This window comes from Myripristis murdjan, chromosome 7 (genome assembly GCF_902150065.1).
Source record: "Myripristis murdjan chromosome 7, fMyrMur1.1, whole genome shotgun sequence".
NCBI classification, from domain to species: Eukaryota; Metazoa; Chordata; class Actinopteri; order Holocentriformes; family Holocentridae; genus Myripristis; species Myripristis murdjan.
In genome coordinates, this window is record NC_043986.1 from 32,047,311 (window position 1) to 32,188,303 (window position 140,993).

General features: G+C 40.8%; 7 protein-coding genes across 9 annotated transcripts; 6 read left to right on the top strand and 1 right to left on the bottom strand.

Moving 5' to 3' along the window:
• Positions 1–6,519: 6,519 nt before the first annotated feature.
• fam131c (family with sequence similarity 131 member C) lies at positions 6,520–21,255 on the top strand. Its single transcript, XM_030056320.1, has 6 exons — positions 6,520–6,584; positions 10,104–10,168; positions 14,025–14,109; positions 17,278–17,523; positions 17,798–17,887; positions 20,984–21,255. Exons 1-6 carry the CDS (start codon positions 6,554–6,556, stop codon positions 21,253–21,255), a joined length of 789 nt encoding a protein of 262 aa, XP_029912180.1. The 5' UTR covers positions 6,520–6,553.
• Positions 21,256–23,663: 2,408 nt separating this feature from the next.
• Positions 23,664–41,122, bottom strand: clcnk (chloride channel K). The gene is made up of 19 exons (XM_030054838.1): positions 40,975–41,122; positions 40,205–40,336; positions 39,987–40,115; positions 37,263–37,402; positions 36,627–36,704; positions 36,153–36,228; positions 34,959–35,084; positions 33,962–34,046; positions 33,523–33,624; positions 32,684–32,768; positions 32,422–32,580; positions 31,259–31,328; positions 30,914–31,024; positions 30,001–30,217; positions 26,294–26,427; positions 25,345–25,415; positions 24,116–24,196; positions 23,940–24,026; positions 23,664–23,730 (listed from the first exon to the last, which is right to left on the bottom strand). The coding sequence occupies exons 1-19, from the start codon at positions 41,120–41,122 to the stop codon at positions 23,692–23,694; spliced, it is 2,070 nt and encodes a 689-aa protein (XP_029910698.1). The 3' UTR covers positions 23,664–23,691.
• An 8,807-nt stretch (positions 41,123–49,929) lies between these two features.
• hspb7 (heat shock protein family, member 7 (cardiovascular)) lies at positions 49,930–55,033 on the top strand. Its single transcript, XM_030056014.1, has 3 exons — positions 49,930–50,353; positions 52,762–52,886; positions 54,525–55,033. Exons 1-3 carry the CDS (start codon positions 50,185–50,187, stop codon positions 54,702–54,704), a joined length of 474 nt encoding a protein of 157 aa, XP_029911874.1. The 5' UTR covers positions 49,930–50,184; the 3' UTR covers positions 54,705–55,033.
• Positions 55,034–57,424: 2,391 nt separating this feature from the next.
• zbtb17 (zinc finger and BTB domain containing 17) lies at positions 57,425–76,530 on the top strand. 2 transcript variants are annotated; one of them, XM_030056141.1, is made up of 15 exons: positions 57,425–57,588; positions 59,356–59,598; positions 60,530–60,709; positions 64,972–65,298; positions 66,088–66,177; positions 67,410–67,723; positions 67,832–67,974; positions 68,264–68,564; positions 68,749–68,836; positions 69,348–69,464; positions 69,710–69,830; positions 70,557–70,687; positions 71,717–71,980; positions 74,099–74,188; positions 75,140–76,530. In XM_030056141.1, exons 2-15 carry the CDS (start codon positions 59,391–59,393, stop codon positions 75,592–75,594), a joined length of 2,829 nt encoding a protein of 942 aa, XP_029912001.1. In that variant the 5' UTR covers positions 57,425–57,588; positions 59,356–59,390; the 3' UTR covers positions 75,595–76,530. The 2 variants fall into 2 exon arrangements, with proteins under 2 accessions (XP_029912001.1, XP_029912000.1); XM_030056140.1 differs by having other exon boundaries at positions 59,363–59,598.
• A 388-nt stretch (positions 76,531–76,918) lies between these two features.
• Positions 76,919–86,265, top strand: ddost (dolichyl-diphosphooligosaccharide--protein glycosyltransferase subunit (non-catalytic)). The gene is made up of 11 exons (XM_030055194.1): positions 76,919–77,206; positions 78,105–78,215; positions 78,635–78,721; positions 78,919–79,022; positions 79,151–79,245; positions 79,998–80,091; positions 80,490–80,638; positions 83,068–83,215; positions 83,338–83,458; positions 83,582–83,688; positions 85,589–86,265. Exons 1-11 carry the CDS (start codon positions 76,972–76,974, stop codon positions 85,736–85,738), a joined length of 1,401 nt encoding a protein of 466 aa, XP_029911054.1. The 5' UTR covers positions 76,919–76,971; the 3' UTR covers positions 85,739–86,265.
• Positions 86,266–86,428: 163 nt separating this feature from the next.
• Positions 86,429–110,555, top strand: plekhm2 (pleckstrin homology domain containing, family M (with RUN domain) member 2). Of its 2 annotated transcripts, XM_030055192.1 has the most exons (21): positions 86,429–86,965; positions 87,095–87,305; positions 88,493–88,599; positions 90,105–90,214; positions 90,331–90,430; positions 90,962–91,049; positions 91,137–91,311; positions 93,067–93,126; positions 95,771–96,074; positions 96,618–97,466; positions 98,165–98,234; positions 98,534–98,624; positions 99,571–99,635; positions 100,705–100,793; positions 101,341–101,473; positions 102,722–102,912; positions 103,504–103,569; positions 103,721–103,880; positions 105,011–105,190; positions 105,811–105,927; positions 106,365–110,555. In XM_030055192.1, the coding sequence occupies exons 2-21, from the start codon at positions 87,246–87,248 to the stop codon at positions 106,500–106,502; spliced, it is 3,153 nt and encodes a 1,050-aa protein (XP_029911052.1). In that variant the 5' UTR covers positions 86,429–86,965; positions 87,095–87,245; the 3' UTR covers positions 106,503–110,555. The 2 variants fall into 2 exon arrangements, with proteins under 2 accessions (XP_029911052.1, XP_029911053.1); XM_030055193.1 differs by lacking the exon at positions 93,067–93,126.
• Positions 110,556–114,571: 4,016 nt separating this feature from the next.
• Positions 114,572–137,882, top strand: ano11 (anoctamin 11). The gene is made up of 25 exons (XM_030055898.1): positions 114,572–114,647; positions 114,805–114,984; positions 116,458–116,575; positions 116,673–116,764; positions 116,804–116,872; positions 118,026–118,133; positions 118,249–118,385; positions 118,515–118,572; positions 118,676–118,786; positions 118,872–119,037; positions 119,863–119,953; positions 122,026–122,122; positions 122,636–122,779; positions 122,941–123,078; positions 125,744–125,842; positions 126,667–126,769; positions 127,617–127,728; positions 127,827–127,881; positions 128,250–128,347; positions 130,868–131,004; positions 131,358–131,563; positions 133,357–133,493; positions 134,010–134,100; positions 134,599–134,730; positions 137,455–137,882. Exons 2-25 carry the CDS (start codon positions 114,856–114,858, stop codon positions 137,470–137,472), a joined length of 2,646 nt encoding a protein of 881 aa, XP_029911758.1. The 5' UTR covers positions 114,572–114,647; positions 114,805–114,855; the 3' UTR covers positions 137,473–137,882.
• Positions 137,883–140,993: the final 3,111 nt, after the last annotated feature.

The window sequence follows — 140,993 nt, forward strand, 5'->3', positions numbered from 1 at the left end:
GAAAACACTAGAGCACTAGTTTCTTGGTGTCCTTGCTGACAGTAAGGTCAGTTATGAACATATGAACGTAACACATTTGGTGGCCATGGCCACCACTGGCCGTGGCCCCATGCCCACCAGGGGCATGGGGGCATAGGGGAGGGTTAATATTTATTTAATATTTTAGACATATAGGCTACAGCCAAAATACACTTACCCCATACACTTAATAAGTAATTAATATTTATTATTTTATTTATTATTTAATGTTTAAGACATAGGCTACAGCCAAAATACACTTATTAAGTGTATGGGCCTCCGGCTCAACTTACCCCTGGCCAAATGGCTCAACTTACCCCAGAGTTACCATTTTGACTTTTTTAGTCCCCACAGCTAAAATGGTGCACTTTTATGCTAGGTTTATGACCTCATGTTGTAGCTCATAGATACCACAACTGATGTATAAAACAAATTTAAAATGATCTGTTTTGGTCTTAACACAATTCTCAGGAAACTGATGATAGACTAAATTCACTTTTAAGAGTAAAAAATGTTTTTTTGGAAATAAATGTCTAACCACTTTACCCATGTGGTTCTTACCTTCACAGACTTCATGAAATGATGCCTTCCTCCTAAATATTTGGTCACATGATCAATATTTTTTATCGTTTCCTAGCAACAGGGGGTGGCTCAACTTACCCTTTGGCTCAATTTACCCCAGTCTCCCCTACTGTCAATCTTTATTCTTTTCTTTACCCTATTTTCTTCTATTAGCTTCTGCTAACCATTCTCTAGCCTGGGGCAGGCCATATTTGTCATTTAGCTTTCTTTTTCCCTATCCAACCTTTTCTATGTCTTTCACAAGTTTTGAACATGTTTCTGGTACTGGTTTGCCGTTAAACTTTTTCCACAATATTTTTTTTTTAATGTTTTATGTTCTTTGGATCTTTTTGTTACATATATTTTGCATCCCCACTGATTTCAGGTTCGGGTTTACAACAGTTACTTCACATTTTCTATTCCCCTTCAGCGGCCAACCACTTTGTATGACACATATGTTCCAAGCAACTTGTCCAGTCAGCAAGAATACTGTTTCAGTTATCACCATTAGGTTTCCACAGCCAGAAAATTTTGTTAGTTAGTCATTCATTCTCATGACTTCCCAGAACTCTTAGATCTTACCTTGAGTCTGATGAGTCCATGTTCTCTCTTTTTTTAAAAGATCCCGTCACCTTTTCCTCTTTCCAGTGGTGACTGGCCTCTAGTGACAGCAATTCAGCTGGAGGTCTTTTTCTAGGAGTCCCGGACTCCCCCGTGCACGGTTTCAGTCCTGACCCTGGATGGAGGAAAGGTTATTGGGATCTGGCTCGAAGGACCAAGTTGTTGGGAAAGTTCTAATATGAACATGGAGTCACCGAAGTCAAAGCAGTTGGGTTTATTTTTCTTGCAGCAAGGAGACAAGTCAGTACAATAGTACAGAGTTATCTGAAGAAAAAGTTGAGCATATGAGTCTTTATGTACATGATTGTTGTCCAGTCATACATTGTTGCCCAGTCATAGACGTCATTGTTGCTATGGAGACTCACCTAGGAGGGAAATAAGATAAGTGGGATGCAGTGCAAGATGCTACAGTTGCGTTCTCTGGTGAGAGCGAACATGAACAACAAGAATAGATACATGAGAACGCTGCGTTCCAACATTGTGCACTGACACTGTTCTTTCTTACTTAGTATAAGATAAGCAGCACATTTTTCTAACACTGGTCAATGATGAAAATTTTCATGCTTTTTCCACATTTGCTGATGCTAACTGTTAGCCTCCTGCCATTGAGGAGGGCTTCCCCCCAGCTAACAGTCTTAAAATAACTGCCTTATCCAGTATCCAGCACTCAGTAACAATGAGAGGAAGACAGCACCAATGCTGCCCAACATCACAGCTAGAGGAGAAGTGAAAAAAATCTCAGATATATCAAATTTTCCAAAATGGTCCAACCATCCCTTTAACATCAAGTGTGCAGAAGCTGTTTTTCATAACAAATGAAAGTGAATGGCAGCTTCTAGAGAAGAAGGAAGTCAGATAGGCTTCCAGAGAAGGGGGTCTGACACGTCGCAAAATGGAAAACAGTTTTGCTGACACCATCAAGAATGATATGAACTGTTAAAGCAAATGTAAAAGAAAAAAAAAGTGTGGCGTTGCCCACCCCCACCCCACCAGCAGAAGCTATTTTTCATACCATATGAAAGTGGATGGCAGCTTCTATAGAAGGAGGAAGTCAGATGGGCTTCTGGAGAAGGAGGTCTGACATGTCGCAAAATGGGAAACAGTTTGCTGACACCATCAAGAATGATATAAATGACACATAACCTAAACAAAAAAAGTGTGGCATTGCCCCCCTCTCCTCCTGCGAACCCAACTCCGCCTCCAAACCAAGCGAAAGTGCCCCCAGGAGCCGATCTGTTTCTTGTAGTCTTGTCTCCTCCTTGAATTGCAATTACAGCATCAAAGTGCTCCCAGCTGTATTCTCTCATGACTTGTCATCTGAAAATAACATGAAATAAAATGAAAAAAAAAAAAAAACTGTGCCCTGTGAGCCTGCAGAAGAAAAAAAAATGACAATATTTGACAAGACTCCAGTACTTGAAAAGCATCCAGCTCCCAATCTATATCCAGGGACCGCAGAAATAATTTTGCTGAATGTCTGTGGCCTCACAATCAGGAGCATCAGCATGTGTGTATATGTGAACTTTAAAATTTTCCTCTTGATCCCTGAGCTTTTTTCAAGTACTGGGGGGAAAAAAACAGGCCACACTTGCATCTAATCAAACATCAGATTCATATTGGGTCAAATGTGGAGTTGTTTGTGTCTTTCTTGGTGATGAATAGTCTAAACAGACAGAGGGAGAGGCAGGACAGGGGGATCAGCGGCAGACTCCAGTGTAACGTACTGTCATTTATACAGGCACTGCAGCTTTCACTCTGTTCACTCTGTATATTAAAGAATTAAAACATCACAAGGTTTCACTTTTAATACATAAAAAAACAGGTTGTAACAAGTAAATTAGATGATATTCCTCCGACCATGCTTTAATTCAGTGTGCATGATTCATAGCTTTAATCTTTGTGGCCTCGGAGAAAATTTTCACAAAGGCATGATGATTTTTTTAATTTTTAAATTTTTACCACAGGAGACCCATTCATTAAAATAATCGCACAGGCTTCAAAGTGGCCCTGTGCTCCTGAGCTTTCAGAGCTCAGGGAGTTAAAATATGGCTTTATTATTATTATTTTAATTAATTTATCAATTCTTAAATTAGTCTAAAGAGGAGATTTCTTTTGCTGTCAAAAGTAATCATTCATTATGTGCAGCCGGCAATTCATGCTGGAGAAATTGCAAATGAGTGGTGTGGAAATGAATGGGCTTTTGACATGGAAGCTCTGGATGACACGGTTCATTTTGGTAGCAGTCAGTGGTATTTTTGTCATGAGAGAAACAATGAAAGAAGTTGTTGTGTTTTTTTGTCCTCGGCCTGGTGGGGGAGCTCATTACAGAACTGTAAAGGAAACACTGTGGTGGAGATGAGACATGTTGTACTGTGGAAACTGATCCCTGCTCTCTCTGCAGTGACCCTGTGGTGTCGCGAGCCTCATGTGGACTTTTCACATTGTGGATTCGTTTTGACAGTAATCCCACTGCTTTCAGTAAAACAGCAGGGATACATGTGCACCTCTCTCTTAGTACCACAAGAGGGCAGACTGCTCCTATCCTCTCAGTCCTCTCCTCTGTCATCTAAAGCTGTGGATCTGATGCCAGGGCTCAGGGGCGGCCAGGGGTCCTCGAGGGGCCTCCTGGGGCTTGGAAGCAAAATGAAGAACGGTTTAATTTCAGTCCTTGCAAATTAGCCCAATCAGAGAATTTTGGTTTCTTTGAGGTTCCACTTTTTCCAGAGATTGTTCCCCTCGTTCCTCGAGTGTATAAAATCCTATCAGCTGGAGGTCTGAGACCCAGTGCCAGTCTGCTCTGAGGCCAGAAACGTTCGGAAATCCATAACATCAGATGCCCTTGTGATCAACCACAGTTTTTTAGTGTCATTTCCACCCCTTTCTTCCCTGACTCCACCACATTCACAGGACATTACTGGGGAAGCAGTGGAGGACATGAACTAGGGCTGAACAATTCATTGCAATATATTTGTAATCACAATATCCAAATTGCAGGAGCTGCAGTTTTTGATAAAAGTAAAATGTGTGACAAAATGGCTTTAAAAGTGTTTTGGTGCTACAGATGGTAGTTCTATTCTCAGAGCATCAGAAAACATGTTTGTTTGGTGCTGACCCCAGAAAAAGTAACGCCTTCACCACCTCTGACACCGCAGAAAAGTCACTTGATTTCTCTCAGAAATGGGAAAAAATGCAATGAGCAAATTAACGAGAAATGATAGGAAAATTAGTAAGAGTCTAGTAAAAAAAAAATTACAAGAAAATGTTCAGAAAATAAAAAAAAGATTTAAAAAATTACAAGACATTTTTCAAAAAAAAAAAGAAAAAGAAAGTTTTAAAAAAAATATTAGATTAAATATGAATAATTAAAAAAAAGAAAGAAAATGACATACCAGAAAATAGCAAAACATATGTTAAGAATTACCAGAAAACAATATTTATTATTTATTATATTATTATTATATATTTATTATATAATGTATTTGAAATGAATTATTATTATTATCTATTTAAAATTTAATTACAAGAAAATTACTATAAAATTACCCTCAAAATAATTTGCAATACAATACAATAACATATCCACAACATTACAAGAAATAAGAAAAGAAAAGAAAAGAAGAGAAATGAAAAAAGAAGAGGAAAGGAAAGAAAAAGAAAGAAAATGCATTTTTCATCAGAGGGTGAATGGTTTTTTTCCCAGTGAAAATGAAAATTATGATGTAAAAATGGTCATTCCCTGAAAATTGTGACTCATATCTCAATCGCAATATCCGTCAAATTGATATCAATATGTTTTTTTTTGTTTTTTTTTTACCATATTGTTTAGTCCTGACCCCAGTTCAGTTCAGCTGGCTGTCCCTTGTGTCGGCTCAGAGCACACTTTACAGGAAGCAGTGTCAAGCCAGTGGAGCTTATGTAAGGATAGGGTCTTTATTCAATGGGGGGAAATGCAAACAGCAGATTTGTATCTCTTGGTGCTTTCTGATGATCACCACCTGGAGGTCAAAGGTCACCTCCTCTCTGTTTTTCTCCACATCACATCACCATCGCAGCCTTCCCAGCAGCGCCGGGGAAAAGCTCTCTGTGAATGAGCTGGTGCTCCCCTGCCCGTTCTTGGGCTGGTTAGCACAGGGGGGAGCAAAACAAACAAAACCAAAACAAAAAAAAACTTCAAAAGTGTGGAGTGGCGTGGTTGCCGTGGCAACAGGATTTTCCCGGCAATTGGGGCGAGGGCTCCGGTGCGGGGGGGTGGGTGATGTCAGCGGAGCCCCAGACGCATTATCACAAAACGCTGGGGAGGACAGCGAGACAAACTGAGCCAGCAGGAGAGCAATATAAGTGTGTGATTGTAAATGTAATCACAGGTGTGTGCGACTGTGTGTGTGTGTGTGTGTGTGTGTGTGTGTGTGTGTGTGTGTGTGTGTGTGTGTGTGTGTGTGTGTGAGAGACAGAGAGCCTGTGAAAAAGCAGGAGAGAGAGGTGAAGGTGTGAAGGACTGTGCCACCACTTCTAAACACCTGCGTCTGACTGACTCTGAATCAAGGCAGACCTCAAATTCAGCTGCAAATGTGACAAAAGCAGGAACTAAATACTTGGAAGTAAGATCGCAGCAAATCAGAGCATGCAGCCCATAATCATATTTCTCCATATTCATCTCATCCGTGCAGCAAAGCACATTCTTAACCTGCGATCATTTCTTGAGAAAAACCTCATAACAGAGGAAACAGACCAGCAGGACATTTGTACAATCGTCCTGTGACCTTTTCATGGTGAAAGGTGAACGGGTGTCCATCAAACCCTGTGCTGATAATAAGAGTCTGCTATAGGTAAGACGGAGAGAGAGAGGGAGAGAGAGAGAGAGAGAGAGAGAGAGAGAGAGTAGGGGGAGGAGAATCTAAGAAGTGGAGGGGAGGGGAATATGAAATCGTCAGCAAACAGGCATTCATGCTTTCTCCCCTCTCTCCCTCTCTCTCTCTCTCTCTCTCTCTCTCTCTCTCTCTCTCTCTCTCTCTCTCTCTCTCTCTCTCTCTCTCCTCCCCACTCTCTCTCTGTGGCTCTCTCACCTCTCTCCTCCTATACAGTCAGTCAGGCAAAGCATCAGCGTGCAGCGTCCTCTCCTCCTCCCCCGCCTCCATCTCCACCCTGCACTTCTCCTCTGCTGACTTCTTCTTCTTCTTCTTCTACTACAACTGCTGCTCTCTCTCTCTCTCTCTCTCTCTCTCTCTCACTTCCAATCCCCTTTTCCCTTTTTTTTCTCTTCTGTTTTCTCTTTTTCCTCCTCTTCCTCCTTCGCCTCCTCCTCTTCTTCCATGCCACCATGGTGAACAGATAACCGCCCGGCCGTCCCGACACCATGGGTGCCTGCCTCTGCAAAGGTCACAAAGGTCAGTGCCTGGGGTGCATCCGTCCGTCCTGCCTCCCCGTCCGTCCTGCTGTCCTGTCTGTCTGTCCATCTGTCCGTCCATCTGTCCGTCTGTGTGTCTGAGGCTCACCTGCAGGAGCCGACAGAGGGGAGATGGTTGCGTTGCAAGAGGTAAAGAACCTGTAGGAGCGCTTTTGAGGGCTTAATGTGTGTGAGAACGGCCAAACTGAAGCAGTGACTGGTATCAAACTCGCGCAAGTTTCATGATCATAGAATCCTTTAACCGTGTGAATCCCAGAAGCCAGTGGACTCTGAAATTAGAGATGAGCCAGTGGGCTTTCATTCTGAACGTTTTTTTTTTTTTTTTTTTTTTTTTTTAACCCCAACAAAATTCACTTTCTTATTTTTAATTTTTCTTTTTAATTCCTTTTTGAGGGGAGCGTAATTTCCAGCAAATTTCTTGTAATTCTCCTGTAATTTAATTTCAAAAATAGAAGCATAACAATTTTCCCTTTTTGCTTACAATTTGTGTTAATTTTCCAAAAATATTATTGGTAATTTTCTAATATTTTCCTAATTTTTTTGTACAGATTTTACAGATTTTTTTGTTATTATTTTCTGGTCATCTTCTGTTTTTTTTTTTTTTTTTTACTATTTTCTTGCTAATTTTCAGCTAATGTCTCATAATTTCTTTACTCATAGATTTTCTTTGAATGTTGGTCATCATGTATTTATTTGTTGCTTACTTGGGGTTATTTTTTCATACCTTTTTTCTTTTTTCTTTCTTTTTTTTTTTTTTTTTTTTTTTACATTTCTTTTCCCATGTTTTTGAAAGAAAAAAAAGCAAAAGATGGAGATTTCCTTGAACTGTAGCAACCTTTTCTTTATTTTTCTGTATTTCTTCTCACAATTATCTTTTCTCACACTCGCATTTGGTTACATTTGAACCATCTTTGCTTTATATTCCCCACTACACCTCTGGTCCATCTATTGAAAGTTCATTTCAGTTTCCTCCCTCGTTCCCAGTCCAGTGGCATAAACTGTGTAATGAACATCGTCATCCATCTCCAAAACAGACTCTCCCCTCCCCTCCGAGCTATTCCTGATCCTGGTGAATCAATGTGGAGATTGGTTGGGGTAACAAGACGGTGTGTGTGTGTGTGTGTGTGTGTGTGTGTGTGTGTGTCAGGATCAGCGGAGGACAGCCGTGGCTTTAGGATATCGCAGCTCCGTTGCTCCCCTGTCGTCTCTCTCTCTCTCTCTCTCTCTCTCTCTCTCTCTCTCTCTCTCTGCTCTCCATCAGGTCTCGTGCTCGGGGATTTGACAGCAGCATTATTTTAGAGACGTGACTGAGGTTGCTCTGTGTTATTGCTCTGATGAGGTTCTCTAGGAGGCGAGGTTCGTTTTTGTGCTGCCAAACAATCAGAACCGCTCTCCGGACGAAGGCGTGACGCCTCGAGTGCTGCTAGTTAATAACTCCTGTCCAGGCCAGAGCTCCTTTTTATTAAAAAGTGATCTTGATGCTGGACTGAGCGGTTTGACTTTGGTCTTCTGATGCACCAACACACTTCCACATCATCGTCAGGAGATATCTGGCATCATATTGTGTGAATAACTCTTTGAGGCCAGAATCAGATAATATAGAGAATATTTTCCAAAGCACTTTGTCTGGAAAGGTCTTTTTTTTTTTAACATGGTAGAGGATTTACAGCCCAGCATTTATAAGGAGAAAGAGGGAAGGCAGCTGAAGCTCCAAACAGGAAGATAAGGGAACAGCAAGTGTGTGTGTGTGTGTGTGTGTGGAGAAAGGTGAGGACATACAGTTAGAGGGAGAAGCAGGGGGTTGGAGACATCAATAAGTGTTTACATTTGCCCACAGGGGCTCTCCACCACAAGAGGTGGAGGTGTGTGTGTGTGTGTGTGTGTGTGTGTGTCTGACCCTACAAGGACAGAGGATTAGCTCAGGAAACAAAATCTAGCTCCTTGACCTGCTAGTAGAATCTGATGAGGCCAGAGACCAGTTACAGTGTGTGTGTGTGTGTGTGTGTGTGTGTGCACATGTGCAAGCGTGACTAAAGTTAATGGAAGGGGATCTCTTTCCTTCTGTTGTTCTGACGTTTCCATAGCAACAGCTGATTGTCTTGACAACACGTCCCAAGGGGAACCCCAGCATGTGCTTGTGTTGCTGTTTGTGCATCTGTGTGTGTGTGCGGGTGTGCATCTGTGTGTGTGTGTGTGTGTGTGTGTGTGTGTGTGTGTGTGTGGTGACTGACCTTTCTGATGATGCTAATTCTCCATTGTAATGACCTGGCCTTCATTTCCTCTTGCCAATCATATGAGCCTCATCAGCATCAATTAAGAAGCTAACAGGGAGTGTGTGGCCGAGAGGCTCCAGTCAAATGACCGCATGAGGATTCAGCACACACTCTCTCTCTCTCTCGCTCTCTTATCCATTATATGTGAACCTCGCTTGAGCGTGGCCTTCACAGACAGCTATGCAGTGGAGGTCAGCAGAGCCCCTGACCTCCACCTGTACCCAGAAGAAGAACGGCTCTGAAATGGTTCTGTCCATGAATGACCATCAGCTGTATAAACCGTTTATTTAATGGTTGGTCCTTCATTTGTGGGGGAAAAAAACATTTGAAAAGGGTTCTTCACTGAACCAGTTGCCTCCACTAAGAACCATCTTTAAGAAGGTTCTTTAGAGAGCTTTTATTCAAAGTTAAAGAACCATTGAAGAACCATTCCCCCACCCACCTACTTGACGGGGATTCTGTCAGGATGCTTTAAAGAATCATCTCAAAGGTTCTTTGTGGAACCAGAGAAGGCTCTCCTGTGGCATCACGTTGAAGAACCATTTCAGGTTCTTCAGGTTGGCACCTTTAGTTTCCTTTAGGAAATGAGATGTTCCTGCTGTTTCCATGGACCCTTTCTCTTCTCTCCTCTTTGAGGAACCACTGCTGGTTCCTCAAAGAACTGTTTTTCCTGGCGCTGTGAGGAACCTTTGAACCATTTAGGAAAATGGTTCCTTAAAGAATTGTGATCCTGGTCCAGCCTGATGTTTAAAAATATTGTTTAAATCACTCTAGATACAGTTTTCTTGTCATTTTAAAATATTTATGCTAATTTTCTTTTTTTCTCTCAATTTTCTTGCTTTTTTTGGATAATTTGTGTTTTTTTTGAGCTATTATTATTATTATTATTATTATTATTATTATTATTATTTACTAATGTTCCATTGTTACTTTGTTAACATTATTTTCCACAATTTTTTGAGAGAAATTAAATGAATTTCTCTCATTGAGGTTTCAAAGGATTAAAGAACCCTGGTCTGGAAGGTTCTTTGTGGAACCAGAAAAGGTTCTCCTATGGCATCAAATTGAAGAACACACACACACACACACACACACACACACACACACACACACACACACACACACACACAACCTCATTCTCACACACACAAAGAAACACAGATACAGTAGGAATCTAACACCAGTGTGTGTGTGTGTGTGTGTGTGTGTGTGTGTGGGCCCCGCAGAGCTCCACCACCCCATGGCAGTCCTGCAGGACCAGGCCGAGGAGGGTCAGCCGTCCACTGCCAAGGTCAGTAACGGTCCTCACCTTCCTCCTCCTCCTCCTCTTCCTCTCTGTCCATGTCAGCAGCTCAGTTTGCTGCAGCCGGCCGCTCACCGGCTGCATGTGTGTGTGTGAGCAGAGCCGTGCTGGCACTGTGGCGTGGGACGCTTTTATTCACCAAGCTGCCTCGAGGGCCACAAAGCCACCTGAGAGACTTTTCTCAGTGCAGGAGCCTGACAGATCAGAGCTGCTTCAGACGCCCCTCAGCTTCAGCCCTTTGAGTCCCACTGCTTATACTGAAGTTTCTTCTCTTCATTTGTGGTCATTTCCTTTGAATTTTCTTGTCATTTAATTTTAAGTATGTAATTATGACAGCACTTGTTCATTTTTGGTTCATTTTCTGTTAATGTTAATGTCAAATATCTGTTGTTTGTTTTCTGATAAATGTCATGTAATTAAGAGAAAAACAACGGCTGCTCATTTTCTGGTCTTTGTCATTTATTTTAACCAATTTCTTGCTTGCTTGCCAATTTTCTACTACCTTTTTTATCTTTGTAAGTATGTATGTATGTATGTGTCTTTGTTTTCTATTTTTTTTTTTTGTAGTTCTTGTTCTCGTTAATTTCCAGGACATGTCTTTCTAATTTGCTCATCACCTTTGTCCCTGTGTTTTTGAAAGAAGTCGAGTGATTTTGCTCAGGTCTCAGTCAGAAATATCAGAGCCGGCTGCAGAAACCGACCCTGACCCGTCCTTCAGCAGCGCTCGTGCCTTTCTGTCTGCGCTCACGTCACTAAATTCTCACTAAAGTGAAGTTGCAGGACAGCGTCACGTCCACGCTGCGTCTCTGCTGGCTGCAGCTTCACTGAAGCTCCACACACGGATACTGAGTGAAATGTTCAAAGCCAACACACTGTTGTTTTATGGCTGCAGCATCACATCAAACAGAAGAGATCTAAATTAAATTTTGCTGGAACTCGCCAGGACATATTTGATATCTTTGGAAACTTCAGGATTTCTGCTAAATTTGATATGAATAAAATTCGGTGGATTTGAACAAAGCTGAGGCACGCAGCGAGGACAAACCCGCTGATGAGACTGACAGAACTGAGGATGTTGAAGCTATTTTGTAGACTGTTGATAAAATCTGTTACACGCAGACTCGATGCCTGTGTCTGTGCTTTATTAAATATCTTGCTGGCCCAGTTCTGCAGATTGAATAACTGGGAAATAAGCATAACAGTTTATGCTGTGAGCCACTACCTCACATTACATGCCTCTTTAAACACAGATAACATGGCGTAGAGTTAATCTAATTATCTGGCAGTGATTTGTTCACGGCACAGTCTCAGCAGGAGCTGCAGACAGGAGGAGAGATGAGTCCGTGTCCCTCCCAGCTTTCTGCATGAACACATGACCCGCGCTCAGCCTGGGCTCCAGCCAGGCGCCATCACACTCACTCACACAGCTCCTGCTTGTGCTGAGCAGGAAAATGAGCCAGGGATGCAGTCTATAGTTGTTTTACATATTTCACCATCTGTTGTTACAGTTAATGCCAGCCGTTGCAAATGATGAACACAAATGTGGAAATCATGAAATAGTTTTACTCTTGTTGCTCTGACAAGAAGTTTCTCTGGGCGTTTGTTCTGTTTTTGCTTTTATTCGGCTTTGCTGCATTGTAAATAATGCAAATGTTCTAGTCCAGGGGTTTTCAAACTTTATCATGTTCTGGACCCTCAAATTCGCCCTTGGGACTCTGCATGAAACAGTATTGATTTGTCTTCAGAATTAAATTGTTCTGATGCTGAACACCGACAAATCAAAGTGGTGAGAAAAAAAGCGCAATGTTAAAAGAAACACTTGTATATTTTCTTCAGATTCAGATTCAGATTCAGATGACTTTATTTGTCCTAAAAAAAGGCAATTCAGTTTCTCCAGTCTACCGGGGCACAAACACAAACACCAACTTACAACAGCAGCAAACAACAGTGTGTCAGAGATAATGAGCCAGCATATGGGCATGAGGTGCACACACAAGGGCTAAGTGCAATTCAAGGTCAGTACAGGTTCATGAATTAGTACAATGCATGAAAAAAAAAAATTAAAAATAATTAAGAGTCAGACAGCAGCTCTCACAGAAGCTTTGTCACAAGAAAAAGAAACATGAACAAGTCAGGTTATCGTAAACCACACACACATATTCATTTAAAACAAACTCCTGTCGGCATTCAGCAGCCTGATAGCAGAAGGCATGAAGGACTTTGAGTATCTGTTGGTTTTCCTGGGGGGCGCTTTAAAGCGTCGACCTGAGCTCATTCTTGTATTGTAACAAATTACGGTGGAAATAACTCCTCGAAACCTGAGGAAATTCACTTGATTTTGTTAAATAAAAAATGTGAAAAAAGTGATTCGTAAATGAACAAAAACTTACCAGTACATTCGTAAAATATTTGCAAAAAATCTGTTTAATTATTTTTAAAAAATTTCTGAAAATTACTGGAACATTAGACAATTTAAAAAAAAAGCAAATATAGCAAAAATTGCCTGAAAATTAGCCAAGATTGTTATAATTTTTTTTAAATGACAAGAAAACAATGGTGATCAAAACTGATATGTCTGCAGGTCAGATAAGTGATGCTGGGTGTGATTTCTCGGGCGAGGCTGTGCAGACGCCTTTCACCAGCGTTTACACTGTTCCTCATTTGGTCCAGGACCCCCGGGGAGACCCTCAAGGACCCCTCGGGGTGTCCAGAACCACTATTTTAATCTGTTCATAAGCATTCACAGTTTACAATAATTCTATCATCCATCACTGGCAATTAAGCGCGGGCGTGTTGATGTGAAAATCACAGGCTTAACAGCATTAATCTGGCCAGAGGACATTACATTTTCACACGTTACTGACTTAACGCTCAAAGCACATTTATGTTTAATTTTATGGAAACTCAACTGGGACTGGATTATTACTTCAAATATGAAACCATGCGCTGGTTGGTAAAACCATTTTGCCGACACTAAGTCTTCAAAGTTAATTCTCAGACGAAGAACGCCGAGCTGCTAAAGAAATGCGATTAATGTTCCAGCTTCCTGCCTGGTCGACTGAGGCCGTCTGCGTTTAAACACTAGAAGGTTTAAGTTTAATATTAATAGCCTCTTTTTCCTTTCCTGTGGATTTCATGTTAAAAGCTTCCTAAATTCATCAAATCCTTCCTCTTTGCCGTAATTAACTGCCTTTTTCCTTGGAAGGAGAAAGTGGAAAATGTGATTGCACAAATGATAGAGGTGCTGAAGGATGTATGCAAATGTGTCAAAAACCTCATAACTCCAAATTCTGGTGATTTTTATGTTTTAACCCTTTATAGGGCACTCATTGAAATTCAAAAATTCAAAAAAACAACCCTAGACTGTTATTAGAGAACATGACAGGACTTTATTACTTCTATAAAATTTTTCTAAAATTTTCGTTTTGTAATAGAAAATCAAAGTCAATGAGATTGGTCAAATGCCACAATCATGTGACCTGGGATGTAGAGCGATCTTTGCTGATTGGCTGGGTGAAGACCAAATGATTATTGAACTAACTGAGACAGGGGATGGGCGTGATATGTACAATTTTTGAAATGACCAAAAATAGTCACTTGCCCTATAAAGGGTTTTAACTGCAGCTGAAGGATGAAACGGCTCTCTTTGCATCAGGAAAATTCTCTGATACCCTGTGAAAAAATCATTTGATAAACAAAGAAATTCTTTGTGGTCAAGCTAAAAACAGTGCAATTTGTCTTAGCTTCCTGAAAAGGTGATGTTTATGTTTTTTTGGAGATGTGAGGTTTTCATTGTGTGATGATGAAATGTGTTCATTTAATGTTTATGCATTTTATATTGTAGGACGGCCAGAATCCCTCCAACGGCAACGTAGCAGACAAAACTAGCGGCTATGACATTGGGGAGCTGGCCACCTCCTCTCTGCTGGGTGAGAGTGGACACACACACACACACACACACACACACACACACACACGCATGCATGCACACAAAAGTTCATATTGGGTTGCACAATGAATCATGCACATGAAACAAGGAAAAAGCCACGCTGGGAAATTGCATTACTGACCATGGGAGGTTGGTAATGTGATTTCCCTCCACCTTTTGCTTTCTCTCAAACACACACACACACACACACACAGACACACACACACACACACATTCAATACAACACAATAGCTGGACGTGCATAAAGAAACAGCTACATATATGGAAGGCCAAACAGGTGTAAAACACATGAAAGTGATGTGGTGTTTGCACATTAAAACCATGTTGTTTTGCACATTGTTATGGAGTTACAGTTTTTCCAGCTTTGCATGTTTTTGACTTGCTTGGCTTTGCATACACACACACACACACACACACACACACACACAGGTGTCCCACATTTCATTATCTTCTCCACCTTTGACTCTGGCTCCCTCTCGCCTCGCTCTCCATCCTGCATCTGCTTCATCTCCACATCATCCGTGTCTCGGTGGTTGGCTAATTACCTGGCTTCATGTGCTATGCCTTGCTGATTTTTTCCCGCTGAAAGCTTCTTTATTATCCTGACAGTCGCATTATGGAGGCCATGAAAAACCCATGAATATGTTAGACAAACACACGGCGCTGAGAGGCTCGCAGATTCGGCCCACAGAAAAAGCCTTTCAACATTTACTCTGAATCACTTGTTGATCATCGGCTTTGGCGGGGCTTGTTGCAGCGGGGCGGACACGCGGACCAGCTGACGGCCCACCTGCTCAGATTGGATCAATCTCAGCTGCCGGGGTACAAATGTTATTAGCAGATTTTGGGGAATATATTTAAATGAACGCTGGAATCACATCATTCAGATAAATTAGCCAAAACATATTCACATAGCTTGTTATACCATAGAGGGAGGGCAGTGTCTGAGTCGCTCCATTCAACAACTTAAAGGGATAGTTCATCCATTTTGAAAGTCTTTATATTATTTCACCTTCCCCCCTAGCTGTTATGTAGGACGTGTCATGGTTAAGGTTAGGAAAGGCAAAATGGATGGGTCAGTGACACAAACGTCACTCCAGAGCCCCGGGATCGAGTCCCGACTCAAACAGGAATGGTGTTTTTTTTTTTTTTTTAGTGAGCTAGTGATGTTAGCAAACATTATCCTAACCTTAACCAAAACCTTCCCCAATTTTAACTAAGTAGCAAATGCAAGCTAAGCTAATGAAAGCGAAGAAAACAGTTGAATGAAGAGGCTAAAACAGAGCGACACACCAACCAGGTTGCAGGTCCCAAATTCTGTAGGCAAAAATATAATGAAATAAATAATTTTGGGAAAACACCCCCCCAGAAAAATACAGATCAGCAAAGGGAAAAATATACCGTGTTTTCTAAACCTGACTAAAGATATAAACTATAAACTTAAGTCGGGAGCTTATTTTTGTCTTGGTGGCACCGGGGCTGCTGGAATGTTCTGCTTAAAGTCATCCGAAAGGAAACTCATCAACAATGCTGTTTATATGTTTTTTTTCTTTTCTTTTTTTTTTTTTTTTTAATGTATATTTTGCAATATAGGCAGTCAGGAAACATTGTTGTGCACATTTTATTCTCAAAATGTAGTGGTAACACTTTACAATAAGAGCAATAAGAGTACAACAATTAACGTTAGTTAATGCCGTAATGGTTAATTAACTGTTAGTTAATGATTATTATGGCATTTACTAATGTTAGAAATATCTACAATAACCCTTAAATAACATATAAATTAATACCTTAGCATGAACAGCATGAGTACATGATTCTTAGACACATTAGTTAACGGTTAGTTAACTGTTACTTAATGTTTATTACCTGTTACTTAATGTTTATTGTGGCATTAACTAACGTTAATTGTTGTACTCTTATTGTACAGTGTTACCAATATAGAGAAGTAAAAGTGAAAGTGAACAGAGAGATAAATACTCAAATAAAGCCCAAATGACAGACTACAGTACAGTAATATTTCTACGTTGTGACTTCATGCCTGTGACAGTTTGCACAGAGCTGAGCGTCTTGGTGAGCAGAAATGAGGATAACAAGGTGTGATCGTTTTTTCTTCATTTCAATTAGCTGAGGCTGCCAGCACCCCTGGCTTCCTTCCTTGTTTAATCATATCTGTTTCTCACCCTGAAATCTGCTCTCCCTCCCCCCTCGCTCTTTTTTTTTTTCTTATCTCTTCACTTTCCACCCTCTCCTCTTCTCTCCTTCCTGGCTCTGACGTCTTCATGCCTTATTTACATAATTTCCTTCCCTAACCTTTCCTCCCCAAATGTTCTTTTTTTTGGTACATTGGCACATTTCTATTCTTGCCTTTCATTCTTGCCCCTCATAAACCTTTGCCTTTTCCGCCTCTCCTTTTTGCATTTTCATATTCTACCTTTGCAATATGGCACAGGCCTGCTTGCCTCCTTCACCTCAACTCTTCATTTCCTGTGACTGTTATGCCCTTTTCTCCTGCGGTAAAATGAAATAGTGACAGTTACAGATTTCTATTTTGTGGCCAAGGTTTAGAATCTGATCATCATCTGTGAATATTAAAATCTGTTTCCCCAATCTAGACTTGATTATAAATAGAAAATTGAATTTGTCAACCCGTGCAACTTTCTCTCAATTTCTCCCTCCGAGAGAGCTTCATATTACTGAGGTGCTATCAGTGCTGAACAGGGATGTGCACGATTCTCTCCAAATTCACCTTAGGTGCTGTTACACTCTTATTTTCAATCTTCTGCAATTTGTTGTTGGTGGAGCTGCACAGCAGAGGGAGAGAGAGCACAAATGCCTCATTCTTGGTTCATTCTTTGCTGTTTTTCTAAACCCCTCATTCAGCGCTCTACATTTTCTCGTCTTTTCTACACAAGTAGCGATATCACGAGACTTATCTCTCCATCCTTGTGACTGGGTGACATTTATATGCCCGTTCCTCCCTTCATTTCCCTACTCTATACCCTGTCATCTATCCTGTCTCTTGACCTTCTCATCGAATCATTTCCCTCTTTCCTTCCATCCATCCTGTGTATTCATCTTGTTTTCAGCCTTCATGCCCTTTATCTAATCTACTTTCTCTGTATCTCTGCCTCATCCTCTTCTTTAGGTCTGGTGGCCACAATAAAGGAGCATATCACCAAGCCCACAGCGATGGCCCAGGGGCGAGTTGCTCACCTGATTGAGTGGAAGGGATGGGGAGCAGGCGGCGAGGCCGGGGCAGCTGGGGGGGGTTGGACCGGGGCGTGGGGCAAAGGAGGAGGAGGCTGGGGAGGGATGGGGGCAGATCTTCAGGAGGACGAGCAGTTCTACTCTCAAATGACTGATGAGATCAAGGAGGCGCGCTTCGCTGCAGGTGAGCCAGATGGATGACCTTAATTCAGGAAAAACAACAGGCGGTCATCAGAGCCGAAGTGATGTTCAGCCCCCTCTGGGCATTGTTTTTGTTCGACTGCTTCACACAGGGGCGAAGTCGAAGAAAATCAATATGTCCTAAGACAGTATGACTCAATGAAGTGCACTTATTTGATTTCCCTTTGTCCCTCAAGGTGGTGGACTTGAGAGAGCAACAGGGTTTTGACTTCTGAGGAAAGCAAAAACATCAAAAGTGTGTGTTTTGTGTTCCTCAGGGGTGGCGGAGCAGTTTGCCCTGGCCGAGGCAGCCATGAATGTGTGGTCCATGAACGACGGCCTGGAGCAGCCCTCCACCAGCCTGCAAGGTCGGTCACGTGTCAGAGGCTCTTGGTATGAGCTCTCTCACTGTTGTAGACTTCTTTAGAGGTTTTGGCCAAAGCAAAAAAAAAAAAAAAAAAAAAAAATCAACCTTGCAGATCCTCCAAGGTGCAGGACTCAAACTGAAAAGATTGCACAATTTAGCCTTTCTAAAATAACAGACAAAAAATCTATCATGCTGCTTTCTGTAAAAGCCTCTGCCAGGTTTCACGTCTTGCTTACTTCACGTAAAAAACCCTTTCCCGAGTGTTTCGGTTTTTGAGACACTGGAGGATGATGTTGATAATGCAATCTGAGCCTCTGGAAAATCATAAAAAGGATACTGCAGTCCAGTCTTTTGTACAATAGTCATGGAATATAATGTATAAATGCAAGTACCTGGACAAGAATTGTCCATGTTTTTCATGACAGACAGCACGACTTTCAAAGTATTTCAGTTGGAAGTATGTTTTGTGCCTGTACCATGTACCATGAGGTACAGAGAGTGAGAAAGTCTGGTTCGTTTCCCGTTATTTTAGGTCGGTTTAATGTTTCGCAACATTAACCATGACCTTTTCCTAACTTTACCCATTACCTTTGTCTAACCTTAATTAAGTTGTTTCGTTTGCGAAAGCTAACTGAGATTAGTCACTTCTGGAAGTGGTAAAGGAAAAATCATTCTCATGACACAACTTAAATTCATGTGCATATGCATCAAAAGGAAAATTAGTGTTCAAGCACACCAATTAAATTAATACCCGTGTTCACAAAAACAAGTGACGATTCATGTCTGTTCATGTCCGACTTTTGCACGAACTGCTGTGAGCTGATATTAAAATCTGTCTTCTGTTTCACATCTTAGAAGATAACATTCATTCTAAAAGTCCATTGAGTCCCCTGTACTCTGGCATCATAAAGTGAGACTGCAACAAAAAAAAGAGCCTCATCTTTCTACAATGATTGACTGTAGATTCATGTTTTTTGCCCGAATGAAGTCCTGGTGTTGGGTCTAGGATTATGGGTATGGAGACTGTCTACCAATAGAAAGTGACAAATTGAAACTTATGAGTGAAGTACAAATAAGTGTGACGACAAAAGTCCTCCAGTCTTGTGTCCCCCAGTGAGTGAACAATCCATGCAAAACAAAGCTGGACACACCCAGCTGTTAAACCCGTCACTTCACAGTGTTTCTGGTCGGTATTTTCAAACCTCTCTATACTTGTCATGAAAACAAGATAATTGAGTCATTACGGCAAGAGAATCATTTTTGCTTTGTCATGCTAATAAGGTAATTCATTCAGGTAATTACTCGTGGTAATCTTATTTTGACACAACAAACCTCCTGTCCTCTCTGGAATGCCATAAGACCACCACCTCTTTTATCTTGTCAGCACTGATACCTCAGTGAGAATAACAGGTGTTGGAATAAACTAAAATGTTCTGCTTTGGTGTCTTACAGTGCTTTTATGTTCAGCAATTGTTGGATGGATACTTTTCCAGTGCAAGATTTTTACATTTCAGTGTTAAATAACAAACTAGATGAAATTGTAAATTTAAATTTGATGTATTTTTCCTGTTTATGGGTGACTGAACCACTGGCATTTGGAGGTATTGTTAGAAAGCAGTGAGTGAAAGGGCGAGCAGTGAGCCCACTCATCACGGCTCGGCAGAAGTTTGACTTTCTCTTTGTCTTTAGAAAAATCGGTTTGGCTCGATCGATGGAACAGTATGGCCAAGTTATAGAAGATAACCGATGACTCTACCAAAGGAGCCCCGGTGGCTCACTTGGTGGTGTGTGTGCCACTTATCAGTCCTTACCACAGTGTCCTGGGTTTGAGTCTGAGCACAGGCCCCTAGCTGCATGTCATCCCCTCTCTCTCCCCTGCCTGTTCTGTCTCTCTCTGCTGTGACTGTCAAATAAAGCAGAAAGGCTAAAAAAAAAATTAGCACAAAAAAAGAAAGGTTTGAATTCAATCCATCTTCGTTTAAAGCAGTTTTAACCCTATAAAGCCATTTGTATCATATATGATACACATTTTCAATTCCGTTTTTCATTTTCAGTTTAATCAATACTTGACCAAAATACTGTTGTATACCTTTGAACACTTCCCCTGTTCACCCTGGACCATACCATTGGCACTTCAAGTACATATCATATATCATACACCAGAAACGTCATGTAATAACATATTTTTTGAATTTTTTTTTATATACACTACTCACAAAAAGTTAGGGATATTTGGCTTTTGGGTGAAATTTATGGAAAATGTAAAAAGTTCACGCTACAGTGATATTATATCATGAAAGTAGGGCATTTAAGTAGAAGCATGCACTGGTGATTTCCTCATCTCAAACAATTTCTTGAAACAAAAGCCAACAACAGTGGTGGATATACCACAACAAAAAATGTCAGTGTCAATAACTTGTCATGTGCCCTTGAGCATCAATTACAGCTTGACAACGACGTCTCATGCTGTTCACAAGTCGACTTATTGTCTGCTGAGGCATGGCATCCCACTCTTCTTGAAGGGCGGCCCTCAGGACATTGAGGTTCTGGGGTACAGAGCTCCGAGCCTCTACACGGCGACTCAGCTGATCCCATAGGTTTTCTATGGGATTCAGGTCTGAGAAAGTGCAGGCCACTCCATCTGAGGTACCCCAGTCTCCAGCAGCGGTTCCCTAATGATACGACCTCGATGAGCTGGAGCATCAAACACCTGATGTGAATTTTGCCGTTAAACTCCTTGTTAGAGAACAGCAACTTGTGCAAAAAGTACTGAAACACTGAACAGTTGGACATGTGCATTCAAAAGTTTACAGAAGGTCACATTAAGTTCACCTGTAAAGGTTATAATGCATTTTAGGTTCATCCTGAAATTTCACCCGAAAGCTGAATATCCCTAACTTTTTGTGAGTAGTGTATATATTTTGTTAAAGGACTAAATAAAGGGTTCAATTTCAGAAAATTGGAATTTTCTGCCAATTCTTTCATAGTTTAGGCTTTATAGGGTTAAATATTAGTGCAACCGAATGTAATGGTGAACCATGATTTAACCTGATTTTAGAGAAATTCTTTTGACTGACACTCACTTATCCCTCCTCAGCAGCACAAAGCAACTTCCTGTCTCACTTCCTGCTGGACGGTGGAAGCGTTGGCGTTCCGCAGCATCTGTACAGCATCCACGCCCAGACGCACGCCGGTGATGGGGTGGCCGGCCTGGTTCCCCCGCCGCCGGCCTCGTCCATCCCCCCGACGTCCACCGCGCAGCAGGACGGAGGACGCCCCTTAGCGGATGGAGGCACTGTGACTGCAGAGGCTGCCGTCCGCCATGTAGACAGCAGCTCGCTATCTGAGGACGACGTTTTTTATAACTAGGGTTTTCAAAAAAAAAAAAAAAAAAAATCTCTGAAAGGAAACTCAACAAGTGGACTTGAGTCTCATCCACCAGCAGCAACTGCTATAAAATCCCGGACAATCTTGGCGCCATCTCGAGGGGCAATTCTCCAAATGGCCCCTCTGGAATGTCCTCAGACACAAAGACTGATTGGCTCCAGATTGTCTTTTCTTCCTGGATGAGGCGTACGATTTTGTCAGAGAATGTACACAGTTCTGCTGTCAAGTTCCAATTTTTTATTCCATTGTAAAAATTTCAAATCATGTACAATTCCACTGTGAAGGGTCAAAAAGAGAACTGCCTAAATATGTTCGCATAAAAGCATCAATTTTGTTATATGTGCTCTAGGTGGTCTCACTCTTGTTTTTGATGTCACCTTGATTTAGAATGGATTGAGAGAGATGGGACAATAAATGAAAATCCGACTAAAGTCAAATGGCACACCGAGAGGAAATATTATGTAGGAAACTGAAAATGTGTCTGCTTTGAGAGTTCTTGTCTGCAGCTGGAGTGAGAGAGAAGAAGAAGTGTGGTGGAAAGAAAGCGCTCACCCAATTATCTGTCTGACTCCCAACTATGATTAGCCATTATTCACACTTCTCCGTCTGAAAGCGCCGGGTGGAGGAGAGCGCTGCGGAGAAGAGACGAGGTTAGGAAGAGCAGAAAGAGAGAGAGAGAGAGAGCGTGTCTGCTGGTACAGTGGGGCATATGTGTGTGCATGCATGTAAGTGTGCCTGTGTGCATATTCCATCGTGCGTGTGAGTCTGGGGGTGAGAGGAAGTGAAGAATCGGGGGGTGTTGAGTGTCATTGTGTTCTTTTAATAGAAATTTACACAGAGCGAAGCCTTGCTGCGCGATGCATTGTGTCTCTTCTCATTGTTATCTCAGTGCAGCTCTGCGTAGTCTTCAGACCAAGCGGATAAGACAGACAGGCAACAAAAGGCGACGCAAGGCTAATATGATCATATTCATCAAGTAGACAAAACCCTTCAGCCGAGCAACCTGCTGATTGGAGTTTTAATTAGTCCTTTGCTGCAACCACAATGGCTGCTGTTGTTCTGCTCTCAGAGGAAAGCCTGAGACAACAAACAGGGGGAGTTGGTGGTGAAACAGAGCAGCGTCAAACGAGAGGCAGACTTTGATGCTGCCGAGGAGGAAGGTGCTGTGGCGTTGCATCAACTTGGTGTTAAGGAGTGACGTGCTTTAAAGAGCTGCGGAGCTTAAAAGATTTCCATCAGTCTGCTTCTCCGTGGAGAGCTTCACTGTCCCATGATGCTCTTGTCACGGTGACATGGACGCAATCCATGGGGGAAGCTTTGAAGCTTCAGTCTTAAAATACTGATATCAGTAATGGCAGAAATGGTGTATATCGGGTGATGTTCCACCTACAAGAATATGTGCTTCCACCTCCAGGGGGCGACGTGGAGCACTATAACTGGGCTAGGCAGAGTCAAATGAACAGCGACCAATGGGACTTTTACAGGAAATCCACTCAAATAATTTTGGCAATTTTGGTAACCCCATGACCTTTCCTCTAGCGCCACCAGCAGGCCCAACAGGGCATCTGCATTAGAAATAATGCACTTGTTTTACTGTGCACTGGTGAACATGAGCAGATGCTGCTTAAAAAGATACATAGTTTGTGTTTAGATTAATAAAATCTGGAACCATTTTGAGGATGTTCTCCCGCTCTAACTATGTCACCAGTCAACAGCACATAGCCCCCATGCTGGTGGAAATCTTCTGAAATTGCCATCATTTTATAAACTTGGATTTGTTTATAATTCTGCCCTCATTATAAATATTGACCTGTAACAATGACATTAATAGTCCAGCTACTGGTCAATATTTGAAATCAAATGCACTGATCATTTTATAGCATTTAGCCCCACTCACTGCTATATGTTCTACTGTTTATGCTGCTCATCACTGCCCCCAGTGGACAAAAGGCTGTACTGCACTCTTTTTTTCTGTCCCAGCAGTCAGTGGCTGTGGCTCAGCTCTCCCGTGACAGGCTTTGTTATTGACCTTCAGAAATGTCTACGGGCTGAAAACTAGTATAGCTACACATGGTGAAGTGGGGTTCAATTGAGTCATCTGGTCCTAATGCTGCGTCAGATGCTTTCCTTTTAATCCTTCCTAGATATTCTGGGGAAAACAGCGACAAACAGTAATGGCTTGAGATAATGTTGTGCCTCCTCAGAGGATGAGATCCAGCTAATTACAATAAGACCCGAGCCAATAATCTCTAGAAGATTTTTATCAAGGAGCCTCTAGCTAATGTTGTGTGCAAACACGCTTATGCTTAGGGAATGAAGAGGTGCCAATATTACTAGAGTACACTGTGTATAACACACTTATCAGCCAGACTCCCATATATATATATATATGGGAGTGTTTCTCCTCTGCATTGCAGCTTAGATTTCCTTGGCCAGTTCTTCTAAGATTCTCTTCATCTGAAGGAGAAAAAGAGACACAGAGGGGAAGCGAATGAGGGAAAGATTGCTTTGAATATATAAGTAGTGATTTTGCCAACTAATCCCTAAAGTCTGCAGACTGCCCAGACAAACATGCCCATGGATGAATACAACAGGACTCCACAGTATGTCTCATGGGCTGATAGCAGAATCCCATAGGGAGCATGTGTGGTGTTTGTTTGTGTTACCTCTGACCATGTGACGAGCCCGGCCAGCCTCCCTCTGTCTGCCACAAACACAGTCTGAGCTCCCAGCAGGCTGAGGACGCCATGAGCCTGACAGCACACAGACCCACAGTCAGAGGCAGCCCATGTGAAACAGACTTGTACGTCCATACTAATGAGATTCAGCCGAGTCTCTGTACCTCCTGAACGGTGCTGTGAGGTGATAACAAAACAGAGGTCGCATGAAGGCAACAGGCCTCGTCCAAATGTTTCGCCGGAGCCTGGAGGAGCACAGAAATATATTTAGACCAGGATGCATTTTCTGAGACACATGCTTGTCATGATCTGGTGTGACGAATACACAGTGTTTGAAAGCCAGGTTTTATTTAAAGTTCATTTCATTTATTGTTATTTTTAATTGTTGTGGAGGGTTTGGGGGTAATTTCTTTTCTTTCTTTTGTTTCACTATTTTTGTGGTCATTCTCTCTCTCCCTTTGTGTCATCATTTTGATTATTTTGTCATTTTTTAAATAATAATTTTAAGTAAGAATTAATTTGTGGTAATTTTATGGTAATTCTATAATTCCATTTGAAATTATAATTGTAATAGTTATAAATATAACTAACTAACCCTAACCCTTTTGTAATTTCTTAACTTTTTTTTATTACTTGTTTTGCTAATTTATGCTCATTTTCTTGGATTCTTTTTTACTATTTTTTCCATTATTTTTCAGTAATTCAGTAATTATAATAATTAGAATTACAGATTTCTTGTAAATACTACTGGTTTTATATTTTTTATATTTATTTTTCTAATTTTCTGCTAATTTTCTTGAATTTATAATTACCTTTTTTTTTTTTTTTTTTTTTTTTTGCTAATTTCTGATAATCTCCTCTGATTTTTTTTCATTTTTTGTACAATGTTTAGTTTTTTCTGATTTCCATTTCTCTCTCTCTCTCTCTCTCTCTCTCTCTCTCTCTCACACTCGCTCGCTCTCGTAAAAAACATATATATCTTGTAATTTAATGTTACATATATATAAAATTAAATTACAAGATATATATGTATTTTTCTTTGCTCAGGTTTCAAAGATGAACAATCAAACAAATGATCAAATTCCCCCCCAAATCAGACTTCATCCATCATATAATCATGAAATATCTCTGGGAACTGCTCCTCAGCTATAAATGTAATTTTCTATCAGGAGGATTTTCTCTGTTTTGATAATCGCCCCTTCAAGCCATTTTTAGACAGACAAACAAAACTGTAATCAAGTGGGCTTTTGCATAAGCCGGGGATCCTGTGTTATGTTCATATCAATATCAGTCCCAGTCAAACAGCGTGGCAGCACACGATCTGCCTTGCAAACAGCAGCACGCTCCTCCTTGTGATTCAGCTCCTCTATCTGTGTGAAATCAAACCTGTTACCTGGTCTCCATTGTGATGCAGAAACGTTAGCAGGTCTGCCCGGCGCACGAACCCCAGCAAGGTCTGTGACTCTGAGAGGAGAGAGGGGAGAGCAGCTGATGGAGATAGAGGGAGTCAATTTTCTCTGCCACAGTCGGCGCTACAGTTTAGAGTGTGTGCAGCTCTCCAGTGGACGGTCACGCCTCTCTGCTGCAAACATACAAATTCATCCATGTGATTGAGCAGCTGCTGAAAGCCTCAGCTGGCTCGTCGACTATTTCTCTCACATTTCTCAGCTGCCCTGCAGCTCCTTTTCAGTTTCCAGCCACGACGCTGACGCACTTTTGAATGGAGTCAAAGTTTAAGCAGTCAACACACACACATTAGTAATTTTCTACTCCACTTTCCTCTCCAAGGGACTGTGTACGGCGTAGCAAGGCTTTACTGATACTGATGTATTGAGTAAAAGCTGCTGGGAGATGATATTTTCTGCCTGTATGTAATATCTCTAAATTTGGTCGTTTTCATACCCAATAGCAGCTGCCAGAATTTTGTACGTGTCAGGTTGGAAAAGCCTCTGAAACAGCATTTAGACCTTGAATTCATCAACAGCCAGACTGTAATGAAATTCTTTTAGCAGCTCCTTAAGGAGCTGTGAGGCTGGTGTCATTGCAGGTTTCCCAGACTGATGAGCAAACATCCTCCCACACCACACAGGAATCATTTCTCAAACATCTGAGACAAAAATAATAGCAGTAAATACATATTGACAAGCTGTGGCCAATATCGGGCCAGTGTCAGGTCAAGCCCTGTCATAAAAGACAGAATAGTTATCAGGCTGTGGAAAGAGCTCAGGGTTTGTTATAAGCCTTATGAATAAATCCTATCTTTACTGCTATTGACAATGAAGGAGTGAAATGTGACTGTGTCATCATTTGAGGGATAAAAAATATCACATGTCTGTACACACCAAGTGAGTCCACCACAGGGATTTCTGGGTCAGTGCTGGCGTTGGCAACATGCAGGAGCTCGGCCGGCCCGGCTGCTTTGTGAAGCAGCGCTGCTTTAGGATTGAGGAGCGGCCCGATTGGTGCAGAGGAAAGCCTGGAGGAAAAACAGAGTGCCTGTGACTCCTGGAGCAAAAGGAGCTGGGCGATTCAGTTCAGTTTGAATATCCAGTCAATTCTTGATTATTGTCAGATACTATATTGTAGTGAAATGAGCTGAGATCATGTATTTTATTCGATATTGATTCCATATTCAAATACCACTCTGTTGGTGCATCAAGGCATATTCAGAATAATCAGAAAAAATCTGGTATTTCACAAACGTATTACATGTTTCCAGGCAAATACAGTTAGGTCCAGAAGTATTTGGACAGCGACACAATAGCCCTAATTCTGCCCTTGTACACCACCATGGTGGATTAAAATGTAGTACTCAAGATGTGATTCAAGTGCAGGCTTTAATTTAAGGGGTTGAACAAAAATATGGCATTAACCTTTTAGGAATTACAGCCAGTTTTCTACATTGTCACTCCATTTTCAGAGGCTGAGGAGTAACTGGACAAACTATACATAACATACATACTTACAATTTTAAGGATAATATACAATATTTGAAGCCATGGACAACATCACCAAAACTTCACCTCGTGAAATACAATTGCTACAGAAGAAAGAATAGTTTCTTTACACTCTGACAATGACTTGTGAAACATGCATATGAATACGGTTTAAATGTTTAAATGACTTGTTTAGACTGAGTGTTGCAGAAATATTAACTATCAGCTCTCTGAGGTAAAAGCAAAAGCAAATGAGGGGTGGAAGAGATGAGGGGAAGTTTTATGAACATGAACAATAAAAAGGGGCACACACATTCACTCTACAGCTTGTCCTTAGTTCAAGAAGTAAGGAAGAAGAAGAAGAAGAAGAAGAAGAAGAAGAAGAAGAAGAAGAAGGAAGAGGAGGAGGAGAAAGACAAGAAGGAAAAGAAGAAGGAGGAGAAGAAGAGGGAAAAGGAGAAGGAGGAGGAGGAGAAGAAGAAGAATAGTGGTCGCAACAGTAGCAATGAGTTCTGCCATTTTAAACCTACCAGCTGTCACATGATGCATCATATGTATCCAGTCACTATTAAAACTCCAAGTTACATCACATAGATGATTCTTTTTTCCTTTTTTTTTATTTTTAATGTATCTCTAAAATTAGTGCTGAGCACTCAGTGCTCTGGTGTTTTTGGTGTTTTTGATCTTGCACAGATCACCTGTCAATCAAGCCGTGTGGGTGGTGCTGTGCTATCTTTTTCTTGGATTTACCCTCGTGTTAACCACCTAGATCTCCTTGTTTTTATTCCCAACAAACCAGAAACTTATGATGCATCAGCTCCTCTGCAGCACAGCATTTTCTGTATCTTTTCAAGCAAATATATCTTATCTTTCAGTATTCCAGCTGTTTCAGCTGAATATCTTTTTATTGGTATAAATTATTAATTTCATTTTTTTCCCTTCTTACTTCACAAAGAAAAACAGTTTTTGAAGTTTGCAGACATGGATCAGAGTTTGATAGTACCCTTTTGATTTTAATACATATCAGCGGTTAGGAAAATAATATACTGTTGACAAGTGTTCACCTGGTCAAATTTCAGTTTAAATTTTTGATTACTTAAAATGCTACTATCACTATTGATATGAGTATTTCTAATATTAGTCCAACAACCATACGTTGTACTATTAATACTGCAGCTACTAGTTTAACCTATTATCAGGACCTGTTACACACTAGTAAATACCTAGAGTCATGTAAACCAACAAAAAGCATATGAGGACAGTATATTAAAAAAAAAGCAAAAACAGGTTGGCTTGTTAGAGGACAGTACAGAGACTGCTATATGTCCATATTCTGCATCACCACACTGTGTTCCTGTGCATTGACAACTACAAAATGACTTAAAAGACTGTGTGTCGGTGTTGATGCACAGCTCCAAACAGGAACAAATAAGAGCACCAAGGCGGTCCTCAGGTGGCTGCTGCATCCTCTTTTGTAAAGGAAGCTCGGGGTTCAGACAGTTCTGTTCGTGCTGTGCATCATCAATACTGCCTTTTCAGGACAGGGCCCTGCTTGTTGTTCCTGCCTCAGCAGCGAAACACCCCCCCCCCCCCGCCCTCGGAGACACGGGGAAAACATTTTAAAGTAGTTTTCAGGGCGTCTGTGACTGACAATCAGTTTGCGACTGTGGAGCTGGAGCTTGCCGGAGGAATATCTGAGGCCATTTCAGCGTGGAAGCTGCTGCCAGTTTGGGTTCTATCTCACGCTTTCTTGTGCATTGAAAAATAATGTGTTGTGCTTTGAAATAGAGAAAGAGGTGAAGAAAAGGCCTCAAATAGTACTGATTGGGTGTGCTAATAACTGCTCTCACCAAGGGAGTTAATGCTGGACAGACGTGTGTTTCTGTTCAAATAATCAGTTCATTTCATTTCTTTACCTCTTCATCACTAGTTTCATGTGCTCATAATAACATGGAGCTACTCATAATCTGCCTGGTGAAGAAGAATCAATATCATTTTGACACCTTCAAGTTTTCGACAACTGAAAGGAATACACATTTCTAGAGAGACGTTCTTGTTGGTCAATATAACTGCTCAGTGTTGGGAACACAGACACCAAAATAATCCATATGCCCCCTGTAGATCATTGACTCCAGTGCTCCATGGTAACACTTAAGTATAAACTCTGCTGAGTGGGATGGATCTTTCCATTGACTGCAAGATGCTCCAACTTCCGAGCTGAATCCGATGAATCTTTATCATCATAAAATAGCAACTACAGATACTGTTAGAATGAAGATGTCAAGTCCAAGTCCAGTCAGAGACACAGTTTGTTTGACTACGTTGTCCGCCATCTTATTTTGATGTCACATATTAATATATATGTCCCAACTCGAGTTTTCAGATCTTCTCTGTAATCTCAACTTGGAGTTCCAAACCACCTGGTGATCCACTGCGGTTTCTGCAAATAGGCCTTTTTGGCATTTCTGCTTTATTGGATAGTGACACTAGAGAGAGGATGACACATACTCTGGGGCGCCGGGTAAATAGGACTTAATCTAGTTTCAAGTTCAGTGGAAAGCTCCAATAGAAGGGTCCATGGTAACACTTCAACATATTCTAAAATAAAAGATCTCTGGTTCAATATTGCTGATATAGCTACTGTTATTTTTGGAACTATTTCAGATGAGAGCGTTTTTTTTATCTGTACGCAATCTACCATTGGCCATCCGTTTGCATATGTCCATCCCTTCATTCTCTTTGGAAGCACGAAATGTTGTCCCTCCCAGTTCAATTTTTTTTTTTCACCAGTCTCCTACACAAAACTGCCAGGCATAACTGCATATAATTTAAGATTTCATACTGTTATTCATTTATAGTTTTTTTTCTGCATTTCTGTAGAGACAAGAGACAGAAAAGACACGGCAGAGAGGGTGGATGACTTGTAGCAAAGGGCCAGGTGACCCACCAGGGTGCCCTAAGATTAGTTTACACTTGAATGAATGGCTAGAATGAAGAACTCGAGCCATCAATCTACCAGGGATTATTCTGGCATCTCTGCGGTCGTCATTTGGCGGCCAAGCCGGCCAAAAGGAAAAAGGGCCAGCTTGATCCTGTGGCTGGTGTTTGCTTACCGAGGACAGGCCTTCAGTAGCGAGGGCAGGTGCGGGAGCCTCTTGCTGACGGACAGGGCGTCATAAAAGGAAGGGCGACTCCCCGAGCGAGCCAGGGCGTTGGCCAGCAGGGTGGCCAGGAGGATGGGTGCTGCGTAGCTGAACTGGCCGGTTAACTCTAGAGCCAGGAGTGCTGGGGACAAAGTGTGTGTTACTGCGCCAGAGAACGCTGCTGCACCTACAGGACAGAATGGAAGGTTTATTAAAGCACTGCACTGCAATCAGCACTACACTACTATATGGGAAGCTGTTATGCTGAACTTTAATCAGTCTAATTATACATGATTACAGCTGTTACAATATTCTGTACAAGTATGCATAATTATAGTTGCATGTTTGGGTACATGTAGCATATTGACATTGGTCAGCACTACACTGCAAAAACGCAAAATCTTACCAAGATTAATTGTCTTATTTCAAGTCAAAAATGTCTCATTACTAGTCAAAATATCTCATCACACTTAAAATAAGACATGATCACCTCAGAAATAACTTGTTTTTAGACAGTTGTCTCTTGTTTCAAGTGCAAATTTGCTTGAAACAAGTGAAAATTTGCTTGTTTCATTGGCAAAATTTGCCAGTTGAAAAAGTGAAAATTCACTTGAAATAAGTGAAAATTAGCTAGAAACAAGAAACAAATTTTGCCAATGAAACAAGCAAATTTTCACTTGTTTCAAGCAAATTTTCACTTGAAACAAGAGACATTTGTCTAAAAACAATTCACTTCTGAGGTGATCATGTCTTATTTTAAGTGTAATGAGATATTTTGACTAGAAATAAGACATTTTTGACTTGAAATAAAACAAATAATCTTGGTAAGATTTTGAGTTTTTGCAGTGTATCTAAACAACAGAAAGATGGCTGGTTTATCTACCAGCCAGTGCGTAGCCCCCAGGATTTACAGAAGCCCACTGCTGGCCTGGATTCCCTCCGGTGGAGGACACATAGGCCAGTCCTTCCCCCACCAAACGGCCCACAGCTGCCCCTGGAAAACAGAAAGTAACAGAAAACCAGCGGAAGTCATGAGTTTCTCCAGCTTCACTGTTTACCCTGCCAGAAGAAACCTCACAGAAACATGTCCTCTTGCTTCGCACAGACAGGGCAGAGGATGATGCAAGACAAAAATTGCAATTTCAGAAATGACGTTCTTAAGACGATGGAAAAATGAACTGAATGTCTAACCAAATTCTGTGGCACTGTCCCCTCTGCTGTCACTCACCATAGATAAAGACTGGCATGACGTAGCCGGCTGGCAGAGGCAGAGTGCAGGCCGCGACCGTCATCCACAGCTCAGGATGAAGAACAGGAGACACAGACAGTCAAATGTTTATCTCCCCCCCCCCAGCAAATGAACACCCACAACAACACTACTCGCACATCTAGCACAGCAGTTTGTGATAGCCCATGAGTCACTGTCAATCTGACTGCAAGGAAGTGTTTGCAGTGCTCTCAAATCAATTTTGATTAAATGAATACTGAAAGATGTCCACTTCCATTTTCACATTTGCATGTATTTATGTGACAAAACTAAGTGATTACTATGGAGCAGGCACTGGGTGCTGAAATAGTCAATTTGTCACACAGCTAATGCATTAGAAATGCTTTTCGTGACAGGTGTCACAAACTACTCCTCACGCACAAATATCTTCATCATCAAAAACTATCTTCATCTCCTTGTTATTTCTGTCTGCTAAACAGTAAGTACGTCAGTCCATATTCAGATTTTTTTTGTTTTTGAGAGAAATTTATACTTTTATTAACCAAGATAGCATTAAATTGATTTTTCAAAAAATACAGGCAAGGCACTGACTGATGTTACTGATTGAAATCATTTTTAATTTAGTCTTTTCATGTGTGTTCATGCAAATGTGCTAATCTGTTACTAGAGAAACCACATAAGCGTTATGTGCCACTGAAAACAATTATCCTCTGTGCCATTTTTTAAACCAGATTGGATCTTTACAGATGCCAGTCTACCACTCTGAAGCAACTGAAACAAACTGGATTTTTTTTTTTTTTTTTACTCCACTGACCTTTGCCAGTTGCGCTGGTTTGGGGTTGGCCAGTGATTATTAGGAGTGAAAGTGTGTTTAGCCAGGTGCTGAGAAGTCTGGCTTTCAAAAATTCCTTGGTACTGTGATGAGAAAGTGACCGAATTTCAAGACATAACAGCTTTTTCTCAAAGCCAAAATTGCATTTCACCCAATAAGCTAGCTTACTTCTCATTGGGAAACTATGACTTATGTGTCAATTACAGGCCACCCTCGCTCCAGGGAGCCTGGGGGGTGACAGAGCCAGAGAGGACACTGTAATACCTACAGGTCACCGACGGAGGTCAACGGAGGTCAAAGACATTTTAATGCCCCTGTAACTTGTCTGTACCTTCATGAGGAGAAAGACGGTCAAAGAGACGAAGACAGGACTCCCTGATGCACCCCACTCCGACCAGGGCTCTGGCTCCTGTCCCACAGAGGCATTGTGGGCCGGAGAGCCCCACTGCCTGCTGTCCAATAAGGAAGTGAGGAGCTGCTTCATAGTGTACTGTGGAATATTAACATAAGATTACTGTCTGAATGCAAAAGAAACTAGTATGTTGGACAAGTATACAACCAAGTAATGGACATTATGCACTGCTTGTTCCCACCTCAGAAGCCATGTATCGACCAGCAGAGTGTGGAAATGTCAGAGACGCAAGGAGGAAGACCACCACGCCCGAGTACAGACCCTTCCTAGTGAGAGGTATTCACATATTCATAAACACAAGGAATATTGTTGAATATCTCTCAGATTCAGTTCAGTTCAACTGAGACCTAAAATGCTCTGGTCAGTTTTAAATCCGCATTCTGTGACCTCATCAGAAATCTTACATTGTCAGAGGTTTATTATGTTGGTCAAATGAAACCACAGTGTGCCTTTTATCTATATCTTTCCTAACACTGTTATAATTTAGCATTTTACATGCTGGATAAATGTTCCACAAGAACTACATCTATTTTAGCCAAGATGTCTTACACCCCTCCATAATGGTCCTTCTTTAATTATATCTCACACTGATCAATAGAATAAATGTTTTTTTTTTTTTTTTTTCTGAAATTCAGCTTTTTATATGACAAGATGCCAATGATAAACCAGCTCTCCACTTTCTAATGTTTTTGGAAACAGATAGAATGACTGACTAGAGAGAATTTTGGATCACTAAAATATGCCTTCTCTTGTCCCGGCACAATAATTGATCAAGTTTGCAAATAGATATGGTGCTAATTCAAGACGTCTTAGACAAACATCGCTAAAACAAACACATCACCACTGCATTACTCAGACTTTGGTGTAAACTCAGGTGATCTGCTGGGGACACTAGACTGTTTCTGGGGGCAAATTTCCCATAAACTTGATGTTTTAATTTTAAAGAATCACTTTTGCAATGCAGGTGACTCATCAGTGCATCCGGAATTGTTTTTCAGAGAGTGAAGATGGAGCTCTCACTCTGTTGTCAGCATCTTGGTGAGGAATGGGTTTGTTTTGGTGAAGTTCAGGATCCACCGATGGCAGAAGAGGTAGCAACAGCTGACGGCTCCACACAGCAGTCTGTTTTCAGAGAGAGAGCCAACTGGATCCACAGCACAGTCACACACTACAGGCTTATTTATAACCCAGGCAGCAATAGGCCATCGGAAGTCTTTAGATTAGGAGAGTGATGAGGAGGAGGAGGCCAGGAAATGACTGTTATGAAAAAACCCCATCTGAATGGTAATTATCACAGTAACACAGAAGGAAAACAGAATTGGCCAAAGACTCTCTCCTGCCACTGATATGAATATGAATATTTTCACAAACGTCAGTGTGAATACATGCTTGCAGTTGCAAAACACAGCCAAATAGAGAACTTCTTCAGCTGCAGAGGTGCTGTCAAAAACAAACTTACCCCAGCAAAGCAAACACCAGGATCTCCAGTGGGTAGAAGGGCAAGGCTTCAGAGAATTTAGTCTTGAACAGCGCCTGAAGAGTCTCTGCGGGCCCGAAACAAATTGGAATCATCATTCCAATTTCACCGACGGCCTTTTGAAATCAAATCATCCTTCACTTTGCTGCGCTGAGATGTTATTACACTTTGTCAGCTTCGATGTCTCTGCTGATTTGATGTCTCAAGTCACTGTCATGACAGATAATTAGATAGCTGTCAACATCACTCTGAGGCCTCACAATGACCAAGGTATTGGATTTACAGAGTTAGGAGAAAAATAGCAATCAAAGTTAGGCAGCCACAGTCAGTCAGGGGCGCCGCCAGGAATTTTGGGCCCCATGAAAAAAAAAAAAAAAAAAAAAAAAAAAAAAATATATATATATATATATATATATATATATATATATATATACGATGATGGTTTTATAATTTTGTATTAGTTTTTACCTGTTTTTTGGGGCCCCTGTCAGGCAAGGGCCCTTGGAATTGTCCTAACTTTTCCTCCATATACGGCGCCCCTGGCCACAGTATGTCATATCCTCTTTATGGAGAGGACATTCCACCAAACTCCATTTAAAAATCTGGCAGTTTAATGTAAGCTTGCTTACTGGCAAACATGCGTGACTGAGGACCTTTTACATATGTTGTCTGGCAAATTCAGCATACACACAGCACTTTATTTCAATAAAATCTCAGTTATGGGAATAATTTCACAATTTCAACAAACAACTCCACAATTTCCACAGAAGACATTGTAGAAATAAGTGGGCAATTAATTCTGACTGAAATAAGTGCTGCTTAATAAGCCAGGTTCCAACAGTTGTGTAGCTTGTGAATACGCAAAGTATCACAAAACCAACATGAAACTGTTTGGAACGGTTTCTTGGGTCTAGAGGTCAGTGGGTCGGAGTTGGCACGTCTGAACCCTCCCCTTGTCGGCCATGAGGCCCTCGCTTACCTCCGTCTCCACTCCACACTGAGAACAGGCGGAAGGTCAGTGCCCCACAGGCCGCCGAGAAGAAACACGGGCAATAATCCCTCAAGGCAAAGTGAGAACACATCACCTCCACACTGAACAACACACCTATAAGAGCAGAGGAGGAGGGGGTGAGCAGCTGGAGGAATAAACACAGGGGTGGAAAAGTCGGCGCTCTCAACTAGGGGGTGGAACTATTGAACAAAAATGTGCTGAAATATTATTTCTGTTGCCTGCACATGCGGCCAAACAGTGAGTCCTGAAAACTGAGAAAAAGACACGAGTAGATGTATTCACAGGAAAAATATGGAAAAAGTCCTTCTTTTGTAGTGTTGTATTTTGATTTTACCTTTTGTCTTGGCCCTTCTATTGTAGGGTGGATTAGAGGTTCCCATATTTGTGTGTTGGCATTGTGCTTGTTATGATGGTGTATTAGGCAATTGTGGGAGGAAAAAATATGGAACTGGAGAAGGAGGGGCAATATTAGGCCCAAATCACAACAGTGTCTCTTCAGTGTCTGGATGCTGATGATAATACTTCCTTTTTTTTTTGCATAAATTTATGACTTTAATCTCAGAATTTCAGAGTTTTTCTCACAAATTTATGACTTGAATCTCAGAGAATATCCACTTCTTTCATAAATTTTTGACTTTAGTCTTTAAAAGTTTTTTCTATGGAAAAAATGTAATTTTCCCCCTACAATGTCCTTATATACATCATTGTAGATGTGTGTACTTAACTCAATAGTCACATCCTAGTATTATAAAATGTTATTGGTTTTTATTAGTCACTGTGAATCTAAAATGATGATATTCTTAACATACCTTGCAGCAACTTCAGCTACTAAACCACCTGACAAAAATGTTTAAAAAAAAAAAAAAAGAAAGAAAGAAAGAGAGGAGGTGATCAAAGGAGGAGGTGATAGGAAAGGATAAACGGGATGGGGGGTGAGAGTCATTTCAGAGGTGCAAGGCAAGATAAAAGGCATGAGTGAAGATGTGAAGCTTGGTGGAAGGAAACTGAAGATGAAGAGGCAGCTACCGGACCAGGCCCGGTGCAGGGTCGATTTTACGAGTGTTGGAGAGGCCGATGGAGCCAGCAGATACATATGAAATCAAAGATATTTGTACGCAGAGGCGCTGGGTGTCATGTTAGTGTGCTGCTGGCCTCTCTCACCACTGATAGGGGCTCCGAAGCAGCTGGCTACCCCCACCGCAGCTGCTGTAACCAGCATTTTCCCAGAAGCCTTGTCCTGAAACAGAGAGAGAGGCACCTCCACACATTCATACTAGAGTTTAATCACTGAGGTATTTCAATAACATGCACAAATTTCCAAATGTGCCTCTTTAGTGATGGAGTAGAAAACAGGCATGTCATCTATGAGGAAACCATCATATGCATGTAATCACCAATATGTGAAAACTGTTATTTTTTTATTAGTCTTTTTTTTTCTCCTTAAAAGAACCCACATTCATATATAATTTCCACCAGTTTCACACTACCTAGAACAATGTATGCTATGAATTTACCTCTGTAAGCTTCATGCCAGACAAAAAGCTGATGAGCTCTGCTCTGCTAATATGAAGGTGAGTATCCTGGGGTTATGTCGGTTTACATGCTAGATTATCATTACATTGTCACATCTTTTACCTCCTTATTGCCTTGTATGAGAGTGCAGAGATGGCTCAGGTAGGCTCCCACCATAGTGGAGAGATGCACAAACGGACCCTGGAATTAAAACCCAGTGAGTGTGAACTGTTGATAGCACAGAAAGAAGCAGACAACAACCCTGCATATGCAAAACCTGACTTTGCATAATGTGTATGATAGGGAGGTATGCCATAGGGATACATGATAATATTGGCACGCCAGTGGTATCAGCCATCAGAGGCTTTAAAATGAATATTGGCATGCCGGCATATCAGAAAAAATCCAATATTGTGCATTTGTAATATAAATAAATACAGCATGTTTTACATAACCTAAGTTGAAATAGTTTTCTTATTTTGCCCAGTGAACATGCACATCTTGAAAAACATTGTATTTTTGTCTGTATCTGCCAGTGGGCCTTCACAATAAGAGCAGGCATAATAAAATGTTAATTCCACTACAGGAGAGACTTGATGTTCTCTGTAATTATGTGCAAAAATACTGCATGTATCAGAACTGGAATTAGCAATTGGCTTAAAAAGTTGGGAAATATCAGCATATTGGATGCTGGCAAAAAAAAAAAATCCAGTATAGTCTCTAGTATGCAGAGATGTTTTGATTGATGAAGTCTGGTACCACTTTGCCCAGGAAAACAGTGCTGCCAGCTGCCAAAGTACAGATGAGGCCCAGGAACTTGGCAAACATGTTGGTAAGGGACAGGTAGTGAGGCATTTCAACACCAGCCAGCATGGCCCTCACCTCTGGTACCCCAGAGCCTGAGGGAAAATGAAACGAGATGAGAAAATGTTGAAAAAACAAAGATACAGGGAGAAAGAATCAGAGGAATTGGAACAACTGCTGTATTCCTTGTTATTTCGAGATATTTTGCTCAGAAGCGAGGGGCCAGGCAGAAACTTTGTGAGGGGGTCCAAATGCCATCAGCGCAAAACAGAGACTGAATATTAATGAATCAACGAATCAAAGCCATAACTGAAAAATAACACAGATGATACAACAAGAGAACCTCAGTCAGATATCCAAGGCTGGTGATGTTTCATTTTTTTCCCCAAATTTCTTTGTTCTTGTAAAGAATTTAAACAAAACATAAAAAATAATAGAGTTTTCATTTGAAAAGCATAAGAATTCCTTTGTCTCATGTCATCATAAATACAAAGAAATCTACTGTTGTTTTGTTTTACGTATGCATGCATGTATGTATGTACATCCACTTTTTGTTTTAGTATTTCTTTCTTTCTTTCTTTCTTTTTCTTTTAGACATGTTCGAAATAAAATTCATTCATTCATTCATTCATTCATTCATTCATACTTGAGGCAATATGCACCAACATTCAGTTTGTGAAGCTGCTGCTTTGTGTAATCTGGTAACATCAAGCAAACGTCAATGGACAAAGGAAAGCAGAAAAATAGATTATCATTGAAGAGTGATGATGGAAAAGTATAAGTCTATCATAAATGGAGATCATTTTTCCCGTGGTGTATATTTTTCTAACACAGAATAAACTTATAAAACCACATTTCACTGTGCAATTATGTTATGCGGTCTAGTTTCTGAGTTACGTAAACTACCCATGATTTTTGATGTTTGACATTTTCCACACTAACTGTAAGGTCTTTTTTTTTTTTTTTTTTTTTTTTTTTGAGTGTGATAAGATCATGTTTGACTTTTTCACACCAGCTACCTCTAACTTTAAATGCCAGTCTCTTTGAAAGATAAAATCACCCTTGAAATGTTCTATATGCCATGTACTTTGGACAGGAAAGCTGGATGGTTTGAAAAAGATATCCCTCTCTGTGTTTCATCCTCTGTGAATGTGGGACAGAAGATGAAAACCTCGCTGTGTTTGCAGACGGGAGTTTTAGCTCTGTAATCAGCTCTTGCAGGGTGACCTGCTCTGATGCACACATAATTAGACCACAGTGGACAGAACCAATGTACCGCAATATTTTCTAATAGGTAACATCAGACATCAAAAGATGCACAATGACTCTGTTGTGAGGAAATAGTCTAAAGGTTACAACCAACTGTAAGCTCTGCCAGCTTTGATAGAGTGGATACAATATAGGCAAGTCACTTAAAGGTATAGTTCAGCCATTTTGAAAAATGATATTATTTCTCTTCTAGCTGTTCTGTAGGACAGTAGTGGTGCTATCTTCCCTCTCATTGAGAATGTTTACATGCACACCATATTCCAATTCGGGTCAATATTCCGGTTAAGGTAATTTTCCGAATAAGGTGTTTATATGCGCTGCATTAACTGGAATATTCCATTTACATGTTACTTGGCATATTCCTGTTTCGGCGTATTCCACGCTCTTATTTAATGCGACACTCAGCCGCGGGGGGCAGCAGTACGCGTATAGGTGTCTGGTCTGCCAGAAATACAGAAGAAGAAGAAGAAGCTGTAGCTATTTCTGTGTTTTCTCCCATCGATGTCCTCCATGATATTTAAGTCTTTGATCAGCTGAAGGCAGACTGCAGTCTCCTGGCTCTTGCTGCTTTTCGCCATGTCGTTCTCCCCGCTTCCAGTAACCATAGCAACAAAGACGCCCCAGGATTCCTTGTGAATCGAGCATGCGCAGACATAACTGAATATTCCGGTACGGGGCATTTTCCGACTAAGGTGTTTACATGACACAATATTCCGGTTGGAACAGGCACATGCCAGGGGTCTTATTCGGAATTTTCTCCAACCGGAATATGACCTTAATTGGGTTCGGTACGTGTTTACATGACTCGTGCGCAACCGGAATATTGCGGATATTCCAAATTATACAGGAATATGGTGTGCATGTAAACATGCTCATTGTAACTGAGTGCTGGATGCTGGCTGGATGCTCCAAATGCTAACTGTTAGCCTCCTGCCATTGAGGTGGACTTCCCCCCAGCTGACAATCTGAAAAATAACTGCCTTAATCCATTCATTCATCCATGCATGACCATGGGATGTCTGTGAATTTTTTTTTCAATGGGTCAAGTATCTCTACATTCAAATTCATCATGCTAGCCTACATTATCCAGGTAAGAAAGTCAGCACGCCTGCTGACTCTAACAATCATAATATCTTGGCCATGTGTAAATGAAAAAGCTCAGTGGTGTTGACATTTTTCATTTATATTCGGACCAGAGTTCCTCCGTTTCCATTTCTCTCTCAGGTTTAACTCGGTCGATAAGATTATTTCTGCGGAAAGATCAGCTCTGCCTCGGAGAAGTGTTTATACAGCTTAAAGTCCCATCTGCGACCTGTTTGGCATGCTGTATATCACTGTTGCCGGGCAGACTGGGGATGCTCTCTGGCTGTGCTCTGACAGGCTATAGTTTGGCGACAGCTCTGCACAGACCTGTGGAGAAGGGACACACGCTGTGGGAGAAGGAGGATGCGAGGGCACAAAGGGAGGCCGGGTACAGAGTCCAGCAGAGGAACTGCAGCAGGCCGTGGCCCTCCAGCCTAACGTAGAGCCACTGCTGAGCTGCAAGAAGAGCCAGATCGAGACAATCATTAATCGCCCCTGCCCCTTCGCTCGCTCATTTTGCACTGTGGCTGAGTGTGTGTGTGTACCTCGCAGCAGCTTCGCCACACTCAGGTCCATGAGGAAACTGAGGAAGGCGGTCACAACGCCTAGGGCGGCGTAGCCGTACCACTCCATCCCACACACCGACACCAAGACACACCTCAGCTTCAGCAGACATACTGCAGACACACACACAGCACCAAATATACACTTTAGACAATGATTGGGAAAGACGGTAAGAGTGGCTGTAAGAGCACTGAGGGAGATTCTCTGATAATATAGAAAATGAGACTTAAATGATCACCATATTGAGCATGAGTGATGGCAGAAGCAAATATCAAACTGCTACAACACAAGAAAATTGAATATAGACAAGTATAGATCCAATGGGAGGTGTTTTAAAATACCACAATCAGTTATTACAACACAAAAATGGACTATTAAGTAGAAAAACAGCAATGAAAATGAAAAACCACACATGGGCAGGGTGTGCAAAATAACAGATCATACTGATGTGAATGAACTGAACTAATATGTTTTTGAATCAAATATAGAAAACTCAACTTAGGGTTCAGCATTGAGTGACTGATTCAGAAGCTGCCTTCAGTAGAAAGTACAGATTTTGATGGTGTCTGAGTTGGTGTGTTGGTGTGTTACATACATCAGAATAATCTGTGGTTTCTCACACTGACTGGCCGTCCCGGTTTCTGTAGAATAAAACTCAGACACTGAGGTACACAAACGCAGATTGCCTACAAAATAGCTCCTCCGTCTTGTGCATCGATCCGATTCTAATGATTTTTAGCTTAACTCTGACCTTTGACAAAAGCGCGGGACCGCTGGCATGGTTTCCATTGCTGATCAAGAAGAGGGCCGTCATTACGGGACGTCTCCCATTGATTTTCCCGCTCGCAGCTCATCGCACCTCGGCTTTCATTCTCCGGAGCCTCGTCCAGCCTTTTCATTTTGCCTTGACGTAGTTGTGTTATTATCTGAAACTTTGGATGTGATGATAATAGCCAAAAAAAAAAAAAAAAAAAAATTATCAAAGATCACCATGCATGACTAACTTGTAGTGCTTTAATTCAGAATAACAATATAAGTGTTATACAAGCCCTTATTGTTATAAATGCTGTAACATGCAAACAGAAGACAGCTAGACTTACCTGCTTTGGGGTGTGTGATAGCTGTCTGTGTGGTTAAATGTGTGTGTATGTGTCTGTGCAGGCGGCTTGGTAGAAAAAGTGACCTCTAAAAATCATTAGCATAGAGTTTATGGACCAGTCATGGTTGGGAGGGGAGGTGGTGTTCCCTCTTGTAAATGCCCTTCATCAGATATGGCTCCATGTGAGAGAGCAGCTCTGCTACTCCGCTTCCAAAGAAATCATTGATCACATTCTCCACCTAATGATCCATCCAAACTGCACAAGAATACAGGCGACCGCTCAATCCACGCTCCTGTGCTGTGAGTGTCTCTGTGTGTGGTTTTTTAAAAAACACAGGTTTGAGTTTTGTTATTTTTGCAATTTTCTTGTTTGTTTGGTTACTTTTTGTAATATTCTTGTAAATCTATCTATCTATCTATCTATCTATCTATCTATCTATCTATCTATCTATCTATCTGCAGTCTTGGCGTTATCCCTGTACATCAAACTTGAAAAATGTGCATTCCGACTTACTGATTTTTCGCAGTTCCAGTTAAAAAGCAATTTTTGGCCCATTACAAATGAATTGGAGAATTCATCATCACTGCAACTGCCTAGCAACGCGCTGCCAATTACCCAGAACACTGCTGCAACTGCTTGACAATGCCTTAGCAACCACCTAGCAACCACCTTGCACCTCCCTAGCAATCATCAGGAAAACCATAGCAACCACCCAGAACAACATAGCAACAATTTTGCAAAATATTACATAAAAAATAGATCACCGTGTACGATCGGCACAGGAAAAGAGAGGTGGTTTGGCACACAGATGCACTTTGGGCACAACAGGCAAGCACATGTCAAGTTTCTTCAGAAACTTTAGCCAATTCTAGCTAGCTTATGTAATTCTAATTTATAATCATAATAATTACAAATGGTTTTAATATTTTTTGCTAATTTTCAGGTAATTTCTTTTTTCCTTCACTTAATGCCAATCCTTTTTTTTTTTTTTTTTTTTTTTTTTTTTAACTATTTCTCCCCTCATATTCAGGTCATTTTCTTTTTTTTTTTTTCTTTTTTTTTTTTTTTAACTAGTTTGTTGCTATTTTTCCAGTAATTTTTTTCTTAATATTCTCTCATCACATTTTTTTCTCATGCTTCTGAATTTTTTTTTGAAAGAACAGAATTTGTTCATTTTTCAAAAGGGGGAAATAAAATTAAGAAACACCTTCTAAAGAAAATGGGTTAGAAGACAAACAACACCAATAAAAACTGTATCAGTGAGGGGGAGACATTTATGATAATTATACCTTAATGGAAAACTGCTAGATCTCATCCCTCTGTGGCTTTCAGTGCATTCTGGGACTTATTTTGTGATGTGTGTTACCTCTGCCCATGAAATTGGATGGGGTTATGTTTTCATATAATTCCTTTTATGTTTCTTTCTGTCTTTGTTAGCAGGATATGTCATTTATCAATATGTTAAATGTTTGTGTAAGTTTCCTCTTATCTGTGTAGAACAACTAAAACCATCCACCACGTTTATCAAATGTTCAGCCATGGAATTTCTTCTGTACCCACATGTGTACGCCGATAAATGCCAACGCACAGCCTCAGTTTTGACACATAACCATAACTGCCACACCTCAGGAACACCATAGGAGACACAGGAGAGGCCTGACTGCCCGAAGTGGGGCGTGGCTTCACATACAAATGCATGTAACTTTCAAACAGCCTGACGCAACATTATGAAACATAGTGGAAAGTTTGGGTGATGTGGCAAGGAAACACAGATTATATCCAACATGTGCAAGTTGCATATCTTGACAAATGCTTGACATGTGCTTTCTAGTTATTTACTTTTATATCACACCAGCCTTCCTCAGCCTTGTCTGTGATTTCATATACTTCCCAGAATGCCCTTCAACACCTTCCACACAAGCGGGTGAGCTTGCTTTCAGTCAAAGGTGAGGATACAGGTATAAAAATAGCGAGCAAGAAAGCTTGTTTGTGTGTATTGCAGGGTGTGATCGTAGTCACGTCCCTTAATATAATCCAACATGTGGCTGCTTTGCATTCTGGTCTACTGAGGCAGCTGTCGGTGGACAAACTGGTATCTCTGCCTCCTCCACTGCTGATTCCTCCCAGTAGGACTGTTGAACACTGGTGCAGAATAGCAGCTCCACACAGAAGCAATTTCTCCTCAAGTGTGAGGGACCGACGTCACAACCTGACATTTACTGCTGATGTTTTAGATCACTGAGTCGTTTTCTGCTATCAAACTCTAGCTGCTAGAGCTGCTATTATCCACAATAACAGGCTAACATGTGATATAATGCTAGTCTGTGATGGTGGATAACAAGAAAAAGCAGGACCAAAGAAAAAAGGACCTCTAAAAGCACATCTGTTCTCTTGTGTTTTGACTTTTTCCTAAAGGACAAAAAAAAAAAAAAAAAAAAACTGCGTTTGGCAGTATTTGCAGCTGCTATAAAGCAATTTATAATTTTGTATTATGGCTTAAAATTACATCCAGTTAGCACATTATTACATATTTATAGAATAATTACAAAATTATTGAGCAATAATACATTTTCTGTAGAAAAGAGGTGGTGATTTAAGGCTGATGCCATTAACATTTTGGGTATGGCCACTTAAGATTTTTCTCTGGATATAAATAGATGTCATTGCTGTGACCTTCCATGGGTCAGTCACTGAGCTGAGAAGCCCCTCAGGCCCACCAGAGGGGGTCAGCATCAAACTCCAGTCACGAATACTCTGAGCACTTTGGAGAGAAATGAAGCTTTCATGTCTGGTTTCCAGCTTGGAAAATTAAAATGTTTTATAATGACGACCTCATCAAGGTGAAGGTAGTCATTGTAATACACGACACACTCACACACACACACACACACACACACACACACTTGAGCTTGAGTTAATGTTTATTTTCCTCATTCCGTGCTCAGTTACACCTCCTCCTCCAGGGTTTCAATTAGCACTTGTGTTATTTTCGAGGTTTTAAATCTGGCTACACACATGCACACACACCGACACACACACCGTCTGGTTTTCGCAATATAAAAACTTGTTTCCATGGAAACAGCACAACGAAGTGAATAGAAACCCAGAGGAGCAGGTTAGTTTAAATCACTCTCATAAACAATCATCAGCGGGCCTCAGTCACCAGTATCTCCCTATAAATCTACAAGTTTTCCCTGCAATGTCTTCTTGAGAAAAGTCTTCAGAGGATTCATGGCGAGTTGTTAAACTGCAGAATTTTCACAGAGCTGTGTTCTTATATTGATGAATCCCACTGCCTTCGTAAATTGGAAGCCCCTGCCAGTTGACCCTGATTAGCATAGGTTAACGCCCCACCAGCCTCCATGATAGGGTATGAGGCTGCAGGGCCATGTGCATACACACACAATTATGTCTGCAGCCTGGTGGGACACTGGACTGCAGACACAGAAAAATGATGGCTCTGTAATGGATGTTCTATTGCAGGAGGTGAACACTAAACGTGTCATGTTCATGTGTGTTTTTCATTGTGCAAGAGAGTGATCACAAAACAAGAGCGGACACGTGCAGGGACACATGAACGGATAGCACCGTCGCACACAATGTGCATGTGCATGGACGTGGACATGACTCGGGACGGCGTGACGGAGGATGCTGCAGTGGCACCACGGAGCTGAAATCCTCCAGGTGCAGAAGCCAGAGCTGTCATATTTAGCGTCATGCATACAAACAAACAGAAAATCAGATGCATGGGTTTAGAGAAATGTTTAAAATATTTCTAAATGTTTAAAAAAATGTTTGAGCCCAAATCTGTTAGTGTTGTGTTTATTCTAACAGACAATATTACTTTTTAAAAGAATTATTTTTTCTCTTATTTTTTCTCTTTCTTTATTTGTCTATATATATATTTTTTGTAATGTAGTCAGTTTAAAACACTTATCACAAATTTGTCCTTAATATGTGTCTGACCCTGGATGTGGGGGGGTGGGGGGTGGGGGAGGGTGTTTATGTTTAATTTTGTATGTGTTTCACTAATTGTAAAATCCAATAAAAAGAAGTTTAAAAAAAATAATGAAAAGAATTGTTAAAATATTATAAATTATATAAATATGATTGGAATTTAAATCCTATAATGTTATACAACTATAGAATTGAAGAAACACAGTAGTGAGTTATTTTGCACAAACATGTCAGCATTCAGATGTGCTTACGAGTGCTCTTGAGGTCGCGTAGGTTCTGTTCTTACCTAAGAACAAATCTCAAATAAGAAAAATATCCTCTTGAAAACTGCATTGAGTGGGTTTGAAGAACAAATGTGTTCTTAGGAGCGGTTGGTGAATGAGGCCCATTGAGCTCAAAGCACCTGAGAGGTTTCTCCTTGAGTAAAGAGAGCAACACAAGAATGGACTGACTGCAGATCCAGTTTCCAAGTGCAAAAAAGATGAATGCTGCAGAAAAATGCATTATTTGAGAGCAGTTTCAGATACTAAAAGTTTTATTCAATGGATTGTGTGAGGAAAAAATCCTCCATATTAGCCGAGATATGAAATGGCTGTCCTCGGAACAATATTGCACTAGAATAAGAATGAGATAAGCAACATTAACATTTGATGCTTTGCACAACAAGTCCCAGGACCCATTTTTTGAGGAAGTTAAACAGCTTTTTTATTGTTATTTTACTATTTGAATTTGAATCCAGCAGCGTTGGCAGGAATGCTCTGCCTAGTAACCTTGTGCGACATGATTGTACTGTCACAAATAATGTAATTACATGAAAAAATGGGGACTGGGACTTGTTTTTGATATTGTCATAATCACTTTGTTCACATTTGTTTATGTGCTTGGAGACCTGTTTTTGCATGCTATGGAAGTGAATAGAGAAATAGAAATCCAGTATTGTGGATTAGCAGCCCAGGGGAGCACAGAGCAACTATAATCTCTGAAGCTTGTATTTCCAATGTTGGAACGCCTGTGTATAGTTTGACTGGCTTTCATCAGAAATTTTGGTTAACCATAACAGCCTGAAAAAATGGAATCAGTTCCAAACCTGAGTGTGTTACATTATTACAAAAAGTGAGCACTAGAAGGCATCACACCATGTCCAAGTAACCACAGCAGAAAAAGTTCAGTTTTACTTTGAAGTCAAGTGAATGGAGGTTTCTAAAGGGAATGGGGTAATCTTCAATTCGTAAAAAAGTGATACCAAAAAAATCAAGTTGTATAAATAAATTTACTTATAAAAATGGGCTTGTACCAAGGAGACAGTAATTGAGATGACCTATCACTGTGGAATATGTACCGCTGTCTGGCAACATTATGTAACACACAGCAGCTGAGGCCCCCCAACCAACCCCAGCACCCCCGCCTCCCCAAACACACACACACACACACACACACACAGAGGGCACTCAATGTCACTGGAGAGACAACAGGGATTTCTGTCAACTGGATCATGTTCACATGTGTTTGTTCCTCCCTCTCTGTTGCTGCTCTTGTGTTTCTGTCCTGCTCCCTGACTCTCTTACATTATCAGTAACAGTTTTTTTCATTTCTTTATTTATTTAATGTGGTAATCCTTGGTGAATTTGGAGTCCCTTTGACTGGAGCTAAGCACTCCTAGCTGTGTTGTGGCACTCTTTTCTTTGTGGCTATACTGTGCAATATAACTCTTTGAATAGGGAGGTGTCTATATCTAATGTTCTGGCGTGTGTATAGTTGTTTCCTTTCCATATTATGGACACAATATGGAATTGGAACAATGGAGCAATAATATAATATGGAACAATATTATGGTCAAATTGTACATAACACTATGTGTCGCTTAGCTTACTTTACTTGATTTTGCCAAATAATGAGCCTGTATCGATGTATGAAAACTGTGTTAGAACTTGATTCTAATTGCCTGTTAATGATTTAAATTATTATTATTATAAAATTAATAACCTAATTACAATCCATTCATTAGCCCATTATAAGGGTAGCCTTATTGTCATGTGGTACTGAAATGTCCATAGCTGTTTCGGGCTGCACTCTGACAGAAATGTAACCAGAGAAATGTCTTTAATTAACATCCATGGCTACAGTTTAGCAGAACTGTGTCTGTAGCAAGGTCAACAACAAAGTAACATTGCCATGTAGCCACTAACTTGCAATCACAAGTGTTCCCTTTACAATAATAACGATATCAACAACAACAATGATAATAATGTCTGACCTTGGTTTGGAGTGTTTAATGGGCAATAGAGAGGAGTAAAATGGACATCTACATTTGTGAAAATGTTGCAGATTCTTCCCTTTATTTTGTACCTTACCTCGCTCACTGTTCCGACCCACATTTTCCTCAGCTCGTCTGAGGATTTGAGCCAGTGATGTTGAAGTGGCAGCCTGGAGCCACTGCTGCCCACCAACTTGTCACTCCTTTGTCACGGCTCCTCCATCGCTCTCTGAAGAAGCTCTCAGAGCGACTCAGAGAAGTAGAGCAGCATGAACTGAAAAAGGTTTATTTTAAGTGGAACTGGGCAGCAGCTATGGTTATAGAAAAAGGTGTGGCATCTTTTGAGAATTCCATTTGTTCATTATTGACGGCCATGTCACTCATGTCTCTGGCCCCTGTGATGTTACTGAGTGCTGGATACTGGCTGGATGCTCCACATGCTAACTGTTAGCCTCCTGCCTTTGAGGTGGACTTCCCTCCCGGTCAACATGTCAAAATGTTTTATGCCATTTCAAGCTATAAAAATGTTGCTACATATCATCAAACTTCATTTATTTAACAATGTGAGTAGATTAAGAATGTTAGCTGGGGGGAGGTCCACCTCAATGGCAGGAGGCTAACAGTTAGCATTTGAAGCATCATTCCAAAACACCACTACTGTCCTATAATGGCTAACGGGAAATGAAATTATATCATGGTTTTCTGAACAGGTAAACCATCCCTTTAAAAAAAAAAAAAAAAGAAAAAAAAATACTTCACAGAAACCTCATGGGAGAATTAAATGGTTAAATTAAATATACCAAAAAAAAAAAAAAAAAAATCATTGCAGGTTTTCCCAGTCTGGTACCATTGAAGCCAAAAACATGAGCACAAACACAGCACCTGTTTATGGAAGCCAGGGAGACACTGCCTGGTTGATAAATATCCAACTTTTAATAAAAGGCCAATATCAACTGACTATATCAGTCTAGCCCTGCTGTGACTGGGGGGTGGGAGGGGGTCCTGTCGGCTCTCAGGCGGTGAGCTGCCCGGCTGGATTTAGACGTCCAGCAGGGCGCTCTGAGGTTTACACTGACGGAACTGGAAGCACGTGTCACTGCGCTGTCACTTACAAAATGGGCATCCTTTTATGCTCAGCTTCAAAGGAAATGAGAGACGCTGGGAGGACTTTTCATATCAAGAGCGGCCTAACTTTGAATTTAAATTTCAGGAGCCACAGTCATTTTGTATTTATGCACTGTATAAGGATTGTGACTGAACAAATTAACTGATCATTCAGTAGTGATGGCCTGTATGTGTGTTATAAGTTGTTTAGGTGTCAGTCTGGGGCCACTGTAATTGCTAGGCAACCTGCTCTTTTCATAGTGCACTAAGTCCTGATTCCTAATATTGTACTGGATGGGTACTGTCTGAGTCCATAAATGGATTTTATTGGACGAGGCGTCAACACCGACTAGCGAGGAGACCCGTGAGTGTTTTCTAATCGTGATGTGCCGCGTTCCCTATACAGATATTAATAGCCACAATATCCTCTCAAAGCAATGTCACTAAGTCCCCTGCTTCAGCCACCCCGCTCTCCCTGACGACTTTGTTTTCAAGCGCATTCTTTCCATCTTTGTTTTGCCCTTAGCTTATCCTCGGAGATAAGAGGTAAGTATTCCTTTTTTTCAGTTTCCATTTCCCCTCCTCCTCCTCCAGTCAGCCTCAGGAGGGAGAAACCAGCCATTTCCAGCAGGGAGTTTGGTCTTACTCTTTCTGTGCTGCTGTGTTTTTTTCAGGTACAACAAGCTGAATAAATTATTAAACTGAGAAAATTAATTGGATTTTTTTTTTTATTGAAAATTTGCCCTCAGAAACACGAATGCCTCTCGGTCATCTGGCACCGTATGGATTTCTGTCACCATACTGACTTCCCACTGTGAAAATATTGGACACTATGTCGTTTAATCGCAGGAGCATGCCGAGGATCTAATTTCAGGACAAAGGCACAGCAACAAAGGTTAAGAAAGGAGAGGAAACTGAGGGAGAGATGGAGCGAGGGGGGAATTAAAGAGAGGGATGCTATTTCAGGGACGGTGTGTCTGGAATGACAACTGTTGACCCCCGGCAGCCCCTCCAGTCTCTACCTCTCTCTATCAAATCCCCTCTCTCCCCCTCTCTTAGCCTCCAGCCCGTCACTGCCCAGAACTTTTCCAACCACAGACACTCTCTCTCTCTCTCTCTCCCTCTCTCACTGTATGTGTTGTGTGATAAATATAGCTCACTATTACCCTTTCCCAAATCCCTTTCCCATCACCCAATGACACACACTTCCAAAACACACACACACACACGCACACTTGAAGATATAAGAGCAGTGGGTGAGTGAACGCAGACAGACGTATAGAGGTGACACAGTGGCAAGAGGATAAAAGCAGGGAAGGCGCCTCCCGTACCGCAAGCCAGGGATACGCAAACACATTGAAAAGACTGAGCAGAAGAGGCCTGGCGATTACTTCTGCATTTCCCACCACACAGTGATCTCAGTGAGGCTGCTGGAGCCGCCTCGAGGGGAAGCCGCTCCCTCCGCCTCCCGCTCTTCCTCCCTCTTCTCTCCTTTCGCTCTCCTCCTCTGCCGTCCCGCCTTCCCACCCGGCTCTCTCGGCCATCCATGAGTGGGACCAACTCTTCTGCTTACCGATCGGAGCGCAGTTTCCACCAGACTTCATCGTCATCATCCTCATCCTCTGGTAACCCATACATGGAGAAGAGCCGGGGACTATTTACTGAGGACTTTGGCTCCTTCATGGGGCCTGGGAGCGATGCCCTGGGATTCCCCAGTAAGTCAGCAGCACTTTTGGATCACTGTGATGCTTTTTTTTTTTGTTGTTCATAAAGTGGTGATAAAAGTGACACAAACGGCACGCTGAAGTGTCACCTTTGACCGTACAGTAGATGAATGCCTTTGCTTGGCAGAGATTCGGACTCTTTGTCTATAAAGTCATAATAAAAGTGACAGAGGCTGTAATTTGAAGCAAGGAATTTGGCTGTCGATAGGACAGAAGTCTAAGTTTCAGTGTGTGTGGTCAAATGTGTTCATATGCAGGGATGCAAACAAGATGTGGCAACTGCAGGTCGGTTTACCCACCTGTGTGAAAAAGGTGAAGCCAGCTGCACTTTTCTAGAAATTGCTTTTCTGTGTGTTAACTACAGATACTGAAGTGTAAAGACATCAGCATACATCTCACTGCCGTGTGTGTAGCTAGTGCTGTGGCTCAGTAAATCTGTGGAGCTGGTGTGAAGCGTTCAGCAGATTCACCACTGACACACACTCATGTGTGAATGTGTACATGTGTGTGTGACATGTGAACTTTCAGGAGGACAGCGAGTCCGTGCACTTCCATGTGCAGGATTATTTTGGTGCAGTGGCTATAGGCGCAGGGCAGGATCCCGGTGGGTGGGTGTAGCTCAAAGAAAAGCGACGCACACACACACATGCACACACACACACACACGCACACAAGCGCGTACACATACACACAAGCTAAGGAATGCTAGACTCACCGCCAGCAGGGTGACTTCACATATTGAGAATGGCTGCGATGACGCCTGCATAAGGAATGACCAGATGGTTGCTCGGTGACAGGGGTGTATACACACACACACTCACACACACACACACACACAGTGGAGATGACATCACATAACCAAAGTACCCGGTATATGTTTCATTGTACTTTCCCTGTTGAGAACACTAAGCCAGATGAAGCTGAAATCAAGGAGGCATTCAGGTTTCATAAACTGTGGAAGATTTTGGGAGCTGAAAACTTTGCATTCCCACGTTCCTGGCAGCTCTGTGACTGACCCACCAGACCGGAGGGATACGTTTAAGGCATTAAGTTAGAAATGGTTTTCCTGATTCATTGCACTTTTAATTGGACATTTAATACACCATATTTTGAAATTCAAAAAAGTACGCCACTTCTCTCCCTCTTTTTTGTTGCTTTATTGAACAGTACATTTAAAAACATCAAGGCAAGTCAACTAAAGGATTAAAAAAATTACACTATAAAATGAAAATCTTATCAATAAGAGAATAAATCAAAATCTACAAATTATAAATAACATAACATAAAGTAGAAAATAAAATAACAAAATTGGTCTTCAACTTGAATTAAAGGTTAGTACATTCAGAGGCATGAATTTATAGAACGGTGCACATTTCAGCAGTTCTTTTGCAGATTTTAAATTCATACGGTGTAGGCAGTTTAGCTTTAGTCTGATTCTCAGCACTGAACATTTGTTGGAGCTTTTCAGTTTGAACTGCACTGTTCTTAACTTGTGCTTGTTCTTGTACATACCCAGCTATGGACACATACACAGGGGAATTAAAAAAAAAAAAAAAAGATAAATGTGAATAATATTTAAAAAAAAAAAAAAAAAAAAAAAAAAAAAAGTGTGTAATGCCCGCAACATTAAATGCAATGCAATCAACATGTTTACAAATATTACAGGGGAACAGAAATTATGGTGCCTTTTTCAGGTTGGACAAATATGACGTTGAGGGAGCATAGGACCCTGGGAACATAGGGTGGACCCTGGCCCCATGCTAACACTTTAGCATGCAGCTAGCATTAAATGAGAACTTGCAGCAGATCTAAAGATACATCTTAATAAGGATTAAACGATAATGCTGTGTCCGACAATTTATTGTATGGAGTATGGTAAAATTTGCATGGAATAAGATGTAAAATAGTGTTTTGAACCACAAGAGATAACTTTACTGTTTCCATGTGTGGTGATGGTGCAAGGTGATAAGAAACTGTGAAATTGTTCCATAAAGACACTTGTCTGATTTCCATAACTAAAAGTAAGATAACTAATAATGCTTTATTACTAGAAGGTCAGTGTTCATAATTTGTTTAAGTATAGTTAACATAGCTGCAAAAGAGTGAGCATGCAGTCTCAGCTGCAGGATCTACCAGCGACACATTGATAATATTGTTAACAGAAGGTGCAGCTCTGCAAACTTTGTGTATTTTGTTAACGAAACCACTCTCACAGGTAGTGAATGTTTTAATGGCCCACAAGTAATCCCTATCAAATCAGGCTTAACTAAACTGATCCACACTGGCTACTATGTGAATCAGAATTCAGTGAAAGTGATTTGGCAATGGCAGAAAAGGAGAGACATAGCCCTGACTCTTCCTTTGATCTTCAATGTTTCCTCGTCTTGTGGTGCTTTCAGGTGCAGCTGGGAACATCAAGACTCTTGGGGACTCCTACCAGTTCACGGTCGATGTCCGCGACTTCTCCCCTGAAGATGTCATTGTCACCACCTCCAACAACCAGATTGAAGTTCGTGCAGAAAAGGTGGACAGCCTTGGATTTTGAATGGTTACATAAGCAGCTCCGTATGATGGAAATAACACAGTCGACTTGGTAGCCAGCACCAAATCTGGCCTTTCTTACGGCTGAGTTCATAATTTTACAGATGAAAGACTAAATCCAATGTTAAATTGCTTACTTTCAACACTAAAATTGGGGATTTTGTAGTCTCATGCATAGGGGAGAGTGGGGTAAGTAGTGCCAATTTTTACTTAAAGTGAGGGGATTACAGTAATGCGTCCAACTAAAATATGCACATATAGTTTAGGATGTTGTGCATCCCTGGGAACAATCACTTTGGATCTTCTAAAAACTGTTTGAGAAGTATAGCTTTCGAAAAAAAAAAAAGTGGTTTTGTGGCACAACTTGCCCCCGGTGCGGGGTAAATTGTGCCATTGGAGAGAATACACTGGGGTAAATTGTGCAATTGATAATTGAAGTAAAACAGATCATTTTAATCTCACAAATGACAATGCTATATAAAAGCAAAACAAATTCAATAAAAAATTATTTATTTAACATTTATTTATTATTTTAACAAGATCACAGGCCACTTTTCTATAACAAGGCCGAGCGCCACATGAACACATACCCAGAACAAAATAAATATTCCAAAATGAGCACCTGCAAATCATCTTCATCTGAATCTGAATCTGAACAGTTTTAGTGATCAAAGGTAGGATGACAATGTACAATAATAATAAAATACAATAAAGTAATATATAGTATATAATCACAAGTTATTCCACTGGCACAACTTACCCCAGGCCCTTTGGCACAAATTACCCCAAGCCCACCATTTTGAAAAAAATGCATCCCCCAGCTGTTTTGAGCTAACATCATGCTAACTGTATAGACTCATGGTGTAGCTTACTAAAGTACTAAAACCTGTGTGAACTGTTTTCAAAGTTTTCTATAATTGTTCAAACACAGCAATCAAAAAACCTTGATCATAGAAATTTTACTTTGGAGGGCAAAAAAATGTTTTTTGAACTGAAATGTGCTTACCTCTCAAGCCATGTGTCTCCCTTCTTTGCAGGGTGAGTGAAATGGATGCCTCTTCAAAAATATGTGGTCACATGACCAACTTCTTCTATGGTTTTCTAGATAACAGGGGTAGCACTACTTTCCCCTTGGCACAAATTACCCCACTCTCCCCTACGCTTTCTCTGATTTTAAAAATTCTCTTGTCAAGACTGAGACTTTATTTCAGGAATACTTAACAAAAAGGTGTATTTTCTGTGTTGGCGAGTGCATTCACAGTAACTTGAAATTCAGAAAATTCAGGGCAGTCCGGTTCAGTCAGGACCTGTGGCTCTGGGGGGACCCTCCTCCCTCCTGTAGGAGGTTGCAGGCGGCCTGCAGGGAGTTCCAGGGGATTAGAGAATGTGAAAATGACTCTCTTTAGCACAGGTTTCACTCACTGCTTTTACAGTGTAGACAGTTACTTGATCAACAACTCAAATCCTCCCACATGGGTGCAAGGGCCTAAAATCTGTTGGTGTGTTGCTGAATGTGGGTGTGTTAAAATGAAAATGTTTGACAAGCCCTCTATGCATCTGCTGCATCTCTCTGAGTCATAATACATCTTGTTCCTGATCACATGATTTCCCCTCTTGACAGCTGGCCCAGGACGGCACGGTGATGAACACGTTCACCCACAAGTGCCAGCTACCCGAGGATGTGGACCCCACCTCGGTGACATCATCACTGGGCGCCGAGGGGACCCTGACGGTCCGTGCCCGCCGACACCCGACCAAACACGAGCACGTACAGACCTTCCGCACAGAGATCAAGATCTAGCCGGAGTCCCTACTTTCCCACCACGAGCCCCCATCACCTCACTTCCTCTGTTTTCCATGCTACTTCCTCGATTTCCTGTCTTCACCGACACCACTTCACGTTCTGCACTCCAAGTGTTTGACCTTGTGCTCTATGAAACATGCTATGTCTTCCTTCCGTGACTGCGGCGATGGGTATTTCTGGAAATTTATATTCTGACACGGTTCACCATACAAGACAGAAGCAGGCCATGCATACACACGACATAGGCAACAGGCTGAGACATGTAAGCTATCATATGCACAAGGACACACATTTCCCCCCTTCACACACACACACACACACACACACGCAAACACGCAGCAATAAACTGATCAGTTCACAACCTCGTGGCTGCACACCTGTCCATTAATATCTGACTCATCTAAAACTCAATACTCACCAATAAAATTTAGGAATGCTCAATAATAATTTATTGTATATTATTATATGTGTGAATAAAAGTTTACTGCTTTGACAATAAACACCCTCGTCTGTGTAGGCCTTTTCATGGACAGTTGGACAACTGCACAGACATGAGCTCATATTGGATGACAAATTATTAAAGGCCTTGGGTGGACCTACAGTTTGGGGAGTGAGTGGCATTAAATAATGAAATAAATGATTAAATAAATTAAAAATGGAAATATTAAATGAGGAGTATAACTTTCATCTCATCAAATGTGGAAAGCAATTCTTGGGGGGGGGGCAGGGATTTCAAAACGTAAAACACATTGTTTTCCCTCTGTAATTAATACAAGTGCTTCCAAAATATAAAATGTATGAAAATTTCCATTTTAGATTTTGAATCACAATGAAACTGATAAACATGGAGACACCACCTTCCGTGCTGTCTTCTAGCAATAGAAAGGTATATCCTGTGTATTATTTAAGCAAGAGTAAATCACCCCTTCAGAGCAGAGTTAATTTATTCTAAACAGAGAGGCTTCTACTGAGGTTCTTGTGTGGAGGAATTTATGATGCAACTGCACTGCTTCGAGTGAAAAAGCAGTTCAAACATGCTCTTCATCAAAAAAAAAAAAAAAAAAAAAAAAATCCCTTTAAGAAGCCTTTATTGCATGGCTGGATCAAATGAGCACAGCGTATATGTACAAAGACAGGTCGAGCCTGTGAAAGAATGGATGTTAACTCACCAAAACTCACTTTACCCACGGTACTTTTCAAATATTTGCTGTGAGGCTGCACATAAATAACATCAGTTTTCAGTAATGGTGGTTGGTTATATAGGAGAGAATGGCTTTTGAAAATGAGTTGTCCCACACTTGCTTTACATATAAAGACATTCATAGCATAGATTAATATAAATCTCCCCACCAGTCTCCCAGTCCCTGCTGCTGAAAAACCACAGTGATGGTTGTCCTTCTGGATCTTTGTCCCATCTCCACAAAGGAGCTCAGTCAGAGTGACCATCGGGTTCTTGGTAACCTTTCTTACTAAGGCCCTTCTCCCAAGATTGTTCAGTTTGGCCGAGTGACCAGCTCTTGGATAGATAGATAGATTTATTTCTGGATTAGAATGATAAAACAGCAATCCAAAGGATGACATGCTAAAGTGCAAAAACTTATTTCCAGCATGGTCCTTGGTGTTACACATAAGAAAACAAATAGACAAGAATCAGACAAACTCAGACAAAGGACATACAGAATTAGGTGGGAACAAAAGACATCCTGTAAAACAAACAAACAACAACAAAAAAAATAAAAATAAAAAAGCAGTAAAACTATCCAGAATTAATACACATTCACCTTCTTCCATAAAAGCTGCTTGACCTGCCTTTTAAAAATTTCTCGAGTTTTGTAGCAGTAGGCAAACAATTCCATGCCATGATCCCAGTGTAAAAGAAGGAATTTTTTTTAACTGCATTATTACACACTCTGGGAATAATGCAGGAGCGGATGCTGGCCCTAGTGTTATGACCATGGTGTGACTCGTGGAAGAATCCTGGTTGTGCCAAACTTGTAGCCTTTCCCAGACCTGTGCCTTACAACAATCCTGTCTCTGAGCTCTGCACGCAGTTCCTTTGACCTCATGGCTTGGTTTTTGCTCTGATATGCATTGTCAGCTGTGAGGCCTTCTATAGAGAGGCATGTGCCTTTCCAAATCATGTCCAATCAATTTAATTTACCACACTCTAATCAAGGTGTAGCAACATCTCAGCAACCATCAAGAGAAATGGGAGGCACCTGAGCTAAATTTCAAGTGTTGCTGCAAAGGGTCTGAATACTTATGTCAATGTGATATTTCAGTTTTTCATTTTTAATAAATTTGCAAACATTCCTACAATTCTGTTTTCACTTTGTCATAATGGGGTACTGAGTGTAGATTGAGAGAAAAAATAATTTAAACAATTGTACCATCAAGCTGCAACATAACAAAAGTGAAAAGAATGAGGGGGGTCTAAATACTTTCTGAATGCACTGCATGTGGCTCCTAAACAGCTCTCAAGTTAGAAATACTGTGGCACACACTAAATGTGCAAGTGCATTGTTAATCTAATGTATAAAATGACCATGACCACCCTTCACACGTTTTTTCCTATGTGACTGTTTCTTTGTACGATAAGGTGTATAGACTGTGTGATGGCGATAGCTCGAGCCTGCTGCGCCATCACGCGGCCAAGGTCGGCACCGCGCGTAACGACACTGCGCGTGCTCATGTGAGACGTTCGGCCGGCCCCTATCAATCGATCAGAGAGAGGAAGATGGCGGTGGACGGAGTCAGCGGGGTAGGATCGATCACCGAAAAACTCGATTGGTGTGAGAACTGCTAACTGGGAAAAAACACACTCCGAAACAACGCGTGGCCAGCCCGTGTCAAACCGGCGGACAGCGGCGATAACAAGGAGGTAATGCCGGAGTTAACGTCGAGGAAAATGGCGTTTCCCCCCCACGAAAAGAGCGAGGCTGTGAAAACGACAGGGGATAAAGAAAGGGCCGACGTTACGCCGCGCCATCTTGTCACTCCTACGATATGCATCTCTAGGCACGCTAAATTAATCCCTGATAGCAAAGCTACAAGGATGGAGGAATTGCAATCGATCCGTTACACCGTCCAACCAAGTTGTCAAAAGTTGTAGCGGAATAAAAGCAGCATACGTCCAGACATGTTTGTGTTGTTGGCCGTGTAGGTTTGTAAAAGGCTGCGGTTTTGTCACATGGTGTCAGCACCTGTGCGGCGGTGTCTGACGCTGCTCTGTTAAGCTTAAAAATGTTAAAAACAGTGTCACGGTCCATTTTCTAAGTCACTATCTAACTCATGTTACACTTCCTCTGGTCATCTTGCGACATACTCCACATGTAGTCACATTTCCCAACATGTATTCACTGTCCAAACAAACTTTACGGTGTCCAGCATCGCTCGACATCGTTATATACAATATAACAACATGAAGTTTTGGTGGGAATGGTTATTTACCCAGTGGAAACACTATTGTTTACCTCGACTGTGCCGACGTTACAAAAGCTAATATAGTTTAATAGGCTATTGGGATTAAGTTGACATGGTGCAGCTGCTGATTGTAGTGGGGCTGCATGATATGGACTAAATTTCATACCTTGACATTTATGCCAAACATCTCGATACTGATACGATATGACTATGGGTTCACCTCATTTGAAATTTTAAGGCTAGCAACAGTGAAAAATAAGCTTTCATCAAAGAACGTCATAATAATAGCATATGGACGTGGAAAATTCAGTAACTTTACAAAGTAGCCTATTAATCAGAACAGACCAATCACAGGCTGCATTAAAGTAAAAAAAAAAAAAAAAAAATCAAAATCAAAATCAAAACCTTTTGCTGAAACCTCTGCTTCCACACACAATTCTTCAGCAATATTGTCACAACAATAATTGTCATAACAGTGAAAGCACTCTTCAAAAAACAGCATTATAATACCAACTGGATGTAGAAATGCAGTTACTTCACAAGATATATTTTGATCAGAACTGACCATTCATTGTCTTAGAATAACCCTAACCCTAAAGTTGATATCACCCATATTGTTGCTTTTCGAGAAATTAATACCAGGCGTGTTCGTATTTAGATAATGATATGATAACCATATATCGTTCAGCCCTAGTCTTTAGTTTGTGTCAATATATCTAATGTAACTATTTATGCCCAAAACCCTTAAAACTGTAGAATAAAATACTCTTTCACCCAAACTAATACTGAAACTAATAGTAGTTCTACTTATTAGTTCAGGACCAGGTTATTATCATGAATGAAAACTAACAAAATAACCAAAACAAGGTTTGATAAAACATTTTTGTTAGTCGAAGTAAAAATAAAAATGAGCCTTAACAAAAAAACTAAAAACTATTCTGTTTACACAAGAAACTACAATCTGTAGTTCTGTTGTTCACCTGTTCTAAGTGAACATGTTTTTTAAAACAAATGGTCTGATGTTTTGTTGAATTTTTTTTAAACACATTGTCTGACCTCTTTGAATCTCGCCTGACAAATACCCCAAAATACATAAATGACTAAAACTAACCTGAAAATAATAAAAACTAAACAGAAACTAAGCATTTTCAAACGCCAAAAACTAAATTAAACTAGCAAACCTTCTTTAAAATGAATTCAACCTGAATCTCTTTCTCATCCTCGGTGTACAGATCCTGAGCCACCCTGCCAGCCTTCAGGATGATGGACTTCCCATGGCACAGTGGGAAAGTTCTGGAGCAGCTCAACCACCAGCGCCAGCAGGGCCTGCTGTGTGACTGCACCTTCGTGGTGGACGGGGTGGACTTCAAGGCCCACAAAGCTGTGCTGGCGGCCTGCAGTGCCTACTTCCGAACACTCTTCCTGGACCAGAAGGATGTGGTGCATCTCGACATCAGCAACGCAGCCGGTGGGTTCCTGTCAGGCAGGGGGCTCTGGGTTCTCCACTGTGGTGGATAAATCAACCTGAACCTGATATTGAACTTGAATGTTTTAATGTGCAGGAGGGTGGAGAGTCTTCCACTGTCATGGCTCAGATGTGTGTCAGAAATTACTAAGGAGTTTAAACAAACAAACAAAAAAAAAAAAAACAGGCCCGCCCTATTTAAAAATATATTAAATTATTATTATTATTATTTTTTTAATGTAAATTACTTATCAAACAGACCTAACACAGGGTTTTCCCTGGCCAATTTTAGGTCTTAGGCGGGGGAAGAAAAAAAAATCATTCCGAAGGTGTGGAGGCTTTTATTTTGCCGTGGCGGTGCACCACGATGAATTACATGTAGCGGAAACCCTGGGATTGTTAAATGAGTACACATCACACTGTCGTCTGTAATATTTTTGTGGTATTCCTGTAGTAATTGCAGTGCGCACATTCACACTGTCACCTATAATACTTCTGTAGAATTCCTATAGCAACTCAAATGCATCTAAGATTAGAGAGAATGTGTTTAATCGTGCTTGGGCGCAAAATTTAAGAAAGGCAGCAGCCTCTGAATTTTATATGAAAAAAAAAACTTGCATGTTGTCAAAATTCCCTTTCCCTAATATAACCATAACCAACCTATGCCTAACCCTAACCTAAATCCTAACCTTGACCAGTAAGTCAAAATGACCACCCAAAATGTTAAAAAAAAATCTGTTGCTGGAATGAGTCTGTGGTTGGAACCCATATGTCTGTCTCCTTCTCTATGCATAACACTGTGTTCACCTGTCAGGTTAATTGCCACATGTGATCTTGGAAGCCCTCATATCCTCACAATCTTGTACTTCAGTATCAAACATACCATCACTGTGCTGCGTAACTTGAACTTTTGTTTTGCCACATGTTGTTGCAGGTTTGGGACAGGTCCTGGAGTTTATGTACACTGCCAAGTTGAGTTTAAGTCCTCAGAATGTAGAGGATGTGCTGGCCGTGGCTAACTTCCTACAGATGCAGGAGATTGTAAACGCTTGCTCTGCCTACCAGTCGGTCACAGTTCCGGCTCCGTCCCTCGAAGCAGATGATTTCACTGTCGGTGAGTATTGTTGTCGCTTAGGCTTTCCTGCAAATGTGGCTGCTTTGAGTAAGCAAAGTGGAAATGTTAGGAGGACTCATTATATCCGAAAGATCCAAAAGATTGACAGTCAGCTGAGATGATATTGGCCTTTTAATACAAATCAGAAACGGCACTTTTGTCCACCTCTGATTTGATACACTTGGTTTGGTTACATATTTTTTTTTGAATACTACGTACATACAGCATATACTTCATACTTTTCTGCTTATTTTTTCCTGAATCAAGCAGTCATAGTTTAACCCTTATGCCCTCCTTGACCATTTTTTGGTCATTTCAGTTGTATTTTCTGTGGTCATTTTGGCTGTGATCATTCCACAGCCTTGAAATTAAGTAGAGATGTGTAGTTTTCATTAAAATTTGAGTTTCTAAAGAATTGTAATTACAACACCTTTCTACACTGTCATTAAAAAAAAAAAAAAACACAGTTAAGCCTCCTTTGACCATTTTTTGGCAGATTGAAATACATTAAAATCATGTTTTTTATTATTCCATAAAACAAAATTAAATGAAGTTGATTCTCCAAACCTTTCTCTTGAAACGAAGGTTATTGATGGTGATTCTCAATTCTATTCCCATTTTCGTTATAGTGATGCATTTTCATGTTCATTCGTGCAAGTTCGTGCACGCGCATGCACGCATATGCACAAGCCAGGGAACAAGAGCCTGTATGATTGTCCTGACTTTTTTTCATTGCTCTTATGTGTACAGGCACACTCATGCAAGCCGTGCGCGTGCATGCAAGGCAGTGCATGCACGTGCATGCACACATGTGCGTGCACGCACACGGACAAGCCGGTGAAACAGGCCAGGGATATTGTGATTCTAGCATTTTTTCCATTTTCCATTTTCATTGCTCTTATTTCTACATGCACACGCATGCAAAGCCGTGCATACATGTGCGTACATGCACGTGCATGCACTGTCTTACGTACACGCGCACGGACCAGCCGGGGAAACTGGCCTGTGATTCAAGCGCTTTTTTTCCATTCTCTTGAAGTGTATTTCATGTAAACGGATCAAACAGCAGTACAGTCTCAAAGTTTTTCAGCATGAATTCATGACCCCTTGCCCCACAACAACACTATTTAGCGCAGCGAATTGCAAAGTGCAAAAATCTAAATAACGGTGTCTGGAGCAGGAGTCTGTTTATGCAGGTGCGTAAACAATCTAAACTTATAAATTCAGCCAGCTCCAGAATTATTCATTTCTTCCCTGTGCGTGAGAGCAATCATGCAGGCTAAGGATTTTCATTGCCGCATTCCCCGGTCCGATTTGACAGCTCCTGCTGCAAGACCGCTGCCTCCGCTGCTGAACACGGGCCCCTCGAACTGAGGCGGGCCCACTTTGTTTCTCCAGCCAGCTCCTGGAGTTCAAGCCCGGCCTCTGCAGCCTCCTCTTCCCCATCGGATGATTCTGATTCACTCGTCTTAACCGATGAGGACTGGGTGCCGCCGCCAGACAGCACCGACTCCGAGGATGAGGGGGATTATGAGACGGATGAAACTTCGATGGAGACCGGGGAGATACAATGGCTCTCCAAAAACAAGAGCATCCGTTGGTCCCTCTCTGCTGACCATATGAGCCGTTACGTGCGACCTCCCACAACGCCTGCCCCGGGACCGACATGGTATGTCAGGAGGAATGTAACGGACCAGCTGTCATCCTGCTTAGATCTTTTTCTGACCGATGACATGATCCAGCTCATTGTCAACATGACAAACCTGGAGGGCCAGCGGACCGAAGAACGGTGGGTTGACACTACTGTGACGGAGCTGAGGGGTTTCCTTGGGCTGCTGCTTTTGTCTGGGGTTTACCGGTCCCGGGGGGAATCAACCCTCAGCTTGTGGGATGATCAACTTCGCTTTGATGACAAGCTTACCCGGGCAAGGCGGCTGCGTGAAAACAAGCTTGCAGCATTTTGGCCAATTTGGGAACCGTGGGTTCAGCGGCTCTCCCTTTTGTTCAACCCGGGGCCAGACGTTTGTGTGGATGAGCAGCTAGTTGCCTTCAAGGGGTGCTGCGGCTTCAGGCAGTACATGTCCAACAAACCGGCCCGGTATGGCATCAAAATCTGGGCCCTGGTAGACGTGCCAACCTCTTAGGCATGGAACATGGAAACCTATAGCGGCAAGGAGGGGGCGTCAAGGGAGACTGGCCAGGGGAAGAGAGTGGTGCTGCACTTGACAGAGGGGCTGGAGGGACGCACTGTCACGACGGACAATTTTTTCACCACCTACGAGCTCGGCGCAGAGCTCCTGCACAGAAAGATGGCCATGGTCGGCACGGTCCACAAGTCGAAGCCCGAGCTCCCTCCCCAACTGGTCGCCCCGACACGCAGAGAGGAGCGCTCCAGCGTCTTTGCTCACACAGACACACACACTGTGGTTTCCTATGTACCGAAGAAGGGCAAAAATGTGGTACTCATGTCCACAAAACACAGAGAAGCCGCAATCAGCCAGGAAGCCCACAAGAAACCAGAAATCATCCTGGATTACAACAGGTGCAAGGGCTGCGTGGACAACTTAGATAAGGTATGTGCGCAATTATGCATGAATATGCTTATTTTTATTATTAGCCTACTAATTTTACATGCTTGCATTCCTGAAATTTATTGTTGCTGTTATTATTCAGTATTTCTTGCAGTTACATAAACAATGAATACATATTTGGGTATGATGAGAAACATTTTTTTCAGAATGAATTTTAGCTATTTTATTTTGTCACCAACACACACATAGAAGTAGGAACAATGTCAGAAACCTATCTTACATCACAGGCCTAAAGTGCAAAGTATTTTAATTGCAAAATATTTCGATGATGTGCTACAATTTATACATTCCTCTATTTTTTTTTCCACCCAGTGTGTGAACACCTACAGCTGCCGGCGGAAGTCCTCAAGATGGCCTATGACGCTGTTCTACAACCTGCTTGATATTTCTGCGTTCAACTCCTATGTGCTGTGGAGCTGCCTACACCCACAGTGGGAAGCCAGTAAAACATACCGCCGCCGCCTTTTCCTGGAGCAGCTGGGACTGGAGTTGGTGAAGCCCTGCATCCTTCAGCGCAAAAGGATTCCACAGGGACCGACTGCCGCTGCTTTTGTTCAAGCAACCCAGGCAGCCATGGAAGACCAGGAGGCCAGCAGCTCTGGACAGGCGCTGTCTTGGCCTCCAAGAGCAGGAGCCCAAGCAAAGTGGCCAACACGAAGGCCCTGTGAATTGTGCCCCCAGAGCCTCAAGCAGCGCAGGGTGATAAATACCTGTGCTAAGTGTGGCAAATTTCTTTGCAAAAACCACACACTGGCTGTGTGTCAAGGCTGTGCAGAAGGCACTGGAGGAGGGCTGTGACGGTTGTAGCTGTTTGTTTGCATTGTTTATTGTTGTTTCATTGTTTATTGTTTTGTTTATTGCATTGAACTGAATAATTAAAAAAGACATGTTGATATGTTTTTCTTGTTGCACTAAACTGACTGCTGATATGTTCCCATTATTTTGATTTAGGGTATCTATAGGTTTTGTTTTCATGATTATCAAGGAGTACATGATACAAACAGGCACATAAAGGGTTAATATTTGATTAAATAATGATTTAAAATAATTAAAACATTTTAATAAAAAGAATGGAATGAAAAACCCTGAAAAAAATCATAAAAAATTCATAGTTTTATGAGAGGGTGGATGCATGACCAATTTTTGGTCAAAGGAGGCTAAAGGGAGTTTTTTTTTTTATTATTTTTTTTTTTTTTAAATAATCTCATTACCTGTTAGTATGTTGACAAAGTTTCAGTATATGTTTGCATGACCAATTTTTGGTCAAAGGGTGGGATTAGGAACTTTTCCTTAGGAGAGCACAAGGGTTAAAACTCTGAGATCGTTTTTCTTACCTTTTATCCAACCATTGGTTTCCATTCATTCCACTGCGATATGAAAATGAACTTGGAGAGAGTTCAGACTTTCTTCAGCGTTCCATCACTGTAATAAAGATGTCCACATTCGTTTACCTAAAATCAGCAGCAGTGTTGTGGCCAAACACTCAAAACCACTGGTGTGCTCATCAAAAGATAATGGATCTAGCAGCCCTTTACAGGTCCAAAACAAAAATATCTGTTTTAGTACGAGCCTTCAAAAAAGGTGAAATCCTTACATCCCTGTTCATGTTTTGTCAAGGAGGAACTCTAAATCCACACCTTTTTCTGTGTTTTTTTTCTATCCAAACAAAAGAAAAAACAGAAGATGGAGCACAGAGGCTGGAGGCCAACCTGGCAGAGGTGGCATCACAGGCAGAGGAGAGCCCTCCAGAAAGCTCCTCCATAGACGGTCCAGAGTCCACAGTCAGTCAGGGGAATGTGACGGAAGACTCTGCCGCTGAAGCACAACAGATGGTTTGTAACCCAAACCCCACCCGAAGCTACTCGGGCCGAGGACGACCCCCTAAAAACACCTCCCTGTCTGTGCAAAAGAAGACGCCTGTAAAGAAGGGGGATGAAAACGCTGTGAAAGATGTGCCGGAGTTTCAGGATGACCCCTCTGACGCCGACTACACACCCAGTCAGTATCTTTTTTTTTTTTTAGATGGGTACTAAGCATGTGACTTAAACCAAGTGTCACCAGACGGTTTAGGTTGAAATGCAGTAGCTGTAACAAATGTTCAACCTCTTCAAATGTTGACCAATTTTCAAAGTCTACAGAATTAGATATTTGGTCTAAATTGCACAAGGTGCTGTCAGGGAGAAGCAGAAGTTTAGAAATGAATGAAAATTAAGGTAAAAAAAATGAAAAAAGGATCCTCTCTTTTGTATAACAGTAAAGTGTTTTGAATATAGTTTTATTTTTTTTTTTATCAGGGTGTGTTATGCCAGGTTTCCAGGTTACACCAGTGTAGTATGAATAACTGTGACAGTTATGGATGGCCTTCTTCTTTCTTGGATTTTTGAAGAAAATATAATTTTTGCTTTACAGAGAAAGTGTACACTTTCAAGTAGGGTTTCTCTAATTTCTCTGTTTAGTTTCATAGTACGCTGACGATGCAACCTTTACAATTTCATATATTATAGATCATTTTGAATCCCAATTTTAACCTAACTCGCAAGGTCATGTATTTTCAACCGACTTAGGAGCAAGCAAGAAGATGTAGCAAAAACCAAGGACAGTGAATACTGCCTATAGCCACTGAATGTGTTCAGGAATTACACAGTGCCCCACTCATCCACAGTTTTTCACTTGTCTCATCTACAGTTTATCTGCTTGGGTGATAATATGGAGAGGCAAAATGCTTTGGTCCTCTCTGTTTGCCTGTATGTACCAAACAGCCAGGAAACATTTTCTGTGTCTTTACAGAATCAGTGTTGAAGTCTGAAGGCAGCTCGTCCTACATGAGCTCCCGGGGGAGAAGAATCAGAAAACCTCCCCGACGAAACTTCCCACCCGGTGAGTGCACTGCAGCAGATCACTGCATCGCTCAGGGAATATCATGGAGTTTAAAGAGGTGGACTCCACATAGGGAAAGTCAGGGAATTTGATCATATCTCTGGGGAAGTCAGGGAATTTTAATGAATTCAAGAAACTGGCTACTATATTAAGCTAGCAGAAAGTATTTAATCACTTGTTTCAATTATTTATTGTATTAGTGGGCATTTTTCTGTGGCTCAACATATAAAACAGTAGACAATACACTGACTAAAAACAGTCATACAACACAGATGAGATTTCTGAAAGCACACACAGTGTGGATAGATTCTTAAAAGCAAGTATAGAGTATTGTGTGTAATGTCTACTAATTGCACATAAGAAAATTTAAAAAAAAAAGAAAAAAAGAAATTGAAGCTTGGCTTTAGTGTAAACCAGGCCAGGATTGTGGTCATGGAAGCATCCCGGTGTAATTGTGGAAAAGAAGCAAAAAATTCATGTCGTATCAGGGATGAATTAGAAACACTGCATCTTTGTAGTTTCTTGTTCATTCAATTATGTTGCATTCAACAAGAAACAGTGCCCACCCTTCACCAATCATAATGTGAAGTTTCAGCTGATGAGCTAAAAGTGTCCTGTCACATTTTCTTTAATCAAGTGACGTTATTTCAATGATCGTTAACTGGGTTTACGTTACTAAAAAAATTTGATAGCAAACTGTAAAATAATCCTATACAATGTTAAATACTCCCAGTTTAATAAAAAACTGTTTTGTAAGGTTTTACCAAAAAGAAATGATCACTGTTTAAGTAAGTATTGATGCGAAAGCAAACAAATGAGCTATTGGAGGTCTTTCTCTCCATGCAATGTCAGGTTGTTTTTTCATTGTGAATAATTTCTGCACTCTATAACTAATAATTAATAATCACAGCCAAAATTAGGTTCTATTAATGTGATGCATGCAGGACTGTAAACAAGAACAAGGTTAATACAACAGGCAAAACATGTTTTTTCTGCATCCACTTTAATAAACAAATTTGGAGATTATGTACCTTAACAATTAATTTCTTTGTGTCCTTTCTCGTGCTGCTCATTTATAGTTTCAGAACTTTAGTAAGCTGTACCTAAGTTACAAACAGTGCTTGCTTGCTTTTTGTCTCTTAATTGATGTCATGAACTCAGTCTTAACTGTGACTCTGAAACTCTGTAGACTGTATGTCATCTTCAGTGGTTGCATACTGTCTCCATTACAGACAATGACTCAGAGGATGAGGCTGCCGCAAAGAGTCAAAAAGAGAAGAAGGCAGTGGAGCAGGTGGAGCCAGCAGAGCCAGTGGATGAATCTGGAGGACACGAGGAAGAGGCTGATGAAGGAGAGGCTGATGATGATGATGATGATGATGATGACGATGATGATGAGGTGGCTGGAGGAGAAGATGACGAGGGCAGCCAGGAGATGGAGGGCATTGAGTCGAGTGGCGCGAGAGACGGGAGGCCGACACCGTCAGGAGCTATCAGCAGCCGATCTGAGTCAAAGCCTTACAGCTCCGTTACCCACAAATGTGAGGTGAGAACTCAGAGGCTTTTCCACATTTACTGAATACTTTTGACAGTGATCAAAATAAAACATATTGAATATCTGCTTCAATCAAAGAATATTGGATTCTCTTTCCAGGACTGTGGGAAGAAGTTTACCCATACGGGAAATTTCAAGAGACACATCCGCATTCACACAGGAGAGAAGCCATTCAGCTGTCGGGATTGCAACAAGGCTTTCTCTGACCCCGCTGCCTGTAAAGCCCATGAGAAAACACACAGGTTTGACAAGACCCTCATCTTTTCATTTATCACTACAATCTAGAATTAATTATCTCCTACATAGACATTTTGTGTACTTCCATTCTTTTCTATTAGCAATTTGGATGATGTATTTATGTACATTTTTGAGGCAGTTTGTTTGAGGGGTTAGGATGTTACTAGAATTAGAATCTTATTTCTGCTCTCAGTGGACTCCCACAGAAAAGGCATTCAGCTTTTCACCACCTGCTGACCTTTTGTGATGCTGCATGTTTCTGTCCTCGCAAATCCATCTGTTGTCGCTCCCTAGCCCTCTGAAACCGTACTGCTGCTCTACCTGTGGAAAGAGCTACCGCCAGATCAGCCTGCTCAACCTCCACCGGAAGCGCCACACAGGCGAGGCACGCTACAGCTGCGAGGAGTGCGGCAAGCTCTTCACCACATCTGGCAACCTGAAGCGCCACCAGCTGGTGCACAGCGGCGAGAAGCCGTACCACTGCAACTACTGTGAGAAGGCCTTCTCCGACCCCACCGCCAAGATGAGACACCTGGAGACCCACGACACGGAGAAGGGAAACAAGTGTCCGCACTGCGACAAGCGCTTCAACCAGGTCAGATTAAGAAATGGCAACAAGATGATTGTTACCCTGTACTTCCACTTTTCGTTCCAGAGTTTTCAGATGCCCTGTATCATGTCTTCAACACAACTGAATTCAGTAGACCCTTATATCTTTAATTTCATCCCTTTTCAAATTAGTATACTCCGTTATGTGCTTGTTTTTGTGCTCCTTGCAGGTGGGGAATCTGAAGGCTCACTTAAAAATCCATATTACAGACGGTCCTCTCAAGTGCAAAGAGTGTGGCAAACAATTTACCACTTCAGGTAAGAACGACTGGAACAAAGACAGCATACATCCTCTATCTGTGTCATGATCTGTCTTCTGTTACGATGATCATTATGATGACCAGCTAAGAAATTGGATGTTGGGGGTTGGGTTGCTCACGTCCAAATACATCAAAATAAAAACTTTGTTGAATTAAAAAATTTTGTTTGTTGTTTAAAAAACATGAACACAAATAATGGAAAACAAAGATAAAGCATGGGATCTAGTAAGACACAACAAGAGCTAAGAGAGGAAAGGAAAAAACATGTAAATTGAACATTTTCCAAGGCATACACTATGAGAGGATGAGAGGATGTATTTAAAAAAAAAAAAGAGAAACATTCAAATAGAAAGAATTTGGAGCTTGTGAAACTATCACCTGGCTTTTCAGTTTCTGTCCTCTATTGGGTTTAAACAAAAACGACAATTTCTGAGAAATGAACCTTTCTAGTTGTGTGTTTGCTGTGAAACATTTGGCCAAATTTTTGTGTGATGGCATGTGTTTGTCAGGAAACTTGAAGAGACACCTGCGTGTTCACAGTGGAGAGAAACCGTACGTCTGTGTACACTGCCAGAGAGCCTTCGCTGACCCCGGTGCTCTGCAGCGGCATGAGCGCATCCATACAGGTACTCCTGCTGCCAGTGGATGGCACATTTACTCAGCATTCATGTTGCCTAGAAAAGACGGGATGTATTAAACTTAAGACATTTTAGTGTTAACAATAAAGAAACTGCATGAAACGTTGGGAAAAACAAGGCTCCCAATGGTTTCATGAATGTACAACAGGTAGGAAACCGTATACTTCAAACATACATCGTGCACATTGATCTGTACGTCCCACTCCAGTGAGACTGTGATTGATGTTTTGCAGGAGAGAAGCCCTGCCTCTGTCTTATCTGTGGTAAGGCCTTCACCCAGGCCAGCTCGCTCATCGCCCACGTCCGGCAGCATACCGGAGAGAAACCCTACGTCTGCGACCGCTGCGGCAAGAGGTGGGCTTGGCATGGAGTGGATAAATGCTTCTGTCAAATATACTCTCACTTGAGCAACACATTAGACAGCCATGACATATGTGCAGATATGCTTCCTGACCACATTTTAAGCACATTATGAGGGCATTTTATAAAAAAAAAAAAAAAAAATTAGGTGGTGTTTACTTCATTAGATATGGTAGTTAACATAATAATTAACATGATATGGTATATCATGACATGGTATTTCAGTGCTTCCAGTTTTCACTTTAGCATCCTTTCCAGTATATTGAGAGAAGTAGTTTAGACATCTTTACCTATTAAACACAGTACTGCTAATTTAATTCCTGAAAGTTCATTTATGACATACTATGCCTGAGAAAATGCATACTCTGTGGTTGTTAGGTATTAACCAGCAACTTCTGTTGAGTTATGATGTGTAAATATATTGATGAGGTTTAATTTAATTTAATTTAGTTTAATTTGCTAATAATAACAACAGTAATAATAATGATAATTATGATTGATGATGAACATTGCACTTTGGCTTTTACTTGGGTTTCAGATAATGTTTGGTGTCCACCCTTACAATTTCCATTATCAACTAAAGAAGTGCTGTAGAATTTAACTCGTTCAAATTAACAAACCTGAACTTGGCGGCCACTGAAATTCCTTTTGATTTGAATGGCTGCATGAATATAGGAAGTCTGATGAGAGACTAATCTTTTCTATTTTCTGCCTGGACAGGTTTGTGCAGTCCAGTCAACTGGCCAATCACATCCGCCATCATGATAATGTCCGTCCACACAAGTGTCAGATGTGCAATAAAGCATTTGTGAATGTGGGAGATCTGTCCAAGCACATCATCATTCACACAGGTAATCATCGTGTTGCTTCCATCAGGCTCGCTGTTCTTGAGGTGAACTGCTGCATGACAGATGCCGTGGTCCTGCTGTCCCTTACTCCAGTGTATCAGTGCAGCTTGTGAACAGTGTAGTGTGGCTGCCTGCGGGCTCATCAGGGTCTGTGACTGAAGAAAAATACCTCAGTTTTGATTCCATTCTTTGCACCAGCATCATGTTGATTTGAGCTCACCCCTTTTTGAACAAAATGTTTGGTTGCACAGTTAACAGGACTCCTGCAGGTCCCTAAAAAACCCAAACTGTTCACACATATCACACATATCTATCTATCTATCTATCTGTCTGTCTGTCTGTCTGTAGCCTTGTTTTTCTTTGCTTGTTTTCAGCTTTGAGGTGCCACAGAAAAACACTTTCTGAAGTGTGCATACTGTGAACAGTGAATTGATTGAATTTAATTGATTTAAGTCTGTGAGCGCCACATCCAGCAGAGCTACGATGGGAAAAAGTAAATTTAACGAGACGTGGATGGTGCTCTTGGTTACAGCCGGCTCTGGGAAACAGGCATGAAGCACGTCTTAAATGACATTACAAATGGTTTTGTAAAGGCTCTTAAAACGGTGGTCCTGCTGGAAACCTGGTTAAATTTGTCGACTACATTGTTATTTTAATCTGTGGAAATACTTTTTGGCGTCCTGTGCTCGAAAAATAAGTCTTAATGAAATATTTTTTTTAAAAATCTAGAATTTAGACTTCTGTAATTTAGAAATTCTGTAAATATTCTACATATTCTATAAAAATTCAGTCAAACAGAATATCTATCATATCAAAAGTGGATGATGCTGACTGGACCCATTATCAGTTTTTCATAAAAGATCAATCATCAGTCAGCATAACTTTAGTCCCAGTCTAGAAGCAAGTTATGAGATTGCTGTGTCTTCAGAATATCCTTTAACTACAGCTACTTTCATTCAACTGAACCGACCGCTTTCGCTCCTGAATCTCCAGCTGATTGTTTTCCTCCTCCTCTCCCCGTGGCTGTTTCAGGAGAGAAACCCTTCCTGTGCGATAAATGCGGTCGCGGGTTCAACCGGGTGGACAACCTGCGCTCCCATGTCAAGACCGTCCATCACGGCAAGGCTGGCATGAAGCGCTTGGTGGTTGCCGGGGGCGGCACGGACGAGGGGACCGACGGCTACACCGGAGCATCCACTTCAGACAGCGAGATCAACATAGTTACCGTCACCACAGAGGACATCGTCACCTTGGCAACAGAGGCTCTGGCTGCCAGTGCTGTAGCTCAGCTGACAGGTCAGTGTTTCAAACTGATAGGGGCACCAAGTTAAGACCGAAATGGGTAGACTGGCTAGTATTGGCCTATTTTAAAACAATACAAGTGCATCAGATGTTTATTCATTTGATTCATTTATTTAACTTCAATCAAATTTGTAATAGCCAGGCCTGAACAGAATCTGCGCCCGCGGTACTCCGATGAAAACTCTGCTGAAGTTCCGTGGAATTTGAACACAACAGTGTTGCAGCAGCCGTGTCAGTGTACCTAAACGCATCCCGCCCCTCCCCCTTTGTCTGTGGCTAATGTCATGTGATGAGGTGGAGCAACAGACAAGAAAACAACTTGTTTTAACAACTAAAAGATGTCGAAAAAAAATCACTCCACAGGATCCCACAGATTTTCCTCCTGAATCACCACAGAAAATCCGAAAAAAAATCCGCAAATTCTGTTTGGGCGTGGTAATAAGGATAAATTATAACAGTAAACGAACCCATCCAACTTAACAAGGCTAGAGTTTATAGTTTTGCTTATCTTTGGTTGACAAACAGCTTATTCTGAATAGGTAAACAGATGAAACATTTCCTTCAGAAATGTTCAGAATAGGTCACTCAGACTGCATAGTCAAGGCCTCTCTTCACATCAATAGGTGTTATACACTACTCACAAAAAGTTAGGGATATTTGGCTTTTGGGTGAAATTTATGGAAAATATAAAAAGTTCACGCTACAGTGATATTATATCATGAAAGTAGGGCATTTAAGTAGAAGCATACACTGGTGATTTCCTCATCTCAAACAATTTCTTGAAACAAAAGCCAACAACAGTGGTGGATATACCACAACAAAAAATGTCAGTGTCAATAACTTGTCATGTGCCCTTGAGCATCAATTACAGCTTGACAACGACGTCTCATGCTGTTCACAAGTCGACTTATTGTCTGCTGAGGCATGGCATCCCACTCTTCTTGAAGGGCGGCCCTCAGGACATTGAGGTTCTGGGGTACAGAGCTCCGAGCCTCTACACGGCGACTCAGCTGATCCCATAGGTTTTCTATAGGATTCAGGTCTGAGAAAGTGCAGGCCACTCCATCTGAGGTACCCCAGTCTCCAGCAGCCGTTCCCTAATGATACGACCTCGATGAGCTGGAGCATCAAACACCTGATGTGAATTTTGCCGTTAAACTCCTTGTTAGAGAACAGCAACTTGTGCAAAAAGTACTGAAACATTGAACAGTTGGACATGCGCATTCAAAAGTTTACAGAAGGTCACATTAAGTTCACCTGTAAAGGTTATAATGCATTTTAGGTTCATCCTGAAATTTCACCCGAAAGCCGAATATCCCTAACTTTTTGTGAGTAGTGTATCTGTGAACTCCACAAATAGCTGCATTTCTAACACACAAACGGAAACAAATGTCAAAAGTATCTCCTTGACAATAGAAGACCTGTTTTCATCCTGCCCTAACTTGTATTTTGTGTATTGCACTAAACATTTTAATGCAAAATTGAATTTTGGCAGAGTGTTGGGTTAGATGGTTACCTGGACATGATATTGGTCAACCTGATTGGGAAATTAGTTGCTTGGTGCTCCCTGAGCTGCTGATGTCACTTCAAGCACATAAACAAATAGGAACAAAGCAGCTTACGCAAATACAAAAAACAACAATTCCCAATTCCTTGTGTAATTACAGTTATATGTAAAAGTACTGTCAGGTTGGTTCTTGCTGGCACAAGGTTACTAAGGTGATGTTTCCTGCAGACACTACCTGCCAGATCGAATTTCCAGCTGAAATAGGAAAATAACAAAAAATTTACAAAAAAAGTCATGTGGACTCATATCACACCCAGGGAACTTGACAACCCAACACACTACCAAAGCCCAGTTTTGTTTTTAAATATTGGTCCTGGGCCCAGCTTCATATACTGATCTGAGAGCTCAGTGGCTGGGTTAAAAACACCATCGCTACCAATAACATGACTGCAGCTCTGTATAGACATAAGAAGCACAGGGTTGATGTGCACTGCAGATTGATCTTAACGCCATATTGTGTTAATGTAGATTTAGAGCAGGAGAACTATGGGAAAGGTACTTCCTGCAAAGTGTTTGCTAACCCCCTCTGATCTGTGTGTTAACAGTAGTTCCAGTGGCTGCCTCTGTGTCTGCAGATGAGACTGAGGCACTGAAAGCTGAAATCACAAAGGCTGTAGAGAAAGTGCAAGAAGCAGGTGAGGCTGGAAGCAGATCATCTCCATCATACACATAGAATATGTTGGAACCGGTTTCCTCCCTCAGTCTACAGACATGCAGGTCAGGTGATTTGGACACACTAAATTCCCCCGAGGTGTGAATGTGTGCATGAATGTGCTTGTTTGTCTGTCTGCCCTGTGATGGACTGGTGACCTGTCCATCCTCTGCCTTCTGCCCAGTGAGTGCTGGGATAGGCTCCAGCACCCCCTGCGACCCATACGAGGATAAGCAGTTTGGAAAATGAATGAATGAATCTAGTCAACATATTCCAGCCTAAACCTTTCCTCTGTATCTGACCAAATATATTCTTCAATATAAGAAATTTGACACAGGTAAAAAAAAACAAAACAAAACAGAATTGTTAAACAAAAAAACTTGACGTGGGTGTGGTGGTTTTAGGGGTTTATTAACTGAGAGACATTATAGTATGGCTCAAACGCTTGAACTGATCACTTTACAAACCACAGAAACAGGCTCACTGGTGAATCTTCTGGTTAATAAACCCATAAAACCTGTGTCAAGTTTCTTTTTTCGACAGTTCTTATGTTCACCTGTGTAAAGTTGCTTTTGGTACTTGACTCTGCTTACCTGCGATGCTTATTTGAATAAGAAAAAGATTATTTGTCAAAGAAACAGTGTTAACATGTTTTTAATGCCCACACTCATATTACAGCATGGCCTAACTTTAGCTTTATCAAATGTGTGGGAAATGCTTTAACATGTGAAATGTCGCCTTCACAGTTGCTTATTTTTATATCTAATGTTGCCAAACATGATTGATGTTACGTGAGCTGTACATGGTTAACAGTATCTTGGTGACTATAAATCTGACATAGCAGCTTGGAATGTCTGACGTCAGACTTTGAAGAGAATACAGCAACAGGGACGCAAATAATCTCACAAACAATCTGCACTCTTTCTCTTTCCAGACCCCAACACCCAGATCTTATATGCTTGTGATTCGTGTGGCGATAAGTTTCTAGATGCCAGCTCTCTGGCCCAGCATGTCCGCATGCACACAGCGCAGGCCCTGGTCATGTTCCAGGCAGACTCCGACTTCTACCAGTACACCACGGCCACCGCTGCCGAGGGGGATACCACGACAGCGTGGCAACCCACTGCTGAACAGGTCATCCAAGGGGGGGAACTGATCTTCCGCACACAGGTTGGAGAGGGGGAAGCGGAGGGAGATGTGGTGGGGGAGAGCCAAGATCGAGCAGAGGGGCAAGGAGGGGGAAGTCAAGAGGAGGAGAGGGAGGAAGGACAGGATGGAGACGCGGAAAACCAAACCGAGCTGCAGATGAAGGTGAAAGACGAAGCTTCAGCGGAGGCTAAGGAGGACAGAGGAGAAGCCATGGACTGTGAGAGTCAGACTCAGGCATAATGTGGCCAAGTCTTGAAAGGGATGAATAATGTGATTAATAACAGATCTAGATAAAAGCAGGAGAAGAAGGAAATATCGGAAAAGAAATTTCCCTGATGCTGACATATGGCCAAGGGGAAATGTAAACCCTGGCTGAACTGTATTTATAATTTATAATGTGCAACACTTTTTCAATAGTTTTATCTTAAGGTACAGTATACAGTCAAAAATTATGCTTTTGTCAGTCCGAATTCCTCCTAACAATGTGATTACTAACCACAACTGCTATATTTTATCTGTGGTTTGGTAAATATTGTCAAAGTCCTTCCAAAGATAGTTCTAATTTGCACAGGTTGTTTATTTTTTTAGACTAAAATGCAGAATTGGGCAAGGCCCTGAATATAATTTTTACCAAAGCATATAACACAAATTATTTTCCATTACTCTAGTCTTACCTTATGTGACTTAAAAATAATATTGGATGAAACGTGTACATTTTCCTCAAATGGTCCCCGTATTTTGCTATACTTAGTGGAAGTATTTTCATGGAAAGCACATTGTACAGATGTTATCTTTATGAATTTGTGCCGTGGTACTAGAAATGTCAGTGGGAAGGTCTCTAGATAGCTTCTTCTGTCTTATGTTAGTGTCTTGGCAAACACTGTAAATACTGTGCATGTTTAATAATTTACTATTTGTTATGTGTCCTCTAAAGAAGTCTTAATGCCTCTCTTAAAAGCTATAAAGAAATATGTTTAGTGAGGAGACACTGGAAAACCTTTTTCAGTTTCACAATGACATCTATCAATTGTTTTTCTTTATTGCAGTAAATAACTCACTGGGGAATTCCCTGTCACTGTTAATTTTATGACATTTCATACTCTACAAATACCAGAAACATTGTTTAGACCCACTGTAACTCACCCACTGATCAATAAAGCATCTTCATTCACAGTATCTGGCTGTTTTGTCTTACTGTCATGTAGTAACTGGCGGATAAATACATTAAAAACAAGAGGTTTGAAAAAAAGTTGTTTTTAATTTTTCCCATGAATTTTGGGGTGTATTTCAGTCAGGGAACTCACGGACGTTTTTATAAATTTACTGGAAATATCAGTGAATTTAACAATTCAGTCAATTTACACAAATATGTCAAATTGTATTGTATATGAAAGTCGTAGGATTTCATGTCGGCTAAAGACGGGAATGTGATTTATAATATTGTCTATTGTCATCCCATGAATATGATAAATGACCCATTTCTCCCTATAGGATAATAAAGTGTTCACGCTATTGGTGGGCCGGCTTTTAGAGCGACGCGTACCTCTCTGTGATTGGCTGAATCCCCGGGTCAAAGTTTAGCCCACTGGCAACGCTGACGTCGACTTCTGCAGCAAAATGGCGGCGCTGACAGCAGTCACACAGACAAACCGGTCCAATTCTACAGCATCGTCCAAAAAACGGACCGGAAACATGACCCAGAGGAGATTCGGGCTCTTAGGCAACAATGTTATTTTGCTCGTGTCGTTAGCCTCCATGCTGCAGTGTGTTTCGGCCGACGGAAAGACTCTGGTGCTGCTGGACAACCTCAACATCCGAGACACCCATTCAATCTTCTTCCGCAGTCTGGCAGGTTTGTGCAGAATTGGTGCTTTTTCACACCGAAGTAGTCTCCCAGGTGCCTTTTTTGCATGTGCTTGGTGGTGTAAACAAACCTTATTTGGCAGTTAAAAGCCTTTTGGATTTGAGCTTGGAGATTTGAGTCCTCACATGCAGCACAGCAAGTGTGCTAGCTTAGCTAAAGTTACGGTGTGTGGTATGGAGATATCAGTACGCCAAACTCTATTCAAAATACAGGCAGTTTAATAAAGCTGTACTTACAAGTGTTCATACTTGGGGTAACTGAACTTTTTTGAATCGCTGGACTACGCTGGTCAATTCGGCATACACCAAACACACCTAGCACTATTTATGTTAATTAAAATATAACGTTATTTTCACAAAATTCTCCCACCAGAGAGGTGAGGTAAAACTTAAATGTTCCCGTTGGGCAATTTGGTCCAGAGATCAGAAACAGAATGACCTGACATCGATGCTTATGAAGAGCAGCATGCAGAAACAAAGCACAGTGTCTACCTGTTGGTGCTGCATTTAGGAAGACTAAACCTTCACCCTGCACGGAGCAGCTGGAGCTCAGCATGCACAGAGTGAAGAGTCAGTCATAATGGACTAGACCTTAGAGAACAGAAAAGAACAGACGCTGATGGGCATAGTTAATATAGCTTTCTGCTTACCACTGTATCATCGCTTATAAACTCTGGAACAAGTTACAAGTCTTATGGCAAGAAAGTAGTTTGAGCTCAGAGGCGCCTGGTCATGTGGTGCTTTAATCCTGACTCTGTACTGCACTGTTTTGTTTTGTTTTTTTAAATCCAAAACTGCATGACCAGCATGGAGATTTATGACACCTCCAGAATCTGCAGAATTGTCAAAACTTTTTCACTGAAGCTGATATCATGTCTCTCTTTCAGATCGTGGCTTTGACCTGACGTTCAAGACGGCAGACGATCCATCCCTATCTCTGATCAAATATGGCCAGTTCCTGTATGACCACTTAATCATCTTCTCACCGTCAGTCGAAGGTAAATTTCATACTTTAAACTTAAAGACCCCATGAAATGGACTCTGATTTTCAACCATCCTGTTTCCTGTTGAAACAGGATGGTTGGGCGGGACATAGTGGAGGGAAGGATCAATCACAACTGTAAACCAATAGGACAGAGCTAACCCTAAGTCAACACTATATCATTTTGGGAGAGAAACACAATTTTATTTTATCGGACAGGTGGATGAGAGAGGATGCTTAAAGAATTGTGAAGGTTTTATTGGTTGAAATTTTAATGTACAGCCACTAGTGCAGGATGATCTCACTATTTAAGATGCTCTGGTTTACAAGAAGTAGAAGTCATGTGACATCATGTCATGGGAACTCCCATTTTACTGCTTGTCTTTTCTTTGCTAATACAATTAATATGACTGCATTCATTTATCTTTTTTGCAGACTTTGGGGGAAATATCAATGTGGAGACCATCACGTCCTTCATTGATGGTGGAGGCAATGTCCTGGTTGCTGCCAGCTCTGATATTGGTCAGTTTCAGCCTTCAGACCCATGGCATATCCACAGTGGGGGGAAAAACATATTCTAGACTCAGCTGTTAGTCATTTTAAAAACACTTGGCTCCGCGGAGTAGTGATTACTAGAAAATATTCAGCCTAATATGTGATTTTGAAAGATTTAGCTGCACCACCTTGACTGTTAGTTCTGTGCTTGTCCTGCTCTGTAGGTGACCCTCTTAGGGAGCTGGGCAGTGAGTGTGGCATTGAGTTTGATGAAGAGAAGACTGCAGTCATTGACCATCACAACTATGACGTGTCCGATCCTGGAGAGGTAAGTACAACTGTAGAGCTGTCAGCATGCAAGCTTCAACTCATGAGCATTAGCCTAAAATGCTGAAGCTCTTGGGTCATATAAACATTTTCCGTATCAAGCAGCTGACTGAATTTTCTTGTCTCCAGCACACCCTGATCGTCGCCGACCCAGAGAACCTGCTGAAAGCTCCTACCATTGTTGGCAAACCCACCAACAAACCCATTCTGTTCAAGGGTGTTGGGTAAGCACAGCTGTGTATCAAATAATAGGGAAAGAAATTGACCTATACAGTTCTATAATATAAAACGTTAATAATACAGCTATAAAGGGGTGGAGTTCCTACTGGTCACCAGTAGAGGTCAATAGAGATCAAATATTAAAGAAATACTTAAATGAATTCTTCACCCAAAAACTACCATTTGTATCATTTACTCAGACTTAAATTGTCTGGAATGTCTTATGGATAAAATTATTAATCTCATGCATCTCATGCATCATCCATGCAAAACTCCATGAAGAACTAATGTTCCGAACACTGAAGCTGTTTCCCTAAAAAAAAAAAAAAAAAGTAGTTTGGGAAAATGCCTCATTATTAATTTTTCTTTGTAAAGCTTGTTTATTTAGCAGTGATTTTACCAAAGCTACATTGGTTCGGGATGCAGTGAATATATAGATGGAGAGTCTAGACTTTGAAAATTTGAAACATTTCGTATCCTTTTTGCTGCTGTTTCTCAAAGTCACCAGTCAACTCCATTGTAACAGAAATGGTTGCAGGTTTCGGAACCTTGGTTCTCTGTAAGGCATGTGATTTAAAAACTTTTTTATTGGACTTTCAAGACAACAAAGGAGATTAAATGATTATACAAATGAAAATTTCTTGTTAGATATGCCTTTATTTTTCCCTTTAAATTCACAAATGCTGTGGTATTGCCTGTCAGCCTTTACACTGTAAACAATAATGAACTTGACTTACATGTCCCTCTCCACTTCCAGCATGGTGGCAGACCCAGACAACCCTCTTGTTCTGGACATCCTCACTGGCTCTTCCACCTCCTACTCCTTTTTCCCTGACAGACCCATCTCTCAGGTAATAGCACTGCGCTTCATAAATGCACCACCTAGTGTAGGAAGACATAAACTGTTTGCACACGGTACAGTGATGCCTCTGTATTCGAAGATAGGAAAGGAATATTTTTTTCAGCACTTCCTGAAGTCCTGCCAGGCCTCCACAAGATAGACAAGCCTACATGGAACTCTAAAACTGTCAAAACCCAGGGATTTTCTGGGGATTGTCTCCTCATGCTATCATAGATTTCAGTCTTGACTTCAAGGTTTTTGGCTTGAGGAAGTTTTCATATTCACAAACAATGACTGAATTATCCTAGACCACAGGAGTAGTATATAGGAACCATCAGAAGTGAGGTGATATAGCCATTTGTAGTCAGCATGCTTTGTTTCTGACTAACTGCTGTGTTGTGTCTCCAGTATCCCCATGCTGTTGGCAAGAACACCCTGCTTATCGCCGGCCTCCAGGCCAGAAATAATGCCAGGGTGGTTTTCAGCGGCTCGCTGCACTTCTTCAGCGACGCCTTCTTCAACTCCGCTGTACAGAAGGCCACTCCTGGTTCTCAGAGGTAACCTGCTCTTTTCCTCATGTTCCTCATCTTTCAACCTCAGTTCACAGCCTGGCAAAATTACTACAGAATTACTTTTTACTTTACATTTTCTGAATCAAGGATTCAATTTGACTTTCAATTTAAGGTGAATATTTGATTCAATGTTTCATATGAATCTATGACCAACTTTTTTTGCCAGCACCGGTGGCTATGCTGTTAGACTGTCAACCTTGATTTGTAGAAATGAACAGATCATTGGTTTTAAGCCTGGAACTGTCATTTTTTAATTCTTCTTTAAAAGATAGGTTGCATCATGTCTAGAGTGATATAACATCTTTCTGGCAAAGTCCCATGTCCTTGCCATGTTACTGTTACCCTTTGTGATTTCTGATCGCCTTATCCTAACATCATTGGTACTGACATGTATAACAACATTGTCATAGCTCGTGTGTTTGGAATGTGCCTCACTAGAGTGGTTAACTCCCGGATAAGCAGAGGGACCAGGTTGGCAAATGAGACTAGAAAGAGCAGCAAAGTGATTCACACCTGGAGCATTTGCCAGTCGGGCCAACAATGGCCCCAAACGGTGGCTGGTGGCCGCGAGACCTCTTTCCCCTTGAGACCGGGGCAAACGCTATGTTTTCTGCCGGTGGAACTATGCTACGCTGTTGCTATGAGTTAGCATGGAGGCTAAGCTAGAATTTGCCAGCAGCCAAAAGAAGAAAAAAATGCTGGGAAAATCGCAAACCTGCTTAGTTTTGAAGGTCAAAACTGAATTCTCATTTTAATCAATTTTCGATTTAGAATCAAAATTGCGACACCCCTATGGATTACACAAGCTCATCTGTGAGAACTTGCCAAATTTAGGAATTTTATTTCATGTTTGCATAAAAAGACAGTTTCCACTCTGAGCTACTCTCATTTTCATGGGAATGTGTAGTTAGAATTCATTATTTTCATATACAGTGTAACAGAACCAGTTACATGTTTTTACTATTTGAAATATGCTTTGCTGCCACAACTATTCATTTACTATTAGGCCTGAAATTCTTCATCTCTATAGACTGTCTGCAGCAGCTCATTTTAAAAAGTTTTGAAGTTGAATGCCTTAAATGCTCTTTGCTTGATTCTTAGTTATGATTTCATAGGTCTTGAAAATGTTGCCTTTCTTATCACATGGCTGTTTCAGTGAGAAATCCATTTTTGCGCATACTTGGTTGTTTCTTAACAATTGAGGCTGTCTTAAAGTGATTTTAGTCTTAAAGTTCATTTGGAATCACTGTTACAGTTTCAAAAGGCTTAACATACCCATACTTTATTAATAAATATATAAATAAATTAAATAAAATGATCCCCCCTAACCTGGATCCTTAGAGTGAGAAAGCAAAAACTCTTCAAAACCCTGGAAGCAAACAAGGGGAAAATGGAAGAAATGTTGGGAAGGATCGCAGGGAGAGGTTAGCCTCTTCCAGGCCAACCTGGAGTTCAGTTTTATTTGAACTGGCATTAACGGATGTTACTCTTAGATTAAACTTCTGGAAAACAGTTTAGTCACCCTGTTGGCAAGGACGGTTGTGGAATGTTGTATGGTCATGGTTGAAATTAGGCTTTGGGTTTTTAAAAGCCTGTAATCAATATTTTGGTAGTTGTCAATGCTCATACTTTGAGCCAAAATGCAATATTTTAATTTTTAATTTTAATTCAGCAATTTCCATGGCCAAAAAATGTAAGTGTTCTGTTTCCCAGGATTTCAGGATACAGTCACACCTAAAGTTAGCTTTCTTTGGTCCAAACCATAGTGGCAAAGTTTACTTGGTTGCATTTTTGCATTTAGCTTTACTGCCAGGTCTTGTAAAGTCACATGACTCACAAGTAGCTTGCCTATTGGACAGAATATTGGTATCTTGTCCTTATTCTGATAGTTCACAGAACCTGAAATCTGATTCCAGTCACCTGCCCTTAATTTTAGCCGAGCATGATGGACGTGTCTGAATATAAACATCAGACAGACTGTGGTTTGCCTTTGTGTCATTTTGTTATGCCAGGGGAAGCTGGCTGAGGAACTTACAAATGTGTTTGTAAGTTTGTAAGTTGTTGTAATGTTTTCCTGACCAGGGACTGCAGATGCAGAAAAACAATGGTTGAACAGCATACTTATTAAAACATCTTCTTTAGACTAAGAGAAAGCAGGAATTTTGATCTCACTCCTAACAAACTTGGCTTGAACCACACCAAACATGCTTCATGTGAATATGCCAGTACTAGTACTGTATTGTAGTACTATGGTATTAATCAATTCCACAAAAAAGTAATCAAACAAATTATAATACCTTCAGCTTATCAGTGCAATGACATTGACAGATTTTTATATATATATATATATATATATCTCCACCATTAGCCAGATACATGAGTCTAACTGCATAAACTCCTTTGTGTTTTTGTAGGCATGAGCAGACAGGGAACATGGAGCTGGCAGAGGCTCTGTCCCGTTGGGTGTTCAAGGAGGCCGGAGTCCTCAGGGTGGGAGCTGTTACCCATCATCCCGTGGGAGAGACCACTCCCCCCGCAGCATACACAGTCACTGACCTTGTGGTGAGTTTAAAAAAAATCAGTGATGTACTGTAGGTAAATAATCATCACTCTGAATAGATGTTTAGTGGAGCTGAGGAGTTTCACATTTTGAAATTCAATACATGTAAAACTGTCCCATGCAGGAGTACAGCATTGTGATTGAGATGCTCTCTGAGGGTCGCTGGGTTCCCTTCGATGGAGATGATATCCAGCTGGAGTTTGTGAGGATCGATCCCTTCGTCAGGACATACCTCAAGAAAAATGGTACGGAGCTCTGCTTATGGCTTTGAAAACGGGGTAACCTTAATGCTGAAAATGAAACGTGTTAACATCTTAATCTTAAAAGTTTGAACTGCCTGCCAAAATGTTTTTGCGTCTTTCCACCAGGAGGTAAATACAGTGTCAAGTTCAAGCTGCCTGACGTTTATGGAGTCTTCCAGTTCAAGGTGGACTACAACAGACTGGGATACACACACCTCTACTCCTCCACTCAGGTCAGTTGATCAGATGGCAATTAACCTGGGCAGCTGAAGTTGATTAGAATAATTAAAGCTGCACAAGGAGAGATTTTTATCTAAAAATCCAGCTGTCTTCTCAGCTTTAACACAAAACGAGGATGCACAGAACAGCCTCCCATCCCCAACAACTAAGACACTGTTTTGCATAAACTGCAAATTAAAATTCTGCTGTTGGGTGTGGATGCTGATGGGAAATACCTACAGAGAATGGCAAATTAAGACTTAAGAGTGAATGAAAAACTATCTGCCAAACAGTAGTGTAAGTCTGCATGTAAATTTGGTAATACAGTACATACAATACAATACAATACAATATAGTTTATCGTGTCTGTGGGGAAATCTGTCTTGGACTCAATGCTGCACACATAAATGCCTCCACAGTTGCAGTAAAACAAACTCTGTGTAAACAATAACAGCACCAGCTGTGCCAATTACAACAATAAATATCCCATTATCCATATTGCACATAACAAGAAATATTGCACATACATTGTATATAGCACATATTGCACACATCCAGTGGTGGACACCCAGAAACCACTGCACAATCACTTCAGCCTCAAGCAGCACTGTTAAATGAATAAGAGTAGGGATAAATTAGTTTTTAAAACGATTAAGTTTGCAGTGGGGAACTCTGTATTGTCTGCCAGAGGGCAAGAGCTCATATTCTGCGTGAACAGAATGCTGATAGATGGGCTGATGGAATACAGCCTGATAAAATAAGAGCATAATCCTCCAGTCTACACCATACACCCTGAGTCTGCGTTAAAAAGTATAGTCTCTGCTGTAAACAGGAACACAAACTATCCATGTACTTGATTGTATCATGTATGACCACAGGACTAAAATTCCACACTGACCTGGGGTGCAGAACCATCTCCTTTGTTTTGGGGGTATTTAAAATGAGATGGTTTGTATCACACCGCTGCACAGAAGTTTCTGTTTCAGAGATGTCGGCTGATGGGGTTGTGTCTTTGTGCAGCAGGCTCAGGATAGTGGTGTCATCTGAAAATCTAGAAACAAAGTTCCTGGGGTGGCTGTTGGTACAGTCATTAGTGCACAGTGAAAAAAGGAAAGGGGAGCTGACACAACCCTGCGGGGGCACAGACACCAAAATCATCCCTGTGTCTGTGCTACATGTTTGGCATAGACTATGTTGAGTGATAGTAGGCTGCAAGCATTTTCTCAGAATAAGAGGAATGACCTTATTATTATAATAAAAGATTTGTTATTATGACCTGTAGATTTATAGATTTAAAAAGTGAAACATCATTAACACACTGCAGCAATTTATCCATCTTATCTCTAGAATTATTCCAGGCGAGCGATTGGATTGAGTCATCAGACAAATACGTTTGGGACTGAATCTGTTGTCGATGGAAATTATCTTATTATTTGTGCCTGAACAATACAGGATTTTTTTTTTCTTTTTTGGGTGAGCTGCAATGAAAATCAACCTTTTCTATGCAAATGTACTCAGGAGGAAATAGCTAAATTAACATCAGTATTGTTCAATATGAGTCAATTGCTGACCAATTAAAGAATACATTTTAACATATTAATTAAAAAATTGTATTAATTAAACTTGAATTAAGAAAAGGGATCAAATATTCATTTCTTAATTACACAAGGCATCTTTTTCTGCATTATGTTCTGTAACCCCCCCCCCCAAAAAATGTTCATATTGGATATGTGACAGGCTAATATCAGGCTAATGTCAGGCACGACTCATCATTTATCAGGTTAACTGACCAACTGGACATTTAGTTACCTAACCTTGCAACTTGGATGGCATTTCTGTTCATGATTATGCCTTAAACAGCAAGTCTCTGATGTGTGTTGCTGAGCGCTACACTTTTCTTTTCCTTTGTTGTAGGTGTCTGTGCGTCCACTGCAGCACACTCAGTACGAGCGTTTCATCCCCTCCGCCTACCCATACTACGCCAGCGTCTTCTCCATGATGGCAGGACTCTTTGTCTTCAGCGTCGTCTTCCTGCACATGAAAGAGAAGGAGAAGTCAGACTAGAGCACAGAAGCAGAGGGGATGGAAAAAAAGAGATTATAAATTTGGCCTTTTGGGTTGAGGAGTTGAAATTGAAGGCCTTGGTGGCTTGACTCTTGTGGCAGAGACTTGGACTGCAACCCTCTGTGAAAACACTGCTTTTGTTGGGTTATTGGGGTATGGAAATAATAGAGGGATTGACGGCCAACGGGGGCGCTCAACCATTACATGACATTGTTGGAGTTTTTTGTACTTAAAAAAGAAATGCCATTCTTGTGAATAAAATCACTCAAAGGCCTGTACACGTTCTGAACTCAGTCAGGATTTGTATGAAGTTGCTGTACTTGATGTGGTTATCCAGTGGAGCACTTGTTTGGAACATCTCATAAATCCAAATTATTCCATGTTTTGAGGTTCAGGAAAGCTGGATTGTGGTAAACGTGCACTGAATATTCTCCTGATTGATCAAATTTGTTTCTTTTGACAGGAATGTAATGTGTTTGCAACATAAATGATCCTAAATTGCAATAAAATGTTGACATTCCACTCTGCTGAAGAGTCCCTGCTCACATGTCAGGTACAATAATGTAAACAGGAGCTTGGTGCTGCGGAGCGTGATGTCAGCGCGCCGGGACCGGCCGGGTGATGCATCCTGGAAGTCGTCACTACAAACGAGGTTAAAGCTGACTTTATCAGTAAACGCACACACCCTGAGGAACTTTAGGGATTTACAGGAAATTCGGCTGGTACCCGAGTCACCACGTTCCTTCATCCCAGAAAAAACTTCAAAATCTGACGACCGCGCGCCAGGGTGTATCTTTTGTGGAATATGACTGAGAAAATCAAGCCAATCAATTCGAAAAGTTGCAATTTTACTGAAATTAGAACTGCTCTGAATAATGCATGCAGGCCGAATTGAAGAGCGGACTTAATTAACTCGAAAAAAGTACTGAAGTTATGTTTACGGCATATTTGTTTGCAAATTAGTTTAGCAACACAGTAAACGGACTGGTTTTTGACTGATGTCTTTCTCTCCGTGCAAGAGGCGCTAATGTGTCGGCGAGAGCAGTGACGTAATCCGCTGGCTGGGGGAGTCCGGGACAGGCTAGCGGGAGAAACTAACATTAACCATAAACTGTATTTATGATTTGTGGCGACAAAAAACGTGAATGGATAACTCCGAGTAGTTCAACGTTGTTCGCCAGTGTGACGACACATTTATGAAAAGAAGTCGCTCCTTAGGAAAATAACGTAAGTGGGAAACCAAAAACTTGCTAACCATTGTTAGCTAAAACTGACGCGAGCCAAAGTGCTGCATCAGACTAAAGTCGCTTGACATTTGTTAGCAGCTACATTTGTTGATAGTGCTGTCTGCTTCAGTTTGTACAGAGGACACCCAATGATTGTAAAGGAGCTGTAGTGGCGGTTAAGCTAATGCTAGCTAGCTAACGTGACGTTAGCGTTAGCAGAACAACAACAGCTTTGCTGTGGAAGTCAGCTGACAGCCTGCTGCAAGCTGCCAACACCAGGGATGGATCAACTCAAAGTCAAGGATCGCATATTGGAAAACATCTCCTTGTCTGTCAAGAAGGTAAGCTCTGCTTGTCGGGCCGCACATTTCATCTGTTATCTTACTGATGACCTTCAAGTGTTTTCATGATTAGGAATCCTCTTTTGTCTGCCAAACAAGGGCAACTTCGAAGTGAAGAGAATGGGGAGCACAACATGTCCACAGTCCCAGTTAGCTCGCAGTCTTTGAAGGGTGAAGTGGTGGGCCTTGCCCCTAATGACATCAATAGCACAAGCCTTCTTCTCCTCAGGCATTCTTGGTGTTGTACAGTCGCCAGGTTTAGGTTGTCATGTTCTGGGATCGTTTTGCGGCCACAGTGAACAATGGGGGCAGCCAGCCCCCGTGTTCCTCACTGCGGCATGTGTTGTAAACATACCTGCAGTCTGTGCCGGGCTCAGTGCAGGGAGTTGGCTAATAGTGTCACTCCTAACTCCCAGTTAAGTCGGGTCATTTTGGGGGTTTGTGTGGAGCTATGACTAGTTCTGTAAAACTGCCTTCCTCATTTCTGGCAACACTGCTAGCTTTCTGGCTTTGGATGTTTGCCCTCACTGACTCGACATAACTATGCAAATCCAGATCCTACTAACCATGGGCTTTCCTCTCTTCCCCTGTCTAAACCCATCTCCTTCCTATTTCTACAGTCACATGATAATCAGGAGGTTGCATTAAGAAACCCTGTTTCTGTGTTTTTAATGCAGAAGTATTGCTCTTTAACCCATAAAGAGGTCTAAGAAGGTGTGACTGAAAAGCCTTATTAACTTCATTAAGGGCTAAAGCCGTGAAAGTGCTTATGAACTGACATTTCCCACATTTTCATAAGAGCTTATGCTCTGTTTACCTCAGACAAACATTGCTTAGTCATGTGGAGTTTTTAACTCTGGAAACAAATTTCCTTTCATTGAGCCTGGAGGTTTTTTGTCCACACTTTACCCTTGGTTTATACTAGTTACTATCTACTTGGTTTATTCTAGTGTTTCACTATAATATGGTATCAGTGGGACCTGCTGAATAGTTATTTACAATGTGACTAAAAATTTAAAAGTGTGCCCTCATAATAACTTTTTCCATACAAAGTGTTGTAGAATTGCAGCCAGCTTTGAAAATGGGAATAGTGTTTTTGTAACTGGACCTGCAGCCAGACTCTCCCCTGTCCCAGCCACAACAACAGACCTCAAGTAAAACACTACTGAAACCCTGTATCTTCGTAGTTGCAGAGTTACTTTGCGGCCTGTGAAGATGAGACTCCAGCCATCCGTAATCACGACCGGGTCCTGCAGCGGCTCTGTGAGCACCTTGACCATGCTCTGCTGTATGGGTAAGAAGCTAGCCCCCGGCCTTGTTTTGCAAAATGTAAAAGTGCATACAACAAAAACAGATTTATAGAAACATGCATACACCTTCCATTAACCCATATTTTCCTAAGTAACTGCTATCAGAGGAACATGAAACTGCTACTGCTGACCCAGGTATCCTAATATGCCTTTTGTTCATGGAAAAGTAAACCTAACCACACATTTGGCTTTATCAGACAATGGGAGTGACTGGCCACAGCATCTCCAATGTGTCCTGTGTGCCACAACCCATCATGTTTTGAGTTGTGCTGCTTTATGCATCACCATTGCAAGACCTTTCATAACCCTGTGGCAACCAGTCCAGTTGCCTAACACACTGAATTTGTGGCCATTAGTTAGGAAACACCACCATAGGCTGATGCTTTTTGCCCAAACCTAAAGGCTTTTAGACTACAGCACAAACAGTTCATGAAGGCCTGGTTGTTCCTCTGGGATATTATTGTTGTGGAGTGTAAAGAACGATTTGAAAAGTTATTCAAACTTTATTTCACTGCTTCACTGCAGAATTTGGCTCTGCATGTGTCAAAGCTCAAAAAGATATACATTTTCCTGTCAAGTTTTTTTTTTCTAAGTCCCATTTTTGCTGTGGAAAATGGTGCACACGTCTTTGAAGCCCTGAGCTGTATGCCAGTAGTGATTATAAATGAGGCTCCTGGGGGCTGTACTACGACGTGAGAAAATGGAATTGATTGGGTAATTTGAAGCTTAAGTTGGTTTTCCGCATCATGAAGGTGTCTTACCTGAGAGATGGAACTCATTAATACGTTATTGGAAAACCCTGGGGTAGGATGTGTTCCTGCCTACTGCATAAAATGTAAAAGCACCACGCCTTAGACAAATACACTCCTGTGGAAAATGGTCTCACCATTTCTGGAGAATGCTAATGTGAGTTGAGGTGCAATCTGGTGGTGGTTTGCCCTACCTGTCTTTGGGGCTCCATAATATGCACTTATCATGTTAAACTATAGGGCATTAGTGAGAGTGTATTGAGTGGTAGGGGTTGAACGGGCTGACCTGTATCAACAATTTTCAGTTTTCTGTTGGTTTTATTCTCTGGCCTTGGCTGTGGTGACAGATATCCAGTATGTTTACATTCTTCCTAACCTTTAAAGATTCTTTTTTTGTTCCTCTGACACAAAATGTGGGACACTGCTTGTCATTTTGTAGGACAGCGCTACAGCCTCATTGTTGCAAACAACACCCCTTTTTTAGCTGTGACCAGCAGCTCTATAGCTCAGCCAGTTGGTCGGTTGCTTACGTGCAAACACAATACTGACTGAATACAAACACTGAATTTATATGATGCCTAAGGTTCAGCAACAGAGTAGCACCAGGAGGCGTTAGGGATTCAGAGTCTTCCTCAAGGGCACTTCAGTGGGGTTCCAGGATCCTTGGTTAAAAAGTGATCACTCACTGCAGCTCTTAATTCCAAGTGTACTTGACATTACTGACTGCTTCTACACTGCAGGCTGCAGGACATCTCCTCAGGCTACTGGGTTCTGGTCCTCCACTTCACCAGGAGAGAGGCCGTCCGCCAGATTGATGAGCTTCAGCACATAGCAACCAACCTTGGTCGAAGTGAGTGGTATCTTCTTCTCACCTCAGAAACAATACAAAACACATTTAGACTTTATTGGATGGAGTGAGTGCATTGAAAAGAAGGCATTAATGATGTATCTCTCTTTTCTGTGTAGGTCGTGCATGGTTATACCTGGCCCTGAGTGAGAGCTCATTAGAAAGTTACCTGCGCCTCTTCCAGGAGAACCAGGGTCTACTACAGAAGTATTATTTCAAGTGAGTCCTCTGTCAGGAAAAATCAACCCTCAGACACTAGGAGTTGTCATAAAGAGTTATTATAAATCTTCAGGGCAGTTATTTTGTGATTACATGTTGTAGTATCCTTTTTTGGTATAGCCACTACCCTTCAAAAGCCACACCCACTTCTGCTTAAGTTTGTGATTTCCCATATTTCCTAGAATGCTGTTTGACAACCCTCAGAGAAGGGGTTGGGAACTTGGGCATGTAAATAAAGCTCGCTACAGCAGATTCCTTGCATGATTGTTTGTCGTTGCAAAATGGTGATTCTAGAAATAAGCCCTTGCTCTTTGATTCTGATGGACTAACATCAAAAACCTGATGTTTGCTGTTGATGTTTTAAAGTTTTTAGCTTAAACATGGTCAAACGTAATTGTAGCTGTCACTGTGAAGTGGTGTTGTCTGTGTTCGGCAGTTTTCCCCCCAAAAAATGGTTGCAGCAATGCAAGGCATGTTACTGCTATGTGGATTTTTCCATGCAGGTAACACAATGTTTTCCTTCACCACCAGGAATGCACTGGTCTGCAGCCATGACCACCTCACACTCTTCCTCACACTGGTGTCTGGCCTGGAGTTCATTCGCTTTGATCTGGAGCTGGTTAGTACACGTTTCATGATGTCAGTGCAATGATTCAACTTTTAAGTGTGTCTGTAAAATACTTTATAATGCTTCCTGCTGGTTCAGGATGTGCCATATCTGGATGTGGCCCCCTACATGCCAGAATACTACAAACCCCAGAACCTGCTGGATTTCGAGGAGAGGCTGCCCAGCTCAGACAGCCTTTCTCTGCACTCCTTCACCTCCCTCACCTCCACCAACCTGGAGTGGGACGACAGCGCCATAGCCCCCTCCAGTGAAGGTAGGGACTTCTCTCTTACCACTAACACTCTTTGCTCTTTCAGAAGTGCTTCTTCTCATAGTGTTTGTAGAGGGTTCTGTGACTTTGGTTTGCTGTAGGTTGGAGGTTTTTTTTTTTTGGGTTGGGGTGAATGGGGGTTATAATACATTTGTACAATATCACCTTGCCAAGAAGCTAGCCACAAAGTAACTATCCCAATGTAGCTATTTCAGTGAAGAAAACAAACAGTAACAAATGCTGAGCTATCGACATCCATCTCTGTGGTGGCTTCTGATCCTCTGTCACAGAGTGATACAGGAAGTGCAGTGTTATCAACACCTTTCTGGATGTTGATAACAGGAAAGATGTGGTTGCAAACTTTTCAGAGTGTTAGCTGGGGGGAAGTCCACCGCAATGGCAGGAGGCTAACAGTTAGCATGTGGAGCATCCAGCCAGTATCCAGCACTCAGTAACAATGAGAGGAAGAAAGCACCACTACTGTGCTACACAACAGCTGGGAGGGGAGTGAAGTAACACCACGTTTTTCGAAATGGGTGAACTGTCCCTTTAAACTGACTTGTTTAGCCGTTCAGTTTTCACACATAGCTGAGCAGACTGGTACGTTGCCTTGTCCCACACCCTCTGGCAGACACAAGTTCCAAGGGTTCTTCAGGTTATTTTCAGCCTGCGCCTCATTCTCCTAGTTTTTGACATCATGACAATTATTTGTGCTCAGAATTTGTCACTTTCTTAACTGTGGGTCATCCATTACAGGTTGTCACTTTGGCTCCACTCAGTTGAATCTGTTTTGGTCTGCTCAGCTGGCTAAAACTGAAAAATATTTTAAAAATCTTCTTGGCAAGAGTCATCCCAGTGAACAAAATAATAAAATAAGTGGAACAGTTCTGACACACTAAGTTTGCAAAACAGAGTCACTGTTACATAACCACATTTGCACAAAATATACAGCTAACATGAAGTTTTGACTGAAGGGCTAATGAGATAAAATCACTATGAATTGAAGTGTTTAAACTGAGTGGTGGTAATTTGTCAGGTTGAGGAGGAACAGACTGAAATTGAACAGAAAGAAAAAGAAGTGTCCTGTGTTACTGAATATCAGCTATCAGAAGCTACAGTCCACAAGAAACAGTATCAGCCTGCAGAAATCCACATCAGTCAAGCCCTAGTATTTATCCACATTTTATTGCTGTTATCAGTTTCATGTGCTGTTATATTTTTTAAAAAAGGGCTTTTATCTAAGCACTTGCATCATTTTTAAATAGACTAATTGTTCTTTTATTTCCGTGTTGAATGAGTTTGTAGGAAAAGCAGCGTCCTGCTCAGTCAAGCACGTCCCTCTGTACGATCGCACTAATTCATACAGTGATGTCATTAATGGCATATTGAACAGGAGGTTAGATTGAGCCCAGCAGACACTTATGACTCAAAGATACCAAAGTGCATTTTCTCAAATGGATCTCTCAGTAGTAAAATGGAGTAGTAAAACATTGACACAGAGAGGCTGTGGTCTTCTCAGGGGGGTGATGCCAGAGCTCAGTGTGAATGCTTTCCCCATCACAATCCGCAAAGTATTGAGTCACCTTCCCCATGTGTAGTTCCCTCTTGTCAATTTGTTCCCTCCCATCACGTCTGCTGTTATCATATGTATTATATGTCACATTTTTTTTTATGTTGTTGTATCATTGTCTTTCACTCTCCTCTCTACAGTCTCCACTTTCCCTCTCTAATGCTGAATCTTATCCCTCCTTCTTTTAGATTATGATTTCGGTGACATCTTCCCCGTGTTGCAGTCAATGCCAAGTGCAGACTGGGAAGGTGGGACATTGGTTAACCCCTCCCCTCCCTTCCCCTCTCCCCCGTCCACCCTTTTCCCCTCCCCGCTCCCTTCCTCCGTCCCTCCCATTGTAGCATCACGCATGGCCATCCCACACCTTGTGCTCAATGCATGCTGGGTCCTCTCTGGTTAGAATCTAGTCAGTAATTTGATTTGTTAATAAGCAGAAGAAAGCCAACTAAAGTGACATGTGAGGTGATGGTAACAAAGATCAAAAGTGTAAAATGTGTATTCTTGAGAAATGGTTTGAATGTAGTCATATTTATAATTTTTATAATCTTATTTATTATTGAGAAAACAGAATTCCAGGTAGACTATTTGTTAGACAAGGCAATTTTACCTGTTTAAAGGAGAAATCATAAAACACAATTTCCTAGAACTAACCTGGTAAATCCTGTGCAAGTGATCTTTTTTTTCCCTCAATATTACTCATGTCAAGGCAAGTCAGTATGACAGAGCTTTACAGTGTCCTTGTTTCTTATGTTCTCAAAAGAACATAAGTGATTAGTGATAAGTGAAGGAATGTGACTTAATGATTAAATGAAAATTTGGGGGATTTTTATGTTGGATTTTGCATTGATGTAGAACCTCTAATACAGTTTCTCTTACGTCGTCTTTAACCAGAGATTTACTTTCTCAGCTTCCCAGCAGAACCAGTGTAGGCTAGATGACACTTGGCAGAAACACAATCATACTAAAAGTTCTTTTTTTTAGCCTCCATGGAAATGATAACAGTGTACCTCTATGTTCTCTAGGGATGTTGTTTTACCTAAAAAACAAGAAAATGACCAAAAATATGACATTTGCATATCATACTAATATGAAATGGTATGGTTGTGAGGAAATGCAGCTCTTCTGTGCGTGCACTTTTGAGCTCAGTGTTTGTCATCTGTCATGCTGTGTAAGGGTCTCTCGTCTGGGGAATGATACTAATGCTTATTCTGCCTTCATGTGGACCACAAGCCAACACAAGTTAACTGTTCTGATGCAGCTGGTGTTCACTCTGTCTGGTCTCAGTCTGTCCTCCATGTGTCAGTCCTTCTGTCTGATGTGTCTTTTTGTGTGTCCTCTCTTCCTCCGTCGAGATGTATGTGTGGCACTGGCCTTGGTTCAGCTAAACTCCTGTAGCATCAGTCACAGTCTATGTAGAGTTATGCTGAAAAGTTGACTTTGTTTTTTTATTGACACCAGAAGCTCTCTGGGGCTCATCTGTGTTTTAGAATCCAGTTTGAACACCACGCAGTTGGTTTAATCTATCAGAATTATCTTAGTGATGCATCTCAGAACATTAATAGTCAAATTACAAAAGTGGGCACTCAGATCCCCCAGTTATTATTTAAAAGTTTGTTTTTCTTATGGCCCATCTCTGTAAGCTACAGAAGTAAGGTTTGACCAAGGCCTGTGCCACTGCAAAGAAAGCTGCTGCCTGTGCACCTGTGTCTTGTGCATCCTGTTGTATGCCTCTCTGACCCTGCCAAAGAACTGCACTGCAGCCCCTAACATGACATGTATGTGACGGCGTAGATGTGTAAGGAATACACCATATACAGGACTGTTGTTTGGATACTGTCTCGTTGGTCAACTTAGCTGTTAAGTGATGAACACATAGACACCAAAGTCAGTTGCATAATGTTAGTTGCCTACTATCATTCAACCAGTGGTGTAAAAATTAATTAGAATTCATCCTTACATAAAAGTGTTTGGAAACTACTCAAATAAAGGTGAAAGGCAGTCATTACAATACTACTGAAGTAAAAAAGCTAAAGCAGGTGTCACCAATTAGTGGACTCTGGTCCAGGTCCAGAATGTAGACTGTATAAATATCTTTAATACAGTCTATGGTCTAGACCCTGTCATGGTTCCGCCTGGACCACGAAACAATGGGTACATTTTCTATTGTGTTGTGGTTTAAATGTGTCTTGTCCAACCCTGTGCGTCATTTAAATCGGCCAACCAAATTGTTCAACAGCAAGCGCTTGTATTCAGTGAGAGAGAGAACAGCTTTTTTCAAATATTTATTGAAACATATTGAAAGCCAGCTTCTGTAGAAAAACACAGTCAAATAAATCTTTTTGGAAACACACACCAGTAAAATGAAGATCAACAAAGAGAAAAAAATGTTCTCAAAACCTGACAAAAAGCTTTGTTGGTTAAAGTGGGTGCTCACCTTTGTTGTGGTGGCACCAGGGGGCACTGTCCACAAAGCTATATACATTTATTTTCTTTGCATATTTTGCAGCAAGTAACAAAGGTATTGAGGGAATATACAGAAGATTAGAGGTATACATCTTATTTTTAAAATGTGGTGACATTAAAGTAAAAGTAAAAAAAGAGACAAATACTCCAGTAAAGTAAAAATCCCTAAAAAAAAAAAAAAAAAACGTACAGTAATGAAGTATTTCTTTTTCGTTATTTTATACCACTGCACTCAACATAGCATTACTAAAGATAAAGTGCAGCACCAGAATGAATGATCCAGTGGGTAGACCTTGATGATTTTGGTGTCTCATCACTCAACAGTTAGTTGACCGGATAATCTACCAACAATCTTGTAGCGTGAGCAAGTAAACATGTGAGGGCCACCTTTGCATTGACCCAGAGTCTTTGTGTTGCTCGTCATGACAGAGGGTGACCTGACAGACCCGGCCAGCTGCCCGAGATCCAGTGGTTCAGATCCCCAGACGGTCATCAGTGACTCAATAGTCCTTCGCGCTGGCGTTGCCACCGGCTCCGTGGTCACAGTCAAAGTAGCTGCTCCCCCGACTCCACACAGCCCCACGTTCAGACACAACCCCTTCAACGAGGACTCGGACACCAACACTACCAACACGTCCGCTGACGTCACGCCGGTCCACGTGGCCAGCCGCCGTGACACTGCCGTCGCTGGAGACGACACGGAGAGCACCGGCAATGAGCTGGAGGTCATCAGGTAGTCAGAGTCTCCTCATCTCCACACCACCTTCAACTGTGTCAAAGCCAGCAGTCTGAACTCCATTGACTCAATGCACATAGTCATTACGCGTGCATGATGAGTACTGATGAGTAATACTAAATAAGGAAATCCCTGTTTTTAAGTGGCTTTACCATGCCTTTCAAAATCAAGAATCACTTGGTTTGAGGAAATAGACATGAAGCAGGTTTGCAGGTTGTTTTGATTTGATTTGATTTTCATTTAACTGACTACATTTGAACTGAGCTACTAATTGACCTGGAAGGGGTTTCCTTCCCTCTGTGATCCTTCCCAAGATTTGGGCCAGTAAAGCCCTTTGAGACTGTACTAAATAAACTTGAATGTGGACAGGGGTTGTTTAATGGCACATTAGTTAAGTACCACGTAAGTGTATATATGTCGCAACAATGATATAAAAAGTTGACCACAGTATTTTACTTTTTAGGCTCACAATTTGTCTTAATAGTTCATCAGCTTGTATGTAGATTGGAGGGACCACAGCTAACCACTCTGGTCTTCCAGGATGGCCAGACGAAGGAAACCAGCCAAGAAGCGACGTGGGAAAGGTTCCACAGATTCCAGCAGCAGCATCCATAACTCCGTGTCCTCCGAGCAGGTGGAACTGGACAATGGCCTTCAGGCCCCAGAGGACGGACAGGGGCTCGACGATGATTTAGATGTGTTAAGCTGCTCTGTGGGGCAGCAGCTGGAGAATGGAGTAGAGACAGTGAGGAGAAGAAGCAGGAGAGGAACGGTAGATGTGGAGGAAGGAGAGGAGGAAGGGGCGGTCGGTCTCCTGCGGCTCCCGGAGATGACAGACACCTCCATGGACAGTGTGGGTCAACCGCTCCGTGACGTCATGGACCGTCTCAATGGGGCTCTGGATGGGGGGGACGCCTGGGAACAACCGGAGGAGGAAGACAAGAATACTGAAGCCAGCGGCCCCCAGGCCTCTGTGCAGCAGCCCTTTCGAGAGGATGCAGGAGGCGAGCCACCTGATCCAGCCTCGGGGGAAATGTCTGGTGCCCCTGTGGCCCCGAGCCCCAACTTCCTGCAGGCCTCTCCTGCGCCTACAGACTTGTACTGCTTTACCCCCCACAGTCCAGACCTTGCTCCCAAGGGTAGTGGCCACCATGACCCTTCAGGGCATGGCCAGTCGCAGACTCTTCCTGGTGGCTATGAAGATGAAAGAGAGGCAGAGGCACCGGAAGGACAGGTGCCCACCATGAAAACGGAGGGCGAAGCCGAGGAGCCAGAGACAGATGAAGCGGGAGTGTCGCTCAAGAATGAAGTGACAGTCGGGGAAGCAGAAGAGCAGCTGCAGGAGGAGAAGCTCAGTCCCACAGAAAGCTCTCATCCTGCAGAGTTCAAGTAAGGAGTTCACACAAAATTACTCAATTAATTTGGGCCTTATGCCTTAATGTTTTCTTATTTTTCTCTCAAATTTGTTCTTCAGAAACACAGCAAGAGAAACATGAATTGTGTTCCCTCTTACACACAAAAATCCATTGATGAATCACACTTCATTGTAAATTTGAACCACTTGTTAACACTCCGGTCAGCACGCTTAAGAACAGCACATATCAATGTGCACATATCAATAAAACTCACTGTTGCTTCTTTACCTGAAGCAATAAACGTCAGGTATCAGAGGAGTGTTTTTGTGCCCTCAGAATGTAAATAGCTAAGTAAATCGTCTACTTGAATCCTGGCACAAAACACGAGACTGTGTGTAGTGAAATAAGACGATTTTTTCTTACCTACTAATGAATAGAAATTAAAGACAAAAAGTTGATTCTCATGTATAAGAACATTTTTATATCAATTCTTTTCATATGCTCAGTTGTTGCATGAGTTTTGCTGTCTTTAATCTAAACTCTGACAAAAGTGCAAAGCATAGGCTAGTTTTAACTGGTAAGTAAATGTGTGTTTATGGATGTCATCTTTACTGAGATGTACAGTGACTGTAAGTGATAATCTATAGAAAATTGCTGCAAAATCAAGACTGTTAAGCTTTACTCTCTGAGGTGGATGTGTAATGACAGGCATTTGTACTGTTGATATTTCAGGGTGGACAACAACCACTTGCTTCTGCTCATGATTCATGTGTTTAGAGAGAACGAGGAGCAGCTCTTCAAGGTGAAGACTCGGCTTTCCATTTTCCTTATTCATATTGATGTTTTTTTTTTGCATATGTAAACATGGCAAAATTTCATTTTTTGCAGAAACTGTAAATGTGCATTTTTATTATCTTATAAAGATAAAGCTTTATGCTTTATCTTTAGCCTAATTTGCTGGGCTTGTGTGAAACCTCAAAATTTAGAGAGTAGTAGTAAAATATGTGTTCAAAACAGTTAGTTTGCTCGTGCTCCAACACTAAAAGATTATTACTACACATTTTGTATGATCTGTGGCGTCACCTGTTTTTGTTTCCTCAGATGGTGAGGATGAGTACAGGGCATATGGAGGGGGATCTGCAGCCCCTCTACCTGCTGCTCACTGATTGTTACATGTACCTGCTCAGGAAGGGTAAGTGACTAAAACATAGAGTACTACAGTAGCTTCATGGTGTAGTAACAAGAGGTAGAACAGTTTGAGTAATCGCTTAGTCCCTATCAAGTGAAAATCCTAAATATTTGCTGATTAGTTTCACAAATGCCAGTGATTGTGGGTTATTTTGACTGCTGATCATGCTAAGCAAGCATTTCAAGAGCTCATTCAGGCTTTTGTAAGTTTTGGTGGATATTTGTCATTTTTATGACATTTTACAGACAGAACACCAAATCAGGAAAATAATCAATAGATTAATCAACAGTGAGAGCAACCATTAGTTTCTACTCTACATGGCATTTTTGCCACTTCATGGAAATGATGACGCACTAACTTTTAGGCCATGGTTATTCAAATAGTTAAAAAGGGGTAGATGTAAAAAAGTGTATACTTCTTCCCACTCCTTTTTCGAACAGGATACACTATATTGTTTATCTGTTTCTCTTTTTGTTGTCTTTTTTTTATCTTTTGTATTTATATATGGAAAACAAATAAATATATATATTATATTTTTTTGTTGTATACTTGTTCGAAAATAAAATCTTTCATTCATTCATTCATTCATTCATTCATTCATTCAAATCAGCTGCCAGTCATTCAGTATCATTTGTTGTTAAACTGAGGGTGGCCAAGTGAACTGGCTGTTTCTTTGACATACAAAAAACATGGTGCTCATAGAAAAGCCTACTGTGAACAATCTGGAAAACATAGTACTGTATTGTATTTCACTTTTTATGCTGATGCATAAATGTGTTATTAGAAATCTATAAAATCTGTAAAATAGATTGTTTCATTCAGCAGTCAGATTGATGTTTGTCCAATCAGACTGTTAAAAAATCAATGACTGGAATCAGACCCTGAAAACCTGATTGGTGCATCCCTAATACGCTCCTTGCTTTTCTTTGTTTTTACCTGTCATTCTCAGGTGCTGCAGAGAAGCCGTACACAGTGGAGGATGCTGTCTCTTATAATGAGCTGGACTATGTTTCAGTGAGTGTCCTGCAAAACAAAACTTAATTATCAGTTTCCCCCTTTTCTTTGGCCTGGGCTGCTGCTCTCGCACACTGACACAAACACCCAAAGGTAGGAGATGCTTTTTTTGCATTCTCCCCACAGCATTTGGCAAAAGTTTAATTCATCAACTGGTCCCTCGAATGTGGATTTTCTGTATTCCAGAGAAAACAGCGTGCCACACACTCACACAAATTCTGGAATCAAATACATGCAGTTAATGAGTAAACACACTATCAGTTTTAGATAAAATCTTACATAAAGAATTTCCAATGTGCACAGATGGCTATAACGTTGGTGAGCAGCTGAAATCGATAAATGTTGAGTTTTTAATTTAAATGAAGTGCAGTTCTGTGAATCACAGGCATGCCAAATTTTCTAAAAGTCATAACAAATTTGTAACAAGTCTTATGTCATATTCTGTCTGTACATTTACCAATAAATAAAGCAACATTAAACTTTGATATCACATTCTCTCCATGCAAATAGGAGCTGTTGTGGAAATGTCAGGGATTGTCAGGGAAAATCAAATCCCCCCTCCAGCAGAAAATGACTAACATGAGGGTAGTTGAAAACTGAATAGCCTAATGGAGTGGAAACAGAGTGGCTATTCAGTCTGAATGTCAGGCTAATGGAACATGGTGGGGTGAGCTCACTGCTCACTGAGGAAGTGTTTGGCAGGAGATGGACCTGTTTTACTAGTTTGCTATAGCCTACGAGCGGCAGGATTGCAGTAAAAAACCTTTCACAGAGCTGCACTTCAATGACATACAGATCAGACTCACTTAACCCCTTTCTACTTTGTAAACATGGCTGCCATATGCGCCACCTTACTTGATGACTGATAAATGACATTAAATGCAAGCAGCATGGATATAGCATTTATCTTAGTGCTGTACTAGTTAATTTGGTGTTCTGTTTCAAGGTCAGTATCCATCATGAGATCACTTTTAACCAAACTATTTCATCGGTTGTTACTCAGATCATGTTATTCGTGAATGAGAATATAAAGGGATTATCATTCAGCTGTGCGGCTGGTGTGTCTTAGGTGGGCCTTGACCAGCAGACGGTGACAGTGGTTTGCACCAACAGACGAAGACAGTTCCTGTTGGACACAGCGGACGCCTCACTGACTCTGTGAGTGTGCACGTACCCCCGTCTGTTGTTTCTCACTTGTCAGACTGTTAAATGGATTAGACACATGAAGGTTTTCCTGCTAATCAAAGCATCCAACACCTTTTCACCTGGCGTTAACATGCGTCCTCAGTGATTTGATTGTGCACAGAGAAAGCAACAGCCATAACATCAAGGTGTAAATGCAGCTAAGACACATTGATGATCCTGTCACACAAATCACGTCTGGAGGTGGTCGGAAACACATTTGGTATCATTATTTCTTTTCTTTTCTTTATCCCAACTTTGCATTGAGATGCATAATTTTTCATTGACCAATTCATTTATTTCCAGTATTGAGAACGTTACTGAGATTTTTTTCATACAACATGAACGATACATTTAAGAGTTAACTGGCTAATGGGAACAGGATGCATTGTTTTAAATAACCAATAAGGTGTATTAGGATTTTGTATTTTGTTTCATAGAACCAAATTTGTTACACCTTAACGTGTGTTACATGCTTGTTAATCTGTCTTTTGATTTGATCCAACCTCCCCCTCTCCTCCAGCTGGTTCTTGTCAGTCCTCAAGTCGGCCATGGTGAAGGGATGTCGTGAGCCTCCCTACCCCTCGGTCCTGACTGATGCCACCATGGAAAAACTGGCTCTTACCAAGTTTGTCTCTCAGGAGTCTCACTGTGAGGTACAACATATAAATAAACCACTCTATTAAAAGTTGTGACCATTCTTTAATATACCCAACACCACTAAAGTGGAAAGATGTAACTTTTCTAAGTTACCCGTGACAGGAAATAGGGAATAGATTTGTTATTCCATTTAATTGCAGTTTAGTTCTTTTTTTGTTACCTTAGATAAGCGGGCTCCTAATTTTGCACTGCAATTCTGCAATGCAATTTTGCAATTCTGAATGCTTATGTATGCTGCATGTAGAGAATATTAACAAACCTATCAGTGAACCTGATGATAGTCTGAAGTTAACCTTGGAGAAAAGCAGTGGATCTGATCTTAGACCAGTGCCATATAATGTGGGCAATTGGATTATCTTGAGAATGGGATTAACAGAAGCAGACTGCACAACATTATAGGTTTTACAGTAATATAACTGTACATTACCAATGTTCTACTGATGCATAAAAATTCGAATTACATTTTAAAGCCATAGAAATAAAATGGGGATGCTAATGCCATTCTAGGGCATAGCACTTGAAGCAGCTCCCCAAGTCAAGCTCAATCTGAGTAGAACTAAAAACACTTGAAACATCATTTTTTAGACAAGGCTAAAAAGGGTCTAAAAGCTCTTTTGATTCCATCACTGTCATGATGTATCAAAATGCTTGTAGTTGTACGGCAACAATATCAGGTTGACTGTAAGACAGCCTTTAGTTTTCATTGATTTTGTGAAGAAATGTGTATTCACTGTGATATCTTAACAATGGGCTTGGTCCTCAGCAGAACTTTGAAAAACTAAGAAAACCTCACTTTTATCCTGATCATATTATTTATTGTTATCCTAAGGGCTTTGAAAACGTTTTATATACTCCAAGGGGTTGAAGAATTTTTATTTACCTTTAGCTCATGGAATCCCTCCACTAAAGTTAAAAAACAAAACAAAACAAACAAACAAAAAACTAATCAAAACTGGTTTTTAGAAAGCTTTCCCTTACCAACACATATATGGATTCATTTTGGTGACTCTTACCAATCCTGCCTACTCTCTCAGTCTGCAAGAAGCTGCATGGCATGGCTTTGTGCAACCTCTGCATTTCCATTTTATACAACTAAAGATGTCATTTTACAACAGCTTAGCAACTGTAGCATCTTTTGGTTTTTCTGTGTTTCTTCCACCTTTGTAATTTTCCTGTTTGGGCCAAACTCATGTTCTTTGGCAGGCTTCCAAAGTGATGGTTAACAATTTCTGGCTCTTCTCCAGGTCTCTGAGGTGTCTATCTACTTGTACTCACTGGTCCACTGGGAAGATCCTATGGACATGACCCTCTCTCCCCAGGGTGGTCCACCAGGCTCCAGAGAGTGTTTTAGTACCAAGGAGGGGACACTACTGTACCGGGCTGGTACCACTTACCTGGGCAAGGAACTTTGGAAGAGCTGCTACCTTGTCCTGAGGTAAATGTTTAGTGTCGTGGTGTAACTGTAAATAAATGAGACCATGTTAGAGATGACCAATAGCCTTTTTCTTACAACATGGTATTGTTAGTGTTACTAAGAATTAAGGCCACCATTCTATGTAAATCTTGTTTCCTTTCCATGGGAATAAAAATGCTCAAATGTAAAAAGAGGCTGATATATTCTAAAAATAAGTTAAGTGAAACAGTTTCGTACAACACTGTTGCAGCTGTTTTGATTTAATTGACTTGACTTTTAATTGAAGTTTTACAGTTTTCAGCGGAGCTCAACTTGCCTGTAGGAAATGGTGATCTATAATGAAACTATTGATCAGTGGTTAGAAATGAAAAAGGGTATTTAATTTTTTTTTTTTTTAAATGCACAGCCAAACAGTGGAAAAAAATAAAAGATTAAGCCTTTTTTATGGGGCAGCCCCTGAACTTCACAGGTTTTTTCTGGCAAGTCCCAGGTTAAAGTTCCAGGTTTGCCCTGATGAGTCAAAAAGAGCCAAAAGTGCAGTTTAGTGTATAAAATGTGTAAATGATTTATTGATGTTAAAATGCTAAATGAACCGTCCTCTTTCCTCTGCAGCAATGGGATTCTGTATCAGTACGCTGAAAGAACTGACGTGACACCACTGCTGTCGATCACCATGGGGTAAGCTTCCACTGGCTGCAGGATGAAACTAGGAAACGTTTTCAGATGAGAGCGCAAACTGCTTCAGTAACTGCAAACAGATATTGTAAAACCTTATGACCACCCAGTCCATTCACTGATTTGTGACCGTTTTATCCCCACTGTTTACCAGAGGAGAGCACTGTGGAGGCTGTCGGCGGTCCAACAGCACAGAGCGCCCTCATGCTTTCCAGGTCATCCTGACAGAGCGCCCCCCGCTGGAGCTCAGCGCCAACAACGAGCAGGACATGGCTGACTGGATGCAGCTGCTCTGCCAGTCCGTCTCCAAAGGGGTGAGGAGGGAGACTTGCATGGCTCCCATAGCACGCCTGGTTCATACTACAGTACATTTCATTTTTTGGAATATTTTTACCTCCGCTAACACAGCTGGACAGAAGTCATGTTTTCACCTCGTTCTCTTGTGTTTGTTAGCAGCATATCTCAGTTGTGGATGAAATTTGCGTGAACCTTAGGGGAAAGAAAGTTTCAAGTAAAAACTGTGTACTGGAGTAATTTTCCTTAATTTATTGTCATTATTATTCTGTCTTTTCTTGGCTGTCTTCTGTTAATATTTTGCTGTTGCCATGACCCAGTTTCCCTGCTGATTTCATTAAAGTTTTATCTTATGCTAGTTTATCTGAAAATGCTGATTTGCTGGGATTTGAGTGCGGGTTTGGTTATTTTTGGGGAGATGTTGTATAAAGCAGTGTAACGCACTGACCACATCTTTTGAGCTGTTTGCTATATCACTTTTCACAGCGTGCTGAGCTGAAGAAACTCAGCCACTGCCATTGACTGGTGACTGGCTACTTCACACCTCTCTGTCACATTTATTGTGTTCACTCAGCTGATATAGAGGAAGGGCTGTCGTGTTGTTTTTTTTATTCTCTTATTTCCAACAAATTAGAAAAATGTGATTTGTTTAACACATTCTGTGAGCTACATACAAATTTAACTTTCAGAGATAATGAATAAGAAACATGGTTGATTAGAGTAAACAGTGTTCTTTTTCCTGCATTAGTATCACTCCAGACTCACGCTGTGATATCACACATTGTGGCTCTTAATTCAGGCCCCTGTGGGAATCACATTTGTCATGGTAGAGTGGCTTTTCTCACTGCCATGCACGAAAAGTGTCAGATATTAAACTTCGCAGACAAATAACCCCTGAGGTTATGTGCAGTATGAGCATGGACATGTTTACCGCAGCTGCCAGTGTTCATTACTCATATGATAGAAAGATTTGATTCAACTGGGTTCCCCTGTGATCCACAAACACTTTACAGTGCTGAAGGCCAGAGTCTGCCTGTCTTAAAATACATATCCTCAGCATCAACTGCAACATCGTTTTGTAAACATCTTCATTTGCAACATACATCATGCTTTACTTTCTCACTTCTATCAATCCTCTCCCTCCCCTCAGGTCGTCCCGCAGGGCGTCGCACCCACCCCGTGTATCCCGTGTTGCCTGGTGGTGACAGACAGGAAGCTGCTGACTTGCCATCAGGACTGTCAGACCAGCTTCTTCCGCTCTTTGGGCAGCGCCGACATCTGCGACATCACTGCTGTCAGCCTGGAGGCCGACAAGGAGTACTGCGTTGTTGTGAGTGGCCATCTGTGTTAGCTCTGTTTGTGGTTGAGTTCAGGTTCTATCCAGCATACAGTATAAGACTGAAAATATATCATTGATAGCAGATTTTAGCATGCCAGTGTCACCTGTGTCCCAACTTGCTGAGTGCAGATTTAAGGCCTCCTTATTAATCAGCTGCCCTGATTTTGTTTTCATATGTTCTGCAGCTTAGATGTATGCATTTCGTAGAATTTCATGAAGATTTGGGAGTAGATGTAGTTAAGTTAAAGGTTAAATCATGAAATCTCGTTGTGTTAGTCTTTAGTCTTTGACTTTTCAACATCAAATTAGCATCAACATGAAATTTGTTAGCTCATCATACAAATGGCAATAGAACATAAAATTAATTTGATGGTCAGTTTCTTGCAGTCTCATGCCGGAGAGTGAGTAAATATCACTAGATCCTGGTCATGAGGAAAAAAAAACATAAAGAACTTCACCTGATATGAACAGTGCTCACAAAGAGTGAATCCCTTCTGTGCTTTTTGAAATAAATGGGGTATACTGAAATCAAAATATCTTCTCTGTCAGTGAATGTGAGTTATAGTCGGTGAAGTCTTGACACTGTGTGTTGACACTGTGTTCCTGGGCAGGAGTTTGCTGTGGATCGGGCTGAGTTCCTCCCTCCCTGGATCTTGTACTTCAGTGGCTGTGAGGAGAGAGACCGCCTGCTGGAGGCACTAGAAACCGCCTGGAAAGACATCTTCAAGGTGGGAAGATGGTTTATCATTTTTTTGATTGGTTTAAGTAGAAATATGCAACAAAAATAAATGCAGAGGATGATACAACGGTTATTTTTAAAATATTTTTCAGTGGGCTTTTATCATTGTGCTTGTTAGTGTTAAACTATGTATCTGTTTCTTGATTTATTGGGATGATATTGGATGATTTTTTTTTTTTTTAATGGATGGCAGCCATCTACCTCTAATACGAGTTTGTTTAATCACAAATGAACTGTACAATATGTATTGTTATTATTCTATAGTAGTAGTATCACAGGGCAGTTTTAGTAATTCCATTTGTTCCATTGTCAAAATGCTGTTTCAGAGGCTTTGTTGGGGGGTGAAAAGTGTCAAATTTAAATATTTTATCTTCCCAACACGTAATCAGAAGGCAGTTTAAACTGTGTCCTCCTCACCACCCACAGGTGAGCCTCCCCCGTAGAGACGTGTTAGATCCATCGGTGCAGAAACGCTGCAGCGAGGCCCTGGCCTTGATGAGGAGCGCCTGGCAGAGGGCTGACAGCCTGGCCCGGGGCCGAGCCCAGAGAGAGCCCTGGTGCTGACCAACACACTCACACACACACAACACACGCCAACCGGAGGGTTGTCAATGGAATGGTCAAACAGACAGGTACAGTTGAGGATAGACTGTAAGACAGAAAGGATGGATAGGGAGGGATCAGACAGCTGATGGATTTTATTGCTGGGATCACTCTCTCTGCAATGCATTTGTGTTACTGCAAACTCGAATCTATTGAAATAAAACGATACAGTTATCGGTTGTTGTATCACAGCATAAACAAAGGATGCACGTTTGACTCACTGACAAAATGTTTTTAGCATTAAAACATTGTAAGGAAATAGCAGAAAAAATGCCCAAAATAAATAATAGGAACAAGACAACACTGGGTTTACTTTACGTGAATATTATGAGGAAAAATGGAGCAACTCACTTTGAAATAGCACCTCACTGCTGTTTCACTGCTGCCAGTCTGCCTTAAAGAATGTTATTTGTATTGGATTCAAGGAAAATTGACTTGCATGATCCTGATAATGTTGGGAGATCTTTCTTGCCCTGCCGATGAGGAACAGTGGCAGACGGGGCAGTGAAAGGACAGATGGCGGGGACATGGAGAAGTCTTTGAAGCTTATATTCTACATGTCATTCACGTAAGGCCGCCCCTGCTGCTGAATCAAAAACCCTTAACACTCAGCAATTGAAGTTCATGAACTGGATTTTGTCTCTACTCAGCAAATGTGGGGATAATTTCATCTGGAAAGTTTCCACAAAAAATCCCTGCCTTTTTAAAAAAAAAAAAAAAAGATAGGAAGAAATGTTAATGGACATAACGTGAAGGAAGAGGCTGAGGAAGCCTGAGGAAGTTTAAAAAAAAAACAACACCTTCTTTTTCTGTTGCTCTCATTTACATAGGGAGGATCAATTGTTAATTATTATATAATAAAACAGAAAGCCATATAGGGGACGTGGTTTGGGATGTTGAAATGTTCACACACTCCTTGCCTTGCACAAAACGGTTTCCATAATGCTTCATTTTGCTTTTACAAGTGTTTACTACCAGCTGCAATATGTTCTTTTGAACCTGAAAGGCGGTACAGTTTTAGTGCAAATGTGCAGCCCTGTACAATATTAAGATATAATCACTAGTACTCATGTGTAGATGTATGATATTCCTTTGGATTTTGTCTGTGGGCACATACTGTAACTCCCAAGCATTAAATGATATGTCAGATTCACATGGTATGACAGCGTTTTGCCAGAGAGAACGAAGGTCCCTGCTGAAGGATATCTGGCTAATTAACACTTGCACTTAACATCTCGCCTCTGTCGTCTGTCTTGGGTCATAGTTTGTCATTTTCAATTTTGTTACTGGGGCAGATAAAAACGAAATCAGGAAATACAACAGACTTGCCTTTTTCTCAGCTCTAATCTTAACAGAGGAGTGGAGACTTACCTTTGAATGCAAGCTTGCACAATTTTTTTGGGTTGTAGTTTCTTTCAATTTCTCTTATTTTTATGGTACCAGTTGCAGTTTTGTGCAAATTCCATAAACAGCTGGGTTTTTAACATTTTAGAAAAAGTGGGAACAGTTGTTATTAATTTGTTCTACTGTATTCACTTGAGTGGTTACTTTTATTTTGTGTTAACAGACATACCTCCCACTCAGAGTGGGTTGTGTTGTTGCATTTGTGTTAAGAACGCATTAATGCCTGTGTGTCGACAAAACAGACCCATCACTTTTCTCGGCTTCTGTTTGCAGCACCCTTGGTTGGTGGCATCATGCTGCACATTTAGGTCCTACAACAGAACTTCTTAAGCCGCAGTGAGCACTTTCCTAATTTGATATATTTCCTGTCAGAACAGGATATTGTGGTGAGACACAACATGAGGAGAGATCGTCCTAAAGTGTAAATCAATGGAATGTCAATTAGGTGGACAACGGCGTTTTATTTGTTTATTTATGGAAAGGGCACAAGGTGGGATTGTTCAACATCTGATTCTTTTAGCAGTTGGATTTTTCTTAATGCCTACTGATGGAAAGTATGAAATTAATTTTGTACTTTTTTTAGTCATTTTTGTTGACAAGGTGTATATTGTGGCATTGAAAATGAATTAACAAGGTGCAAAACTAATTTTTCATTTCATTGCAACTTCAAGAGCTGGCTACTCTACTAAGGTCATTGTGCATTAATGTAGGAACATATTTGAAGTTTATAGAAAAACAAAAACAAAAAAAAAGTTAACCTTTTGACCGAAAGCAAATGTAGCATCTGCTTTTACCTTAATACTCAAAATGAGATATTGTTTATACAAACTCGCTTAAAACAAGAATAAGAATTATTTCATCTGTAGTCACAGATTATGGTTCCTTGGTTTTTCTCAGCATTGATCCAAATTAACCCACAACATAGCCTGTAAATTTGTCTTCTATTTCCCCCAAAATTAGTCACAATAGAGCACTGCTGCTGCGTATGTCAAAGGTCAACAGATTGGCAGTGTTAGACATTCTCATTGCTAATTTGTGGTGGACGTATTATATTTATAAAGATTTCACCTGTATCCTACATCAATCCCAGTGACAATGTTGCCTTTTTGAGATCCTTAATTGAACTGCACATAATGATTTATGACCCATTGATTTAAACCAAATAAAGCGCAGTTTCCCAGCGTGGCCTTACATGGGACGTCTTGGCTGGCTTTTACTTTGATCACTTTGATCAGGGTTTATGTTGCGGTTTCTTCGGAGCGACAAGTCAGAATACAGATGTCACCTCTGCTCACGCGTGCCGCTGTCTGTAAGACGCCGTGTGTCTTTTCTCCGTCACTTTATTTCTCCAACGTTAGCATTAATCACTGCTTTGAGCCTTTCTAAGTGCCACTTGGTCTCACTTGTCTTCTGCGCTTCTACAAAGGACAATTGATCTCAGGTCAAAAGGGGATGCAAAGCTACATCCACTAACACTGGAATGTGGACTATATAGGACCAACCACAGTCACATTGAGTGTGGATGTAAATTCAAGGCGATTATGTCAGTTCAGTAAATTAAGTGGTTGACTCTACATGGTTCACCGTCCAGTCTTAATGAATGTGGAAACACCCAACACCTTAAGACACACCTTGCATGCTTTGTTAACGCTGTTTTGTCTAATTTGATTTTTTTAAGTCGCTTTTTCTGTTTTGGTTCCACCCGTTTTCCATATGGCGTTACAAACTTACTTTAAAAGCGCACTGGAAATGCATTAAAGTGATCTTCAAATGTTGGAAAAGGCCTAATGTCCTTTAAAAGTCCTTCAGTAGCATAGATACGATTGTTTCCAACATAGGATTGTTACAAAAACCATTTGGAAATGTTTCTTGGGATTATTAAAAAAAAAAAAAAAAAGATACACTGCTAAGTAGGGCTGGGTGATACTACATTGATCTTTTACCAATATCTTGACTAGACCCGATGTCATGATGCAGCATAAATGTCATTTTTCTGGTTTTAAAGGTTGCATTACAGTAAAGAGATGCAGTTTTCTCAGCTTATTAGACTGTTTTAGCTGTTCTCGTATTTGCTTCTAACTGCTTAGTCATCATATCCACATTACTAATGACTGTCTTATCTTATCAAAGCACCTGCACTCATCCTCCAGTATCACTGTCACAATACTGATATCAGGGTATGCAGTCAACGATATCATGGTATTCGTTTTTGTACATTATCGCCCAGCCCTACAGATGAGAGTTGTGGTCTATGAAGTAAATACAATGGAAATGTCATGTTGTCTTTTTGAGCAGTGATTTGAATGTGGGGCATTGCTGGCCAATGGTGGATTACATCTTTTGAGTGATGCTTTGTGAAACAGAGAGTTTTTTGTTTGTTTGTTTGTTTTTTTGAAATTGTGAATACATACAGTGTATACAGTATATATTGTTTTTATTATGTTTAGCAGTTTTTTAATTTGAATTGTAAATAGAATATGGGATTAATCAAATATAACATATGCTCACAAGTGCATGTCCAGAGGGTTTTCTACTGTACATAATGATGATGAATGTACAAATAAAACCTTTGTGAATACAACAGCATAAATAAATTCAAATCAAACTCTTGCGGCGGCTTACTGTGGTGATATGATGTGCTCGCTGGACTTTTAACATCTGGATTTCTGTTACAGGCCAAAAGTAATGAAATGCTGTGCAGTGACATTGTAAGGAGAGTTACATTAGAGGAGCACTAAAAGATAAGACAAGTCACAGGTAAGAAACCAGTTATGTGTTAGTTAATATTTCTGTATTCCTAAGCAGCAAAACAGCATAAACAGTCATGCAGCACATTTGTATTTATCACTTCCAGTTTTTTTCTGAATAGAGTTTCAAGGCTTGGAAATACACACAGCAGGGAGATTTTCACTAAAACACAAATCTGACCTTTTTTTCAGCAGGCAGTGCTCATTAATGAACATGGTTTGTAGATTTTCTTAAGCTCTAATGCAGTTTGATAGTGTGCAGTGACATAGTTTGATGGACCACCATGCCCTTTCTCAGCACCATCCTGGTTCATAGTAGCACTGTTCATCCACCTGGACTCCATGAAAGAAGAGATGTTGTGTCTCAATGGGACCCTCCTAGCAAAATAAAGGATAAATAAAATAAAAAATAAAATTCATACTGGGAGCTGACATTAATCACAGTCTTCTGTTCCCACTGTTGTTCACTTGTGAAGAGCTGGAGCATTGAGGGGAAAAGTGTCTTCTCAAGAGGAAGGGGAGACCCACGGATGCTCAGGGAACCCATTTTCCTTCAGATATCTTGAGGTCAGAGGTCAAGCTACTTTGTAGATGACAGTGCTAGTTTTTCTTCACTAAAATTTAGCCTAATGTGGAACTAAATTAAGCTCTTGTGCCAACAACCAAGCATGACATGCTTGACATCAATGGGTTCATTAGCTTGTCTAGTGTAGTATGATACAATCTTCAGTGTAGCTGCACCACTAAGGCCCAGCAGTGGAACGTTGGAACACTAAGGGCTTAGAATGGTTAAACATTTAAAAACTTGATGTATTTCCAAAATAATAATTAACACTGCTAAACAATATGTAGCAGAAATGACCTTTTGGATCAAATAAGTGCATGACACATATGCATTTGTGCTCAGAGCCAAGACAGAAGACTAAACAAAGCATGGTCCATTATTAAAGAGCTCATTCTTTCTCAGCCATGTCTTTTATTGACCACTTCCAGCTGATGGTGGAATATCTAGGAGGGAAGAAACTTCACCAGCTGACTTGTGGCAGTGGTGGCATCCTATTACATCACTATTACAGCAGCACGCTGGAATCCAGTGAACTCTTTAGAACGAGCTGTTCTCTCACAAATGTTTGTAAAGGAAGACTGCATGGCTAGCTGCTGGATTTTATACACCTGTGGCAAAGGGACTGAATGAAACACCTGAATTCAGTGATTAAGAGGTGTGTCCTAATATTTTCCATACAGTATATATAGGATTTAATACAAAACCACAATAATCAATATATTGAACACCAGACCTGTGCCCTAATGCCTCTAGCCTTCAGAGTTAAATTCTTTATCTCAGAAGAAGTCCGCTGTGCCTAATAAGATGCCAGACACAAGCAGTTACATGAAAACCAACAAATGAGCCTCCGTAATGTAACATACAGAAAGTTACTCTGCAAAACACATTGGAGCCATCAAGCCTTGTGGGGCATAAATTGATTAAAGTCCAAGATTACCAGCACAAAAACAGTATTATAAAAAAAAAAAAAAAAAAAAAAAAAAAAAAAAAAGAGAGATGCAAGAAGGCTTTATCCTATGTTTATGAGTTTGGAGCATGTTGTCTACCATATATGGCACCATTCTAAAATTGTAAATGTGGTTGCCATTATTTCTAGAAACTATCAAGATATTGTTTTAACATAAAGATCCATCCAAGGACAGATTTCATCATCACAGCCTGTGATACTCCTGTTGTGCTCCTCATAGCATTTTAGTTGCTAGGGCAACACGGGTTACCATTGGTTACCACTGGTCTTGCTCAGATACTGCCTAATCATTGTAGTGGTATAGGAACGTCACCTTGGGCTTACTTGTCGAAGCCTAAATTGTGGTTTCATCAAGCTTTTAACTTCTCGTCATTCCTGTACTGGTTGTGTCTGCACAGATGAGCATGAATTGTAGTTGGGTGATAGCAGAGTTTTATGACTCCATATGTCAGGGAACGCTGCTAGGAAGGAGTAGATGTACAGAGGAGAGATCCAAGAGCTGCAGAGAAGAAGTGGGGAAAATGTCTCACCGGCAATCAAAGAATACAATGCAGGGAGGCAGAGCTTAGGAGCAGCTCCTGGAGGAAAATGTAGAAAAACGCAGACACTCTTGGATATGGAGCAGTGAGACAGCCAAGAGAGGGCTAGAATACAGAAAATAGATATTATTGCTGTTGCACAGTGTCTGAGAGCAACCCAGCAAGGTGGCAGGAACCCTGTGAGGAATAAACCAGTAACAGTCCAAAAGTGGCAAAACTGGCAGAGAATGTGCAGAGCGCCGTAAAATACCCAGGCTAGGAGGACAAATCAATACACTGCTGAGGGGGAAGGATGAAAATGCTGATTTCTACAACACAATAATGAAACCTGAGTAGATTCAATTGACTTAAAAACACAGGGAAGAGGTAATGAGCAACTTCACCAGAAATGATACAAAAATTAGTAAAAATGCCCCAAAAATTTTTCTGGACATTTTAATATAATATTTGCTAATAATTTGTTTTTCTTCATTTTTTTTATTTTTATTTTTTGTTTTACATATACCTAATTTAGCTGTTTTCTTTTAACGTTTTACTAATTTCTTGCAAATTTTGCTCATTTCTTGCGAAAAGAAAAGAGTGCAAGAGATTGCACAGAACCTTAAATTTCATAAATAAAAAAAAATCCAAGGAAAAGGACATCACATTCCCGCCCACACTGTTTGATTGATAGGTGATCTCTGGGAAGTGCCATGCAGAAACACCACAGCAACCAGCACCTAGCACCAAAGATGGAGATGAAATCACAGATCTTGCAGATTACCACTTACACCAATAACTGGCAATTACAACTATGTCAAGATCCCTGAGTTCGATTAAAAAAACCTAAAATATCGCTGCATTTCATCTCAGTTTGTTGGCTTGTAAATGCCGAGACATGAAAGTTTTTCCTGTTTGCTTTTGCGAGTGTCCTCACCGATGATTCTGTTTCAAAGAGTGCTGTCCTGTCCAGAGATCAAAAGCTCCCCCAGCCTGTCTCTGGCAGGACTGTAGTGTCTTTTAATTATTCACAGAAATGTTTCTACCCATTAAACGGTACTGGCATGAATACTGCTTTTCTCTGATTTAGTGCAGAATACCCCTCCAGTTCTTATGTGCTGCAGTTTTTCAGTTTGCTGTGCAGTTTTAAAATTTCATGCTCCTTCAACTGCATATCTCTCTGTCTCGATGTTCCTGTTATTCATCTATTCTTGTTCATATTGCACATTGTCCCTCCTCACATTCAGCTCTGTTGTGACTGCAGCAGTCTGCAAAGGAACAGGGGTGCTGTAGAACTGTATGCCAGTGCATGTGGGGGCTGTCAAATCAGACGATCTTTGAAAAGTGAACATGACTCCTGCGCCCTTCTTCAGGCACATCTGCCTCAGCACAATGGCAGTGCTTTCCGTCTGATGTTATGTCAGACAGTAATTATTGCAGGGGTGGGGTTTCCCTTGTAATACTGTTAATTATTGATGAGTACTTGATTGCGTCTGTATCACGAGAGCAATTTATGAAGCTTGTGAAACGGCTTGTATGGATAACGGAATACCCATAAAGATTAAAGATGCCCCACACCCCACACTCCACCTCCCCACCTGTGTTATCCCACCCAACACGCATGTGAGTCAAAGCTCAACCGCTGTTTTTCTTTCCCAGTCCATCCTCAGCTGAGTGTCTGCTCCATCATTTATAATTAAGGGCTGTGCGATGTAAGTACTGGCGTAGATTTTCTCCTCTGAAAGTGCCGGCTGCCCCTGTGCTAGGCTCATTACGGTACTCCACAGCGCTGAGCTCGCTCCCTGTGGAGCAGAGGAGATAGAGGGTTGCAGAGATAGAGGGATGGGAGAGGAGAAGGGAAACAGATTGCTACAAATCCATCCCCCCATTTTCACAAGAGCAGAGGTACAGTATCAACTGTTGTTGCTTTCTTTTTGTCTTCTCTTTCTTCTCAGCATGTTCATTGATCTTTCAAGTGAGCAGCGTAGATTTCTGAACCTTGGCGCACATCATGCATAGTACATGGTGTATATTCTCAGTGTGTTGTATGTGTGTCCCACAGCAGACTTAAACTGTGAAAGCCAGCGCTTAGACCTTCCTCGTCCTCATCATCATGCTGAGGAAGGGCTCAGAGATGATGGGAGACAGAGAGGTGTTGCTCGATCTTGACTACGGGGGTGAAGCCCAAGTGACAGACGGCTATGGGAGTCTGCAGAACGGGGGTTTCATCCCACCAAGATATGTAAGCATTCTGCTCTCCTGCAACACACATGCAGTGGCATACACTCCGTCCATACTAGGGACTGACTGATATTGAGCTTTCAGCGCCAATACTGATCATTAGTGATCCAGGACAGTGATGACCTATATTCAGGGCGGGCATTCATTTGTAGTAAATTTGGAAATTGTAGAGTTAGAATTTATAGTATTAGATATGCCACCATAAACCTTGCTTTGAATAAAAATAAATAAATAAATAAACAACAAAATTGCCAGGACCAAAAAAAAAAAAAAAAAAAACAGAAAATTAGCAAAAAAATAACCTAAGCATTTTAAAAAGGGAGGGTTTTCTTATTTCAGACGTTTGCAATGCATATCGTTAAAATGATAGATTTTAACATCAGTGATGCTGGATCAGATTTCTTGTGTTTGAAAAGCACCAAACAAAAATTGTAATTTTTCTGCCCTTAAGGCATGTAAATAAGGGCAATATGCTACAACTTGGGTTTTTTTCTTTCTGTAAAACCAAACTAAATACAAATCTATTGAAAAGGGAAATAAAAATTGTAACCAATTGTAACCTTTTGCTCCGTCCACTCACTTTTGTTTTGCTGTTTTTGAGATGGAGAGACAGCATCCAAGTGGTTTTCATATCGGCCATCATGTAGATAAAAATCACGATACTGAGTATAGTAAAATTCGGAACACTGGTCCTGGTGATTGGCCGGACAGGATAATTGCTCGAGCCCTAGTCCATACATTGCAGGGCTGGGACGATATGCTGCTTATATCCCGATTTGATACCATCACTATACTTGGGTGCCAATTTGACACATATTGTAATTCGATTTATTGCAATTTTAGTTTTTTGAATTATCAATTCAGGAACCCAAAAATATATTAAAAAAGAAAAAAAAAAAAGAATCGAGATACTTAAGTGAATCCATTTTTGCCCACCCCTAATACATAGTACATAATATCATGTCCACTGCATACAGAAAATAACTACACAGTCACATGGCAAACAGCCCCGTCCTTTTCCTCATTCCTTCATACCCCACTGGCTTCTCAGCAATGTTACAGTACATTTTCAGGATTGTTGTTTTCACCCTTGACTCTCCCTTGTGCTGTGTAAGTCTGTGATATGAAACATTTTTGATTTGCCCGAGACTCCTTGCCACTTGTTTGTATTGATTTCAGCATGATCCAAAAGGTTGTTCTCAATCATAAATAGCTGGGCACTCATTTTTCTTTTCATAGTAATAGCATCTGAAATCAATATGGGAAAGTGGAGGCTTTTATAATGCTGTTTATTGGCAAATGGTTTTACTGCTGAATCTCATCAGAAGCCAATGAAATATCTCTCTCCAGCTGGTGTGCATGCAGGGACGTGGGCAGGCAATAATCTTTGTAGGTTTTAGTTCCTATTTGTTGCAGTTGTTTATTGACTGATTCAGCTAACATCTAACAGCGTCAATTGTATGGGCACTTTAAGCTCTCAGCTGCAGCTGGTGATGAGGATGATGATGATGACCCCATCTGTATTCACTGTGACCCGCCAAGTAAACAGCCACCACTAGGGAATTACTTCAGAGATGGAAAAACCAAAATTGGTAGGTGGCATTAGTGGCTTGTATTGTATTAATTATTGAAAATCAAAAGTCAGCCCTTAATCTTTCCTTTTGATCTGTGTTGTTCATCTTGGTTTAGACTTTGTGTTGGTGTGGGAGGTTCGCTCTCGGAGAAAACGCCGTGGCAAGGGGAAGGGACGGACTGAACTGAGCAATGAGGAGGGTGACACTGCAGCCGCTGAAGAGGCCAGCAGGTCTGAGCGAAGAAAGGCTCTGCTGGCACAGTGGAGGGACAAATTTGTCCAGAATCTGCAGATTGCTGGATTGGTTATGGAAAAGGTAGATCACCTTAAAGAATGTCCGTCTCTTCAATCATGGTCATGGAAATCACCATTGTGTCGACCCTGCAGCATTAATCCCCAACATCAGTGTTTTATTAATCACCAGCATCTCTATAGCCTTTTTTCCATCCAAAATATTTTGCACATTTTAAATGCAGTTTGAAAATTTGGCACAAGAAAATGCAGCCTCATGCAGGTTTTACCTACAGTATGTATCACAGTTTGTAAATTGTCCTGAGAAGGGACCCTTGAAGGACCATACCACTAAATCTGAGTGTTTGGCCCATTTATTGCTATTAACCACATTTTACATTGCAACAAACCATTTTGCAGATAGCGCTGGGGTACTAAAGATTCCACAACATAGAATCAAAACCCTTCCATTTTCAAATTTGAGTTTTTGCTTGAAACACCCACCTTATAAATTTCTGGCCTCTGTGGCTAACAAAGTAATTGCCATTTATAAACCATAGAACTGTTAAATTGCTGTGTAAAGCAAATGTTTCCCCAGGGACTATTATATTATAGTATACTACTACTACTACTATACTACAGTGGAGCGACCTTTTGACTCCGCCCAATTTTAAGTCATCAAAACAAAACAGCGCTGCTGTTTTTAGGAAAACTCGTGTGGAGGACTTTATTACAGTGATGGAGTACTGATGTGAAGAAAGTTTAAAGTCTCTGAAAGTTAATGTTCTCAGTAATCTCAGTAGAATGAATGGAAACCAATGGTTGGATAAAAGGTAGGAAATTTTAAAACGATATCTGAGTTCTAAAATGCCATTACTTGTGCTAGGAAAAGATTAGCAGAAACTGTTTTGTAGATATTACACTAAACATGCAGAATCACTAGTATGAATGTCCTTATTTGAAGATACCACTGTGCTCGATGATCTTGATGCAAGAGCAAGGCTCTATGACTGCAACCATTGTTATGAATAAAATGTTTCCATCTGCCTTAATAGAATTTTCCCATATTTGATTTGCCAGCGTATCCACCTCACCTAAACTTATGTGTGAAGTTTGGGAGTACACATTTTCCAGTTTCCATTCAGGTTTTTTTATATGCAGATTCAAAGTTTGCATGAAAACAGGTGGCTGGAAACCCAATCTAGGTTGCGTAATTAATCATTAATTAATTTCATCAGGAGGAAACAGCAAATGAAAAGAAAACAGTTCATTTTCTGAAGCTTAGTGCCCCCTGGGATGTGTTGGTATATTACGCTGAGGAACTCTCCCTGAGAGCACCATTGCAGGTTAGTGGTGGTATTTCTGATTGAAAAAGACAAAGACTGTAATGCTGCTATATGCTGATGATATAATGTATTTTATATTAAATGAATGTGAATAAAATGGGTGTTTGGCACACAGGCACAGCCGACTCCAGACTTCAACACGTCTGCTCGGGTACTCAAGAGACTGTGTATACCAAACATAATGGCGGAGTCTGTGCCAAACAGGCCACTGGACTATTACACATGTGCCTTTCGCAGATCAAAGATGAACAGGTGAGTCCTGATTAAGTTAGGTAATTATTTGAGTTAGATCACAGGCTGCAAATTTTCCCCCCAAAAATGTAGCCAAGCCACAAATGAATGGTGTTGTGTGACATGTCCCATGTCTTTCTCTTCTCCCAGATTCCTTGGCTGTGACAACCATGAAACTTACTTCACAAATACACAAAGACACCGTATTGTGAGTAACCAGCCATTCTGTACATGTACTTACTGACTTTCTTCAAACAGCATGTACAGACAGATTGTGTACTTTACCATTGCTTTATAACCCCGTATTCCAGGTATTTGAAATTCTGGCTAGGACATTGTACGGCAAAAGGAAAAGGGCTGAGGTTGGCGTAGCCAGGCTTCTAAATGAAGGGGCGTACACAGCAGCTTTCCCCCTGCATGAGGTCAGATCTTTTATTGATATACTTTGTGAACTGGTAATGTTGAAATGCGTATCTTTCTTATGTATGTAATTTGTATGTTTCGTAGGGCCCTTTTCAACTTCCAGAGTACGAGGTCTGTCCTGATGAGCTGAACCAGAGGCAGGTTCTTTTCCACTACTGGGCCCGTTGGTCCAAATGGTACAAATACCAGCCCTTGGACCATATCAGAGAGTACTTTGGAGAGAAGATTGCACTCTATTTTGCCTGGCTAGGTAAATGTCAGTCTCTGTTCGGAAATAATATCCAAAAGATATTAAGTATCTTTGATGTACCACACACAGAATATACCTGTTATTTATTTTAAAATACTGTACCCTACAGAATCTTTGTTAGTTTAAAGAAATAATTCATATTTTCATATAAATAAGTGTCTCTCTGCAGCTGATGAAGTTAAACAACAACCCTTTAAAACCTGCAGGTTCAAGATTGTCCTTTCTCAAACATATTTCCAAATCCATAAATCCCAGTTTGCATCCACAGTACCACGTTCTCCCACCCCCATTTCTCTAAAGTGACAATAATTTTTGCGTAACTAAATGTTCTTTTTGCTTTTACATTTGTTGTTTGGTGTCTCGTAGGTCGTTTCTGGGGAAAAAAAAAATTTGGCACACAGGAACTGATGCATTTTACAGTTACTATTTGTTTGGAATAATCATGAAATGAACTAGGTAGCTGGTACGACCAGTACTAGACACTGTGGCTATAAAAATAAAAGAGCACCACCTACAGGAACTCAGATTTCATCAACAGAAAATCCAAGGTGATAACATAAGTTCGGTCTTTTTCCATAAAATTACAAGCCACATTGTTTGATTTTCAAGTGATCATTAGGAAGTACTGCTGAAGGTCCACTGTAACAAGCGCTTAGCAGTGATGAAGGTAGATTACCAAGACCTTGGGCTGATGAAACCACCAGGATGCCACCCCAACCACTCCAAGGACATTTCACCATAGCAACAGTGATGTAGCAGTATAATGCACAACCACAATTGCATTTCTCAAGATCTTTGGTCTAATGCAGGTTTATATCTCTGCAGGCTTTTACACAGCCTGGCTCCTGCCAGCAGCAGTGGTGGGAACCCTTGTCTTTGTGGCAGGAGTCATGTCCATGGGTACCAACACACCGGCGTGAGTACATATCTCCTTGAAAATTACTTATCTATTTTGCAAAGCACATTTATTTTTTGTTCTCTTGAGTCTCTGATTGCACTGTAGTAGTACAGTAGTAATACAGGGAACAAAAAAAAAAAAAAAACAGAAATAGCAGACTGAGCAGTAGAGATAACCTAAGCTAAAGGAGCTTAGAAACATCTCACCCAAAACAGCAATAGTGCAGTTGGATTGGATACAAACACTACTTGGCAGCAAAACTCTTCAAGATATATAGTGTGAGACCAAAACAGCAAGTACATAAATAAAAAGTAAGGGAAAGGGTGTGGGTGTGTGTCAGGTCTATATTGGAATCTACTGACAGAAACACATTGTCAGCAATATATTCTACAGTATAATCTCATAAAGTGCAGGTTGTTTGTGAATACAAATTTATGTGAAGTTATTAGGTCATAGTGTATACCAATATTTGTGTTGAAAATGGACCGAATATTTAGTTGACATAGTGAGTGTGCAGTCTGAAAGCCCGTCTATAGTATAAACTCTTGAAGAGATTGGCAAAAAAAATGAGTTAAAGCCGGATATAAGTAATAAAACCATAGTGCCATGTTGAAAGACATGTCTAATAAACCAAAATCATGGATTTTGCCAGTGATAACATTAGGGTGTGTTCAGAACAAATGTGAAGCAAGTTTTTAACGCAGCTGATGCAATGCAAGTCAATGCAAAGACATAAATAGAAGCGAATTTGTGGCGGACGACGCAAATGATGAAAGTTTCCATGTTGCGAATTACACAAACATGAAATTCATATCATTCGCGTTTTCACGTCAGTTGAAATTTTTTAACTTGAGCTAAATATTCATGGCCATATTCGCGGGAGTCTGTGAAATAATTAATATGACACTACAGAATGGAATGAACAATGTTTTCCAATAATCATTCCAACTTTTTTGTAAATCTTTGATATACATTGGATGACAGGTGGGGTTTTAAATATTACCTTGCACAATGTTACTGTAGCGACAAGATTAGATTGCTGTTGATGTTATATGAAATTGTAGACCCACAATTCCTTTGGATTTATATGACATGGAGCTTGAGATACTAATATATTATATCACTGGCTGTTCTAAATAAAAACAACACCTCAACTTTACAGTCCATCCAGATTTCAATACATACATTATGTATTACCCCAGTGAGTTCCACTCTAATAACACAGCAGTGTTGGGTTGTTTTAGTTAGTTAGATCAGTTGCTTTTTATGTAAATTTAATTCAGTTTCAATTCAGTTGTATTTTATAGCGTCAAATCATAACAAAAATTATCTGAAGGCACTTAACAGAAACCCAACAGATATTGGCCAATTTGGCCAATATTTCACTAATATGTTACCATGACACCCTGCTGATCATGACATCTTTTGAGGGTCTTTTGGGGGGTTTGTTTTCACTGACACTGAAACTGTGACAGTAAAGATATTATAGCACTAAAATAAAAAAGCATAGAGGAGTAAGAACAGATGGAAGATGGAACAGTATCTTGGGAGAGAAAACCAGCTTAAATGCCTGAAATGGACAAGGACATGGTCTTTATTACTCACGTACACTGTATATTAAAGTCATCTCAGGTGATAATGGATAGGTAGTGGGTGATAATCTCTCTGCTGCACATGTAAGAACTTCAGGCTTTATTTATGTACTGGATCTGCTGTGTAGTCATGGTTTCAGTCACTCAGTGAATAAATGATTTTAACAAAAGCAAGTGCAAAAGCTATATTCTCTGGGAACAAGCTGATGGCAGCACTATTCCTCCACTCTTTGTTCTTACTTCTCCTTGAATCATCATGCTCTGGTTCTGCGTGGATGCAAAATCCTTCATCTCTCACACCAAAGGCTTTGGATGATCAAGGGGCTAAATATGTTTTCTACCCAGAAGCCTGCCTCCGTATCCATCAGGCACTCTCAATCATCTTATTCATCATAAACTGAAAAGTAGAACTCATTCTGCAGCAGGATTCCAATTCTGCAAAGTCGGAAACATTTTTATTCTGTTATGTATAATCTGTGTTTGTGTGCCTGTCAACAGTAAGGAGATCTGTGAGAGTGGAGACAGCTACCTGATGTGTCCTCTCTGTAATACCTGCCAAACCTGGAACATGTCAGACATCTGCCCCATGGCCAAGGTAATGACTCTGAGCTATTCCAAACATTCACTGACACTGAAATACTGAAACACTGACAGCAACATAGCCAATGATGAAGATTGTCCTGCCCTGTTCAAACTGCCAGTGTCTATGTTTTTTAAATTTCATGTTTAATTTTATACAGGACTAAATCATTTCTTCCTATTTGTTGATATTTATGGAAATTTCTGATGCTGATTCCAGTGAAGCACCCTCAGATTCGACACTGGCTTTGTTCTTTCTTTCTGTCATTTATGCTGTACTTGCTTCTCCAAATGAATCCATTTGTCACGGTTTTTGTCAAATAGAGTCAAATGAAATTATAAAGCACTTTGCAAAGCAGCAAAGTTGAAAGTGAGAAAACATGCCTCTTTAAACAGTCTTCTCAGTGAAACACTCAAAATGGAAGTAGAGCAATTCACAATCAAACTTGTTTAGGTTTTGAGAAGCCTTTTGGTACCTTTGATATTTATTTCAAATGTTTGTGTCTTACCAGTCCTCTCTGTATTGCAGATTGGCTACCTGTTTGACCACCCAGGAACGGTCGTCTTCAGTGTGTTCATGTCCTTCTGGGCAGTCACTTTCCTTGAGTACTGGAAACGAAAGATGGCCACCCTGGCCCATCACTGGGACTGCATGGACTTCCATGAGGAAGAGGTCTCACAATGTCTACCATGCTCTTGCCTGATGTCATGCCTTTTCCTTTTGCTTATTGTCCACATACAATGATAATCTCAGTACTGAGCATGTCAGGCCACACTGGCTGTGTTAACATTAATGTCCTTAAGTCTCTTTCGATCACCATTGTATTCCCTCAGGAGCGCCCCCGGCCGGAGTTTGCAGCCATGGCCCCTGCTATGGAACAGAACCCAGTTACGGGGGTGAAAGAACCCTACTTTCCAGAGAAGGCCAGGTTGTCCCGTATGCTCACAGGCTCCATGGTCATTGTTATTATGGTGAGACGATATTTAAAAATGTCTTACAGGTAGCTAGTTATTGGTGTTTATTTCCAGGTCTGCAGTATAAATTATTTGTCAAGGGCCAAGGGAGATTACCCCTCTGTTTTCCTTTTGTCCACTTTGGTAGCTCTAGAGTCATATATTCAAGGGTTAGACCAATATGCTGTTTTGCTGATAATTCCCTTTAATTTAAGTTTCAGCCAGACAGTGTCGCCCCTGACTGATGGGTATGACACAGTTTGTTTGATTACAGATTTATTATAGAATTACTTGATCAATATTGCTGTTATTATTGAATTACTTGATCAATACTACTGTGGCTGTCTTTGAGAACCCCTTAATCAGATTTGATTCTTATGCAACATTTTGACTGGATTCCACACAAGCATACATACATATTAATTCTCAGTGTCATTGGGTTCAGATTTTACTGTCCTGTTGTCAAGATGCTGTTCAGAGGTTTTTCCACTTTGACAAGAATATAATTCTGGCAGAAACACAGTATATTTTTCATTTTCAATGTTCAAACTTCCAAAAAGCTTGATATCAGTATATCAGTTTCAATCAAAAATTATGCTCATTGAACATCCGTGTTCAAAAAGCCATACGGTATTAGTCAAACTCTAGTGTATTCATCATGCCTGAGTCATGTATGAGTCAAGGTTTTTTACGTTTTTACTATTGTGAGTCTGAGGACTGGGGTTTACCCTTGTCAGGTAATCCATTGTGATCACTGAATCCTGCAATGGCAATTCAATCCATTACTAATAATAGCTGGATCTGTGTCATGTGGCCACAGGACTAGATATGGAAGATAATCTCTGCCAAGCAGTGTACAGTCCGGGATTACCTTGTTCTCGGGAATGGATCTAAGGATAAGCTTTTCCTCCATTCAACAAATCTGGTGTGGAAAATTGAAAATGCTGCCATGACCTTAACAGTCCCTCAAGGCAAACTCATAGTAAAAATACCCATGATCACTGATTTGGAAAATACCAACCAGGTTGACTGACTGGGTTGAAATTGATCTAACTGGTGTAGCTTATTGTTTCATTGCTGGAAAAAAAGGCATGACAATGTTTTGTTGATTAAAAGGCAATGGAGCAGTAGTGTACAGATGGGGGTTTCCTGGTTCATCATTACTATCATTATATACAAAGGATCTTCTCCTGTTGAAGAATAAGTTGGAAAAATGCATTCTCTGTCAACCATGGCAGCCTGGAGGAGATCGTGTGTTTGGTCGTGTGTGTTTATCTGCTGTGTGTCTGTGTCTAATCTCACAAACCACTGGGCATATAGTCACATAAGGCACATAGTCAAAATGTTTGTGTGCACAGTTATGACTGTTTTATGAAGAACCGCTCATGGTTGTGGAGATTCAGAACCTTTGAAATATGTTTGTTCTCATTGCTTCACTCTCTCTCTTCATTCACTGTTAAGCTTGCTCCACCAATGCTGCTCTCTCTCTCTCTCTTTTTGGGCGTTTTTATAAAACACAGTGCTGATGAAGTCAGCAGAGCACAGAGCAGACACATGGGGGAGAAAGTGTCAGAGGCTGATCTGTCAACAAGCGGACATTCAAATAGATTAAATACCCTGATGTTGATGAACCAGAAAAGGCTAAACTTAAGAGGGTTTGGGAGTTTTACAGTGTATTTTCTATATTGTAGCCTACTGTACTAGCCTATATTTGAATCATACAGTAATTTATTTTGTCATTGTGCTCATAGCAAAGAAAAAGGGGGGATAGCTTGCAGGAGATCTGCCCCTCTCTGTCTAGATCTACTGAGTACAATCTTCTACTTCAGAAATTTTAAGGGCATATCATTAAGCATATCATTAAAATAGGCAGAGGCAAATTCATGAGAGCATTTTAAAAGTTAATGAAGATCAGTTCTAAAATGAACACAGCAGATTTTAGTGTGCTTTTCCGTGTCCGTGTAATGCTTTGTATTGTATTCCTTCCTAAGTGAAGAGGCGGTTGCCTGGATACAGTTGGTTCAAAACTCAGCAGTAAGATTTCTCACTAACACTTTACGTCGTTCTCATATCACCCTGGTTCAGATTTCTCTACGCTGGCTTCCATTTAAGTTTAGGAATTCAATCCAAGAGTTTTAAGCTGTCTTTAAGCAGTCTTGCTGTAGGGTGGAACAGTGGGTTTATGGGTTATAACTCTGCCAGGCCCCTCTGAGCAAGGTCTCCCAGGTGTACCTCGCTCAAGACTGAGGGCTCAGGGGGACTGTACATTTGTTGTTCTGGCTCCCATGCCGTGGAACAGTGTCCCCTTGGGCGTCAGGGCGGCAAAATCTCTTGAGTGTTTTAAAGGGACGGCTCACTCATTTTGAAAAATGTGATAGAGGAACGATAGAGGAAGTGTAGAAGTTACCGGATCTCTCTGGATGTTGAGAACAGGAAATGTGAATGTGAGATGTGAACTTTAGCTCCAGAAAGCAAGACTTGCAAAGTGATGTTAAACCTTCTTTGAGTGGATTGAGGTAGTTATTTTTATTTTTTTCAGTGAATTGTGCATGTTTCATTGCTCCAAGTGTACTTTTGTCATTAAATATGTACAGTATTTCATTTCTAAGGAGAACTATGATGGGCATATATAGAGTAGACATGAGAAGTCCTCTGACCAGCATCGATGTGTGTCCCGTCTCAGCTGTGTGTGGTGATGATCTTCCTGGTGACGGTGATCATGTACCGTGGTATCATCAGCGTCATGATGTTCCATACGGGGAGCCCCGTCCTGCGCACACAGGTACATCACATCCAATATGTCTTCATCGGTATTTGCTGGAGGAAGTCTAAATTTCAGCAGTTTCATGCAGTTATTACAGATAAATTCTTTTCACCATGTGCTTATTTTTTAATTATGTTTCAGTTTGGTAGAATTATGAAATCAGACATTAGTATGACAGACTGGTTACATTATGTGATACATTCTGTAGGGGTGGAAATGTCTTTTTCTTCCTGATGTCACACAGTTTGATATCACTGCAAGGCTGACCAACATGCATGTCTACTCTTAGATCAGCATTAATACAATATCATTTTTGTTGTTGTTTTCATCCCATCCACTTTAATAAGCACAGTTGCATGTCTGATGATTTTCCTAAACTATTGATTCTTTCATGTCCTTTTTCTCATAGAACTCAAATTTTATTTGTCACATACACAATCATACATATGATACTATGTATTTATAGTTTCAGACTTTGATTTAGCTTTTTCTTTCATTACAGGCAGCATTAAAATCTCTTAAAATGGCTCAGACTATATGAAATCTTCAGATACACTGTATGTAATGTGTCTTATTCACTACTATTCCTCTAGGATGATTGGAGTCAAAATGTAATAAACTACTACTCACTGGCATGTCAGTTGAAACAGTGCTGCAGTTTGTATGGAAGTGCAACACAGACTCTTTTTGGAATTCGATAGTCTCCATTTAACAGTCTCCACTACAACAGGGAGAAATGGGGATTATGGGGAATATGGTCTTAATTGTGTGTGTGTGTGTGTGTGTGTGTGTGTGTGTGTGTGTGTGTGTGTGTGTGTGTGTGTGTGTGATCTCCTCCCCAGGCAGGTAACATAGCCAATATCTCCAGCTCTGTGGTGAATCTGGGGCTCATCCTGCTTATGGGTCAGGTCTACACTGCGTTAGCCGAGCAGCTCACTAAATGGGGTAAGAAGCAACGTTGCTATCGGATGCCTAAATGAGTGTTGGCCAATACCAGCTTTACAAAGCAATCGTGATATCAGTCCACTGTTATTTGTACTATCAATATTTGGATTATTGCAGAATTGGAACTTGTGTGACCTTTTTTCTAGAATTGTGGCTCTTAATAAAAATTAGCAAGACTAAAACCAGCATGGCCTGTTGTTTAAACAAGCAAAAAAAAAAAAAATTTGTGCCCTGGTTATGCTTTTTTCCATGTAATTACAATTTTTTGTCCAAGCACTATAAGGTTGTTTCTTCCTGGCACAAGGTAACTATGGACAAGTTTTCTGCAGACTACCTGCTGGATCTACTTTCCAATTCAAAGAGGAAAATAACAAGAGAAGTAGTGGTTTAATGTCCTCAAAAAAACAGCTACCGGGACCTGTTTTTTTATATTGGTATAATGCACTTTGTTCACATCAGGTTATGTGCTAAAGTGTTTCTCTGTGAGCTGTTTTAATGACTGTGGAAGTGCATGGAGAGACACAAATACAGTATCATGGATTATCAGCCCAGGAGAGCACAGAACAACTGATGAGGAGATTTCCAATCCTCTACCAAAGTTTAATTTTTATTTTAGGCAGGGCTGGGTGAAAAACCTGTTTTGCACCTGCAGTCATAATACAATTCATAAAAAAATGCATGTTAGCATGAGGAGTTCCAGGTGGGAAAGTACTGGATATTGGTATCAGCTTCAAAAAAGCAGTGTGTTTGGTCACCTGATATCCCCGCTGTCTAAACATAAGGTTACAGTATATTTATATCAGGAAATGTAACAAATTTAACATATGTTTTTTTCTCGATTTGGTAGAGATGCACAGGACCCAGACTGAGTATGAAGACGCCTTCACCTTCAAGGTGTTCATTTTCCAGTTTGTCAACTTCTACTCCTCTCCTTTCTATGTGGCTTTCTTTAAGGGAAGGTATGAAGCAGAACTAATATTTAAAAACAAAGATTAAAAGTGGAACCTCACAGAACTACTGAATATTGAAGTTTTTTATTTCTTTGTGTTGGTGCTAGGTTTGTGGGTTACCCTACCAACTACGGGACCTTGTTTGGGATGAGAAATGAAGACGTGAGTTCTTTCTTTACATTTGGATAAGCTCTGATTTCAGTCAGAGGATGAAAAGTTGTGCAGAGGTTTGCTATCCAATCAAGCAAGACTGAAAATACCCAGCCTTGGACTCATGGAGGTCTCATGGTGTTATTATGCATCACCTGAAGATTTCAGGCAGGCAAAATCACTCTCATCTTTGAAATCATATTTTCAAATACATTTAAATTGATTTCTGCCCATTTTATTTTCACAGATTTTTTTTTTTCCCTTTAGTTTTGTTTGTTGCTGTGTTATTGTTGGAGAAGTAGCGTGAACTTGAAAAGTGCTTTACAGGTAAACTCTTCTTGTCATTGTGTTGATGCTGCGTGGTGTTGTGTGTGTTGCAGTGTGGCTCTGGCGGCTGTCTCATTGAGCTGGCTGAACAACTCTTCATCATCATGGTGGGGAAGCAGCTCATCAGCAACGTTCAGGAGTTCATCATCCCGTATGTTTCCTGCCCACACATTTCACACAAAATACACTGTAGTAGGGATTGACTGATTTATGATTTTTAGTGATGTAAAAGCCCATACTGGCCTTTAATACAAAAAATAGCTTGCCTTACAGATCACATTTTCACTTTCAGTGACTTCTTAAAAAATTGCATGCAGCCTAACTGAGACCTTGCTGTCAGAGTGTGAATCGGGCTGCATATTGTTGTCTGAACCCGACCTGAGATGGGAGCATAGCAACCAAGCCCAACCTGAACCCAACAAGCATTCTTGACCCGACCCCAGATTTTGCTTGTCCTCCATCACTAGGTCACATTTACAGCCTGAAATAGCCTCAGTGTTGCCTTCAGTGTCATCAAGTAAACTCCATATACAGGAAGTTGCCTAGAACAGACAGTGGGTCCACTGTTTTGATTTTTTTCACACTAGAGTTTCACTAAAGTAACGCCAACGTGACCAAACCTGACCGGAACCAGGCCATAATTTCTAAATGTTTGTCCAAATCTGGACCAACCTGTCGGGTCCTGATGGGTCCTGACGGGCTGGGTCGCATGTTATTTTTTTGTTGCCAATACATGGACAATACATGGAATACATACATTTTGTGGAGTCTTCAAATTAGCTGGGCCAGTTTATCCATGAAAAGAGCAAAATGATAGTCCAAAATTACAGGACAATGACCAGAAAATTAAGAAGAAAAACATTCAATAAAAATGTACAAGAAAATTTAAAATGTGTTAAAAGAAAATACAAGAAAATATTTAAAAAAAAAAATAAATAAATAACACAAAAACCAAGAACCTTTTCAGAAACTTAGCAACAAATCAGTAAAAGAAAAATAAATTTAAAGAAAGTGATCAGAAGTTTATTTAAAAAAACAGCAAAAAAGACAAAAATATTGATAGAAAATTAGCAAAACAAATTAACAGTAATGTAGCAAAATTACTAGAAATCATGAAAAAAAAATAATCAGAAAACCATATTTATAATATATATTTAAAATTGAATTACAAGGAAATTGCCATGAAATTACCTAAATCTTTAATATCAAGACAACTGATTCTCACCTGTTTTTTATACCAGTATATTCAAGAGAAATTTTTATTCAAATTGTCAAACTGATATCTTAACTGTTTGGTTGTTTGGTCAGAATCTGGAATGGTAAAATGTGTGGGCTCTCTGCGGTTTCATTTCTCTGAGAAGTGGCATTTTGTTCTGTTGCACTGAGCTGCATTCTGATCTGGTGCAGTGAAAAGGTCACCGCTCAACTACTGCAGCGCTGGCACAGACAACTGTGTGTGTGTGTGCGTGTGTGTGTCTGTGTGTGTGTGTGTGTGTGTGTGCCCTGTGGACAATTGGATTTATGCTGCTGTTTGTCAGTGTGTGTAGTCAGCTTTGAGACAGATATTTGTCAGATGAAGCAGAGGGAGAATGAATTACTAAGAAATCAGCTGCTGGAAAAGCCTGAAAAATCGAGTGTCTATTTTGAAGCAGAGCCACTATAGTGCAGTTTGTCTGGGCAGCACAGGCTGTGCTTCAGGATCCAAACCGCTGTGTGTACAAGCATCTACCATACTGATGTGTCTTAAAGCAAAAATTACATTAGATAAAAGTTTAATGATCCTATGGGGAAGCTGACTCATGCTCTGGTATTTTAATCAGCAAATATCCCAAAATGAGCACCGTGATATATTAAACATAGCCCATTATGCTTGTCAGCTCATTAATTCAGTTAATTAATGCGTCCTTAGCAAATATTTCTATGTCAAAATACTTGTCCTCACCTAACACTTGTTATTAACATGCACTCTGTATTAATATTGATATATGCTCATACTTAACCTGATATCCACTCAGTGTCACTTTCTCAGCTCCACCTGTACAGTCTAATGCAGTTCAGGTCAGCAGCTCTGCCATCAATTCTACCTTTTAACAAAGTTCATCATGTTCAGTTTGTGCTGACATTGTGGAGAATGTGTCACTTTAATTCTCTGTTTATTATTGAGGTTGTAGTTTGCAGAGGTCTTGTACTGGACTACATTATATCAAGAGGTGTTTCTAGTTTTTTGTCCTCCGTATTTATAATACATGAGGGGGACAGAATATTGGAAACATCTCTCAGTAAAATGCAGTCCAGTCCAACAGCAGAACTAACTATGAGCTCAATGCCAAACATAGAAGTGAATGAACACCTCTATTACTGTGACAACAAGAAAAGCTGAGCATTATAGGCAGCAGGAGAGGAAACTTTATGGCACATCAGCTTGGACTGTCTATTAGGTTGTGCAGGTGGACCTGATAAAGTGGCCACTGAGTGTATCTTCAATATAAATCATTCATTTTTGCAGCATGGTGCTTTAATGAGAAAGCTTAGGTAATTGAACTCAGTCTCTAACAGCAGTGGTCTCACATTGTTATCACAGCGGTAGTATTGTTATTTTCTAGGGTAAGCCCACTATTTTGATGACACATTGTTCCATCTCTCCACTCTTTGTCTCTCTCTGCTCTCACAGTAAAGTGAAAGCCTGGCGCCAGAAGAGAGCGATGGACAAAGTGCGGGGGGGTAAGGCATCCCATGAGCCTCGGCGCTGGGAGGAGGACTACCAGCTGGTGCAGTGTGAGGGCCTGTTTGAGGAGTATCTAGAGATGGGCAAGTATCACAAGGACATGGGGTCACTGGGAGGATATAATTAATGTGTTCATTTTTGTTATTATTGTGGAATAATGGCGAGTTTGGAGTGTCGTTTTCCAGACAGGGAAACGTTTTGGAATTTGGTAAATTATCTTAGGAAAAGCATGAACTTTCTGGAAATTTTACTAATGATTCACTATACAGGAATATGGCATAATGTCTTTTCTAAGTCTTTGTAGAAATAGTGGTAGTTCCGATAATATATGTTCAAATGCAATTCTTTCTGAACTTTAATGTCCATAAAAACAGTGAAGAGCTCCTCAGCTTCATTTCAGTCATGATTAACCAGGACGTCTTGTGCTGTGCTGCAGTGCTCCAGTTTGGTTTCATCACCATCTTCGTGGCGGCGTTCCCCCTGGCTCCGCTCTTCGCCCTCCTCAACAACTGGGTGGAGGTTCGCCTGGACGCCCACAAGTTTGTGTGCGAGTACCGCCGGCCGGTGGCTGAGCGCGTCCAGAACATCGGAGTCTGGTTCAACATCCTGGAGGCTCTGTCGCACATGTCCGTCATCGCCAACGTGAGTCACTTGACAACGACACTCTCACCGGGCCCAAAAATGATGAATGTGTCCAAAATTGAAACAAGTATGCGGCAGTATGTGAAATTTCAGTTTTGGAGGGCTGTTGTTGGGACCATGTCAGATTGGCTAAAGTTTGTGTTTTTTTTTGTTTCTACCCCATTTTCCTCTCCAAAGGCTCCATGTGATGTCCTATGATTTGACTGATATGGATTTTTGAAGGCTGATGGCACTACTGATATTTGTGAATATTATATATTTGTGATATTTGTGTGGCCTGTTGATACATGTAATTTGACCATTAGGAATCCCAGAAAGTGAAAAAAGTGTTTAGTGCTTCTGCCAAAACTATATTCCTCTGCTGGGGTGGAAAAGCCTGTCAGAGAGCATTAGACCATCATAGGATACTAAATCTCCACTGAAAGCCAGACTAATGAAATTCTTTTAGGTGGGTCAGCAGCCTTTAAGGCAGGGTGTGGCAGGATTGCTGCAGCTTTTACAGACTGTTGAGGAAAATCCTCCCACAACAGTGGAATGATTTCTGCGCTCAGACGTCTGATGGAAAAATAGTAACAGTTAAGACATATTGTGAGTAGCTGTGAATAATGTGCATATGATGCACATTTTAGGACATCCTCAGTGAGAACAGCATCGTTCCTCAGACTAAAAGGTTGCACATCAGACCAGATTCCCTCAGACAAAATGCTACATTTCCCTCAAACAGTCATAGTGAGATATTATATCCTGTATTCCAACTTTGCAAGCAAATAGCTTTATGTGGGGTCATATTCTTAATCATATGGTAGTTACAAGTAAATTTGGTGCGTCATCTGTGACAGTGTGCAGTGTTTGAAGAGAGTAGCTTGTACCTGTGGTGAGAGAACCCACTCACTGCTAATTAAGGGACCATCTAAGAAGTAAATACATAAGAAAATGAAAATGGATTGGAAGGCAAACAAAAAAGGCAAAACTTGCATAAGTTGGATGAGGCTCACAAAATATTTACAAGAAAAGTATAAGAAATGCACAAAATCAAAATCACAAGAAAATTATTGACAATTATCAAAAAAAGATTAAAAAAAAAAAAAAAAAAAACAACAACAAAAAAAACATTGATAGAAAATTAGGAAAAACAAACTACCAGAAAATCACCACAAGTTTAGTAAAATTACCTGAAACTTTAGAAAGAAAAAAAAAAAAAAATTTCCATAGAACAGTTTTAAAGTGGATTGAACGACAAACCAAAAAAAGGCAAAACCAGATAAAGTCGGGTGTTATTTACATGGATACTTCCAGGAATATGCACATGAGTCTTGATAATGTCATTTGATACTGTACTTCATTGTTTTTATCTTTGCTCGTGGTTGTACGTTTTAGACAGTCCCTTAGCCATGCCACATAAGCACAGGTGTGGCATCAGATTTGCTTGTAATTGGCAGCTGATGTACAGTATGACTTAGAATATGATTTAATGTTGTGACATCCCCACTTGAAGATATTTTCTAGAAAAATCTGAATATGGGCTACAATATCTGACCACAGTTTGAGAGACTTGTGCTGTTTTGTCTGAGGGAGTTTGGTTCTGATGTTACCAGACCTGAGACTTGACAAGATTTTTTCTGAGACCGGAAGCCTTTTAGTCTGAGGTCTGCATCGTATGATGGACCATCCTCACTGGCCATACCTGATCTTGAATAAAAGGCCAGTATGAGACTAACTCTACACTAAAAATCACAACACAGCAGCCTCACTACAGCATTATCCTCTGCCTTTTCTCTGTTGAACCCCCACAGGCTTTCCTAATAGCGTTCACATCAGATTTCTTACCTCGCTTGCTGTACCAGTACAAGTTCGATTACGACCTGAGGGGATATGTCAACTTCACCTTGGCTTACGCTCCAGTTAACTACACCGTGCATCCCATGTGCAGGTAAACTGTGTGCTGACTGTCACAACTGATACAGGCCTCACATAACAGGAGACAAATCTGGGCATGCGCTCTGTCATATATCCCTTGTTGCAGTTTTTCAAAAATGTCACAAATCCCCTTTAATAAAAAAAAAAAAAAAAAAATGGCACTATAAGATTGGACTACTGAGAAGATTGCACGCCTGAATGTGGCCAGTCACACTATATATTTTTTCCTTTAGCTACCAAGCAAAAAATAAAAATAAAAAAAGGGATGGCTTAATGTGATTTTGTAATATCTAGAATGTTACGTCCATTTTCCCCTTTGCATGAAATGGGGGAAGTGTTTCAAAATGTCAGTGTGTCCCTTTAAGGTTTCAAAAAGCATTTCATACTCTTGACCAACAGAGGGCAGTATTACTCATCTTTGATAACCTTTTTTTTCCAACTTGATCTTACTACCCAACTGCATGTTACACATTCTGTCTAGTATATTCAGCCATTTTTTTTTTTTTTTCATTTATTTATTTATTTTTAGATATAAAGCCTTCAGAGACGACAATGGAAACTACACGCTGATTTACTGGGAGCTCCTTGCTGTCAGACTCGGCTTTATCATTGCTTTTGAGGTATGAAGGCGACCACTTTTTCCATCACTGATTTGGATTTTGTCTCTGTTAACCTCCACCGATCCACTTTATAGTGACAAACTGTTTCTTTCTCAGTTATTTCAGAGCTATTTTACTGTTTTAAACAACCAACTTGCATTCACTGTTATCCATGGTTCACCTGGGTTCTCTTGCAGTTCCTCCAATCTCACATTCTTGTTGTATCTAGTCACTTGTCCCTCTTTTAATTCATATTTTAGTCTGTAGTAGAAAAATGTATTTGTAGAAAAGTATGGCAGCTATGTTTTTTTCTGGAAATTAAAACTATGGCTTAGAAACCATGTTTTTAGTATGATTTGACCACTGTTTTTATTGTAAAATACATTAAAACTGTGAAGTGATTATTATTGATCCCCAGATTGGAAAGAGGTAGTACTTCTTTTCAGTATGTATGAGAAATTAAATCTCTTTTTGGTGTTTTTGTGTCTCTACCCTCTGTGCACCCCTTCCCCTGTCCAGCATGTGGTGTTCTTTGTGCTGCGAGCCATAGACTGGATGGTGCCTGACATCCCCGAGTCCCTGGAGCTGAAGATCAAGAGGGAGCGCTACCTGGCCAAGCAGGCCCTTGCTGAAAACCAGGAGGCCCTGTTGGTGAGTCGAGGCCGAGGGGCCACCCCAGGTGTCTCCAGTGCAGGTCAGTGGAGCTCGGGACACACACACACACACCACTTTACCATACACACTCACACGCTCATGTTCATACTGAAGTTGTGCACGTCATCCCATGCTCTTCATCAGGGGTTCTCAAATGTCTCCATGTCATTGGCCCTCAAACGGAGCCTCGTCTGATAAGATTTAGTTCAGGATTCAGCCGTGTTCACAGATTGCATACAGTATTAAACTCATCACTGAGGCTGTTTCTCATAAACAAATTCCAGACTTTATGGGCTTTTAAAAGCCCCTCTCACCTACCCACCTACATCGATTTTTTTTGCAAGGCATCTGTGGCTTGACTCGCCGTCATAAACTCACTACACCGCACACAATGCCATCATTAAAGGTAATATGAGTCGGATCTTTGCCAAATATATCACATTATGTAGGTATATGCCAGTATTTCCGCTGTCAACACTGTTGGTGATGATTACTTTTGCACAAAAACAGCTTGACATTAATTTTACAGTGATTACTGGAAAAACTATATAGGATTGTTGTTATGTAATCAGATGTTCACTGATTTATAAGAAAGCTGACATATTCCATAAAGCGTTCCGTCTTACATGACATGCACTCCAAGATTCATGATTATGAGATAAGTTTTACAGCGACAGACACGTCTGTGGGCAATAGTAAAGTATTTTTCATGTTCAGTGTGTGTTAAAGTTCAAATTCTGCAGCTGAGAACCCCAGCCTGTTAAATTCACAGCTCCCTCGGGGGCTACATAGTCCCATACAGTGTGTTTCCATCCCCACCTGTGTGTGTGTCCCTGTGCTCTGACCCATGCTGTTGTGATGTGTCTCATGTAGTGAATGTTGCCGGATGGGGGGTGGTGAGTACTGCATGACAACTGTTACAACTGTGCTCTATTAAACTCTAATGTAGTGCAAGTATATAGCTGCTGCCAGGGAGACAGACCTATTTCAATAGTTATAAAACAACCACTAACATTTATGAACTCCAGTTTGTAACACATTCAGGCACGTCAAGTCACTTCAGGGGAAATGATTTGTGGGAACATTCACTATTTGGGTATGGATATACATTAATAAATGTTGAATCTTTATGTTTTATGTATGGAAAAAAAGTAATTTATACTAAATATTTCTTTAAATGTATTACTACTTTGACTGTAATTCACACATCTGGTTGAGTTTCAGCTTGCATTTACACACAGAAGTAGGATAAATGCAATGCATGCAACAATGTAAGCACAATGCAATTAATTTGCAATGCAAACCCAATGCAGTTTCCCAGTTGGAGTGAGCACAATCTGCAGAATGCTGCAGATTCATTTAGCTCAGTGTGTTCACAGCATAGGATGCAAGTGCCTTGCTCTGCTGTGCCGAATTAACAAGTCATAAATAATGGCTTAATATCGTCATAAGATGTGGAACTTTCATTATTACTGCCTAAGCTAGCTTTTATATTATATTGTGTAATAATTGCCATTTGTTTCAGAGGGCTGACCCTGTGGCAACAGAAAATTAAAATGCCGTCATGGTGTGTAAAATTTCCATGTGGAAACAAGTCATTGCTTCAGCCATGCTATGAATAAATTACACAACTCCTTTGTTTTGTCAGCCTTTTTATCTGCAGCTCTTCCAACTGTTTCAGTGTTTAACTAATTAGCTTTTGTTACCATGTGAGCTGCATGTTGGCCAGCTGATAGTAGAACTTTTTCGCAGCAGCCATTTTGACATGAAATAGCAGGAAAAGTCAGGTGTCGCTAATGCCATTAGCTGAGGTGCTGCTCCATTTAGGTGGAGCAGAGGCTTTGCAGTGAGCCAGCATGAACAACAGCAGGCTCCCGGCTCTGCTGCAGCTAACTGGAGCTGAAGCTTAATTAATTAACCTGTGTTTACCCTGCTATTTCATGTCAAAATGGCTGCTGTGAGAAAAGGCTGATTCTTCTAGTTACTTTTAGCCAAACGCTAGTTAAGTTGCTTGCTTGCTGCCAGCTAAAAGTAGGGATATATTTCTTTGCATTTGTACATGTTAGCTAACATTGTTGTTTTTTATTACAATGCTATAGCAATATCTTTCCAGCATAAGTGGTTAGCTAAAGTGTAACAGTATGCTGCATAAGCAAGCTAGCATGGGCTAATTGTGTGAACTTGGACAAGCTCAAAGAAGAAAATTAGGCACATGTAAAAATCAGCATACAATATCTGTATGCTAATACACAATAGAATTTTTCATGGCCAAATTAAAACATAGTATTAATGAAAGCTGAGATGAGAAATGAATCATTATTCAAAAATGTGCTTGTTAGTTTCAGGAAGCTCTTGACTGGTGTTGTGAATGTGTTACAAACTTAATTCATTCGTGTTATTTAGTGTTCAGAATAAGCAGAAGACTCTGCAAACTGTAGTAATTGGAATTGCAAATGTTATTTGTGTATTCTCATCGCCAGTCAGAGTCACTTATGTGACCCTTTTATCCCATAAGAGTGCAGCACAGCAGTAGCCAGTTTTAATTCAATACCATGACATGTTGCAGCAGAGATTCTCTGTGCGTCAGCTTTTTTTTTTTTTTAGCTCTTCAATCCAGATACAGTAGTCAGTCTAACAAAACTAACATGCACATTCTCTCCTCTCTCCCTTTCTTCCCCATTCCTTCCCTGTCCAAACCCAACTGCACTGCCTGCCCTGAAGCAAGCGACGCGTCCTTGAGCAACATGAGTTAGGACTGCAGTGCAGAAGAGGAGCAGTGGGAGGGACAGTGGAGAGATAATAGACACTCCTTTGCATTTGGGATAGCATTAGTGAACTTTTTTCCTCGGTGGAATGCTGTTTTTGCTATGGGACAGTGGAAGAGTATTCAGTTATATCTTTATTGCTGCACACAGGTTATGGTGAGCAGGGTAAACTCACCCTAAATTCATTTTACCCATAACCACCTTTTTAGGTTGGCATAAATTCATACTGTAGTAGATAGCATCAAACTGATGGTATGCATTTTTAAAAGGAATTCACCTCTGTTTAGATTTTAGTGGTTGGTTGTTTTATGGTGACCACTGACTTGAGGCCTTTGTTTACCCACCGATTCGTTTACCACCAGACAACAAGTAGCCGTACTGTGTGAGCCGCAGCATGATGCATGCATTATGTTTGCTACAACATCCACACACACCAGTCCAGTAAGTTATGGGTCTATTTTTATTGTTTTTGCATCTTCAGTTTTGAAAATGTCATTAATGTACAGCTCCTTTGAAAGAATCAAAATCACAAACGTACAGCAAAGAGAGAAAAGCACTGGTGACACTTTCTTTGGATAGTCCCCTCTTGATATTCAACACAGTGTCAATTGATATATAAGTTAAATATCAAAAGCAGTTCAGTAGAATATCAGTAAACGATAAATTACATTTCATGCACATGTCTGTAAAGCGTTACAATGGATTCCACTGGAGTTCGGGGCAAGATATGCTCACCAGTGCTGTGATTGGTCAGAAAATTTCCTGGCTTGTTGCCCATTTGCTAAAACAGACTTGACATAAGCCCTCACCCAACCAGAGCCCTAACCTCAAACAAGTGGGCAGATCTTGCCCACAACTCAATAATGACATCCAGGCCTCCATGTTTGTTAACATTCAGCAGTTCATACTACAGGATGTCAGCAGATATGTCAATATGCTGAAATATAATTTATGGTTTATTGATATTCTGCTGAGCTCTTATTGATATTTCACTTATATATCAGTTGACATTCTGTTGAATATCTTCAAGGGACTATCCAAAGAAAATGTGACCAAAGCACTTATTCACATTTCAGATGGTTTCTGTCCTTTTTTATGCTTTAGTGACAGCTCATGCTGCTGTTATTACATAGATGATTTGTGGTGTTATCACTAAATTCAAATACTGGATGAAGAACATCTGTAAACATTTACTCTGGGTCCATCTGCAGTGTATATGGACATATACTGTACATGTTAACTGTTCATCAGTGCAGAGCATGGCTGACTCTTCCACGTGAATGCCGTGTACGGTATTCATCTGGAGCTTGGAAACTCACTAAAATCCCTGTTGGCTGATCATCTTGAGCTGCTGCTGTACGATAATGTAAACACGGCTGAAATACCCTCCTTGATATGGCGTACTTTATGTGTGAGCTGTTTTGCATTTCAAACCTTTTTGAAATCTAGTTTGATGAATGCAAAGAAAGCCTTTCGCTCCTCCTCCTCAGCGTTGTGTTCTGAATTTCTGATGCGCCAACTCCTGCACTCACCGTGTTGTACTTTGACGTTATCGCCCCGCTCCATCTGCCTTCGCCACATTCTCCTCAGTCCATCACACCCTCCCAGGAGATTTCTTTTCAGCGAGCAACCTTGCAGACAGATGAAGAAGACGCTGATTTATTAGGAGTCAGAAAGAGACAGGTGTTCTTTAATGATTTCTCTCTTCCTCTCCCTCCTGCTCTCTTCACAGTCTATACTGTGGCCTCGGGCAAGTTGTGACTTTTATTTTTTTTCTCTTCCTCCGCTCTTTCTTTTGTGTTACCTCTCCTCCTCCTCCTCCTCTTACTTTACCCTTCCTTTACCCTTTTCTTCACTCTCCTCCCTCTTTCTCTCTCATTCTGTTCTTGTCACTATTTTTTTACGCAGTCTCTCTCTCTCTCTCTTGGCCACGTTCATCTTTTGATTGTTATGATTGCTGTGCGTTCCTCCACCATGGCCTCCAGGAAGAGTGCGTTAGTACATGTCAGCGAGCACAGGTATGCAATGTGGACACCGGCTGCCTCGTTCCCTGGCTGCAGGAGTGAAGAGGAAAGCGCCCACATGCATGGGCTGCAGCACAAATCTCCAAAAACAGCCACAAAGTAATGATGCAGCAGAAGACGGGAAGCCACGGCAGCGCTGCAGGTGGAGGAGACTGATCTGTCGGTTTGCAGATTCACCAAGTCAAGACTGGCATTTTGTTGAAAATTAGACATCCATGCCTGATACAATGTATGTGATGGAGGCGGTTACATAATTACTGTGTAACTCAGCATGCCTGTATGTTTTCTTGTTCAGTGGATAGTTTACATCTTCAGTTTCAGAGGCATTTTTTCCACTTTGGCAAGAATGGCATTCTTGGCAACCCTGAATGCCTGTAATTTTTTTTTTTTTTTTTTTTTTTTTTTTTTTTTTTTTTGTGAACAGGATGGTGAAACTTGAAGATTCGATAATTCTAGCTATTGGCAGCTTCAGTCCAAATATTCAGCCTCATTGTTGCCTTGAAAATGCCATATCGTTCAAACCCTATGTGAAATTTTATTTGAATCGTCTAATTTTGCAAAATTTGATGCTAAATTTTATTAAGACTCCACTGAACTTTGGTCAAACCCACATCACTTTATTGAAAATTCTAGTAGACGTCCCGAGGTTTCCAAAGGTCCCAAACGGGTCCTGCTGAGCTACAGGGAAATGTGTATAAAACAATGCACACAACATGTAGGTATTTTCTATCTGATGTGGTGTTGCAGCCATAAAATCATGGTATCTTGAGTTTGAATATTTCACTCACTAGTGTGTGCAGCCAGCGCATACATACATGTGACTTGCAAAACAACAACAAAAAAAAAAATCTAACATTGAAAGGAAAATCAGACTGCAAGGGGTTAAAACCTCAAAGCAAGTAAGTGTTCTTTGTGACTCAATAATAGTTGTAATTGAAAATGAAAAGTACAGTAGGTTAATACTACCAGCCATCTCTGAAGCCTGGAGGGTTTGGGGACAATTAGACTTCCACCACTGCAGAATAAAAGGTTGCCTGTAGGTGGCCTGATTTCCCCCCTGCTCTTTTCAAGTTTGATTAGTGAATAATTTGGCTGATCTGGTGCTGAGCAGAGAGGAACAGTGGGGAGAGGCTTTGAGCATGCCTTAGCAGCCTCAGTCTGTCGCCCTGACTCATAGGCCCACACTCAGTGGAGCTGCATGCAGGTACACACACAGCCACAGGCATATTTGCATGCACAGAAACCTATACATACATGCACAAAGGTGATCTGAACTTAAAGGGATAGTTGACCCATTTTGAAAAATTTGATATTAATTCACTTTCCCCCTGCAGCTGTTATGTAGGACAGTAGTGGTGCTATATCTTCCTCTTATTGTTACTGAGTGCTGGATGCTCCAAATGCTAACTGTTAGCCTCCTGCCATTGAGGTAGACTTCCCCCCAGCTAACATTCTGAAAAATAACTACCTA

Bases quoted from the DNA above. Each gene is read 5' to 3' on its own strand.
- fam131c (XM_030056320.1), top strand. From the start codon at position 6,554: ATGGGTGCCTGCCTCTGCAAAGGTCACAAAG. The intron at 6,585-10,103 runs GTCAGTGCCTGG...TGGGCCCCGCAG, and splicing joins CCTCTGCAAAGGTCACAAAG to AGCTCCACCACCCCATGGCA. The intron at 14,110-17,277 runs GTGAGAGTGGAC...CCTCTTCTTTAG, and splicing joins GGCCACCTCCTCTCTGCTGG to GTCTGGTGGCCACAATAAAG.
- clcnk (XM_030054838.1), bottom strand. From the start codon at position 41,122: ATGAAAAGGCTGGACGAGGCTCCGGAGAATGAAAGCCGAGGTGCGATG. The intron at 32,581-32,683 runs GTGGGAACAAGC...AATATTCCACAG, and splicing joins GTCGATACATGGCTTCTGAG to TACACTATGAAGCAGCTCCT. The intron at 24,027-24,115 runs GTACAGAGACTC...GTGTGCTGTCAG, and splicing joins CTCACAGCACCGTTCAGGAG to GCTCATGGCGTCCTCAGCCT.
- hspb7 (XM_030056014.1), top strand. From the start codon at position 50,185: ATGAGTGGGACCAACTCTTCTGCTTACCGATCGGAGCGCAGTTTCCAC. The intron at 50,354-52,761 runs GTAAGTCAGCAG...TGGTGCTTTCAG, and splicing joins CGATGCCCTGGGATTCCCCA to GTGCAGCTGGGAACATCAAG. The intron at 52,887-54,524 runs GTGGACAGCCTT...CCCTCTTGACAG, and splicing joins TTGAAGTTCGTGCAGAAAAG to CTGGCCCAGGACGGCACGGT.
- zbtb17 (XM_030056141.1), top strand. From the start codon at position 59,391: ATGATGGACTTCCCATGGCACAGTGGGAAAGTTCTGGAGCAGCTCAAC. The intron at 67,975-68,263 runs GTTTGACAAGAC...GTCGCTCCCTAG, and splicing joins GCCCATGAGAAAACACACAG to CCCTCTGAAACCGTACTGCT. The intron at 71,981-74,098 runs GTCAGTGTTTCA...GTGTGTTAACAG, and splicing joins TGCTGTAGCTCAGCTGACAG to TAGTTCCAGTGGCTGCCTCT.
- ddost (XM_030055194.1), top strand. From the start codon at position 76,972: ATGGCGGCGCTGACAGCAGTCACACAGACAAACCGGTCCAATTCTACA. The intron at 77,207-78,104 runs GTTTGTGCAGAA...TCTCTCTTTCAG, and splicing joins CTTCTTCCGCAGTCTGGCAG to ATCGTGGCTTTGACCTGACG. The intron at 78,216-78,634 runs GTAAATTTCATA...TCTTTTTTGCAG, and splicing joins CTTCTCACCGTCAGTCGAAG to ACTTTGGGGGAAATATCAAT.
- plekhm2 (XM_030055192.1), top strand. From the start codon at position 87,246: ATGGATCAACTCAAAGTCAAGGATCGCATATTGGAAAACATCTCCTTG. The intron at 88,600-90,104 runs GTAAGAAGCTAG...TCTACACTGCAG, and splicing joins GACCATGCTCTGCTGTATGG to GCTGCAGGACATCTCCTCAG. The intron at 91,312-93,066 runs GTAGGGACTTCT...TCCTTCTTTTAG, and splicing joins CATAGCCCCCTCCAGTGAAG to ATTATGATTTCGGTGACATC.
- ano11 (XM_030055898.1), top strand. From the start codon at position 114,856: ATGCTGAGGAAGGGCTCAGAGATGATGGGAGACAGAGAGGTGTTGCTC. The intron at 118,787-118,871 runs GTCAGATCTTTT...TATGTTTCGTAG, and splicing joins CAGCTTTCCCCCTGCATGAG to GGCCCTTTTCAACTTCCAGA. The intron at 127,729-127,826 runs GTATGAAGCAGA...TGTTGGTGCTAG, and splicing joins GTGGCTTTCTTTAAGGGAAG to GTTTGTGGGTTACCCTACCA.